Genomic DNA, 144,179 nt, shown 5'->3' on the forward strand with positions numbered 1-144,179 from the left:
ATATGACTGACCAGGTCTGGATTAATGTTTACTTTGTTTCGGCAATATCCAAAGGCAGACTGAGTCTTTTGTGTGCAGAATTGAAGAAATCGAGAGTGTAAATCTGATGCAGAATGGTCTGCAACATCGCAGTATGCCTGTGCACAGTGCTGGCCATGTATGCTTCTGGTAGTCAGAGCTTTCATAGAGTCATAGAGATGTACAGCATGGAAACAAACCAGATATCCCAACCCAATCTAGTTGCACTTGCCAGCACCCAGCCCATATCCCTCCAAACCCTTCCAATTCATATACCCATCCAAATGTCTCTTAAATGTGCAATTGTACCAGCCTCCACTACTTCCTCTGGCAGCTCATTCCATACACATACCACCCTCTGTGTGAAAAGATTGCCCCGTAGGTCTCTTTTATATCTCTCCTCTCTCACCCTAAACCTATACCCTCTAGTTTTGGACTCCCCAACCCCAGGGAAAAGACTTTGCCTATTTACCCTATCTATGCCCCTCACAATTTTGTAAACCTCTATAAGGTCACCCCTCAGCTTCCAACACCCAGGGAAAACAGCCCCAGCCTGTTCAGCCTCTCCCCAATAGCTCAAATCCTTCAACCCTGGCAACACCTTTGTAAATCTTTTCTGAACCCTTTCAAGTTTCACAGCATCTTTCCAATAGGAAGGAGCCAAGAATTGCACACAATATTCCAACGGTGGTCTAACCAATGCCCTGTACAGCTGCAGCACGACCTCCCAACTCCTGTACTCAATACTCTGACCAATAAATGAAAGCATACCAAACGCGTACTTCACTATCCTATCTACCTGCGACTCCACTTTCAAGAAGCTATGAACCTGCACTCCAAGGTCTTTCTGACACCAGAGAGCAGTTGATGGTTGATCTTTGATGAGGTGAACAACCACTCTCTTGTCCACTGTAAATACAATCAGAAGTCTTGCTTGACGTTGGTCCAGATTTTGAAGACATTTATTAACAACATCAGCTTGTCTGTGCCAACTCAACCTCCTAACTGGAGGAACGAATTTTTTTAACAACAAAGAACTCTATGAGTCAGCAAAATCCTTCATATACAGAGCGTTAGTTGTCACACATGTGAGAAACAAAAGCTCACTCACTTCAATAATTTCAGTCCGAGACCAAAAATCTGAAACAGTGTCGTTTATTTGTACACTTGCAAGTGGGTGCCATGTCTAATGCCAGGTAAGGCAATGACAAATGCACATCAAATCCAACAAACTCTTGAAATTTATACAGTTTGAATCCCCATTTTTTTTCTTATTCCATTGTTTGCCCCCATCCTCCGCTTACGTCATTCATTTCCTTAAGACTGATCCCACAACTTCTGTTTATCCGGCCTTGTCCATGACAAATACCTATCTCTGGCCCCCCCCCAATAAGGTTGTTTGACGTCATCCCATCCTTTGCTTTCCCTCCATCTGCGCTGCCCCTCACAGCATCTTATCACTAAGCCCTTTTAATTGGGGTTTGTTCCTGTGTCTCTGTACAAGTGGGAAACAGATGTTTATAAAGGCCTCTTTTCACAGCATTTTATCTAGTGCCTGTATTTCTACCATTGTTCTGTAATCACGTCTCATGCTGACATATCATTTTTAACGGATTATATACTTCCTCTATGTAGTTCCCATTCTTGTTAACTTAGCTCTTAGCTGAGAAACAATCACAGACTTCATTTACTCTGTATCAGAACTTATAATTTGCAGAAATAACATTAATTCATCTATATCCCACACACATCAGACAAGAGATCATTACAGAAATTCCAGCAGTCATGCCTGCACCACACCCTTTGGACTCCAGGAGCAAATGATTGAAAACTGCTCGTGTCCTTATCCAAGCTGGCTGCAGAGGCATTCAGGGAAAGCTCTTGCAAAATTAACCATGGTTGTACGGTGTCTGTGTTGCCTGGTCCTGCTTTCTCAACTCTCAAACAAATGACCAATGTTCTAGGCAAAGATCACGAAAATGTTTCAAAGACAACCTGAAGCTCTCCTTCCAGTGCAGAAACATTGATAGCAAAGACTCAGATCAATCAGATACCATCACATTTTTACTCTCACACTTTAAAGATGAGGCATAGGTCGTACACTGTGGCTGGTTAAAATGGTTCTGTAGATTCTCCCAGTGTTCAGGCATGGCAATAATTCATCATTGCAATGAAATCTAATTCACTAGGAATGGGCACTCTTCCCAGACAACAGTGAAACAGCTCAAGACTGTTTTAAAAATTAGAACCATTCTAACGTTGATTCATCACCAACATGTGAAATAAATACTTAAGATTGACATAAAATGATAGAAACAGTTTTAAATAATGTGACTAATGGGAATGGAAAAAAGCCTGGTTCCACTGGGGCTCGAACCCAGGACCTTCTGCGTGTAAAGCAGACGTGATAACCACTACACTATGGAACCAGAGACGATCAGTTACGATGTAGCGCGACTCATAGGCTTGACTGAGCATGCGCATGGTATGCCTTGATGTTATGCTGTTGCGGTTGATGATTCGCTGCGTGCAGCGCCCTCTGTACCACCCGCTGCTGGGGCTGGTCCTCCGAATGCAGCGTCCTCTGCAGCCTCGGTGGTAAACCGCGCAAGCTGCTGCAGCCGCGGGTCCGCCGAGCACACCGCCCTCTGCAGCACCGGTGGTAAAGTACAGCGGCCCCTGCAATGGCTGGTCCGCCGGGTACAGCGCCCTCTGCAACACCGGCGGTAAGCCACTGCGGGTGCTGCGCTGACAGGAGGTGGGGTTGGTGCAGTCATTTCGTTGACTGAAGTAAGTTGGGAAGGAGCAGAACTTTCTTTGGATGTACAAAGTTAAAAATCACACAACGCCAGGTTATAGTCCAATAGGTTTAATTCGAAGCATTAGCTTTCGCAGTGCTGCCTCTTCATTAGATGGTTGTGGAACATGACAATACGACACAGAATTTATAGCAAAAGGGTTACTGTGTCACGGAGTTGTAATGATATATTAGACAACTTTAATTATAAATCACACAACACCAAACAAATTTAGATTAAGTCTTTCATCCTTTAGAATGGGATATGGTGGTTTAGGTTCTTTAATGTGTAGTCCCAGAATTACAGTCTCAAGCTGGCATCAGTTTATCTCATAATAAGTGTAATCTCAGTTCAGATAATGCATTAAATGTGTGAAGGTAAAGTCTGTACCAATGTTGAGTCAATTGTATTCCTAAAGTTGGGCTTACAGAATTTTACATGGATTTATGCAGTTTTTGAGCAAAATAAAATGTAATTCTGTAAATACAAATTGACCCCGTAAACTTATATGAGCACGCATGTAGGAGAGATTGTGTGGGTGTGTGTGTGTGAATGTGTGCGTGTGGGTGTGAGTGTATGTGAGAGAGTGTGTATATGTGTGCATGTAAGCTAGGTCAATTATGTGTATGAGTGTGATGGGTTCATGCGTGGGGGTGAGTGCAGGGGGTGCATGTTTGTGCATATGAGAGGGTCTGTAGGAGTATGTAGGAGTGCGTGTTGTCCTTGTGTGCATGTGTGTGAGAGAGTGCATAGTGCAGTGAGGTCACCTGTAGTGTGACATGAACTCATGGTCCCAGTTGAGGCTATCCCCATTGGTACCGAACTTGGCTATCAGCCTCGGCATGACCACTTTGCGTTTTGCCTGACCTGAAGTCTGCCTTGGAGGACGGGGTCACCCAAAGGTCCGAGGCTGAATGTCCCGGACCACTGCAATGTTCTCCGACTGAAAGGAACACTCCTGTCTGGTGATTGTTGTGCGGTGTCCATTCATCTGTTGCTGTAGCCTCTGCTCAGTCTCGCCAATGTACCACGCCTCAGGGTGCAGCGTATGAGATAGACAACATTGGCGAGTCACATGAATACCTACCATGTACATGGTAGGAGGTGTCCCTACGTGTAATGGTGGTATCCGTGTCCACACTCTGACAAGTCTTGCAGTGGTTGCCATGACAGGGTTGTGTGGTGATGTGGTGAAGGGCTTTTGCCCGAAATATCGATTTTCCTGCTCCCCAGATGCTGCCTGACCTGCTTTTCCAGCACCACTCTAACCTTGACTCTGATCTCCAGCATCTGCAGTCCTCACTTTCACTAAGCATTGTACTACGTTCTTAAGAGGGGTCCCCTATCCTCGGCATAGAAGCCCTCGACATAGCCAGAGCAGTTCTCACACAGGGTCCCGTTGCCTGATGGGATGTCCTGGTGTGTTGGCTTTGTGTATCTTCAGAAGGCAGGAGAAGTCACCTATGCGAGAAGTACATGGGATGAGGGCATGTAGGGAACTCTGAAGGACTGGATCCAAACTCTTAATAATGTGTTTAGTTCACAGGAATGCTCTTTCTAGAAACGAGTAGAGTAGATTTTATTTGTCATATCTACCATATGCAACTGATATGTTAAAAAATGAGACAGCAGTCCTCCAGGACCAAGGTGCTACATGGACAGCACAAACTAGATGATCATACAAAGGGCAGCATAAAGTGCGTAAGAAAGGCAAAACACACAAAGTACAGTGTAATAAAAGAATGGTAATTAATAGACATTGTTCTAGCAGTAATTCGAAATCATGCAAAGAATTTCATGTGGAAAAGAGTCCGATCATACTGTGCTAGGGGGAGCTGATGGCTAGGGTGTCACGGCTGCACAATCTAGCCGTGAGAGACCAAATCTCCCCACACTTGCTCTGAGAGTTTTGAGGCCATTCACCATGCTACCGATCTTTGTTGTTCTCTCTCCCGCCTCCTGCAGTGGGTTCCATGTGACCCTTTCAGGTGAAATCAGATAGGGCCCCTCAAAGATCAGCAAGGCAGCTCTTGTGTGGAGCCACAGAAAATGGGGGAGATACTAAATGAATATTTTGCATCAGTATTTACTTGGAAAAGGATATGGAAGATATAGACTGTAGGGAAATAGATGGTGACATCTTGCAAAATGTCCAGATTACAGAGGAGAAAGTGCTGGATGTCTTGAAATGTTTAAAGGTGGATAAATCCCCAGGACCTGATCAGGTGTACCCGAGAACTCTGTGGGAAGCAAGAGAAGTGATTGCTGGGCCTCTTGCTGAGATATTTGTATCATCGATAGTCACAGGTGAGGTGCCGGAAGACTGGAGGTTAGCAAATGTGGTGCCACTGTTTAAGAAGGGCGGTAAAGACAAGCCAGGGAACAATAGACCGGTGAGCCTGACCTCAGTGTTGGGCAAGTTGTTGGAGGGAATCCTGAGGGACAGGATGTACATGGCTTTGTGTGTGGGAAATCATGTCTCACAAACTTGATTGAGTTTTTTGAAGAAGTAACAAAGAAGGTTGATGAGGGCAGATGTGATCTATATGGACTTCAGTAAGGCTTTTGACAAGGTTCCCCATGGGACACTGGTGAGCAAAGTTAGATCTCATGGAATAAAGGGAGAACTAGCCATTTGAATACAGAACTGGCTCAAAGGTAGAAGACAGAGAGGGTGGTGGTGGAGGGTTGTTTTTCAGACTGGAGGCCTGTGACCAGTGGAGTGCCACAAGGATCGGTGCTGGGCCCTCTACTTTTTGTCATTTACATAAATAATTTGGATGTGAGCATAAGAGTAAGTTTGCAGATAACACCAAAATTGGAGATGTAGTGGACAGCGAAGAAGGTTACCTCAGATTACAGCAGGATCTTGATCAGATGAGCCAATGGGCTGAGAAGTGGCAGATGGAGTTTAATTCAGATAAATGCGAGGTGCTGCATTTTGGGAAAGCAAGTCTTAGCAGGACTTAGACACTTAATGGTAAGGTCCGAGGGAGTGTTGCTGAACAAAGAGACCTTGGAGTGCAGGTTCATAGCTCCTTGAAAGTGGAGTCGCAGGTAGATAGGATAGTGAAGAAGGCGTTTGGTATGCTTTCCTCAATTGGTCAGAGTATTGAGTACAGGAGTTGGGAGGTCATGTTGTGGCTGTACAGGACATTGGTTAGGCCACTGTTGGAATATTGCATGCAATTCTGGTCTCCTGTTGTGAAACTTGAAAGGATTCAGACAAGATTTACAAGGATGTTGCCAGGGTTGGAGGATTTGAACTATAGACAGAGGCTGAACAGGCTGGGGCTGTTTTCCCTGGATTGTCGGAGGCTGAGGGGTGACCTTATAGAGGTTTACAAAATTATGAGGGGCATAGATAGGGTAAATAGGCAAAGTCTTTTCCCTGGGGTCAGGGAGTCCAGAACTAGAGGGTATAAGTTTAGGCTAAGAGGGGAAAGATATAAAAGAGACCTAAGGGGCAACCTTTTCACGCAGAGGGTGGTATGTATGGAATGAGCTGCCAGAGGATGTGGTGGAGGCTGGTACAATTGCAACATTTAAGAGGCATTTGGATGGGTATATGAATAGGAAGGGTTTGGAGGGATATGGGCCGGGTGCCGGCAGGTGGGACTAGATTGGGTTGGGATATCTGGTCAGCATGGACGGGTTGGGCCGAAGGGTCTGTTTCCATGCTGTACATCTCTGTGACTCTATGACTCTATGCCCCTTAGGTCTGTTTTATATCTTACCCATCTTACCCTAAACCTATGCCCTCTAGTTCTGGACTCCCCCACCCCAGGGAAAACATTTTATCTATTTATCCTATCCATGCCCCTCATGATTTTATATACTTCTATAAGGTCCCCTCAGCCTCCGACGCTCCAGGGAAAAAGGCCTAGCCTATTCAACCTGTCCCTATAGCTCAAATCCTTCAATCTTGGCAATATTCTTGTAAATCTTATTGAACCCTTTCAAGTTTCACAACATCTTTCTGATAGGAAGGAAACCAGAATTGCACACAATATTCCAAAAGTAGCCTAACCAGTGTCCTGTACAGCCGCAACATGACGTCCCAACTCCTGTACTCAATAGGAGAAAGTGAGGTCTGCAGATGCTGGAGATCAGAGCTGAAAATGTGTTGCTGGAAAAGCGCAGCAGGTCAGGCAGCATCCAGGGAACAGGAGAATCAACGTTTCTGGCATAAGCCCTTTGAAGAAGGGCTTATGCCCGAAACGTCGATTCTCCTGTTCCCTGGATGCTGCCTGACCTGCTGCGCTTTTCCAGCAACACATGATCTTTGAGGGGCCCTATTCTCTCCATATCCTCTCCCTATCCTCTCCTATTCTGTCCTTAATGTATTTGTAAAAACCCTTTGGATTCTCCTTCATTCTATTTGCCAAAGCTATCTCATGTTTTGCCCTCCTGATTTCCCTCTTAAGTATACTCCTACTGCCTTTATACTCTTTTAAGGATTCACTTGATCTATCCTGTCTATACCTTACATATGCTTCCTTCTTTTTCTTAACCAAACCCTGAATTTCTTTAGTCATCCAGCATTCCCTATACCTACCAGCCTTTCCTTTCACCCTAACAGGAATATACTTTCTCTGGATTCTCATTATCTCATTTCTGAAGGCTTCCCATTTTCCAGCCGTCCCTTTACCTGCGAGCACCTGCACCCAGTCAGCTTTCGAAAGTTCTTGCCTAAAACCGTCAAAATTGGCCTTTCTCCAATTTGCCATCACTATTTTAAAATTAACAGAATTATGGTTGCTGGCTCCAAAGTGCTCCCCCACTGACACCTCAGTCACCTGCCCTGACTTATTTCCCAAGAGTAGGTCAAGTTTTGCACCTTCTCTTCATCCACATACTGAATCAGAAATTTTCTTGTACACACTTAACAAATTCCTCTCCATTTAGTGAGGATTGAGGTAGTGCTAGTCAGGATTAAGGTAGTGCTAGTGAAGATTAAGGTAGTGCTAGTGAAGATTGAGGTAGCGCTAGTCAGGGTTGAGGCAGTGTTAGTAAGGGTTGAGGTATTGCTAGTGAGGATTAAGGTAGTGCTAGTCATGGTTGAGATAGTGCTAGTGAGGATTGAGGTAATGCTAGTCAGGATTGAGGTAGCGCTAGTCAGGGTTGAGGCAGTGCTAGTAAGGGTTGAGGTATTGCTAGTGAGGATTAAGGTAGTGCTAGTCATGGTTGAGGTAGTGCTAGTGAGGATTGAGATAATGCTAGTCAGGATTGAGGTAGTGCTAGTCAGGATTGAGGCAGTGGTAGTGAAGATTTAGGGCGTCATGGTGGCTCAGTGGTTAGCACTGCTGCCTCACCGCACGAGGGCCCCAGGTTCGAATCCAGCCTCAGGCGACTGTCTGTGTGGAGTTTGCACATTCTCCCCGTGTCCTCTGGGTGCTCTGGTTTCCTCCCACAGTCCAAAGATGTTCAGTTCAGGTGAATTGGCCATGTAAAGTTGCCCATAGTGCATTAGTCAGAGGGAAATGCGTCTGGGTGGGTTACTCTTCGGAGGGTCGGTGTAGGCTGGTTGGGCCGAAAGGCCTGTTTCCACACTGTAGGGAATCTAATCTAATCTAGAGCTAGTCAGGATTAAGGTAGTGCTAGTAAGGATTGAGGTAGTGCTAGTCAGGGTTGAGGTAGTGCAAGTGCTGGAGTAGTGGCACATGCAAAACTATGCTTTCTAACTTCCTCCCACCTCAATAAAAACACTGTATTTACTTTGTCTTGTTTGATTTACTTGATTTCCTGGTTTGAAGCAGTTTTGTTGCTTCGCTTATACGTTGGTGTAATTAAACACAGGCTTCTTCATATTCTGCTTGATGGTTTACCACATTTATTCATGAATTTGCTTTGTAACATTGGGCGCTGGGATACTTCAAAGTGCTTTGCTTCCAGCTGCATTCGCAAACTGTCAACAAACCTAGCTCCAACTGCCTTCCTATTGAAATGGTACGAGATCCGAATTGCTTTCAATAAAAGCCGGCTCGCATTTGATTTAAACTTGCATGCTGTTGCCATAGCAACCGGCTTGACGTCAGCCATGTTGAGTTGCATTCTCCATTGTAAGGGAACCAATTTTGTCTCTATCTCTTTATTAGCCTGCTTCCTGGAGATTTCTCCCATTTTAATTTTAATCATGTTGAAGGATCGGACCAAATTCCAAAAGGGATTTGATCATTTCCATTCCTCTGGCTGCTTTGACAACTCTAATCAAATGCCCATGAAACGTTGTTACATTGTGTGGAGCTTTCTCTTCTGTGGAAGCCTGTGTCAAAGTGAAAGAGATCTCTCCTCAGAGATGGGTCAGTTCATCCACGTTTATTTTGCTCAGCTCATGACATGATAATGGGTAAAGCGTCGATTTTTACAGGCAGTAAGTCGGCCCCCCCCCACCCCCCACTCTAGGACCTTCCAGGCTCCAATATTCTAAATGCACCCAGGAAATATTCACTCTCTGAAATCCCAGAGCACCATCTAACATCTGCTTATCACTCACCACCCACACCAAAGAGATGGTAAAGGCATGGCAAAGTAGCCCGTATTAGTGCCACCTCATCTAGAAGTCACTTGGGGTGGACAAAGTTAAAAATCACACAACACCGGGCTATAGTCCAACAGGTTTATTTGGAAACACTCTGAAAGCTAGTATTTCCAAATAAACCTGTTGGGCTATAACCTGGTGTTGTGCAATTTTTAACTTCATCCGAAAGATCGTCCAGGGGAGAAGGGAAGTTCTTTTCCCTGTAGATGGTAACAAGAGACCACTCCAACAAGTGAAGGCAGCTTGGACACAGAGGATTGTGAGATGACCAGCTCCTGTACCAGGCTGTACAGGACGTTGGTGAGTACTCACTTCTGGAGAACTGCGTCCAGCTCCTGTCACCCTATTGTTCAGCTGGAGAGGGTCCAGAAGAGATTTATCAGAATATCGCCAGGAATGGAGGGTTTGAGTTATACGGAGAGGCTGGGTTGGCTGGGACCTTTCTCAGTGGAGAGTAGGAGGTTAAGATGTGATCTTCTAGAGGTTTATAAAATCATGAGGGGTATAGATAAGGTGAATGGCAGGTGACTTTTTTTCTGGGGTGGGAGATTTCTAGACTTGGGGGAGATATATTTTTTCAGGTTAGAGGAGATAAAGATTTAAAAATAGACATGAGGGGCAACTTTTTTATGCGGTGTGTGTGGAATGAACTTCCAGAAAAGGTGAGGGATGCAGACACAGTTACAATGTTTAAAATGCATTTAGACAAGTGCATGAATGAAAAAAATCTTTGGAGTGACGTGGGCCAAGTGCAGTCATGTGGGATTAGTTTAGTTTGGGATTATGGTTGGTTGGGACTGGTTGAACAGAAGGGTCTGTTTCCATACTCTATGATTTGCAGTATTCCCACAGAGTATGGACCACTGCTTACTCCATGCCCCGGACAGTGTGACTTAGCATGGTACACCGCACACAGGAGATTGTGTGCCTGGAATCTCCATGACATGCTTCATGGGTAGCCAATGTCTGTCACTTGAGAACAGCTACAAATGTAGCACTGTCAGCATAGTGCTCCTAGCTCTCACACCCCCGCCATGGTCGGTACTTAAACATAAAAGGAAGTACAATACTCACCTCTGGGTGACCGACTCTTCATCACAACAAGGAATATCTGATAGTTTCTCACCAAAAACCAAAAACAAGGACAGACTGTAAAGAATGGTCTTTTGAGTTGAATCCACCTTACCCCTCCATGTGCCTCTCTAAGTCAGATTAGTCAATGTGATGCATCTCTTGGACTGGGGCGGTCTTTACCCTGAAACAGTGTACATACTGAACAACCACAAGCCAGACCGCGTATGACTGCAAGGAATCTCTTGAGCAGATTGACAAGGTGAGGCTTCACTGAAAGTGTTTGCACAAGGAATCAGCTTAGTTTATGAAGCAGCTAAGTCAGAGCGGAGGTTTGTGATCACTAGAGTTTTGAGGAAGGTAAGATGCCCGCACAGTCAGCCGAGTGAACACACTTCATTGCTGAATGGGATGGTGGCTGCTTGTAATTGCTGTGGATGTAATTGTTGTGGGCAGGGACTGTGTATAACACATAAACTCACCCAACAGCCTCCCGTCAGTGATGGGCAGGAGTTCTGACCCATCTGCAATGTTATGAGAATTATTAGCAACAGGTTACTCACCTTCGGGAAACTGACCCTTTGCCACTTGCCCTGTCTGATCTTCCATCAGCCCAGAAATCTCCACCAGGTCTGTTTCTCCCTTCACCGATGCTGCCTGACCTGCTGAGTTTTTCCAGCATTTTCAGTCTTTATTTCAGACTGGCAGCCTCCACTATATTTTTGCTTTGCAACGTCTCCTTACAGGCCTTGATGACACTGTCACGGACGACCAATGGCGAACAATGGTTGTAAATGGAGCCATGACCTGCTGTTGCTCCTATATTTCTATGTTTCTCTTACTCATGTCTCCTTCTCAAACTTCCCCCTTTCTTTTACTCCCCTTCTCCTTCTCTTCTTCCATCCACATCCGTTCTCTTCCTCCAGCTCTTCCTTCTGTTACTCTTCTTCCTCCTTGACTCACTCCCTCCCTCCTTCTCTTATCACCCCCTCACCCTTCTTTCTGTTACTCCCACTCTCCCTTTTCCTCTCACCCCAACCCCCTTCTCCTACTCATCGAGTCATAGAGCCGCACAGCACAGAAACAGATGTACCGGTCAAACTGGTCCATGCCGGCCAGATATCCTAAATTAAGCTTGTCTCATTTGACAGCACTTAACCCATATCCCTCTAAACCCTTCCTATTCATATACCCATCAGATGCTTTTTAAATTCTTGGAGGGAATCCTGAGGGACAGGATGTACAAGGACTGATTAGGGATAGTCAACATGGCTTTGTGCGTGGGAAATCCTGTCTCATAAACTTGATTGAGATTTTTGAAGTAGTAATGAAGAGGATTGATGAGGGCAGAGCAGTGGACGTGATCTTTATGGACTTCAGTAAGGCATTCGACAAGGTTCCCTGTGCTACACTAGTTAGCAAGGTTATATCACATGGAATACGGGGCAAACTATATTTGGATACAGAACTGGCTTGAAGGTAGAAGACAGAGGGTTATGGTGAGGGGTTGCTTTTCAGACTGGAAGCCTGTGACTAGTGAAGTGCCACAAGGATTGGTGCTGAGTCCACTACTTTTCATCATTTATATAAATGGCTTGGATGTGAGCATGAGAGGTATTGTTAGTAAGTTTGCAGATGACACCAAAATTGGAAGTGTTAGTGGACAGCGAAAAAGGTTATCTCAGAGTACAATAGGATATTGTGGGTTCAAATCCCACCTGGGGCTTGAGTTTGGTTTGCAGTGAGGGGAAAGCTGACATGCTTTCATGGCATGGTCGCTAGTGGTTAGCACTGCTGCCTCACAGCGCCAGGGAACCGGTTCGATTCCTACCTCAGGCGACTGTCTGTATGGAGTTTGCACATTCTCCCCATGTCTGCGTGGGTTTCCTCTGGATGCTCCAGTTTCCTCCCATAATCCAAAGATGTGCAGGTCAGGTGATTTGGCCGTACTAAATTGCCCGTAGTGTTCAGGGATGTGTAGGTTACGTGCATTAGTTAGGAGTAAATGTGGAGTAATGGAGATTGGGTGGGATATTCTGCTGAGGGTAAGTGTGAACTTGTTGGGTCAAAGGGCCTATTTTCACACTGTCGGGATTCTATTTCTGTAGAGATTCTAATTCTAATCTTGATCAGATGGGCCAATGGGCTGAGGAGTGGCAGATGGAGTTTAATTTAGATAAATGTGAGGTGCTGCATTTTGGAAAGGTAATTCAGAGCAGGACTTACATACCTAATGGTAAGGACCTAGGGAGTGTTGCTGAACAAAGAGATCTTGGAGCGCAGATTCATAGCTCCTTGAAAGTGGAGTCGCAGGTGGATAGGATTAGTGAAGAAGGCGTTTGGTATGCTTTCCTTTATTGGTCAGAGTATTGAGTACAGGAGTTAGGAGGTCATGTTGCAGCTGTAGAAGACATTGTTTAGGCCACTTTTGGAATATTGTGTGCAATTCTGGTCTCCTTCCTATCAGAAAGATGTTGTGAAACTTGAAAGAGTTCAGAAAAGATTTACAAGGATGTTGCCAGGGTTGGAGGATTTGAGCTATACGGAGAGGCTGTACAGGCTGGGGCTGTTTTCCCTGGAGCGTCGGAGGCTGAGGGGTGACATTATAGAGGCTTATAAAACCATGAGGGGCTTGGACAGGGTAAATAGACAAGGTATTTTCTCTGGGGTAGGGGAATCCAAACTAGAGGGCATAGGTTTAGGGTGAGAGGGGAAAGATATAAAAGGGGCAACTTTTTCATGCAGAGGGTGCTACGTGTATGGAATGAACTGCCAGAGGAAGTGGTGGAGACTGGTACAATTACAATATTTAAAAGGCCTCTGGATGGGTGTATGAATAGGAAGGGTTTGGAGGGATATGAGAATCGAGAGTGTGGTGCTGAAAAAGCACAGCAGGTCAGGCTGCATCTGAGGAGTAGGAGAATCAACGTTTCGGCACAAGCCCTTCATCAGGAATGAGGCTTGTAGGCCAAGGGGCTGAGAGATCACTTTCTCTTGTATGGGCCGGGTACTGGCAAATGGGACTAAATTAGGTTAGGATATCTCATTGGCATGGCTGAGTTGGACCAAAGTCTCTGCTTCCGTGCTGTACATCTCTAAATGCTGTCATTGTACCAGCCTCCACCACTTCCTCTGGCAGCTCATTCCATACACGCACCACCCTCCGCGAGAAAAAGTTTACACTCCTTGCACTGTGGTATGTTTAGCTGCGTACTTGGGCTTCTTTCAGACAGGTCTTAATCATTCAACCATACCAACATCACCGGAAAGCTGACTGCCCGCTCACCAACACGCTGGTGTATGTGGGATCTTACTGTGCACACATTGGAGCCTGACTAATTATCAGGCACAGTCGGAGCTGGTTCGCTGTCAAACCCTCCCCAATAAGATTTTATTTCAAAGTAACTCGCTTTCCCAGCGCAGCCTGCCTTGCTTGCTGCTGTTACCAGCTGCTTATGTAAGGTGCATGTGTAAAGCTGACTGATCAATTCAGCCTGCACACAGCACTGCTGAAAACAGAGTGGAGGATAGCAACTGGTGAACTGTCATACAGAGACCACCCTCACTGAAATTTGCTGCAGCTTGATGATGGCTTTGTTAGTTTTGGAGGGGTGAGCAGCTGTGGTTCTGGAGTGTCTGCAAACACCGAGGTTTTGAAGGTTGTCCAAGGTAGGAACAGACTCTTTTGCAACAGGCTCGATAAGATTCAGAGGCCCCCGATCAGGCTGTGTACACTGGCAGTCAGGTAATGAACAGCATGGGGTGTTCACAGGGGCTTAAGCTGAGCTGAGGAGGATATCGTTAAGCTGGAGAGGGATCAGAAGAGATTTAGTAGGATGCTGCCGGGTACGGAAGGTTTGAGTTGTGAGCAGGTTCTGGGTAGGCTGGAACTTTTTTCACTCGAGTATAGGTGTTGGAGAGTGAATGGTAGGTGTCTTTTCCCTAGGGTGGGAGATTTCGAGACGAAGGGGCACATAAGGTGAGAGGAGAGAAATTTTTAAAAAACACATGATGGCAAGTTGTTTACGGAGAGTGGTTTGCATGTGGAAGGAACTTCCTGAGGAAGTGGTGGATGCAGGCACAGTTACAACATTTAAAAGACACTTAGGTAAGTACATGGACAGGAAAGGTTTGGAGGGATATGGGCCAGGAGCAGGCAGGTGGGACTAGTTTAGTTTGGGATTATGTTCGGCATGGACTGGTTGGACTAATGGATCTGCTTCTGAGCTGTATGACCCATTCTCCAGCCCCCTGGATGTGTTTGCTCAGTTTTCTGTGATGTGTTGAGGTTCCAGTGTGTAATGAAACAGAATGGACAATTAATTTCACGTCCTGCCAAGTGGTGAGAATTGAGTTTTGAAAAAGTGATTTGTACTTTAATTTCATTTTTAATGTGTGCAGAGGAGATGAGGCAAATGGAGCAGCTCTTGCAAAGGGCCAGCCCAGGCTCAAAGGGGCTGAATGGTTCTGACTGCGCTGAATGGTTTAAAAACACAATAAACCTTCACCTGCTGTTGCAGCGGCTGAATAAGGAGGTGGCCAGATGAGAGGTTGAGGAGGTTTGTGAAGGTGTGTGGTGGGGTTAAGGATTTCAGGATGGCGTTACAGTGTTGAAGGCTGTAAGGCTGTCATTAAAAGTCTAGGCCAAACATCAGGAAGATCAGCCTGGAGGGCGCCACACTGACAGTGCAGCAAAACCCTAAATCAGGAACATTGTTTCTCGAGTTCATGGGGATTCAGCACCGGGAAAACGGGCAATTGAAAACTGTGGCACTGAGTACAGGTAACAGAGGGTGGCATGGATCTGAGCGACCATGGGATAGGGGAGGGGGTAAGAATGTCTCTGAAAAGATTAATGTTAAAGCACAGTGTGGAGAATCACACAGTCTAACATGGAGCCATACATGCCATCTCTGTCTTTGTAATTATGTCTATGTAACATGTACTTATTGCTATCATTGCAGTAAACCACCCACCTTGTTGTTAAGACAAGTGCCTCCTTTCTCCATGAGTCAATTGTCATTATTCTCTGCTATTGCTAATTCGATAGGCCCATACACTCAACATGGAAAGGAGGGCTGGTGCGACAGTGGTTATGTTACTGAACTAATAATCTGTAAAATAAAATAACACAGAAGGTTGGTCCCTGGACCCGAAACGTTGAGTCTGCTTTGTCCACAGATGCTGCCAGACCTACTGAGTTTAGACTCAGAGACTTGTACAGCAGGGTTAATTAGTATTGGTTACTTATCTATTATTCTGTTAATTTTTCCAAATGAGTTACAGCTAAGCCAATTCTTTTCTTTATTTTTACTTCAGTTGCATTTTAACTACAATGTATGAATAAAGTGTATTTTGCTTCAAATCCAGTCAAATTGCATCTGGAAAGCAACACCTGACTTACCTTTAAAATAAGAAAATGTAAGGGTCTAGACTATCTTCTTAATATATTTTGAGGGGGTCTGGTCTCTCCAGAACACTTTGCCCTCCTCCACATTCTTAACAGCATAAAACTTACCAAATTCCCACCTCTCCTCTCAGGTCTGAAGGAGAATCACGGTGGACTCAAAACATTAACTTTATTTCTATCTCTCCTTAGATGCTGTCAGACCTGCTGAATTTCTCCAGCATTCCTCTGTGTTTGTTTCAGACTCCAGTTCTTTGATTAGCCTACAGAGAGAGCCTTTGATATAGATGGTCACAGAGGATTACAAAAGCTTTTTTCTTTATCTCCTAATTCTATTTGTGCTATCTAAGCTTCATTATTTATTTAGTGCAGTGAATTGAGAATGACTGATTAATATGCATGAAACAGTGATCAGAATGTGTTTTATGTGTCAGCCTGTTTTTATGATCTGCATTAAAATGAATCACAGGCCAAGGTTAAAGTGATAACAAGTTGCCCTGTTTGATTAACTGTTTGGGTCAATTCTGACAGGGATATAGTGTGATGCTTGCTTTGTTGTCTGTGTGATGACAATTCTGATTTCTGAGGTTATATTACAGAATGAGGACTGATGCTAATGAATCATCTATAGCCCACAGGTTTACAATAAGGTCTCTACATTCATGTAGGGGGGAAGAGATGTAGTTCTTGTTGCCTCAGCTGTATTCTGCAAAGATACCTGATTTATAGAAAAAAAACAAGTCAACTTCTCTTGACACAGTTCACCTTTGGGGCCGGCATGGTGGTACAGTGGTTAGCACAGCTGCCTCACAGCACCAGAGACCCGGGTTCAATTCCCACCTCAGGCGACTGTCTGTGTGGAGTTTGCACATTCTCCCCGTGTCTGCGTGGGTTTCCTCCGGGTGCTCTGGTTTCCTCCCACAGTCCAAAGATGTGCAGGTCAGGTGAATTGGCCATGCTAAATTGCCCGTAGTGTTAGGTAAGGGGTAAATGTAGGGGTATGGGTGGGTTACGCTTCGGCGGGTCGGTGTGGACTTGTTGGGCTGAAGGGCCTGTTTCCACACTGTAATGTAATGTAATCTAATCTAATCTAAAAAACTTCAAGCCTCCACATTAGTGTGTTCCTTGAGGCAGATTTGGTTAAGTGCAACAGGTTAGAGTAGGTAGGGAGACAATATTTTGACTCTGAGAGGAGTTGGGAACCATGCAGGAGTGACCAAAAGTAGCCCACCTTAAAGACAGAACCTCCTTGTCATTTTTTAGATCTATTACCCCACCGCCAGTGAGATCAGTATTCTGAATGTTACCTCATTTAACCTGAATTCACATAAACAGAGCAATTGTGGCATTCAACTGATTACATAGAACGTAGAACTTAGAGCATCGAATAATACAGCGCAGAACAGGCCCTTTGGACTCAATGTTGCGTCGACCTGTGTACTAATCTAAGCCCATCCCCTTACACTATCTCATCATCATCCATGTGCTTATCCAAGGACTTTTAAATGTCCCTAATGTGGCTGAGTTAACTACTTTAGCAGGCAGGACATTCCACACCCTTGCCACTAACTGAGTAAAGAACCTGCCTCCGACATCTGTCTTAAATCTATCACCCCTCAACTTGCAGCCAAGCCCCCTCGTACAAGCAGATGTCATCATCTTAGGAAAAAGACTTTCACTGTCTACCCTGTCTAATCCTCTGATCATCTTGTATGTCTCTATCAAATCCCCTCTTAGCTGTCTTCTCTCCAATGAGAACAGACTCAAGTTCCTCAGCCTTTCTTCATAAGGCCTTCCCTCCAGACCAGGCAACATCCTGGTAAATCTCCTCTGCACCTTTTCCAATGCTTCCACATCCTTCCTGTAATGGAGCAGCCAGAACTGTACACAATATTCCAAGTGCGGCCGTACCAGCATTTTGTATGGTTGCAGCATGACATTACGGCTCCAGAACTCAATCCCTCTACCAATAAAACCTAACACCCGTATGCTTTCTTAACAACACTATCAACCTGGATGGCAACTTTTAGGGATCTATGTACATGGACACCAAGATCCCTCTGCACATCCACACCACCAAGAATCTTTCCATTGACCTAGTGTTCTGCCTTCCTGTTATTCTTCCCAAAGTGAATCACCTCACGTTTATCTGCATTAAACTCCATTTGCCACCTCTCAGCCCAATTCTGCAGTTTATTCAAGTGCCCCTGAAACCTGCAACATTCTACCACACTGTCCACCACTCCACCGACTTTAGTGTCATCTGCAAACTTACTGACCCATCCGCCTATTCCTGTGCCCAAGTCATTTATAAAAATGACAAACAACATTGGTCCCAAAACAAACCTTTGTGGCACATCAATAGTAACCAGACTCCAGGCTGGATATTTTCCATCAACCACCGCTCGTTGCCTTCTTACAGAAAGCCAGTTTCTAATCCAAACTGCTAAATCACCCTCAATCCCATCCCTCTGCATTTTCTCCAACAGCCTACCATGTGGAACCTTATCAAAGACTTTACTGAAGTCCATGTATACCACGTCAACTGCCCTACATGCTTGTTCACCTTCTCAAAAAACTCAATGAGGCTTGTGAGTCGCAACCTGCTCTTGACGAAACCATCTTGACTCTCTGAAACCAAATTGTTGCTTGCTGGATGATAATAAATCTTATCTCTTATAATCCTTTCCAAAACCTTTTCTACAACAGAAGTTGTAATTACCTGGGTCATCTCTGCTGCCCTTCTTGAACAAGGGCACAACATTTGAAATCCTCCAGTCCTCTGGTATGAAACCTGTAGACAATGATGATTCAAAGATCAAGGCCAAAGGCTCCACCATCCCCTCCCTAGCTTCCCAGAGAATTCTCAGAAAAATCCCATTTGGCCCAGGGGTTTTGTCTACTTTCACACCTTCTAGAATTGATAACACCTCCTCCTTATTAACCGCAATCCTTTCTAGTGTAATAGCCTGTATCTCAGTCTTCTCCTCTACAATATTCTCTTTTTCCTGAGTGAAAACAGATGAGAAATGGTCGTTTAGCATCTCTCCGATCTCCACAGGGTCCACACACAACTTCCCACTTCTGTCTTCCCACTTCTGCCCTATTCCTACCCTAGTCATCCTTTTATTCCTCACAAACCCAGAGAAAGCTTTAGGGTCTCCTTTATTCTACCTGCTAAAGACTACTCATGTCCTCTCCTTGCTCTTCTTAACTCTCTATTTACATCTTTCCTAGCTAATCTGTAACTCTCCATCGCCTCATCTGAACCATCTCGCCTCAACATCATATTGGCCTCCCTCTTCCACTTAACAAGAGATGCAATTTCTTTAGTAAACCACAGTTCCATGCCTGACAGGGTTGTACTTTCAAGGACTCGCAATATCTGTTCCTTAAACTAGCTCCACATTTCAATTGTCTCCATCCACTACATGTTGCTACCCCATTCTATGCATCCTAAGTCTTGCCTAAACGCATTATTATTCCTCTTCCCCCATCTATAACTATTGCCCTGTGGCATGTACCCATGCCTTTCCAGTGCTAAGCTAAACATAACCAAATTATGGTCACTCTCTCGAAAGTGCTCCCCAGTCACTAAATCATTAGCCTGATTCATTACTAAGCACCAGATTCAGTGTGGCCTTCCCTTTTATCGGCCCTTCGACACACTGTGTCAGGAAAGTCTCCTGCACATATTGGACAAAAACTGATCCATCCAACGTACTAGAGTTACAGCATTTCCAGTCAATGTTGGGGAAGTTAAAGTCCCCCAGAATGGCCACCGTGTTCCTTTCACTCCTATCCAGAACCATTTTACCGATCCTCTCCTCCACATCCCTGGAATTCTGCTGAAGCCTATAAAAAACTCCCAGCAGTATGACCTCTCCTTTCCTCTTTGTAACCTCAGCCCATACTTCAGCTGATGAGTCCTCATCAAAAGTTCCCCCAGCCACCGTTATACTGTCCTTGACTAACAAGGCCACACCTCCCCCTCTTTTACCGCCTTCCCTGATCTTAATGAAAGATCTAAACCCTGGAACCTGCAACATCCATTCCTGACCTTGCTCTATCCATGTCTCTGAAATGACCACAACATTGAAGTCCCAGGTAACCATCATGTGGCATGGGTAATAATCCAGAGATGACAACTCTGTTTGTTCTAGCTCTCAGCTTCCACTCTAGCTCCCTGAAATCCTGCCTTACATCCCTATCCCTCTTTCTGCCTATGTTGTTGGTACCTACATGGACCACGACTTGAGGCTGGTCACCCTCTCCCTTCAGGACCCCAAAGATACGATCCGAGACATCACGGACCCTGGCACTTGGGAGGCAACACACCAACCGTGAGTCTCATTCATTCCCTACAAACCTTCTATCTGAGCCTCTAACTATTGAGTCTCCAATGACTAACACTCTCCTCCTTTTCCCCACTTCCCTCCTGTGCAACAGGGACAGGCTCTGTGCCAGAGATCTGGGCCCCACTGCTTGCCCCTGGTAAGTCGTCTCCCTCAACAGTATCCAAAACGGTATACATGTTTTTCAGGGGAGCAACCACTGACTGTTTTTTGTCCCCCTTCTAACAGTCACCCAGTTTTCTTTGTGCCTAGGAGTAACTGCTTCCCTGTAACTCTTAACTACAACAGCACCTGCCTCCCGAATGATCCGAAGTCCATCCAGCTCCAGCTCCAGGTCCCTAACGTGGCCTTGGAGGAGGGACAGTTGGGTGCACTTCCTGCAGATGTACTTGGATGGGACACTAATAGCGTCCCTCACCTCAAACATCATGCAGGAGGAACATCCCTCTCCCTGCACTGCCATCCCCTGCTAGTCCACTAGTCACAAAGTAAAAAAGAAAAGAAGCTTACCTGATGTGTCCCTGGTGTCCAAGGTTAGAGGAGGTGGTTGGGTGGGAGGCCCTAGAAGGGTAGGGACTTGGGTTTAGAAAACACTCACTTATATAGCCAAAGGAAAAACAAGTCCCTCCTTTCCCAGAACCCTCTGCTCTCTGAGGTGCTGCTGCTGCTTAAAGTTTTAAATCAGTGACTCACCTTTCCCAACAGGCCCCTGGCCCACTCTTGCATTCTTCCTGCTGCTGAAAACAGAAATGGAGGGCTCCGATGCTCGAGGTAAGGCTTTGAAGATTTAAATCACCTTTCCCCACAGGCCCCTGGTCCAAGTTCCTGTTCTTCCTGCTGTTGAAAACAGAAAAAAAAGAACATTTTAATTAAGTTACCCCTGACTCTCCCAGGTAATGATGAGAGTTAATGCAGGAAATACTGTTGTGGATGTGTACACCGGGTTCCAGAAAGCATGTGAGACAATTTTGTGGATTTAATGAGGATTCAACTGACTACTGGTCATTGCTGTCATCCTGTAAAAGATTAGTTGATGTCAACTGGCCAAGGAGATAAAGGACCAAACACAGAGAACATTGGAGGAACCCTACAGGCCTGGCGATATTTTAGCCGAAGAGAAACAGAGTTAGTGTTTTGAGAATTGTGCTGAAGAGTCATACTGGACTTTAAAGATTAACTCTGTTTCTCTTTCCACAGATCATGCCAGACCTGCTGAGTTTCTCCAGTGCTCCCTGCATTTGTTTCAGATTTCCAGCATCTGCAGTGTTTTGCCCTTATTTGTGGATGAGTAAGAACTGCTCCTTGGAAGAACTTGCTAAGGCTTCAGTGGTAAGTTTTACATCTTGGGTGGCATGGCGGCTCAGTGGTGAGTGCTGCTACCTCAGAGCGCCTGGAAGTCAGGTTCGATTCCATCCTCGGGTGACTGTCTTTGTGGAGTTTGAATGCTCTCCCTGTGTCTGTGTGGGTCCCCTTGGGGTGCTCTGGCTTCCTTCCACAGTTCAAAGATGTGCATATTAGTTGGATTGGCCATGTTATATTGCCCTGTAGTATCCAGGGGTGTGCGGGCTAGGTGGATTATTCATGGGAAACATGGGGTATAGGGATTGTGTGGGATGCGCTTCAGAAGGTTGTCGTGGACATATTGGCTAAATGGCCTCTTTCAATAATGTGCACAGATATTCTCCAATTCGAGATGACATTATACATATCTAGAGCAAGTAGGACGTGAATCCAGACCTCTTGGCTCACAGGTAGGGACACTACTACTATCACTATCACAAGAGACCCCTAAAAGGCATATCATAACTTGCACGCAACCCATCTTAGGGATATCAGCTACTCCCCACCAAGGAATTGAACTCCCATCTTCCACACAACAGGCAAGATTCTACCCACAATATAAATGAGGAAATGCTTAGTGCAGTGATGCGTACACCAGCATGAGACCTCAATGTCATTCTGTCATGTTCCCATGTATCTGCTGCCTTTGTTTCCCTAGTTGGAATGGTCACAGGTTTGGAAAATGTGATTGAAGAAGCTATCTTGTAGATAGTACACACTGCTGCTGCTGAACCGCAGGAGATGGGGGAGATACTAAACGAGTATTTTAGATTAGATTACTTTACAGTGTGGAAACAGGTCCTTCGGCCCAACAAGTCCACACCGACCCGCCGAAGCGCAAACCACCCATACCCCTACATTTACCCCTTATCTAACACTACGGACAATTTAGCGTGGCCAATTCACCTGACCTGCACATCTTTGGACTGTGGGAGGAAACTGGAGCACCCGGAGGAAACCCACGCAGACACGAGGAGAATGTGCATTTTGCATCAGTGTTTACTGTGGAGAAGGACATGGAAGATATAGAATGTAGGGATATAGATGGTGACATCTTGAAAAATGCCCACTTTGCAGAGGAGGAGTTGCTGGATGTCTTAAAATGCATAAAGGTGGAGAAATCCCCAGGACCTGATCAGGTGAACCTTAGAACTCTGTGGGAAGCTAGCGAAGTGATTGCTGGGCCTCTTGCTGAGGTATTTGTATCATCGATAAGCACTGGTGAGGTGCCAGAAGACGTAGTGCCACTATTTAAGACACATGGTAAGAAAAAGCCAGGGAACTATAGACCGGTGAGCCTGACATTAGAAGTGGCCAGGTTGTTGGAGGGAATCCTGAGGGACAGGATATACTTGGAAAGGCAAAGGCTGATTAGGGATAGTCAACATGGCTTTGTGCATGGGAAACCATGTCTCACAAGCTTGATTGAGTTTTTTGAAGAAGTAACAAAGAGGACTGATGAGGGTAAAGTGGTGGACGTGATCTATATGGACTTCAGTAAGGCATTCGACAAGGTTCCTCATGGGAGACTGACTAGCAAGGTTAGATCTCATGGAATACAGGGAGAACTAGCCATTTTGATACAGAACTGACTCGAAGACAGGGTGGTGGTGGAGGGTTGTTTTTCAGACTGGAGGCCTGTGACCAGTGGTGTGCCACAAGGATTTGTTCTGGGTCCACTAATTTTTGTCATTTATATTAATGATCTGGATGTGAACATAGGAGGTATAGTTAGTAAGTTTGCAGATGACATCAAAATTGGAGATGTAGTGGACAGCGAAGTGGGTTACCTCAGTGTACAATGGGATTTTGGTCAGATGGGCCAATGGGCCAAGGAGTGATAGATTTAGTTTAACTTAGATAAATATGAGGTGATGTGTTTTAGAAAGGCAAATTAGAGCAGGACTTATACACATAAGGGTAAGATCCTGAGGAATGCTGCTGAACAAAGAGACATTGGAGTGCAGTGGTTTGTTACTCTTGAAAGTGGAGTTGCAGGTAGATAGGATAGTGAAGAAGGCATTTGGTATGCTTTCCTTTACTAGTCAGAGCATTCAGTATAGGAGTTGGGAGGTTATGTTGCAGATGTACAACTCATTGGTTAGGCCACATTTGGAGTATTGCATGTAATTCTGGTCTCCCTGCTATAGGAAGAATGTTGTGAAACTTGAAAGGGTTCAGAAAAGATTTACAAGGATGTCGCCAGAATTGGAGGGTTTGAGCTATAGGCTGGGACTGTTTTCCCTGGAGCATTGGAGACTGCAGGGTGACCTTACAGCGGTTTATAAAATCACGGGGGGCATGGATAAGGTAAAAATACTAGCTCTAAAGAAAACAACTGTGGCCTATCTAATCTCTCTTCATCGTTGAATCACTCCAGCCAAGGCAACATCCTGGTGAATCTCCTCTGCATCCCCTCCAGTGCAATCACATCCTTCCTAAGGTGAAAGTGACCAGAACTACACGGTGTACTCCAGCTGTTTCGATAGTTTACCACGGCTTTTGCCAAGGCCTCTTACCGGTACAAAATTCGGAATGACATGCCTTCTTCCCCCACCATGAAATCTCCGCTTGGTCGATTCCTACACACTGATAGGAGTTTTGCTGTTAAACGCCAAAAGAGAACCTTTTGTCACACTTGTCACACCTAATAACCCTTCAGTTATTAGGTATGACAAGTGGCTAAGATGTGTGACAGCAATATGAAACCACCAGCACTCCATGTGTAATAATTAATTTGGTTGGAAGTCCTAGATCAGGTTTCAGGTTCTGTGACTCCCTCAGCAGTCTGATCGCTAGCCTTGCAGAATTGTTTCGTTCCTTGACATCACCTTTTCTCCCCGTCTTTTCTTCTAGAATGCTGCTTCATTTGGTGATTTACTCCTGATAGTCCCAGGATTGGAAGGAATGCCACAGAGAGGAAGCTTCCAAGGGAAGGGGTATTGGTGCCTGTGATACTGAGTTCAATTTCCGAGGCAATAGAGATGGGATGTAGCTCATCAGCTGTCATGGAAAACCAGTCAAGAAGATCCGACAGAGGTACGTACAGACAGAAGCACGCTGCAGTTTTGAAAACCTCCTACATCACTAGCCTCCTCATTAATAAGCAACAGGTTAGCCTGTGGGCCAAGCACAATTGTCAGAATCTAAATAGGTGCAACCATGGCTTTTGTTCAGTCAGCTTAGAATATTTCAATTCTCAATCACCAGTTGTGCAAGGTTATGTTAGAAACTTTGCAGCTTTTCAAAACATAGTTTTATAATTCACAGAGAAATTCAATCAAACTCGTAACTGATTTTGATAGAATAACTATAAAAGGCATCTGGTTGGCTTAGAGGGGTATGGGCCAAATGCTGGCCAAAGGGACTAGATTAATTTAAGATGTCTGGTTGGCATGGACAAGTTGGACCACAGGGTCAGTTTCTGTGCTGTATATCTCTATGACTCTATACTGTTCATAGATTGGAGTGATACCTGGCACACAGGAAGATGGCTGTGGCTGCAGAGTCGGCATCCTTGCAAGAGGATTCGCAGTCGGGTTAAAATCAACTCGGTAAAAACAATGACTGCAGACGCTGGAAACCAGATTCTGGATTAGTGGTGCTGGAAGAGCACAGCAGTTCAGGCAGCATCCGAGGAGCTTCGAAATCGACGTTTCCCTACTGCGAATCCTCTTGCAAGGATGCCGGCCTTGAAGAAGTTTTCCTCCTCTCTCTACAAGAATCTCAGGGAGTCCCTCTCCCACTGCAACTCCCAGGTCATTTCCTCTGCAGCACTGTCCCCATGACTTAGGTAAAAACAATGACTGCAGATGCTGGAAACCAGATTCTGGATCAGTGGTGCTGGAAGAGCTCAGCAATTCAGGCAGCATCGAGGACAGGCAAAATCGACGTTTCGGGCAAAAGCCCTTCATCAGGAATCATGACTTGTCTGGACATGTCCTACCTGCCTATCTCCTTTTCCACCTATCCACTCCACCCTCTCCTCCCTGACCTATCACCTTCATCCCCTCCCCCACTCACCCATTGTACTCTATGTTACTTTCTCCCCACCCCCAACCCCTCTAGTTTATCTCTCCACGCTTCAGGCTCACTGCCTTTATTCCTGATGAAGGGCTTTTGCCCGAAATGTCGATTTCGAAGCTCCTTGGATGCTGCCTGAACTGCTGTGCTTTTCCAGCACCACTAATCCAGAATCTGGTTTCCAGCATCTGCAGTCATTGTTTTTACTTCTGTGGTTGCAGAGGGTCAGTCATCTCAGTTCCAGGACATCTCTGCAGGAGTCCCTCAGGGTAGTATCCTAGGCCCAACATATTCAACTGCTTCATCAATGACCTTCCCTCCAACATTATGTTAAAAGTGGGATGTTCACCAATGTTTGCACAATGTTCAGTGCTATTCATGACTCCTCAGGCACTGAAGCAGTCCATGTTCAAGACCTGGACAATATCCAGGTGTGCGCTGGTGTCCAGCAAATAACGTTTGCATCACACAAACGACAGGAAATGGCTGTCTCCAACAAGAGAGAACCTAACCATCACTCTTTGAAATTTATTGCCAAGACCATCAATGATTCTCCTGCTATCAGCATCCTGGGGGTTACCATTGAGCATAAGCTGAATGGAACACACCTTATAATTGCAAGAGCAGGTTGAAGGCTTGGAATCCTGCAATAAGTTACTCACTTCTGATTCCCCATTGCCTGTCCATCATCTACAAGGCACAAGTCAGGAATGTGATGGACTACTCCCCACTTGGATGGATAGGTGCAGCTCCAGCAACACTCAAGAAGCTTGACACCATCCAGGATAAGCCGTCGACTTGAGTGGCACCACTTGACTTGGTGGTTAGCCCTGCTGCCTCACAGCACCTGGGTCCCAGGTTCGATTCCCACCTCAGGCAACTGTGTGGTGTTTGCACATTCTCCCTGTGTCTGCATGTGTTTCCTCTGGTGCTCCGACAGTTCAAAGGTGTGTAAGTTACATAGATTAGCCATGCTATAGTGTCCAGTGATGTATAGGCTGGGTGGATTAGCTATGGGAAATACAGGGTTAGAGGGATGGGATGGGTTGGGATGGGATGCTCAGTCAGTGTGGACACGATGGGCCAGATGGCCTGCTTCCACAGACATCTACTCCCTCCACCACCAATGCTCAGTCGCAGCAATGTGTACCATTTACAAGATGAATTGCAGAAATTCACCAACAATCCTTACATTCCTAACCCATGACCACTTCCACCTAGAAGATCAAGGGCAGCAAATACATGGGGGCACCATCAACTGCAACTGCCCCTCCAAGCCACTCACCATGCTGACTTAGAAATACATCACCGTTCTTTCAGTGTCGCTGGGTCAAAATCCTGGATTCCCTTCCCGTAGGGCATGATGGATCAACCCACAGCAGATGAACAGCATTGATTAGATTAGATTAGGTTACTTAGATTACATTACAGTGTGGAAACAGGCCCTTCGGCCCAACCAGTCCACACCGACCCGCCGAAGCGCAACCCACCCATACCCCTACATTTACCCCTTTACCTAACACTACGGGCAATTTAGCATGGCCAATTCACCTGACCTGCACATCTTTGGACTGTGGGAGGAATCCAGAGCACCCGGAGGAAACCCACGCAGACACAGGGAGAACGTGCAAACTCCACACAGTCAGTCGCCTGAGGTGGGAACTGAACCCGGGTCTCTGGTGCTGTGAGGCAGCAGTGCTAACCACTGAGCCACCGTGCCGCCCATTGGTTCAAGGAGGCGGCTCATTACCAGCTTCTCAAGGGCAGCTAGGGACGGGCAGTAAATGCTGGCCCAGCCAGTGATGCCCACTCCCTATGAATTGTTTTTTGGAGATTATGAGAAACTCATGGCTGGAGGTTAATAACCAGAAGAAATAGGTAATTGGTCAAAATTCCAAGGGAGATTCAAGAAAAGACGTCTGAAATGCACTGACTTGTTAAGATTTGGAATTATCTGGATGAATGTGAAAAGGAACAAGTTCCAGAATAAGTAGAATGGAGGTGAATTATTTGGAGGACAGTGAGATTAGAATATTACTAATTTTAGAGTTCCTTTGTTGATCAGAAGGCCTCCTTAAGTGATTCCATGTTCCGAAGTAACATGTGTTTTATTGACCTGAATGACACTCAGCCTATTCATCATTGTGATAGCTCAGACCAGCCACTGCCTTACATGTTCCAGTCTGTTTGTAGAATCATACAGTACACAAGAGGTCGTGTGGGGCATCAACTCTGCTATATAAAAATATATTACTATCTGCACTAGTCGCACTTTCCTGCACTACACCCTGAGATTTCCCACTTCAACAACTCTCCCAAGTAGTGCATTCCAGACCCCACCACCCGCAAAAGTCCTCTCCTTCCTTCCACTTGAAAATGTTGTGGTGCACAAGGCAGTCAGAGCACATGCTCATGTCTGTTTCCATAGTCCAGTTCTGCCTGGAATAGCTCACCATAAGCTGCCACCTCTGGTGAAGTATAGTGGGCCAGGAATTTCTGTGGCTCTTACTGCCTGCTATTGGTGCGTTGGAAGCATTTACAGTTGGATACCCAACCTATTTGTCCATGTAATGAACACACCTTCTTCAGTCATCAAGTCCTGGGTTCCAACCCAGGGATTCAAGCTCAAACATAAGGATGCTGCAAATGGACACAGTATATGAATACACAAACCTCAAACAATCAGAAATCATTCCACGTGGTAGCACTGAAAAAGAACCGAAGGTTTGTTGTCGGTGAAATATTCTATAAAGACACTCCAACAGGTTTATTGCTCATAAAATGCGTTTATACAGGTGCTCTTACTGTTTGAGACAAACAATGGACTGCAGTTTAAACTTAATTTTATTAAAACACTCGCAGGTTAAAGAAACAATCTTTACACAACAAATTCAGTTAGCTTTACTGCAAAGCAGACTGACTGCCTGAAAAACACATTCACTACCCGAGCTGGTGAATTTGATTGAACTGTTTGATTCAATTCACTGAGCTCTCTTGACAGAGCACTTGAGATTTTCTTAGTACAAAGGTGGTCTCACTTGGAGTCTTCGCCGGCCAAACCTTCAGTGAGAGAATGACTGCTAGGTGTCCTTCTATTCCCCTGTTTCTCTGCCCTTCTGAATGTTCTCTCACTTCAGCCCCAGTGCAGGAGCCACAGTACCCAATGAGGTTAGATGAGATCTTATAGGTGTACCCATCCCTTTCGAAGATATGATTACTTCATGGTACAAAGGGGTTTGGCTGAAACTGTGAAAATATACAATCTCCCTGTTGTTCTGGCTGAGCACCTCTTAATGGAATTTTGGTCATAATGAGTCTCCCATTGTTCTATATGCAATCTGACTTTTGACCTGTGGAGATGTTGAATTCCATCAGGCCTCGTTGGCAGAAACTGTCTAGCTGCTGAAAAGGAAGCTGTGTTGTCACAGTCACTTGGCCTGATTGTTTCGTTTGATAATATCAATAGGATAGCGATGGCTCCAAGGATTGAACACCTCTTTCTCCCTCTGCTATACCACGGCATGGTGGCTCAGTGGTTAGCACTGCTGCCTCACAGCAGCAGGGTCCCAGGTTCAATTCCAGCCTCAGGTGACTGTGTGGAGTTTGCACATTCTCCCTGTGTCTGTGTGGGTTTCCTCCGGGTGCTCCGGTTTCCCCCCACAGTCCAAAGATGTGCAGGTTAGGTGAATTGGACATGCTAAATTGCCCATAGTGTTAGGTGCATTAGTTAGAGGGAAATGGGTCTGGGTGGGTTACTCTTCGGCGGGTCGGTGTGGATTGGTTGGGCTGAAGGGCCTGTTTCCACACTGTAGGGAATCTAATCTAATCATATGCACCATTGTGTTGGAAATGGGTCTTATGTAAATGAGTAACTGTCAATTGTTCTAAACTGTAGCTGCTTGGCCTTAACTTGCAGCTTTTCGCATTCTTACAGCCAAAGTAGGAGCAGTAAGTAACAGCATAGTAAAGGTTACGTATTAAACGGTGTGTCCAGTTGGTGACTGTTCACTGGGGCAGATTCATTTGTGGTGCTATGAATGGGAGCAGACTGAGACTCTGTTGAGTTTGGAGCTGTGTGCTGGATCCTGAGAGTCTATAAATAGAGAAAGACTAGACTCCAGTTTGACTCTTCACCACCCAGCTATCTTAAGTGTCAGAGAAAGCATTGGCTCATCTTTCTCTGAGGAACTCCTAGTGCAACTGAATAGCTAATTAAATGTGCCTGTCCCTCAGCAAATTGGCATCTTCAGTAATACTAAAACCAAATTAGACTACAGCCACACTTTGCTATCCCCAATCTGAACACAGTGATAAGTATGGCTCAGTTTCCATTCATCATATTCTCTTGGAAAACAAAGGGAAATTCAAAGGGTCCAGAGAAATAACAGAATACAACAACTATATTAGAAAATGTTAGGTGTGAGCTGTAAAACGCCAAAAGGGTCAGAAAGTTTCAGCAGGTCAGACACAATATCTGAGGGGCGAGGATAGCAGATTGCTTTAACCTTTTGTCAGAATGGGGAAGGTTTTGAGGTGGAATAGGTTCTTGAAGGTCAAGGAGGCAGGGATGGGGGAGGGGAGGAAAGGCTAAAAAGGGAAAACCAAAATATCACCAACAAAATGGGCAAACCTAAAAATCACACAACACCAGGTTATGGTCGAACAGGTTTATTTGGAAAGACAAGCTTTCGAAGCGCTGCTCCTGTGTCAGGTAGCTACTGGGGCAGGAGGCACAGGTTATTTTCTGAAGTTGTTGAACTTGCTGAATCTCACTGCAAGGAGATTCATGTTGCTGAGGCATTTTATTTTGTACTCACCAGGATACAGACAAGAATGCCAAGTTTAAACCAATCACAACAAGGTGCTGACGACTGGTTGGCAAGGCGAATGGGATTGGTTGATGTATGAAAAATTCTGACCTGAAACGTCGACTCCCCTTCTCCTCTGATGCTGCTTGATCTGCAGTGCTTTCTCTAGCTCCTCGCTTTATCCACATTGGTTGAGGAAACGATGGGGAACAGTTGGCTGTCCATGCTCTTGGGTAATTCCACGGGGCAGCAGGCTTTACCACTGTGGTCAAATTTAAAGAGTTTCAATATAGTTCACTCAAAGGGCAGCTGCTATCCACATGGAAAGGTGCCCTGGAAAGAGGGAGCTGGACGTCATGATGATTGAGGAGTGCCATGGAAAAAACACTTTCTCCCCATGCTGACTGTTTCCTCCCACAGTCCAAAGATGTGTCAGTTAGGTGAATTGGCCATGCTAAATTACCCACACCCTCTGGATGAGTGGTGCTGGAAGAGCACAGCAATTCAGGCAGCATCCACAGTGCCCAGGGATGTGTAGGCTGGATGGGTTGGCAATGGGAAATGCAAAGGGTATAAGGATAGGGTGGATGGGCTTGGGTGGGATGTTCTCTGGAGCGTTAGTATGGACTCGATGGGCTGAATGGCCTGTTTCCACTCTGTAGGGATTCTTTATGTTTGTTGGTGGCATCATGCTGAAGATGGTAGGGGATGATCTGCCGAATATAAATGCTTGGGGTTAGAGGACATGGGGGACTCAGTAACTGTATAGAATCTGTCAGACAGAATAATATTTCCATATTGTCACCTTCTGTGGAATTCTGTATACAATTTCCTCTTTTAACCTTATTTCTGCTCTTTTCTCCTTAGTACAGTGCAGTTTGTTACTGAGTAAGCTAATTTCCTCCTCTCTGTTTACTGGGATCTGATTGTGTAAAACTTACAGATTCTTTTGTTCAGTTACCTCCCAGGCAGATGAGTTGGCAAGAACTCCACCTCCTTTTGCAGGTAAGTGTTTGATTCTGTCCAATGTGTCATGTTATGAAACCTATCATTATCCATATTTTAACCAGCAAGATTTTACCTTTTATCTACATCCACTGGCTGCACTCCACATTGCAACTTCCTCATGGGAAGAACAGCAGAAACTTGGAGTGTCTTGAAGCCAGAAAGGGAGAGAGATACAGAATGAAAGACTGACTTAAGGAGGGAGTCCCAGACTCCAGGGTTAAGAAAACTGAAGGCACGCCAACCTATTGTGGAGCAAATAAAATTGGTGACACTCATGTGACCAGAATTAGATATGCATTTTGGTAAAACATACAAGGGCAGGATTTATACAATTAAAACTAGGGCCTTGTAGTGCTGTAGAACACAGAGACCTAGGGCTTCAGAAACATGCAGGTCGTTCTGCTATAACGTGTGTTTCATTGATGCGAAATCGCTGTAACACAATTGACAAATTGGAGACACCGTTCCTAAAGTGCAAACTTTTAAACATTAACGCAATTACATCGCCAACACTTTAAGCGCTTTTTCTAAAGCACAATTTTTCTAGAATGCAGGGTTTCACAAGAATGCAACCTACCTGTAGTTCTTTGAAAACTGCATTACGAAAAGACATAGTTAAACATAGACCACAGAACAGTACAGGCCCTTTGGCCCTCGATATTGTGCTGCCCTTTTGACTTATTCTAAGATCAAACTAACCTGCATACCCTTCATTTTACAATCATCCATGTGCGTATCCAAGAGTTGCTTAAATATCCCTAATGTATCTGACTCTACTACCACCGCTGGCAGTGCATTCCAGGCACCCACTACTCTCTGTGTAAAGAACCGACCTCTGACATCTCCCCCAAACCTTCCCCCAGTCATCGTAAATTATGCCCCCTCATGATAGCCATTTCCGCCCTGGGAAAACATCTCTGGCTTTCCACTCTGTCTATGTCTCTCATCATCTTCTACATCTCTATCAGGTCACATCTCATCCTTCTTCACTCCAATGAGAAAAGCCCTAGTTCCCTCAACCTTTCTTTATAAGCCATGCCCTCCAGTCCAGGCAGCATCCTGGTAAATCTCCTCTACACCCTCTCTAAAGCTTCCACTTCCTTCCTATAATGAAGTGACCAGAACTGAACGCAATATTCCAAGTGTGGACTAAATAGGGCTCTACAGAGCTGCAGCATAACCTTGTGGCTCAAACTCAATCCCCCTGCTACTGAAAGCCACCGTACACCTTCTTAACAACCCTATCAACTTGGGTGGCAATTTTGAGGGATCTATGGACATGGATCCCAAGATCCCTCTATTCCTCCGCACTTCCAAGAATCCTGCCTTTAACTCTGCACTCTGCATTCAAATTCAACCTTCCAGATTGCACTTTTCCAGGTTGAACTCCATCTGCCACTTATCAGCCCAGTTCTGCATCTTGGCAATGTCTTGTTGAAACCTACAGCAGCCCTCCACACTATCCACCACTTCACCAACCTTTGTGTCATTGACAAACTTACTAACCCACCCTTCCACTTCCTCATCCAAGTCATTTATAAAAATCACAAAGAGCAGAGGTCCAAGAACAGATCCCTGAGGAACACCACTGGTCACCAAGCTCCAGACTGAATACTTTCCAACTACCACCACCCTCTATCTTCTATGGGCCAGCTAATTCTATATCCAGAAAGCCAGATTTTCCAGTATCCCATGCCTCCTTACTTTCTGAATGAGCCTAACATGGGGAACCTTATCAAAAGCCTTGCTAAAATCCATGTACGAGGAGAAAGTGAGGTCTGCAGATGCTGGAGATCAAAGTTGAAACTTTATTGCTGGGACAGCACAGCAGGTCAGGCAGCATCCAGGGAACAGGAGATTCGACGTTTCGGGCACAGGCCGAAGAAGGGCCTGTGCCCGAAACGTCGAATCTCCTGTTCCCTGGATGCTGCCTGACCTGCTGTGCTGTTCCAGCAATAAAGTTTCAACCCTCTCACTCATGAATACTGAAGCAAAGTATTCATTAAGGACCTCCTCAAGTTCCTCCAATTCCAGGCACAAGTTCCCTCCAGTATCCCTGATTGGCGCTACCCTCACTCAGGCCATCCTCTTGCTCCTCTCACGTAAGTGCAGAACACCTTGGGGTTTTAGATTAGATTCCCTATAGTGTGGAAACAGGCCCTTCGGCCCAACTAGTTCACATCGATCCTCTGAAGAGTAACCCACCCAGACCCATTCCCCTATTTAACCCTGACTAATGTATGGGCAGTTTAGCATGGCCAATTCACCTAACCTGCACATCTTTGAACTGTGGGAGAAAACCGGAGCAGACAGAGGAAACTTACGTAGACATGGGGAGAATGTGCAAACTCCACACAGACAGTCGCTCAAGGCTGGAATAGAACCCGGGTCCCTGGTGCTGTGAGGCAGCAGTGCTATTCCTTAATCCTACTGCCAAGGCTTTTTCATGCCCCCTTCCAGTTCTCCCAAGTCCATTCTTTGGTTCCTTCCTGGCTATCTTGTTAGCCTCTAGAACACATTTAGCACACTTGCCTTCATTGCTCAGACCTTTGAGTATAACAGTTGGTATGTCATGTTGAGTTTGTTCAGGACATTGGTGAGGCCTCTTCTGGAGTACCATGTCCAGTTCTGGTCACCCTGTTAAAGGAAGGATATTATTGAGCTATAGAGGGTTCAGATGAGATTTACCGGAATGTTGCTGGAAATGGAGGGTTTGAGTTAGAAGGAGAGGCTAGATAGGCTGGATGTCTTTCATTGGAGCTAAGGAGGTTTATAAACCTTATAGAGAACAGCCTCTTCCATATTAATTTATCTCTTCCTTATCGGGCAGTAAGATGGAGCTACAGAGCTGGCCTGATGATGACCATGTAATCATTTTCAAATTGTGTCTGATTCAATTTTGCGGGGGGACATCTTCTGTTTTTACCTGGTCTGGCTGACATGTGACTCCAGACCACAAGAATGTGATTGGCACTTAACTACCCTCTGTGCAATTAGGGATGGGCAATAAATGCTGACTGAGCTACTGATGCCTACATCCCGGGAGTGGGTAAAAGGAAAGATGCTCATTAAGTATTCTAACCTCGTCCTCGCTCTCTCAGCAGATACGGCCCTCTTTGTCCCTAATAGCCCCCACTTCTGACTATTCACTTACTATTTTGCTTTTTTGAATTCCCTTTGGTGTTAACTGACATTCTATTCCCATGCCTTCCCTTTGTCAGTCTTAATTTTCTTTTCGCATCTTCTCTGAAGCTATTGCATTCGATTTGGTTTGCAATAAAGAATGCAACAGCTGTTCATCATGCATCCAAATTCTTTTGTTTCATCATATTCTCGATGTCCAAGCTCATCCAAGATGCCCTGTTGTTTGTTCCCCGACCTTTCACTCTTGTGATCTCATTGATTATGTCCTGCATTGGCTCTCAGAAGAGTGTCTCACCCAGACGCACCTCGCACCCCCCAACCCTGCATTTCCCATTGCTGATCCACCTTCTTTGGACTGTGGGAGGAAACCCACGCAGACACGGGGAGAATGTGCAAATGCCAGTCAGACAGCCACCCAAGAGTGGAATCGATCCCAGGTCCCTGGTGCTGTGAAGCAGCAGTGCTAACCACTGAGCCACTGTGCTGTATGATGAAATAATAATTACTGTTCTAGTCTGTCATGAAGACAATAGGTTCTATAGCACAGTGGTTAGCACTGCTGCCTCACAGTGCCAGGGACCCAGGTTCAATTCCAGCCTTGGGCGACTGACTGTGTAAAGTTTGCACATTCTCCCTGTGTCTATGTGGGTTTCCTCCCACAATCCAAGATTAGGTGAATTGGCCATGTTAAATTCCCTATAGTGTTCAGGGATGTGTCAGCTAGGTGCATTAGTCAGGAGTAAAAAATAGGATAATAATAATCTAATCTAATAAAGTAGGGGAATGGGTCTCGGTGGGTCATTCTTCAGAGGGTCAGAGTGGGCCTGTTGGGCCGAAGGGCCTGTTTCCACACTGTAGGGATTCTAATCTATGCTTCCCGATTTCTGTGCTTGGCTCAGAGGGCTGGCATAGACAGATACCCTCTCCCCCACCCCAAAGCCAGAAAATCATGAGATTCAAGTACCTCTCCAGGATTTAAACACAAGTATCAAAGCTGTACTGAAGAAGTGCAGCTCTATTGGATGAGATATAAAGGTCCAAGCTTGGGAGGATGCAATAGCTTCCATTGCGCAAGAACCAGAAGCAGGAGTAAGCAGCTCAATGTTTGAGTCAGCTTTGCTATTTTACTTTTTGAAGAAGGGCATCACAAACTATCCCTGCTCTCCTTGCCAATATTTATCCCACTGTCAATGAAACAGATTATCTGATGTCATCATGTTGCTGTGTGTGAGAGATTGCTTTGCATATTTTAGCTGCCACGTTTTCTAACGTTAACACTCTTTCAAAGCACCCTATTGGCTGTAAAGCAGTTTGAGACTTTGGGTGATTGTGACAGGGGCTATATAAATACAAGGATTTCTTTTTATTGTTCTATGTCCGACTCAACTCTAATTTATTTGCATCCCAATTATTTCCAGACCTTGTTCTTGGACTAAGTCGGCTAAAATAAAGTTACTGTGCAGAAAACTGAGGACAGAATGTAATTGTTTAAAACCAAGATTCCATTATATCTGCACATTTGATGAGGAGGAAGATCCATGCTTGGTCTTGACCTGTGTAACATCTTGGTATGGTATATCAAAATACCCAGTAATCATCACAGATTTATGAATCAGCAGTGAACAGGTACAGAGGCAAAAGATTTTCAGTTTAGAAAGTCAACACATCTTTGTGCATGGGAAATTGTGTCTCACTAACTTGATTGAGTTTTTTGAAGAAGTGACAAAGAAGATTGATGAAGACAGAGCAATGGATTCTGTCTATATGGACTTCAGCAAGGTGTTTGACAAGATTCTGCATGGTAGATTGGTTAACAAGGTTAAATTACATGGAATACAGGGACAACTGGCCATTCGGATACAAAATTGGCTTGAAAATAGGAGATAGAAGTGGGGTAGTGCAGGGTTGCTTTTCAAACTGTGCCAAATGCTGGCAAATGGGTCGAGATCAGTTTATGATTTCTGCATGGTGTGGATGAGTTGGACCGAACAATCTGTGTCCGTGTTGTATAACTCTGTGACTATGTGTTGGCACAGGCTTGGTGGGCTGAAGGGCCTGTGTCTGTGCTGTACTGTTATTTGTGAATATTTATATTATATTTGAATCTGTGCAAGGTCCAGTGAGTTGTCTGAAAAGGATGACATCTCCAATATTGTCAGTTATTCAGCAGTTTACATAAATATCTGAGGCAGGCATCATGTGTTAAATATTGCCACCCACCTCTACTTTACTGCGTGCAGAGTATTATTCCTGCCCACATTTTTTCTTCCTGTATCAGACTGCACCATGGGAAATAGGACTGGCCATTCACTTGTACTGTTTCAAACCTTTTCTACTTGTGAGTACATTTCAACTTCTCGTCTTATAATGTTTGTCCAATAAATTATGTAGTAGAAATCATGTTTGATGGACATGAAGTTTTTTTAAAGCTGTTACTCAGAAAATTGATAAAGGAGAGCCAATGGATATTTAATTTTCCAGAAGGCTTTTGGTAAAGTCCCCACAGGATGCTGGTTAGAACAGTTAAACCACATGTGGTAGGAGGTAATGTACTAGCATGGGTCAATGATCGTCTAACAGACAGAAAACAGAGTAGGAATAAATGAGTTATTCTAGCATGTGTGGAGTATTGCACAGATCAGTTATTGGGGTCCCAGCTGTTCGCAATATATATCAATGATTTGGACCAAATTCGGTATTTCCAAATTTGTAGATGGTACAAAGCTAAATGGGAGTGTGTTGTGAGGAAGATGTAAAACAGTTTCAGATTTCAACAGGCTTAGTAAACAGACAAGAATATGGCAGATGAATACAACATTGAAAAATGTGAAGTTATACAATTTAGTCAGAGAAACAGAAGTATGAGTGGTAAGAGGTTGGAAAGTGTCAATGTACAAAAGAGTCTGGGTATCCTTGCTGATACATCAGTGAAGGCTAACATACAGGTGCAACAAGCTTTTAGGAAGCCGAATGGAATATTTGTTGCAAGAGGGTGGGAGTACATAGTGGCCACGGGCAGCACGGTGGCTCAGTGGTTAGCATTGCTGCCTCACAGTACCAGGGACTTGGGTTCGATTCCCACCTTGGGCAATTGTCTGTGTGGAGTTTGTACATTCTCCCTGTGTCTGTGTGGGTTTCCTCCCACAGTCTAAAGATGTGCAGGTCAGTGGATTGGCCATGCCAAATTGCCCATATTGTTAGGCACATCAGTCAGGGGTATATATATAGAGTAGAGAAATGGGTCTGGGTAGGTTACTCTTCGGAGGGTTGGTGTGGACTTAGAACATAGAACAAAACAGCGCAGAACAGGCCCCTTCAGCCCTTGATGTTGCGCCAACTGTGATCTATTCTCAGCTCGTCCCCCTACACTATCCCAAAATCATCCATGTGCTTATCTAAGGAATGTTTAAATCTCCCTAATGTGACTGACTTGTTGGGCCGAAGGGCCTGTTTCCATACTGTAGGGAATCTAATCACCTAATCTAATCTGGTCTGGATAGAGTATATATGGAGAAGCTGTTCCCACTTGGAAATGCAAAAAAACAATGAGAGGACATAGATGTAAAGTGATATACAAGTGAAGCTAGGGTGAAACGAGTCTGGAGATGTTGGGGTTGTCCTTCTCAGAATGGAGAAAGCTATGTGGAAATTTGAGAAGGGTGGCACAGTGGCTCAGTGGTTAGCACTGCTGCCTCACAGCACCAGGGTCCCAGGTTCAATTCCAGCCTCGGGCGACTGTCTGTGTGGAGTTTGCCCATTCTCCCCGTGTCTGCGTGGGTTTCCTCCGGGTGCTCCAATTTCCTCCCACAATCCAAAGATGTGCAGGTCAGGTGAATTGGCCATGCTAAATTGCCCAAAGGTTAGGTATGTTAGTCAAAGGGAAATGGGTCTGGGTGGGTTACTCTTCGGATGGTCGGTGTGGACTTGTTGGTCCGAAGGGCCTGTTTCCACACTGTAGGTAATCTAATTGTGGATGGTTTTGATTGTGTAAGTGGGAAGAGTCTATTTTTGGTGGGAAAAGAATGGAAGATAATTGCAGATTGAAAGTGTAAAGAGTAGTTTTCACCAGCAGGTCACTGTGATGTGGGAAGTGTTGCCTGGAAGACTAGTGCAAACAGGCTCAGTAATAAACTTCATAAGGCAATTGGATAAATAGTTGAATTGGAGAAGGGAAAAGAGCAGAGTGAGAGATAATCAGCAACACTATCCATCAGCCAGCACAGGATCATTGTGCCAAAGGGCTCCTTACATATGCTGCCTGCCCCTATGAAACATTATAGAAGAGTAGGCCATGTCTGATCATCAAACTCAGTCCCTTGTTTGCACATCCTCCCCAAACACTTCGATTCCTTTATCCCTAAGAGCTATATCTTCTTGAAAACATTCAATGTTTACCCTCATCAGATTTCTGTTTAGAGAATTCCACTCTCTGGGTGAAGAGATTCCTCCTCATCTCAGTCCAAAATGGCCCTTGCGTCTGGACTCCCCTGCCATCAGGAACATCCTTCCTGCATTTTGCCTGTCTAATCCAGTTTCTGTCAGCTCTCCCTCTCATTATTCTGAACTCCGTTCAATGTAGACCTAACCGATCCAGTCTCTCTTCATACATCAGTCCTGCCATCCCAGGAATCAGTGTGGTCAACTTTTGTTGCACTCCCTCTCCAGCCAATACTCCAGGTATTAAAGGAAGGGTGGGGATTGTTTAATTCTCCTTCCAGAAGCAGTGTGTGCTGGTTGAAGGTGTCAGTGATCTTAAGGTGCTCACCTAATGGTGAATTGTGATTTTGAGAATTTGCAAATGTGTCCTTGACCTGCTGCTACGACACTGCTGACAGTGGGTGAGACTATCCCTGCTTTGACAATAAATCTGGAGATATACTCAATTCAAATCTACTGTGCATGTTATGTCACTGCTTAAGTAGCAGAGGGTGGTAGAGAACCAAAGAAAGGAGGATATCATGTTGCCAGGAGTCAGGAAGAGTTCTGACAGTGGCATGATACTGAGCATGTGCAAATGACATCATCTTTACCTGCAGGTCATTGGCTATTAAGCAAATCTGATTGAGATTTTCAGAAAAGTGAAATTGGTATAAATTAATATCATATTATAATAATAATAATATTATAATAAATTGGTCCTTACAAACCTACATGATGTTCAGAATTCTGTCTTAAAGGAAGACACAGTGAGAATCAAGTGCTTCCCGTGAACAGAATGAAAGATCTTATGCTTTACATCATCCTCCTGTTTTCTGAAATCTTATCCCTACTGGCTATAGTTTCAAGATAATTTTTCCCTCAGCCAATCTCATTCAGGGGATCAATTCGATTTGCTCCAGCATTTCCAGTTGAAAATGATATAATAATTTGATCCTGAGCAAAACGCTGGATACTCGCTGAGGGACAGGTCACATTTAACATTGTCGTTACACAATACACATTGCTGCCTATGAATGATTCCTACAATTCACAAATAACAAACGGAGAAAAATATAGGCTTGATGGTGTCGGTGGAAGTGTATGCTATTTGAGAGTCAGTGTCTGGGAGACTCCAACCTGTTTAAGATTCAGTGTAAATGGGACTGTACCTGTTTGAGAGTCAGTGCCGGTGGGACTGTAACCTGTCTAAGAGTCAGTGCCGGTTGAGTCAGTATCTGTGGGACTCGAACTGTTTGTGAATCAGAATCTGTGAGATTGTAACCTTTTGGAGAGGCAGTATCTATCGGACTGTAACCTGTTTGAGAGCCAGTGTCTTGCAGGACGGTATCTGTTCGTGAATCAGTGTCTGTGGGAGTGTAACCTGTTTGAGAATCAGTATCAGCGACACTGTAACCTGTCTGTGAGTCAGTGTCAGTTGGACTGTAACCTGTTTGAGAGTCAGTGCCCATGTGACTCTAACCTGTTTGAGAGTCAGTGTAAATGGGACTGTAATCTGCTTGAGAGTTAGTGTCTGTGAGATGTACCTGTTTGAGAATGCCTGTGGATTGTAACCTGTGTGAGAGTCAGTGTCAGTGGGACTGTACCTGTGCGAGAGTCAGTGTCAGTGGGACTCTACCTGTGTGAGACAGTGTCTATGGGATTGTAACCAATCTGAGAGTCAGTGTCAATGGGACTGTACTGTGTGAGAGTCAGCTTCTGTGAGTCTGTAACCTATTTAAGAATCAATGTCTGTGGGACTGTAACTTATTTGTGAATCAGTGTCTATGGGATTGTAACCTGTTTGAGAGTGGTGTCAATGGGACTGTAACCTGTGTGAGAGTCAAAAGTGTAGTGCTGGAAAAACATAGCTAGTCAGGCAGCATCCGAGAAGCAGGAGGGTCGACGTTTCGAGCGTAAGCTCTTCATCAGGAATGTGACCACATTCCTGATGAAGAGCTTATGCCTGAAGCATCAACTATTCTGCTCCTCGGGTGCTGCCTGACTGGCTGTGCTTTTCTAGTGCCACACTTTTTGACTCTGATCTCCAGCATCTGCAGTCCTCACTTTCTCCCTGTAGCTGTATGAGCGTCAAGTGTCTGTGATATTTACCTTTGTGAGAGTCAAGTGTCTTTGGGACTGTAATATGTTTGAGAGTCAGTGCCCGTGGGACTGTACCTGTTTGAGAGAGTGTCTGTGGGACTGTAACCTGTTTGAGAGAGAGCGTCTGTGGGACTATAATCTGGTCTCTGTAGAGCAGTATCCCAGAAAATGTCACAGTTTGTGGTACTGTATCCCAGTGACTGTGTGTGTGGGACTGTATCCCAGTGACAGTCAGTGTGTATGGGTCTGTATTCCAGTGACAGTCAGTGTGTGTGTGGGACTGTATCCCAGTGACAGTCAGTGTGTATGGGACTGTATTCCAGTGACAGTCAGTGTGTGTGTGGGACTGTATCCTAGTGACAGTCAGCATGTGTGTGGGACTGTATTCCAGTGACAGTCAGTGTGTGGGGGACTATATTCTAGTGACAGTCAGCATGTGTGTGGGACTGTATCCCAGTGACAGTCAGCATGTGTGTGGAACTGGTATCCTAGTGACAGTCAGTGTGTGTGTGTGGGACGGTATCCCAGTGACAGTCAGTGTGTGTGTGGGACTGTATCCCAGTGACAGTCAGTGTGTGTGGGGGACTGTATCCCAGTGACAGTCAGTGTGTATGGGTCTGTATCCCAGTGACAGTCAGTGTGTGTGGCACTGTATCCTAGTGACAGTCAGTGTGTGTGGGATTGTCCCCCAATGACAGTCAGTGTGTGTAGGGTTGTATCCCAGTTTGAGTCAGTGCGTGTGATCGTTCCCCTCCTGACTGAATATAAATTTTTCTGAACTGTTTCTGACATTGTTTTTTCCCTCTCATTATGCAGCCATTAAAGCAGCCATCCTGATTCAGGGCTGGTATCGTCGCTATGTGGCACGAATGGAGATGAGGCGTCGCTACACATGGAGCATTTTTCAATCTATCGAGTATTCAGGAGAGCAAGACCAGTTACAGGTGAACAGCATTCTCACTGAATAATCCTCATCATCGTTGTATGATCGCCTAGCAACCTGTACTCAAACGAACAAGATCCTGGGACCAAATGAGATGCATCTCAGGTCATTGATGGATACAAGAGAGAAAATTGTGGAGATACAAGTCCTGATTTTCCCATCTTCCTTTGACTCAGGGCATTGCCAGAGTACTGGAGATTCATGCGAAGATCACCCCTGGTTAAAAACGGGAATAAGGAAATGGCCAGCAACTACAGTTTGTCCTCAGTAGTGAGAACATTCTCTAAAGTGATAAGTTATGACAAAATTGCAAGTCAGCATTTTGGGAAAGCAAATCTTAGCAGGACTAGTACACTTAATGGTAAGGTCCTCAGGAGTGTTGCTGAACAGAGACCTTGGAGTGCAGGTTCATATCTCCTTGAAAGTAGGTAGATAGGATAATGAAGAAGGCGTTTGGTATGCTTTCCTTTATTGGTCATAGTATTGAGTACAGGAGTTGGGAGGTCATGTTGCAGCTGTACAGGACATTGGTTAGGCCACTATTGGAATACTGTGTGCAATTCTGGTCTCCTTCCTACCGGAAAGATGTTGTGAAACTTGAAAGGGTTCAGAAAAGATTTACAAGGATGTTGCCTGGGTTGGAGGATTTGAGCTATAGGGAGAGGCTGAACAGGCTGGGGCTGTTTTCCCTGGAGCGTCAGAGGCTGAGGGGTGACCTTATGAAGGTTTACAAAATTATGAGGGGCATGGATAGGATAAATAGACAAAGTCTTTTCCCTGGAGTTGGGGAGTCCAGAACTAGAGGGCATAAGTTTAGGGTGAGAGGGAAAAGATATAAAAGAGACCTAAGGGGCAACTGTTTCACGCAGAGGGTGGTACGTGTATGGAATGAGCTGCCAGAGGAAGTGGTGGTACAATTGTAACATTTAAGAGGCATTTGGATGGGTATATGAATAGGAGAAAGTAAGGTCTGCAGATGCTGGAGATCAAAGTTGAAACTTTATTGCTGGAACAGCACAGCAGGTCAGGCAGCATCCAGGGAACAGGAGATTCGACGTTTCGGGCACAGGCCCTTCTTCAGGAATTCCTCAATAGACTTATGAAAAAGGTCATTGCTCCTGGTAAATAAAGGGACAGTGATAATGTGGATATCAAACTGGCTGAGTGATGGGAACAGACAGATGGTCAATGAATTTTTTGGGGGCTGGAAGAAAGTTTGTCGTGAGTTCCTCAGAGGTTGGTCTTAAGCCCCACCTTTTTTTGCATGTACTAATGATCTTTTCAGCTCTGATCTACAGCATCTGCAGTCCTCACTTTCTCCTAATGATCTTGAGCTTGGTGTACAGGGAATAATCTCAAAAGTTCATGGATGACATGAAACCTGAAAGCATTGTGAACTGCGAGGAAGATAATGTAGACAAGGATTGACATAGAAAAGGATATTTTCTTCACTCAGCGAGTCGTTAGTTCATGGAATGCCCTGCCAGTAACAGTGGTGGACTCTCCCTCTTTATGGGCATTTAAGAGGGCATTGGATAGGTATATGGAGGATAGTGGGTTAGTGTAGTTTAGGTGGGCTTGGATCGGCGCAACATCGAGGGCCCAAGGGCCTGTACTGCGCTGTATTCTTCTATGTTCTATGTTCTATGTTCTATTTCCACATATGAGACAATCTAGAACAAGAGGTCATCGTTTTAGGATGAAGGTAGCAGTTTAGAACAGGGTTGAGGAGGAATTACTCCTCTTAAAGGGTCGAGATGATGTGGAGTTCATGACCCCAGAGTGTGGTGAATGCTGGGACATTGAGTAAATTTAAGGAGGAGATAGAATTTTAATTGGTAACAGATTGAAGAGTGATGGAGAGCAGGAAACAATATGGAATCAAGGCCATGATTGTATTGAATGTTTGAACAGTCTTGAGGCTCTGAATGACCTATTCCTGCTATATTCTTATGTTCAAACGTTCTTACATTCTAATGGTTGGTGGATGAGTAACACAAATGGCAGATGACGTTCAACACATAATAGTGAAGCGATCCATTTTGTAGGAGAAACATGGAGAGATGGTAGAAAATATCTCCAAAGCGGTGCAGTCACAGAGGATCTGGATGTCTATATGTACAAGTCCCCAAGGGTGACGGGACTTGTTGACAGTACAGTGAAGCATACTGTATCCTTGGCTTTATCCACTGGACCGAAGACATAGAGCATCAGGCGACATCACTGGATTCATAATCCACAGGCTGAGGATAATTCTGTGGTGGCATGGATTCAGTTGCCACTGGAGAAATTAAAATTCCACTCATAACTCATAAATCTGAAATTATAGACTATTTTCGATAAAAATCCATCCGCTTCACTAATGTCCTTTAAAGAAGGGAATCTACCATCCTTTCCCAGTCTGGCCTAAACATGACTCCCCACCCATAGCAATGTGTTTAACTACTTTCTGAAATGGACCTTGTGACACAGTCAGTTCAGTAGTTTGCCACTGCCTTCATGACTTACTGGAGACACTCTTACTACTATCTGAGATATTAGAAGGATATAAAGGCTGATAATCAACCTCCATGGCCAACAAATCCTGGTGTGGCCCTCCAATCTGCAGCTCCTGGCCCAGAGGCAGGAGCACTGCCACAAAACCTCCCATTTTGGTATTTTTCTTAAGTTATGTTTTGCACGTTGATCAGAGAATCTGCATGTCCTTTCAGTAATATGAAGAACTGTACACAGTGCTCCAAGTGCAGTCTTAACATGGTTTTATGCAGGGTTAACTGGACTGCTCTCACCAACTATAAAGGGATGTCTACTTAGGTAAGTACAGCATATACAATTGTAAATCATATTATTAATTATGGCATTGGCGCGAAGTTGTCACGAAAGGACAAGGCTGAGTCTAACTTTGTACTCGAGAGTAATTATTCAACAATCATCCTATTTTGTAACTGCACTAAGGACAGTCTTTTGAACTCTGTGCAGTCTTTAATTTAAATTCCAGTGTTGGTTTTGTGAATGATGTTGGGTTGCGAGCCCAGTTGCGCGCCGTGATGCAGAAGTTCTTGCAGATGCTGGGTGACGTAGGCTGTCTTTGATAACCTGAGCTGTGTCCTTCATTTCCAGCTGTCCCACTTCTTTACGTTTCTAATGAACCACTACATGCAGCCTGGTGAGACAGGCAGTGGTGAGTAACAAACATCTCCTGGCAATTTTCTTCATGTTTGAAAGCATCAAAGGGATATTGTTTAAAACAAAACTAAGGCATTCCAGATGGATGTGCGTTTTTCAACTGTTTTGAAGTGTATTCCTTTATATTCTGCTATAAATATTTTGAGAGCGAATGACTTAACAACTACCTGAGATGTGATTTCCTAAAGTAATTTTTTTACATTTATGGATCACTGCTTTGCTGAGTGTTTTAGACACTGGACAAATTCTTACCTTAATTATATTATGGAAAGAAATGATTGAAAGTTAGCTGAAATGGTTTAAACAGCAGAGTGAATATTTTAACCATATTGGCTTTGCAGCATAATAGCAAGGTACTTCAATTCATGCCGATAATGGGAAGCTCTGGCACATAGATGGCAAGGAAGAGTGAGTACATACACACGGACAAACACATGAATTAGGAGCAGGAGGAAACTATTCAGTTCCTCAAACCTGCTCCACCGTAGAGTAAGATCTGATATTAACCTCAACTCTATATTCCTGCATGTTCTCAGTGACCTTTCACCTCTTTGTCTATCAAGAATCTATCTACTACAGCCTTAAAAATATTTAAGGACTCGGCCTCCACTGGCTTTTGAGGCAAAGTGTTCCAGACACTTCTAGAGAGGAAATTATTTATCCTCGTCTCAGGTTTAAATGGGCAAGCCCAGATTTTTAAACAGTGACCCCCTTGATTCTAGATTCTGCCACAGGAGGAGACCGTCCTCTCCACATCCGCCTGGTCAAGAATCCCTCAGGAACTTATAGACCCATTAGTCTGACCTCAGTGGTGGGAAAAATGCTGGAGTCAATTATAAAGGACGAAATTACAACACATCTGGATAGCAGTAACAGGGTAGGTCAGAGCTTTATGAAGGGGAAATCATGCTTGACTAATCTTCTGGAATGTTTTGAGGATATAACTATGAAGATGGAGATCCAGTGGATGTAGTATACCTGGACTTTTAGAAAGCCTTTGATAAAGTCCCACATAGCAAAATTAGGGCACATGGTATTGGGGGCAAAGTACTGACTTGGATTGAAAATTGGTTGGTTGACAGGAAGGAGAAAGTGAGGACTGCAGATGCTGGAGATCAGAGCTAAAAATGTGTTGCTGGAAAAGCGCAGCAGGTCAGGCAGCAACCAAGGAACACGAGAATCGACGTTTCGGGCATGAGCCCTTCTTCAGGAGTGGTAGGCGGTGACCAGTGGTGTGCTGCAGGGATCAGTGCTGGGACCGCAGCTTTTTACAATGTACATTAATGATATAGATGAAGGTATTAAAAGAAATATTAACAAATTTGCTGATGACACAAAGTTGGGTGGCAGGGTGAAATGTGAGGAGGATGTTAGGAGAATACTGGGTGACCTGGACAGGCTAGGTGAGTGGACGGATGCATGGCAGATGCAGTTTAATGTGGATAAATGTATGGTTATCCACTTTGGTAGCAAGAACAGGAAGGCAGATTACTACCTAAATGGAGTCAAGTTAGGTAAAGGGGCAGTACAACGAGATCTAGGTGTTCTTGTACATCAGTCAATGAAAGCAAACACGCAGGTACAGCAGGTAGTGAAGAAGGCTAATTGCATGCTGGTCTTCATAACAAGAGGGATTGAGTATAGAAGCAAAGAGGTTCTTCTGCAGCTGTACAGGACCCAGGTGAGACCGCACCTGGAATATTGTGCGCAGTTTTGGTCTCCAAATTTGAGGAAAGACATTCTGCCTATTGTGGGAGTGCAGTGTAGGTTCACAAGGTCAATTCCTGGAATGGCAGAACTATCTTATGCTGAAAGATTGGAGCAGCTGGGCTTGTATATACTTGAGTTTAGAAGACTGAGAGGGGATCTGATTGAGATTATTAAAGGATTGGACACTCTGGAGGCAGAAAGCATGTCTCCGCTGATGGGTGAGTCCCAAACCAGAGGACACAGTTTAAAAATAAGGGGTAGGCCACTTAGAACAGAGTTGAGGAGAAACTTCTTCACCCAGAGAGTGGTGAGTGTATGGAATGCTCTGCCCCAGAAGGCTGTGGAGGCCAAGTCTATGGATACTTTCAAGAAAGAGTTGGATAGAGCTCTTAAGGATAGTGGAATTGAGGGTTATGGGGATAAGGCAGGAACAGGATACTGATTGTGGATGATCAACCATGATCATAATGCATGGTGGTGCTGACTCGAAAGGCAGAATGGCCTAATCCTGCACCTATTGTCTATTAAGTTTTTCAATCAGATTGCCTCTTGGTGCTAACCTCCAGTGGATATAAGCCTGGCCTGTCCAGCCATTCCACATCAGACAGGTCCCCGACCCTGCTCGTACCCCCATGTGAAGGGAAAGGTAGAAGGATTATTCCCATGAGCAACCAACCAAAGAGGGATCATGTCAGGGATCTTTATTTTTTTTAATTTATAGAGTCATACAGCACGGAAACAAATCCTTCAGTCCAACCAGTCCATAACAACCATAGTCCCAAATTAAACTAGTCCCACCTGCCTGAGCTTGGCCCAGATCTGTCCAAATTGTCTTATTCATGTACTTATCTAAACGTCACTTAAATGTTGTAACTGTCCATGCATCTTCTGGAAAGTCCTCTGTGTAAAAGAGTTGCTCCTTGTGTTTTTTTAAAAATCTTTCTCCTTTTGCCTTAAAAATATGTTCCCTGGCCTTAAAAACCTCACCCTCGGGTAAAGGTGCCAGCTATTCACCTTATCTATGCCCTTGATGATTTTATAAACCTCTAAAAAGTCACCCCTCAATCTCTTATGCTCCAGTGAAAAACCTCCCAACCTATCCAACCTCAACTTATAACTCAAATCCTCCATTCCTGGCAAAGTCTTGGCAAATGTTTCCTGAGCCCTCTCCAGCTTAATAATATCCTTCCTGTAGCAGGGCAACTAGAACTGGACACGGTACTCCAGAAGAGATCTCACCAACATCCTACACAACCACAACGTTACATCCCAACTCCTATACTCAAAGATCTGAGCAATGAAGGCAAGCTTGTGGATACATGTGACGCAAATTTCAAAGAATTATGAATCTGAACCTTCAGGTCTCTCTGTTCCATAACACTACCTTCTTTTGTGGGATATAAGTGTGCCTAGCAAGGGCAGTATTTGTTTCCCATCCCTAACTGCCCTTGAACTGACTGGCTTGCCACTTCAAAAGACAAGACCTGTTTTGTAAGGTAGGAATGCTTCTGAGAGGGTTAACGTTAGAAACTGTTTTAAACTCTGCCCAATCTTATGATGTGGGAGAATGCAGAACTGGCGGTTATATTTTACGAAAAGAAAGGGGATGCTCATTTAAGACAGAGAATATTGCCTTTGGTCAGAGAGGGTTGTGAGTCTTTGGAAGTCTGTTCACATTCTACTGCTTCCGTCCCACACTCTTGCACATTATTTTCACCCCAAAAATGGTAGCACAGTGGTTAGCACTGCTGCCTCACAGCACCAGGGATCCAGGTTCGATTCCAGCCTCGGGTGACTGTCTGTGTGGAGTTTGTACATTCTCCCCATGTCTGCTTGGGTTTCCTTGGGTACTCCAGTTTCTTCCCACAATCCAAAGATGTGAAGGTCAGGTGAATTGGCCATGGCAAATTGCCCATAGTGTTAGGTGCATTAGTCAGAAGGAAATGGGTCTGGGTGGGTTATTCTTTGAAGGGTCAGTTTGGACTTGTTGGGCTGAAGGGCCTGTTTCTACACTGTATCTAATCTAAAAAAAACACACCCAATGCCTCAATTGAACTGCCTCCACCACATTTCCAGGCAGTGTGTTCCATTGCCCTCTTCCCCAAATGGAATACCTTTGGGGCAGAGAGGGGTAGGTTTGTGAGTAATGGGAGGGGGTGTGAAGGGATGTTGAAAGGTTACTGAGCTAGGTGAGAATGTGGATTTGAGGCTCAGCCATGATCTTACTAAATGGGTGAGCAGGCCTGAGGGACCTCCACCAGCTCTTAATTTGTATCATTGTATGTTATCAAGGTTTGAGTGGGAATGAGGGGAACACTGGGGGACCTCATTGAGTGAAGGTCTATTTCCACCAGTCTCCTCAAAGCTAGATCCACTGTCATTGCTTAGACTACTGTGATGTAAGCCCATGGTTCGGAAGAGGAATGGCTGTGCTACTCCTCCAGTTTGCAGCACCCAATCCTGTGAATCCTCCCCCCAACCCCAATTGTACATGTTATTCCACTCCCTTTCACAATCCTGTTTAATAGCAGCTGTTCACAATCATACGTTGTCATTGGAATCAAATGTTCCCAATGTGTCTCCACATTGTACTCACATGTCTCAGGTTTTACAACAAGGGTAAATGTGCTGCAAGCATCATTTTAACAAGAAACCGATGAGACTGAAAACTCACAGGAGATAAAGACAATTTTGGAAAAACTTAAATGTGTCTTTGAGCATTTTTGAGAATAATAGTGACACCTGGATAAACATTACATTGTGAAATCGACAGAAGAAAATGGCATTCCGGTCATCATGTCAGCAAATGAATCAATAACATCATCAGAATTGATATTTCTTGCCATCTCACTTGCAATATTTAAAATTGCGAAATCATTCTCAGTTTATAATCCCTCTCAGATGATTCTTACAAAGTCCTTTTGCAATCGGATGCTGATCATGAATCATCTGAGAGGGACTGGGAGCAAGGAAAGATCAGTTGGTTTAGCAAAGTTCTGCTTAAATTAGATTCCCTACAGAGCGGAAACAGGCCCTTCAGCCCAACAATCCCACACCGACCCTCCGGAGAGTAACCCACCCAGTCCCATTTCCTTCTGACTAATACACCTAATACTATGGGCAATTTAGCATGGCCAATTCACCTGACCTGCACATCTTTGGACTGTAGGAGGAAACCGGAGCATCCGGAGGAAACTCACGCAGACACGGGGAGAATGTACAAACTCCACACAGACAGTCACCCAAGGCTGGAATCAAACCTGGGTCCCTGGTGCTGTGAGTCAGCAGTGCTAACCACTGAGCCACCATGCCGCCCCTATCTCACTCTCCCCCAACCCTAGATCCCCCTCCAAGGTGCTGCTCTTTATTGGACCTACCTTGCCCTTTTCTCTTGGAGGGGACAAATAGCTTTGTTCATTGCCCTTCCATGATCTCCAGCCTCCTGCCTCAAAGCCTGACAGGTTTGAGCTTGTGTGAATCACAGGACTTCTCATGTCTATAATAAGACGCTCACCATAATTTGAGAAGTGTCAATGACTACAAATCACAGTAATTGTGGCTTATACGCACTTGAATCTCTCAGCAAACTCCAAACAGCTGTATTCTCGTGAACATGACCCAGTGTCTTTAACCCCTTCATGGACCTACCTTTGCTGATCTGTGGTGAACCACTGAGTTAAATTTCAACAAACATACAATTATTTGACACAATCGGTTGATGTGCAAATTGATGTTATGAGATTCTCATGTTGTTTTGCAATTCTGTTGTGTTTCTGCATAAATGGACAGTGTAAGAGTTGATAAACTGTGCTGATGGGCTGCCATTCTGGTATATGGATGCAGTGTTCAGAGGGGAGCTATTGGGTTCTAATACGTTTCGGTTAAGCACTGACCCCCATCTTTCCTAGTGGCTGGTGGGATGAATGTGACTGTGCCACTGTGTAGTTCTACCAATGTTCCTGAGTTACCCAGGATTGCTCCTGGCTCTGTGTACTGACCAGGTAGAAAGAAAAGGGAACCCATGATGGGAGTGTTCCAAGTATTGGCAGAATATTACGGAGCTCTCGCCTATGGGTTTGTTGGAAGGTTTTGGAGGGGGGAGAGTCACAGAGGGGAGAGGCCTGTCTGATACCCCTGACAGTCTTCAAACTGCCTTCTCTCCCACCAGTCCTGATGCGGTTTTCCAGGGCTGGGGCAAGGATGGGAGTGTCGAGTCGAGACTGGCCTGCCCATCCCCCCCTCAGCGCAGGCTCTTCACTGAGTGATCATTGGCCAGTCAAGCACTAATTTCTGCCAGGCTTACATTGTGAGGCTGGAGCTCAAGGGGATTGGGAATGGGGGTGTGAGATCAAGTGGTAATTACCCGTCCAGACTGTCCAACCAAACCTGTCTCCAATCCTCACTTCCCCACTCCACTCTGTGAGGTGATGGCCTAGACGATGACCCCAGAATCCTGGTCATGTCCTGGGGATCTAGGTTCAAATCCTACCATGGCAGAAAGTTGGATTTGCATTCAGTTCAACTATGAATCTAATGATGACCATGAAACCATTGCCAGTTGTTGGAGAAACTCATCTGGTTCACTACTGTCCTTCAGGGAAGGAAGCCACCATATGTACCTGGTCTGGCCTGCATGTGAGTCCAGACCCACAGCAATGGGCAATTAGGAATGGATAGTAAATGGCCTGTGACACTCACATCTCATGAATGAACAAAAAGAACTCTCACCCCACCAATGCCTTGGACTGGCAGCTCTCAAACACAGGACATCCTCTGGTGGGAAGGGTGGCATCTCAACTCCAACCAATGAATGCTCCTTCGGATATCACATGTCTGCGGATATGATGGATGATGGGGGACCCTGCTGTCCAAATAAGACCCTGCCCCTCATTGTGTTTGAAACCTGTTTTTTTAACTAGTTATATAAATATCAGAGATTGTTGCTGGAGAGCATTATTGAACTAGACTATGTGAGTAGTGGAGTAGTGCTAATGTTACTGGGTTTATAATCCAGACCATGGGTTCAAATCCTGCCATAGGACCTGGTGGAATTTAAATTCGTTAAATTGATCTTGAGTTTAAAACTATGAAGCTCATTAATTGCTGTTGGAAAGACCCATCTGTCCATGAATGCCCACGGGAGAAGGAAATTTGCCATCCTTACTCAGACTGACCTACATGTGACTCCTTACCCCACAGCAATGTGATTGGCTCCTAGCTGTCCTCTGGGATGGCTTTGAGAGCCAATTGTTTCAAGAGCAATTAGGGAGGGGCAACAAATTCTGGTATAGTTCTGATTGGTTGGGGAAGAGTGGTGTGATGGTTGGATGACCAATTGGCAGCAGAGGGGGCAGGAGTGAAGGGTTGTGGTGGTTGTGGGGAAACCTCCAGATGTGGCAACACAGGTAGTGAAGGATGCTGATCAGCAAGATCCCAATCTTTGTGTCAGGGCTTAGCTCTCAACAGCCCTATGGGGAGCAATGAGCTATGAGGTGATTTGTCAGATAAGGTGGGGTCTGCAGGTACTGGAGAGATGTGATGAGGGGCATATTTTCAGGATGATAATCTGTACCTAGTGGAGTGCCCCCAGCGATGCGTGCTGGAGCCACAATTACTGACAATAGATATCAGTTACTTGGATGAGGAATGTGAACCTGCCAAGTTTGCAGGAGACCCAGGAATAGATGGGAAGGCAAGTGGGTGAGGGTAGACACAGAGAGTCTGCAGAGGGATGTAGGCGAGGGGGGAAAATACCTGGCAGATGGAACATCATGTATGGAAATGTGAGGTTATGCACTTTGGCAGGAAGAATAAAGGAGCTGAATATTATTATTTAAATTGAGGAAGACTGAGGAGAGCTAAGGAACAGAGGAGTTTGGGAGTACATCACACAGAAAACGAGCATCCAAATCCTCTCATTCTTCTACAGGCCCAACCTACTCAACTTCTGCTCATAAGGCAGTCCCTCCATACCTGGGATTGGTCCAATGAATCTTTTCCAGACTGCTTCCAAAGCCAGCATATCTTTCCTTAGATAATAGGATCAAGACTGGTTCAGCATTCAACTGTGGTCTAACTAGTGCCTTATATAATGTTTTAAAACCTCACTACTTTTAATTCTGCATTCCCTTTGAAATATAGGCCAATGTTTCATTCACTATTAAAAATAGTGAGGTTTTAATACATAACATAAGGCACTAGTTAGACCACATCAGAATGCTGAACCAGTCTTGATCCTATTATCTAAGGAAAGATATGCTGGCTTTGGAAGCAGTCTGGAAAAGGTTCATTGGACCAATCCCAGGTATGGAGGGACTGCCTTATGAGCAGAAGTTGAGTAGGTTGGGCCTGTAGAAGAATGAGAGGTGACATTATTGAAACATACAAGATTCTTAGGAGATTAAAAACAAAAAGAACCGTGGATGCTTAAAATCAGAAACAAAAACAAACTGCTGAAAAATCTCAGCAGGTCTGGCAGCATCTGTGCAGACAAATCACAATTAACATTTCAGGTCCAGAAGGGTCACTGGACTGGAAATGTTAACTCTGATTTCTCTCCACCCGCTGCCAGATCCGCTGAGCTTTTCCAGCAGTTTCTATTTTTGTTTCTGATGTAAGGAATTTCAGGGAACTTGACAGGGTCGATGTGGAGAGATCGATTATCCTTGTGGGAGAGTCTAGGACCAGGGGAGACAATGTCAGAGCCAGGGAGTGTCACCCATTTAAGGCAGAGATGAGGAGGAATTTCATCTCTCAGAGGTTAGTGAATCTGTGGAATTCTTGACCGCAGAGGGCTGTCAAGGTTGGGTCATTAAGTATATTTAGCGGTGACATAGACAGATTTTAAATCAGTAAAGAAATCAAGTGTTGGAGGAAAAAGGCTGAAAACTGGAATTGAGGATTATCAGATCAACCATGATCTCATTGAATGGTGGTGCAGAATCGATGGGCTGAATGACCTTCTTCTGTTCCTACACCTTCCTGAAGGGACTGGGGACTGATGGCTGTGACATATATCAGTTATGGAGGGCTCTGCAACCACGGTCCCACAATAAAAACCAAGCCATGTCAGGTTCCGAGGAGCAACCTCTTCACTCTGACATGGATAAAGCTTTAGAACTCCCCTACTCCAGAGGCTCAGTCATTGAGCACATTCAAAATAGAGATCAAAGGATGTCCATATATTAAAGGCATCAATGGATATGAGGATTGTGTTGGAAAATAGGGTTGGGCGAAGTGACCAACCATGATCTAACTAGAGGGGCTGAAAGACCCATTTCCTATGTTCCTACGCTGACTTATAGAGTCATACAGTCATAGAGTAATAGAGATGTACAGCATGGAAACAGACCCTTCAGTGCAACTCATCCATGCCGACCAGATTCCCAACCCAAACTAGTCCCACCTGCCAGCACCCAGCCCATATCCCTCCAAAACCTTCCTATTCATATACCCAATCAAATGTCTTTTAAATGTTATAATTGTACTAGCCTCCACCACTTCCTCTAGTAGCTCATTCCATACATGTAAAACATCCACTTATCTGTTTCTGTGCTGTGACCTCTCCGAAGCAGGTTCCTCCAAGATTACTTATGAATTTCACTGTTTGTTCATTTTCCCAGATGCACTCCAATGTCCAGCAATACATGAATTCAAACAGCAAAGGCAGTAACTGCACAGATTCACTGCTGTGTCAGTTAGCAATGTGGGTTTCTTTCTCTCTCTCTCTCCTGCTCTGACCTCACTATGTGCTTCCTTTGTCTGTTCCTCTCCCTTTTACAACTGTTGTTGTTTTTACTTTTTTTCCTCCAAAGTTCCAAAACAAAGCAAATAAAACAATAATTGCTGCTCCTGGAATTCGAGGGAATCACCTCCAACACCTAAAATACCTCAAAAAAGGAACAGTTGTTACAGCCAGAAAGTTTTCCCTTTCTCCATCTTGGATTACCCAGAATCCTCGCTTAGCATTTTTTTTCATTTATACATTCATGGGATGAGGCCATCTCTGGCTAAGCCAGCACTTATTGCCCATCAGGTATTTAAGAGTCAACCATGTTGTTGTGGGTCTGGAGACACATGTAGGCCGGACTTGGTAAGGATGGCAGTTTCCTTCCTAAAAGGACACTAGCCAGGTGGGTTTTTTTTTTGACAATTGGTAATGGATTCATTGCCAATAATTTCAGATGTTTGTTGAATTTAAATTACACCATCTGTCATGATGGGATTTGAACTCCAGTCCCCAGAACATTCGCTGGGTTAACAGTCCCACGATATAGCCCTAGACCATCACCTCCCCTCTGTACTTTGGTATTTAGACTAAGTGACAATCATTAAGCAGACAGTCTTAGTGAGGAGTAGCTCCTGTAGTTAGTGTACAGTGCAGGCTAGGCTGTGATAGAGGGTGGCATCTTCTGTCCACTGGCAGAAGTGGGAATTGAGAATGTTTTCCATGTCTGAATGTTGCCCTCATGGCTACGGCTCCCCCTGCCTGAAAGATTGCCCTGGAGCTGGTCAGGGTTTCCATCAGGCTCTGGGCCCAAAGAAAGTGGGTCTGGTGCAGGACGGTGTCTCTGTTGGAAGGTGGGGAGGGGAGAAGAAGGGGGTTGGTAGGGAGAGGGCTGATCAGTCTTGCTGGCATCGGAGCCTCTGCCCATGTTGGTGATGCATGTTGGGGAAGGTTGGTCAGAAGCAGAGGTGCCTGGCCTCAATAACCCAATACAGATGTATCTGAGATGCCATTCGGCCCCATCTTGGATAGGCTGGGGCTATTTTCCCTGGAGCATCAGAGGCTGAGGGGTGTCTTTAATGGAAATTTATAAAATCATGAGGGACACGGTTAGGGTGAACAGCAAAAGTCTGTTCTCCAGGGGAGGAGAGTCCAAAACTGGAGGGCATAGCCTTAAGGTGAGAGGGGAAAGATCTAAAAGCGGCTTAATTGGCAACCTTTTCACACAGAGTGTACATGGAACAAGTTGCCAGAGGAAATGGTGGAGGCGGGTACAATGACAACATTTAAAAGACATTTGGACAGGTGCGTGGATTGGAAGGGTTTGGAGAGATATTGGCCAAATGCAGACAAATGTGACCAGTTCAGTCGAGAAAAACTGGTCAGCATGGATGATTTGGGCCAAAGGATCTGTTTCAATGCTATATAACTCTGTGACTCCATTTCACTGAGAGACTGCCATACCCCCCCGTGCAAAGTGCAACCATTGCTGAACAATCCTGCTCCCAAGTGTGTGTCCAATTCAGAAACTTGCTCGATACACGGTGCAAATCCTCATGTCTAAAAGAGCCCTTACCTATCGGCTTCTTCACTGCTAACTCATCTCTTGTTAACCAATCCCATCAGATTGTTTTTCTTCTGCAGACTGGCTTTCCCATCTGTTGACCTCTTCAGGACACACAGGCGACAATCCAGACACTGAGCAGGAGCTGGGTTATGAAAGCATCAATGTTCCTGATTCTTACACAGGCCCTCGACTCTCCTTCCCTCTGACAGCTGCAGATGCCAACGCATTGCTCAAAGCATTCAAGCAACAGCAAGTGAGTCGCGGTGTATCTTTACCCGGATAGAGAGTAAGAACCCCCAAGTCCCTTGACACTGTCACCATGGCACACATGTGGGGCCTATCAGGACATAGTCGATATCAGACTGGACGTCAGCCCCTCCAGCACCAGGGGGAGGTGCTAGTGACCCAGAGTTCCAGGCTAATTCTTTGCAGGACCTGACTTCAAATCTCACCACAGTAATGACTTCATTCACTGAATAACTGGAAATAAAATCTAATGGCCACCATGAAGTGATCACGGTGGCTCAGTGATCAGCACTGCTGCCTCACAGCGCCAGGGACCCAGATTCAATCCCAGCCTTGGGCGACAGTCTATGTGGAGTTAGCAGATTCCCTCTGTGTCTGCGTGGGTTTTCTTCCGTGTTCACAAAGATGTGCAGGTTAGGTGGATTGGCCATGGTAAATGGTGGACATAGTGTCCAGGAATGCGCAGGCTAGGTGGCTTGGCTGTGGGACACGCACAGGGATGGTTGGGTTTGGGTGGGAAACTCTTTGGAGAGTCAGGGTGGCCTATTTCCATGCTGTGGGGATTCAAAAAAATCCCACTTGGTTTCAATCCTCTTTAGGGAAGAAAAATCTGCTGGCGGATCCTTATATGGCCTGGGAACTCAGACTCACAGCAGTGATTCTGAACTACCCTCTGGAAGCGAATACTAAGCCATTCAGCTGCATCCAGCCATAATGGAGCCTCATTAAGGGTGTCCCTACATCACATTGCCACCATCTTCCCAAGGGCATTGAGGGTTGGGCAATAAATACTGGTCAAGGTAGAGACATGAATGACTAAGCAAGCACGTAACCTAAATGGGGAAAGCATGCTCATCTCCAAGGGAGGTCATCACTCTGTAAAGGCCAGGCTCCAGGCTCTGTCTGTCAATCATTGAACAAACTATCGATGACCCGCTTCCATAGCTTTGCTGATGTTCATGCCTAGACTGACAAGATGGCACCTCCTTCAGTGAGTTGTTTAATTTCCCCCACCCTCCCATCCACCATTGACAACTGGCTGTGTCAAGACTACAGATCTTAGATCTGATGCATTGGTTGTGGGATCACTTACCACTTGCTGTTTATGCCATTTGGCATGCAAGTAATCCTGTTTGGTAGCTTCACCAGGTTGGCACCTCATTGTTAGGTATGGCTGATGCTGCTCCTGGCGTGCCCTCCTGCCCTCTCCATTGAACCAGGGTTGATCCCCTGGCTTGATGGTAATGATTGAGTGGGGGATGTGCCAGGCCATGGGATTGTAGATTTCACTGGAGTACAGTGATGGCCCACAGCACCTCATGGATGCCCAGTCTTGAGCTGCTAGATCGGTTCGAAGTCTGTCCCATTCAGCATGGTGACAATGCCACATAACAGGTTATTCTCTTAGATTAGATTAGATTCCCTACAGTATGGAAACAGGCCCTTCAGCCCAACAAGTTCACACCAACCCTCTGAAGAGTAACCCACCCAGACCCATTCCCCTACCCTATATTTACCCCTGAGTAATGCAACTAACACTACGGGCAATTTAGCATGATCAATTCACCTGAGCTGCACAACTTTGGACTGTGGGAGGAAACCGGAGCACCCGGAGGAAACTCATGCAGAAATGAGGAGAATGTGCAAACTCCACACAGTCAGTCACCCGAGGCTGGAATCGAACCCGAGTCCCTGGTGCTGTGAGGCAGCAGTGCTAACCACCACCACCACCCCACCTCCTCCCCCACCACCACCCCACCTCCTCCCCCACCACCACCACCACCACCCCACCTCCTCCCCCACCTCCACCTCCCTGTCTACACAAGGACTGTGCAGTGGCCACTCCTTCCGGTACTGTCCTGGACAGATGCATCCGTAAGGATGCAGTCAAGTCATTTTCTGCATATCTTGTAGTCGGGGTCAGCATTCTAAACTCTTGCATATTGATAAACGGGTACGCAGGGTGCCATCCCACCGATTTAGGAATGTCACCATGGAAAATACAAATGCACAACCAGGAGCAGAAATAGACCATTCAGTCCCTCGATCCTGCTCACTGTTCAATAAGATCATGGCTAACACCTTTGTGTTTTATTCCACATCTCTCCTGAATACCCTTGATTCCCCTCCAAACAGGAATCTCTCCATCTCTGTCTTACATACAGTAAGACAGTCTTCACTATCGCCTGAGGTGAAGAGGGTTTAATGCGTATTTCCAGAGAGAGAGAGAGAGCTGCACCGTAATAAATCTTTACAGAATTGTTCTAAAGTTTAATAAGGTCCACTTCCTGAAAAATGCCTTTGATGTTTTAGCAACTTCACGGCCGCTACGTGCTCCAGCTCCTGCATGAAACCAGAAAGAGCCTGAAACAGAGGCCCAACATCACCCATATTTCCACGTGTTACTCCAAGGAGATAACCGTCTGCGGTAAGAGATTCCCACTGTTACATAGTGGTTCCCTCAACGTGCCAGCGTAATGATAATTCAATTATTTTTATTGTCAAGTTTGTCGCTTGATGCAGGGTTTTTTTGTGTGAGAGTGATATTACATCTATTGCGGACTTTCAAATTATCCCTCATTTTCAACAGCATCAAACGCAAAGAAATAAGGTTCGTGACCACTTGGTCCCATTGACAGCAGAAGTGGTTTGTTCAGGTATTTGAAATGATGTAGAGGTGCCGGTGTTGGACTGGGGTTGGACAAAGTCAGAAGTCACACAACACCGCATTATAGTCCCATAGGTTTATTTGAAATCACAAGCTTTCAGAGCACTGCTTCTTCCTCAGCTGAAGCAGTACTTGAAAAGGAGACAGTTTGCTAGCACCACGCTGTTAGAAGAACCATCTCGAGAGGGTTGAGTTCAAACAATTAAATGTGAAGCTGAAGAGCATTGTGCACAAGGATCGGAAAAACAGGTGAGTAATCCATTCTGTTTTGTACAAATCAGCAGCAGCAGCAGACACAAAACTTGGAAGCATTGTAAGGTGTGAGGAGGATAGTGTGGAACTCCCTAAGGTCATTGACAAATTGGTGGAATGGACGGATAAGTGGCAGATGATGCTCAATACAGTAAAGTGTGATGTGATGCACTTTATTCAGAAGAACACTGGAAGACAATATAACATAGGGGATGCAATTCTAATGGGGGCATAGGAGCAGAGAGAGTTAGGTGTACAGAGGAACCTCAATTACCTGAAGTACACGGGCGGGGAGTATTTAGTTCGGTTAATTGAATTCTGGATAATGGAATGCCGGATAACAGAGATTAGCCAACCTTGCGATCTTGCCGGATAATCTGAAATTTGGATAATCAAATGCGTGATAATAATCGAGGTTCCTCTGTATATGTGCTCAGATCACTGAAGGTGCCAGGACAGGTGGAGAGAGCAGTGAATAAAGCTTACAGTGTCCTTGGTTGTAACAAAACAAACTAGAGGAAACCTTCAAGATCATCAATAATACTGTCACTGGCATCAAATTCACTAAAGAGGGGGAAAACAACAACAAACTGCCATTTCTAGATGTCACAGTAGAGCGAACAGCAAATGGGGAACCTCAAACCAGTGACTACAGGAAAACAACACAAACAGACCAAATATTGAACTACAGAAGCAATCATCCCAACACCCACAAACGAAGCTGCGTTAGAACATTGTTTCAATGAGCCACTATGCCCTGCAGCACAGAGAAACTACGAAGAGCAGAGGAAAATCACCTGCACGGTGTATTCAAAAAGAACGAGTACCCAATGAACACAGTCCATCTATTTCAAAGCAACAAACCCAACCAAGCAGACAAAGCGTGTCCAGAAACCCTAGCCACTCTCCCCTACATCAAAGACATCTCAGAAATGACTGCCAGACTACTCAGACCTCTTGGCATCATGGTAGTCCACAAACTCACCAACACACTAAAACAGCAGCTAATGAACTTGAAAGCCCCTAATCAGACAACAAGCAAAACTAATGTTATTTACAAAATACCGTGCAAAAACTGTAACAAACACTACATTGGACAAACAGGCAGAAAACTAGCCACCCGGATACATGAACACCAACTAACCACAAAACGGCATGACCCTCTCTCACTAGTATCCTTACATACAGATGAGGAAAGACATCACTTCAACTGGGACAACACATCCATCCTAGGACAAGCCAAACAGAGACATGCACGAGAATTCCTAGAAGCATGGTATTCCAACCGGAATTCTATTGACAAACACATTGTCTTGGATCCCATTTACCACCCCCTGAGAAAAAGAACAGGAAATGACTTAACCGCAGGAAATGAAATCACCATAGGAATGGCATCACCAACCCAAGGAATCCTAAACACATAAATAAAAAGTGGACAATACCATCAGTGCTTAATCCGGAGGCTCACTGATGATGTTACCTAGTAGGGTGACGGAACGTGTGAAGACAAACCTTCTAGCTCAGCGAGGAAACCTACATCCAGAGCCTCAATCTGGGCTACTAATCTTCTCAAAACTTGGCTTTATTAATAGGAGAATAGAGGGACAAGAGCAGGCAGGTTAGGTTGAACTTGTATAAGCCACTTGTTAGACCTCAGCTGGAGTATTCTGTACAGTTCTGGGGTCCATTAAATGAAAGTTGTGAATACATTGGAGAGCGAATGCAGAAGTGATTTGCAAGAATGATTCCAGGATGAGAAATGTCAGTGATGAGGATAGACTGAAGAGGTTGGGGCTGTTCTCCATGGAGAGAAGAAAGCCGAGAGGAGAGTTGATAGAGGTTTGCAAAATCTTGAGCAGGGTAGGTCAGGGGAAACTGATCCCCTTGTATTGGAAAAAAGAACAAGAGGGTATAGATTTAAAGTGATGTACAAATAAAACAAAGGTAATGTCTAATGGGGAGTGAATGAGTAGACTGACATGAAGACGTTGCAATATAGAAGAATGAGAGGCAATCTTGGACCTGACAGAGTAGATTTACAATGTTGTTTCGGGCCTTGGACCAGAGGGCATCACCTCAGAATAAGCAGTCGCACAGAGATGAGGGAAGAATTTCTGCCCTTAGGGGAGTGTGAATTTGTGGAATACTTTACCGCAGGTGGCTGTCGAGGCTGACTCTTTGAAAGTATTCAGGGCTGAGATAGAGAGATTTTTTAATCAGTAAGGAAGTCAAGGATGAAGGGGAAAAGGCAGGGAAGTGAAGTTGAGGATGATCAGATTAGCCATGACTTCATTGAAGGTGGAGACAGTGAGGTCCGCAGATGCTGGAGATCAGAGTTGAGAGTGTGTTGCTGGAAAAGCACAGCAGGTCAGGCAGTATCCGAGAAGAAGGAGAATCGACGTTTTGGGCCGGAGCCCTTCATCATTGAAAGTGGAGCAGACTTGATGGGCTGAATGGCCTACTTCTGCACCTATGAGTCATGGTCATGTGTGAGAAAAATCTTTTTCACACAATGATTATTTAGGGTATCGTACACACTACCTGGAAATGTGGTGGTGGGTGGGTTCGATTGAGGCTTTCAAGAGGGCATTGGATAGATATATGGATACAAATGGCATGCAGAGCTCTGTGGAAAAGGCAGGAGAGAGGCACCAGCTAATAGAACTGGTTCAGTAATGATGGGCTGAATGGCCCTGCTGCACTGTAATGATTCTGTGATTCTATCTTTGGCTATGTCAGGAGCTGTACACTGTGATGGCTGTGTGGTGGCTGGTACCCTGCCAGCTGTGGTGGCTGTGTGCTTGCTCAGACACTCTCTGTAGGAGTACAGCAATGCAGTAGTCAGGGTACAAGCCCATCCTCCTCATTGACAATTCAGCAGGTGCTCAAAAGGAGAACGAGGGGGCAAGAAAAGTGTTTTCTGAAAACAGAAGAACTCTTCATCACAATGGAGCTTAAGACATGAAAAAATCTGAATGTTGTAATTATTTGGAGACACTGGGAAAGGACGCCTAGCTATGTCCCTTCTGATTAAAACCCATTGATCTGCAATGTTAACTTTTATTTTTCTCTCTCTCTCTGCACAGGCTGCTGAGGAATTCTCGTACATTCCTGTTTTTATTTCAGTCTTCGGTCTGTATCATTAGTTGATCAATGTTTTGACTGCACTTGCAGAGAAAATGATGCTTTCCAGCTGGCATCAAAACTGGACCTGACGTATTCTCTTTCTCTTTAATTGTACCTTTTCATCGTGTCTTTCAGGAGATTTACATGGAAAACTCGATGACCTGATGCTAATATTCTACAAGGTATGTTCACTCTTGAGTGACATCATTTGTCACTCTTTTAAAATGGGTCATAGAGTCATCCACCAGTCCATGCTGACTCATAATCCCAAACTAAACTAGTCCCACACGCCTCCTCCTAGCCCATATCCCTCCAAACCTTTCCTAGTCATGTACTCATCCAAATGTCTTTTAAACGTTGTAACTGTACTGGCATCCATCACAGTGGTGGGCAAGTTGTTGGAGAGAATCCTGAGGGACAGGATTTACATGTATTTGGAAAGGCAAGATTGATTAGGGATAGTCAACATGGCTTTGTGCATGAGAAATCATGTCTCACAAACTGAATTGAGTTTTTTGAAGAAGTAATGAAGAGGAGTGGTGAATGTGATCTATATGGACTTCAGTAAGGCGTTTGACAAGGTTCCTCTTGGTAGACTGGTTTGCACGGTTATAACAGGGAAAACTCACCATTTGGATACAGAACGGGCTTGAATGTAGAAGACAGAGGTTGGTGGTGGAGGGTTGTTTTTCAGTCTGGAGACCTATGACCAGTAGAGTGCCACAAGAATCGGTGCTGGGTCCACTGCTTTTCATCATTTATATAAGTGACTTCAATGTGAGCATAGGAAGTATAGTTAGTAAGTTTGAAGATGACACCAAAATTGGAGGTGTCGTGGACAGCAACGAAGGTTACCTCAGAGTATGACAGGATTTTGATCAGATGGGCCAATGGGCCGAGGAGCGGCAGATGGAGTTTAATTTAGATAAATGTGTAGTGCTGAATTTTGGAATAGCAAATTTTGGGGCAGCATGGCGGCTCAGTGGTTAGCATTGCTACCTTATAGCACCAGGGACCCAGGTTCGAATCCTGCCTCGGGCGACTGTCTGAGTGGAGTTTGGACATTTTCCCTGTGTCTGCATGGGTTTCTTCTGGGTGCTCTGGTTTCCTCCCACAGTCGAAAGATGTGCAGGTCAGATGAACTGATCACGCTAAATTGCCCATAGTGTTAAGTGCATTAGTCAGGGGTAAACATAGGGTAGAGGAATGGGTCTGACCCTCTTTGGAGGGTCGGTGTGGATTTGAGCTGAAGGGCCTGTTTCCATACTGTAGAAAATCTAATCAAATCAGGACAGGACCTATACACTTAATGGTAAGGTCCTGGAGAGTGTTGCTGAACAAAGAGACCTTGGAGTGCAGGTTCATAGTTCTTTGAAAGTGGAGTCGCTGGTAGATAGGTTAATGAAGAAGGCGTTTGGTATGCTTTCCTTTATTCGTCAGAGCATTGAGTGTAGGTGTCATGTGGGAGTGTGGGAGGTCATGTGGTGGCTGTACAGGACTTTAGTTAGGCCGCTGTTAGAATATTGCATGCAGTTCTGGGCTCCTTCCTATTGGACAGACATTATGAAACTTGAAAGGGTTCAGAAAAGATTTATAAGGATGTTGCCAGGGTTGGAGGGTTTGAGCTATAGGGAGAGGCTAAAAAGGCTGGGGCTGTTTTCCCTGGAGCGTCGGAGGCTGAGAGGTAACCTTGTAAACTCATGAGGGGCATGGATAGGATAAACAGACAAGGTATTTTCCCTGGGGTGGGGAACTCCAGAACTAGAGGGCATAGGTTTAGGGTGAGAGGGGAAAGATATAAAAGGGACCTAAGGGGCAACTTTTTCACACAGAGGGTGGTACGTGTATGGAATGAGCTGCCAGAGGAAGCAATGGAGGCTGGTACAATTATAGCATTTAAAAGGCATTTGGATGGTACATGAATAGGAAAGGTTCAGCAGGATATGAGTCAAATGCTGGCAAATGGAACTACGTCAAATTGGAATACCAGGTTGGCACAGACAAGTTGGACTGAAGAATCTGTTTCCATGCTGTACATCTCTCTGACTCCATGTGCTGCCTGTGTTCTGCCAGTTTCAGTCAAAAGGTACCATGGGCCTTGACTATGAAGAAAGCAACTAGTTCCTTCCTGGGTCTTGTCACAGATTTCTGCAGACTCCCGTCATGCCCTGCTGAAAGACATCATTGACCAATGCTGTCTTTATTTAGGTTGGGGAACACTGTCACTTTCTAACTGAGGTGGAGTCATAACTGGAGGTGACAGAATGATAATTTAACTGACATCGATCATTGTGTGTATCTTGTCACCCATTAATGTAAAAATTAGCTGAGGAAAGTCTGGCCTACACAACACCGTGGAAGGATTGAAGCCTGCACTTCTCCTCAGATCTATAGGGCAGGGCTACGTTAGGGATGCCATATTCAGAGGAGGCGATGAACTAAGGTAGATGTAGCAAAGCCCACAGCATCGTCTGAGGATGATCGGAGGACCGGCCTATGCTCTAACCAACATGTATCCCTCAGCCCATCAAACTGAAATTGCTCAGGTCAATCGTTTGTCCCATTGTGGGATCTTGCTGTGCACAATGTGGCTGCTTTGTTTAGTTTACACTGCAGCATGACTGGATCAATTCTGACCATGTTGGGAGGAAGGCACAAATGAGGCCCCTTGTCCCCTTGTGCCTTGCCCAACATTCCAAGTGGGGGACCTGACCCATTTAACCCATCTCTCTCTTTGTCCCACAGAATGGTCTCCCCTCCCCAGAGAAACCGTACGTGTTTAATGGGGACTTTGTGGACAGGGGGAAGAATTCCCTGGAGGTGATCATGATCCTGTTTGCATTCCTCTTGGTGTACCCAAACGACATGCACTTAAACCGAGGGAATCATGAGGACCACATTGTGAACCTGAGGTGAACCTCTCTGTCTTTGAGACTTTGACCATGATGTTATGGCTCTATGCTTAGAGTTTAACAGCCTATCGATGAGGATCACTTTGGGTGAATTGATTCCAGGAGAGGACTCTATTCATTCTGATTGAACGAATAAGAAACAGAATCACACTTTGGGCTGATTTTTAACTCTGCCCAACCATGATGGGAGCCAGGAACTGAGGCTCCTGACTGACCGATCAACTGACTGTCCGACTGACTGACCGATCAACTGACTGACTGACTGATCGACTGACCAACCAATCAACTGACTGACCGACTGACTGACCGACCAATCAACTGACTGATTGACCAACCGACTGACCGACTGACTGACTGTGGCGACTTGGGTGTAACTTGCTGTCTGTTGTTAAAGAGACCACAAAGAAAACGGTGACAGCAAACACTGTGCGACACTGTCCTGATTCATCCCAGTCTGCCTCTTCCTGCTTTCTTCCCCGAAATACATGTCCCAATTTCCCCCCGCCTTTCGCCTTCCTTCCCTTCCCTCCCGCCCTCTCCCCTCCCATTGATTGCCACCTTGCCCACCTCCTGTCCACTTCCCACTTCTCCTTCAGATTCCCACCCTCTCCTTTGCCTCTTACCCCATTCTCTCCCCTACACCTCTGCCCCCAAGCCTTCATCCCTCCCGAGTTTCTCCCCGCTTCACTGCCCTCTCCCAATTCCCTCCACCATTCCTGCCCCACATCCCCACTACAGACTCTGATGTGCTCCTCCTACAACCCCTGATCCCACTCCCCACAACACTTCCATGCTCAGGATTTGGGACACACACAGAATTATAGAATCCCTGCAGTGTGGAAGCAGGCCATTTGGTGGAGGCGGGGCAGGGTGGTGAAGTGGGGATAGATGAAGAGGGTACGGCCTGATTTATCAATGGGACGAATGAATCTGGTAGGTGGCAGGGAGCAGTGGAAGGGAGGGGGAAGGGCTGGGAAGACAGTTGGGAGATAGGAATGGAGGTTGTTTGAAATTGGAGAACTCAACATTGAATCCTCCAGGCTGTAGGTTGCCCAGATGGAAGGTGAGGTGTTGTTCCTCCAGTTTATGGTGTGGCTCGTTGTGGCAATGGAGATGGTCATATCGGAAGAGGGGAATTGAAATGGGCAGTGACTGGGAGGTCCAGTCAGCCCCTGCAGGCCCAGCTGCGATGGTCGGTGAACCGTCCCTAAATTTACATTCGGTCCCCCCGATGTAAAGGCTACACTGGGAACACCTCATGCAGTAACCTAGGTTGAAAGAGAGAAAGGTGAACCTCTGTCTCACCTGGAGGGATTGTTCGGGTCCTTGGATGGAGGTGAGGGGGGTGGTATCCTGACAAGTTTTGCATCTTTTCTGGTTGCAGGGGAAGATACCTGGGGGTTTCGGGGAGGGGGCTAGAGTGGCTCAAACTAAGGACTGTCAAAGGGAACGGTCCTTGCGGAAGGCAGAGAGGGGTAGGGAGGGGGAAATGTCCTTGATGGTGGGATCTATTTGGAGTTGGCGGAAGTGTTTAAGGATGATGCATTGGATGTGGATACTGGTGGGTGGTAGGTAAGGACAAAGGGGACTTTGTCTTTATTGCGTTTGCCGGTGGGGGGCTAGTTTAGAGTAGTGGAATAGGGAATGGAGGTGGTGCAGCGGAGTGCTGTCTGGATGACAGAGGGAGGAAGAGCACATTGTTTGAAATAGGTGGATGCTCACAAGTGGAATGTCTCCTCAACCAAGCAGATTGTGAGCATTCGTGCAGAGATCCATCATGGGTGTTCAACTGGTAAACAAGGAAGATCAGCTTCCTGTGACTCATGAGGAGTGATCAGGGCTAATGAATACTTGGTGAAGGAAGACGTGAGAGGTGGGAGTTTATGATATGGAGGACACTGTTACCATCTGGACAGCACTGCCTGAAGATTCAGTGAAAGTAGCACCCAGTAGCAACTTAATGAAGCCAATTGGATAATACGAGAATGGGAATATTTAATGGACAATGTGAAAGGCAGCCTCTAGAGAGGGCAAGTGCAGTTGCAATGGGCCAAATGGCCTCCTTATGTGCTGGAAATGCCTACAGTGCTCAACATTAACTGACCTAGCAGCTCTGCATAAGGTAAAGCCAAACATAGTCTCCTTTCACCCACCATTCAAAACAGCGTACTTCCACTTACTCATTGAGATATTCAGATGTTTTAAAATTAACTCCAAGTTTGATAAATGATATGAAGGTGAAGCATGGTACATTTGTTGGTGGGATATGTTGCAACATTTTTGTAAAAGAGACTTCTGAATTACTGTGTATTTGTGCAGCGAAACCATTTGTTATTCAATGTGTTTGAGTGAGAACAGATTGTCTATGTTGGTATCAACTTTTGCTGTCTCACACGCAGAGATTATTGCCTTCCTGACTACCTGGTACAAATTACCTGTTTATTTTAAACCATTCCAGATACGGTTTTACAAAGGAAGTTATGCAAAAGTACAAGGTAAGGAGTTTTCATTTTTATTTGAATTCAAAACTCCCTCCACTGCCTATGCTCAGTACCATCTACACGGCACATTGCAGAAACTCATCAAAGATCCTCAGACAGCACCTTCCAAACCCACAACCACTTCCATCTAGAATGGCAGCAGAGAAACATAGGGGCACCACTGCCTGCAAGTTCCCCTCCAAGCCACTCACCATCCTGATTTGGAAATATATTGCTATGACTTCACTGTCGCTAGGTCAAAATCCTGGAACTTGCTGCCTAACAGAATTGTGGGTGTCCCTATAACCACAAAGACTTCAGCAGTTCAGGAAGGCAGCTCAGCACCTCTCAAGAGCAATTCAGAATGCTGGCTTCGACAATGATGTCAACTTCCTCAAATTTGTGCTCTTTCACTCTTGACCTTTCACAACTGGGACCAGTTTCTCCCTCCCTTGCATATCAGCCCTGAGCAATACTGCATTGGCTCTGAATTTTAGATAAGACATTAAAACAAGGCACCTCCTGACCTCTAAAAGTGAACTCACTATAGCCCTGCTCTCCCATTAGAGAGAGAGACAAAGAGAAAGAGAAAGAGAGAGAGAGAGAGAGAGAGGGAGTGAGTGACAACTGGTGGTGGTTTAATCTAACAGTCACCATGCCTCAGGTAAGGGAAAAGGGTAGAAGGAGAAGGAGAGTCACAGAGTCATACAGAATAGAAAGAGTCCAACTTATCCCTGCTGTCCAGATATCCGAAATTAATTGAGTCCCATTTGCCTGCATTTGGCTCATATCCTTCCAAACCCTTCCTATTCATATACCCATCCCGATGCCTTTAAAATATTGCAATTGTACGACCTCCACCACTTCCTCTGGCAGCTCATTCCTTCCACGTACCACCCTCTGCGTGAAAAAGTTGCCCCTTAGGTCTCTTTTATATCTTTCCCCTCTCACCCTAAACCCTCTAGTTTTGGACTCCTTGATAATATTTACCCGATCCATGTCTCTCATGATTTTATAAACCTCTATGAGGTCACCCCTCAGCACCCGAGACTCCAGAGAAAATAGCCCCAGCCTATTCAGTCTTTCCCTGTAGCTCAAAACCCTCCAGTCCCGGCAACATCTTTGTAAATCTTTTCTGCACACTCTGAAGTCTCACAACATCCTTCCTGGGAGACCAGAATTGTACGCAGTATTCTAAAGGTGGCCTCACCAATTTCCTACAGCTGCAGCATGACCTCCTAACTCCTAAACTCAACCTACTGCCCAATATGAGCAAGTAGGAATTGACATCACATTGTTCGTCACACTCTCTATTGCAATTCAGCCATCCAGCCAACTGAGCTAACTGAGATGCATGATTCAAGTGAAAGCTGCTTCTTGTTCTGTGCCCAAAACCAGCACATGTCCTGAAGCAGTGAGTTTGCACGGAGGTTCGTGGTCTGAAAGTTAGACAAGAACGTTGCAAAATCATTCATGAATCCAGTAAGCTGTTACAACACTGTCACATCTGTTAGTCACTGCATCTGCTGCAGACCTCTCCTTATCAGAATCTGGATACCTTTCAGTTCTGTGAAAATATCTTCATTTCCAAGGTGAGATGATATGCAACAGTGATTGAACACGTAGATTCTAACCAAGTGTCTGACTTCGATGAAGTGACAGACTGCATGCTTGTGGTTAATTAATAAAATGTTTTTTTTATTGCGGAGTTTACCACAGACAATGGGGAAGTCAAGGAGAGAGGCACTATTTTAGTTTTGATCTCAGAGCAGAAGGTTCAATGTTCCAGTTCAGGAGAATCAAACAGTCTAGCAGAAATGATTTAAGCCTGTGACATATTCAATATCTCAGAGATCTGAACTGAAAGTGGTTTAGACCATGGAATACAACACACTGCCTGGAAATGTGGTGCAGGCACGTTCTATTGAGGCATTCAAGAGAGGCATTGAATGGCTGTTTAGATAGAAATGGTATGCAGGGCTACAGGAAAAAGACACAAAATTGGAACTGCTGTGACTGAGGGGACTTTGTCTCTGAATGTTGTCCCTGGCCATGCTCTATCCACTACTGATACCCTCTGCCTAACTTTTATCTGTGGTTGCATTTTTTCAAAATTCATTCACAGGATGAGGGCATCACTGAATGCCCATCCCAGAGGGTGGTTAAGAGTCACCACATTGCTGTGGGTCTGGAGTCACATGTGGGCCAGAACAGGTGAGGATGGTAGTTTCATTCTCGAAATATCATCTGTGAACTAGTTGGGCTTTTCCGCAGCAATCAACTATGGATTCGTGGTCATCATTAGATTCTTAACCAGAGATTTTTATTAAATGCCTGAGGATTTGAACACAGGTCCCCAGAACATTATCTGGGTCTCTGGATTAATACCACAAGACCATCCCCTCCCCAGTATCTGAGAGAGATCTCAGCTTCAGGCCATGGGGTAATTGCTGTTTTATAGGAATAAAATTGAACATATTTCAGCGTATTGATCAAAGCTTGTGTTGTTTCTATTTGCAGATGTATGGGAAAAAAATTCTCCACCTTGTGCAAGATGTGTTCAGTTGGTTGCCGTTGGCAACAATAATTGACTCGAAGGTGCTGGTCGTCCATGGAGGCATCTCAGACACAACTGACCTGGATTTACTGGGGTCAATAGACAGACACAGGGTAAGGCCCATGTCCCAACAAGACTGTGTGTGTCACAGACAGTGCAATGTCGTAACAAGTGTGTAACTTGCTTCAGAATATTCACCAACTATATCTAACTCATTCTTAAAAGCATTCAATGGTTCAGCCTCGACAGCTTTCTGTGGCAGAGAATTCCACAGGCTCACCACTCTCTGGGTGAAGACATTTCTCCTCATCTCAGTTTGAAATGGCCAATCCCACATCCTGAGCCTGTGACCTTTGTTGCTTGGCTCCCCATTCATTGAGTCATAGAATCAACAGCACAGAACAAGGCCATTTAGACCAACATGTCTGTGCCATTCAGAAACAACCAAACTATCCTAATCCCATTTTCCTGCACTTGGCCCAGAGCCTACCTCCCCACCCCTTTCCGCCTTCCGCAAAGACCGTTCCCTCCGTGACTACCTGATCAGGTCCACGCCCCCTTACGACCCACCCTCCCATCCTGGCACTTGCCCCTTCCACCGCAGGAACTGTAAAACCTGTGCCCACACCTCCTCCCTCACCTCTATCCAAGGCTCTAAAGGAGCCTTCCATATCCATCAAAATGTTACCTGCACATCCACTAATATCATTTATTGTATCTGTTGCTCCCGATGCGGTCTCCTCTACATTGGGGAGACTGGGCGCCTCCTAGCAGAGCGCTTTAGGGAACATCTCCGAGACACCCGCACCAATCAACCAAACCGCCCCGTGGCCCAACATTTCAACTCCCCCTCCCACTCTGCCGAGGATATGGAGGTGCTGGGCCTCCTTCACCGCCGCTCCCTCACTGCCAGACGCCTGGAGGAAGAACGCCTCATCTTCCGCCTCGGAACACTTCAACCCCAGGGCATCAATGTGGACTTCAACAGCTTCCTCATTTCCCCTTCCCTCACCTCATCCTAGTTTCAAACTTCCAGTCCCCTTGACTTATCCGGACTTGTCTGACCTGCCTAGCTCCTTTTCCACCTATCCACTCCACCCTCTCCTCCCTGACCTATCACCTTTATCTCCTCCCCCACTCACCCATTGTACTCTATGCTACTTTCTCCCCACCCCCACCCTCCTCTAGCTTATCTCTCCGCGCTTCAAGCTCTCTGCCTTTATTCCTGATGAAGGGCTTTTGCCCGAAACGTCGATTTCAAAGCTCCTCGGATGCTGCATGAACTGCTGTGCTCTTCCAGCACCTCTAATCCAGAACCAGAGCCTTGTATGCCTTGGCATCACAAGTACACATTTACATATTTCTTCAATGTTGTAAAGCTTTCTGCCTTTACCAGGCTTATGGGCAGTGAGTTCCAGATTCCCACCATCCTCTGGGTGAAAAAGATTTTTCTCACGTTGTCTCTAAACCTCCTGCCTTACCTCTGTCCATCATCCTTTTACATATCTCAATCACTTCTCTTCTCAGTCTCCTCTGCTTTAAGGAGAATGACCCCAGTCTGTCCAATCTCTCTTCGTAACTGAAATTCTCCAGCCCAGGCAACATCCTGGTCAATCTCGTCTGCACTCTCTCCATTGCTATTGCATCCCTCCTATAATGTGGATTCCAGAGCTGAACATAATACTCTAACTGTGGCCTAACCAGCATTTTATATAATTTAAGCATAACCTCCCAGCTCTGAAGCTCTATGCCTCATGTAAGAAAGGCAAGTATGCCATATACCTTCTCAACCACTCTATCCATTTCTCCTGATACCTTAAGGGACTGGGTATTTGCACATCAAGGTCTCCCTAATTCTCCGTGCCGCTGAGGGTCCTACTGTTCATCATGTATTCCCTCGCCTTGTCCTGCCCAAATGCATCACCTCACATTTATCCAGATTGAATTCCATTTGACACTGTTTAGCCCATCTGACCAACCCATCTATATCCTCCTGTAATCGAAGACTATCCTCCTCACCATTTACCACCCCACCATTTTTTGTATCATCAGCAAACTTACTGATCAACCCTCCTATACTCGTCTAAATAATTTATATTGACCACAACAGCAAGGACCCCAGCAATGATTCCTGCAGAACTCCACAGGACATAGTCACAAAAACATCCCTTAACAGTTACCTTCTGCCTCCCACCACTCAGTCAATTGTGGATCCAACTCGCCACATTTCCTTGCATCCCATGAGCTCTTCAGATATGACCTCACTTTAACAAAACCATACTGACTGTTCTAGATTAATCACTGCATTCTTCAAATGCAGATTAATTCTTCAAATGTAGACAAATTGCTTCCAATAGTTTCTCCATCACATTAAGAACATTCTTCCAGCATTTGTCCTGTCTAGTCCCATTAGATTTTTATAGGTTTCTAAGAGATGCCTCTCATTCTTCTAAACTCCTAACGAATCCAGTCTCTTTTCAAACATTGGTCTTGCCATTCCAGGAATAGGATGGTACTCCAGCATATGGGCGCGTACTTAAAATGCCAGGGATGTGGACCACGTGCAGGGAAATGGGATTAAGTGTAGCTTGGTGTTTGTTGGTCAGTATAAATATGGTGGGTCAAAAGGCCTGTTTCTATGTTGTATGACTCTGTGAATCAGTCTGGTAAACCTTTGTTGCACTATTTCCATTAGCAGAAGATCCTTCCTCAGGTGAGGAGACCAAAACTGCAAACAATACTCCAGGTGTGGTCTTATCGAGGTCCTGTACAGTTGCAGCAAGATATCCATGCTACTGGACTTGAAATCTCTCCCTATGAAGGCCAACATACCACTTACCTTCTTCACTGCCTACATGCTTACTGTCCTGGTGCACACGGACACCCAGATCACTTTGCTCCTTTCCTTTTCCCAAGCTATCTTCTTTCAGGAAATTATCCAACTTCCTGTTCCTGTTACTAAGTGGGTAACCTCACATTTGTCCACATTATCTACTAGGCGTTTCCTCCTCACTCAGTTGTCCAACTAGTTAACAGCTTTCTCTACCTATCCTCCCATGTTCAAAGACTGTGTCTATACCCTCCCATCTGATCCTACAGTCTAAAAGTTCTGTTTTAACTTATTTTTCAAATCAACCTGTTTGGAGATGTTATCACACACCTCTGGAAGAGGTGTGACTTGAACCCAGACTGCCAAAGGTATGGCAAGGTGGCTCAGTGGTTAGCACTGCTGCCATCAGTGTCAAGGACCTGGGTTCAATTCCAGCCTCGAGTGACAGTCTGTGTGGAGTTTGCACATTCTCCCTGTGTCTGCGTGGGTTTCCTCTGGGTGCTCCAGTTTTCTTCCACAGTCCAAAGACGTGCAGGTTAGGTGAATTGGCCATGCTAAATTGTCCATTGTGTTCATGGAAACAGACCCTTCGGTCCAACCCGTCCATGCCAACCAGATATCCCAATCCAATCTAGTCCCACCTGCCAGCACCCGGCCCATATCCCTCCAAACCCTTCCTATTCATATACCCATCCAAATGCTTCTTAAATGTTGTAATTGTACCAGCCTCCACCACATCCTTTGGCAGCTCAGTCCATACACGTACCACCTTCTATGTGAAAAAATTGCCCCTTAGGTCTCTTATCTTTCCTCTCTCACCCTAAACCTATACCCTCTAATTTTGGATTCCCTGACCCCAGGGAAAAGACTTTGCCTCTTTACCCTATCCATACCCCTCATAATTTTGTAAACCTCCATAAGGTCACCCCTCAACCTCCGAAGCTCCAGGGAAAACAGCTCCAGCCTGTTCAGCCTCTCCCCATAGCTCAAATCCTCCAACCCTGGCAACATCCTTGTAAATCTTTTCTGAACCCTTTCAAGTTTCACAACATCTTTCTGATAGGAAGGAGACCAGAATTGCATGTAATATTCCAACATGTACAGCCGCAACATGACCTCCCAACTCCTGTAACTCAATACTCTGACCAGTAAAGGAAAGCATACCAAACGCCTTCTTCACTATCCTATCTACCTGCGACTCCACTTTCAAGGAGCTATGAACCTGCACTCCAACGTCTCTCTGTTCAGCAACACTCCCTAGGACCTTACCATTAAGTTTTAAGTCCTGCTAAGATTTACTTTCCCAAAATGCAGATTTTGAAAACTTTAACCCGAATCTCCTCTCAGTCTTCTTCACTCCAAGGAGCACATGCCCATTTCTTCAATCTATTCTTACATTCTGGGAACCACTATATGATTGTAGAATCTTACAGAAGAGGCCCTTCAGCCCATCAAGTTTTTCTGAGACTGAGATGAGGAGGAATTTCTTCGCTCAGGGGGTTGAGTGTCTTTGGAACTCTTTGCCACAGAGAGCTGTGGGGGCAGAGACATAGAGTATATTTAAGGCTGGGATAGATTTTTGATCAGTAGGGGTATCGAGGGTTATGGGGAAAGGGCAGTCAAGTGATGTGACCAATGTTGGATCAGCATGTTTCTAAAGGATGGCAGAGCAGGCTTGAGGGGCCGAATGGCCTGCTCCTGTTCCTATTCGTCAAGGTCTTACAGCCTAATGGTGTCACATTTCAACGAGATCATGTCAGGTCTGATAATATGCTGCTTTTTCTACTCATCTTGCTGAACTGGACCAATTCACATTTTTCACATTGTAATTCATCTGCCAATCTTTGCGATTGTTCATCCTATTTGAGACCTTTGCAGACTCTTTGTGTCAAAGAATAAAGAACCTTCCAGCACAGGAACAGGCCCTTCGGCCCTCCAAGCCTGCACCAATCCAGATCCTGTATCTAAACCTGCTGCCTATTTTCTAAGGATCTGTATCCCTCTGCTCCCTGCCCATTCATGTATCTGTCTAGATACATCTTAAATGATGCTATTGTTCCCGCCCCTACCATCTCCGCTGGGAACACATTCCAGGCACCCGCCACCCTCTGCGTAAAGAACTTTCTATATGTATCTCCCTTAAACTTTTCCCCTTTCATCTTGAACTCGTGACCCCTAGTAATTGAGTCCCCCACTCTGCGAAAAAAGCTTCTTGCTATCCACCCTGTCTACACCTCTCATGATTTTGTAGACCTCAATCAGGTCCCCCCTCAACCTTCGTCTTTCTAATGAAAATAATCCTAATCTATTCAACCTCCATTCATAGCTAGTGCCTTCCATACCAGGGAACATCCTGGTGAACCTCCTCTGCACCCTCTCCAAAGCATCCACATCCTTTTGGTAATGTGATGACCAGAATTGTATGCAGTATTCTAAGAGTCTGGTTCCGTGCTGTACATCTCTCTGACTCTCTGACGAGCCTCCAGTCACGCAAACAGCTTTCTACTACTGCCCTCCATCTACTGTCACTTAGCCAGGTTTGGACCCAACTCGCCAAGTTCTATTGGATCCTATGAGATTCTGAGTGGATAAATAGTGGAGCTGGCAAAAGACCTGATGAAAGGTTCCAACCTGAAATGTGGACTCCCTTTCTCCTCTTGAATCTGCTTGACCTGCTGTGCTTTTTCCAACTTCACTCTTTATCCACTCTGTCTGTCCAGCATGCGCAGTCCTCACTATCTCCTATGAGATTCTACCTTCTTTACCAGTTGTCCATGTTGGATCTTGTCAAAGGCTTTGTCAAAATCCATATAAACATCATCAACTGCCCTACCTGTATCTAAACACTTGGTCACTCCTAGAAAAATTCTTGTGAGTCGCTTATGCACTTTCTCCAATGCATTTCCCACAATGAGGGCATTCAGAACGATACTCAATACTGAGGTCTAACAAATTCCTGTCCCTCTAGAATCACTGAATCCCTGCAGTGTGAAAGCAGACCATTCAGCCACATTGACCCTTCAAAGAGTATCCCACCCTCCTCCCTATAACCATGAATTTTCCATGGCTAATCCACCTAGACTGCAGATGCCTGGGCACGATGGGCAACTTACCATGGCCAATTCACCTAACCTGCATATCTTTAGACTGTGAGAGGAAACTGGAGCACCCAGTGGAAACTCACACAGACACGGGGTGATTGTGAAAACTCCACACAGACAACCGCCCAAAGGTAGAATCGAACCCAGGTCCTAGTGCTGTGAGGCAGCAGTGCTAACCACTGAGCCACCACACTACTCTTCTTGGCTCTTGTTAATAAAGTGGAGGAGACTGTATGCTCTATTAACTCCTCTCCCCAGCTGTCCCACTACTTTCAGTGATCTGTACACATCTACACCCGCTGCTCCTGTACCCTGTTTAGAATCGTATCTCTATTACATAGTGTCATTCAGTGTTCTTTTGAACAAAGCGCATCACCTCACACTTCACTGCACTGAACCTTCTGAAAGTCTATGTGCACCACATCAACAGCGTTCCCCTCATGGAGTCTTTCCATTACCTCCTTAAAAAACTCCAGTAAGGTAGTCAGACACCGTTTCCTGTTCAGAAATCTGCTGACCATCCCAATCAACTCACCTTTCTCCATGCAATGACTCAATCTATCTCAAGCAATTGTTTCTGAAAGGTTCCTTACCACTGAAGTTAAACTGATGGGTCTGTAACATTGGGATTATCCTCACAACCCCTTCTTGAAAAAAGCTGTAATGTTTGCAATTTTCCAAACTCTCTCTTGAGTCTAGAAGAAGTTTGTGGCCAGTGTTCCTGCAATTCCCACTTGGACTTCTTTCAAAATCCTTGGATGCATCTAATCCGACCCCAGGGCCTTGTTAATGTTAAGGGCAAGCAGCCTATTTTCTTTATCAATTTGAACCCTTCTGTCACCATGGCCTGACCAGATAAATAGTGGAGCTGGAAAAAGTCCTGATGAAAGGTTTTGACCTGAAACGTCGACTCCTCTTCTCCTCTGATGCTGCTTGACCTGCTGTGCTATTTCCAGCTTCACTCTTTGTCCACTCTGTCTCCCCAGCATGCGCAGTCCTCACTATCTCCCTCTTTGGTAAAGATAAATTTAACATACTCATTTAACACCTCAATCATGCCCATGACTCCATGTGTAATACCCCCTCTTTGGTCTCTCACCAAGCTTACTTCTCCTTTACTACTTATATATCCACATACGACTTTAGGATTCCCCTCTAAATTGGCTGCCAATCTTTTCTTGTAATTTTTCTTTGCATCACTTACTTGCTTTTTCACCATCTTTCTAAACCTTCTGTGTTCTCAGTTATAGTACCTGTATGACACAGTTCTTTCTTTTTTTCTTAATTGCTAGCTCATTTGCCATCCTGGAAATTCAGGATTTGTTAGTCCTTCATTTCCCATTTGCGGGATTATATCACGACTGGATTCCATACCCTCTTTGATTGTTCACTGACCGCTTTTCCAGTAAATCCTATCCAGCTCTGTTCTTGCCATATTGAATTCCGCTTTCTGCCAAGTTGATTTTTCTCATTCTGCACTGTAACGTGTGGTTTTCCACCATCATCCTGAACCATTTGATACAATGATCACTGTCTCCAAATGCTCCCCAACTGACAACTCGTTCATTTGGGCCTCCTTATCTCCAATAACTAGGTACAATCATCCTTTGAATATCTGAAGGAAATTTGTACCAGATTCGAAAAGTTAACTCTGCTTTTCCTACTTCACGGATGCGGCCAGACCTGCTCAGCTTCCCCAGCATTCTCCGTATTTGTTTCAGGATTTTGCCTGTATCGTGAATGACGAATTTCTCATTCCTTCGCAGTTTAAATCTGCACTCAGGCCTCAGGCCAAAGCCTCTGAAAACCCGAATGAGAAAAGTGTGGGGGACCTCTACCTCAAGGCACAAGCTCCGAAGAGGCTGGACAAGAACGGGAATGTTGGAGGGAAGCCACCAGAAACTTCCAGCAATTCCATTATTGACCATTCCTCCTTTCGAAAGCAGAGGCCTGTGACATCATCGGCTTCCTCAGTGTACAGCCTCAGCAGATTGGATAGTGACCAGGATGGAGGGAGGGAGGATGATGTGCTCCAAAGAGATTCCAACCAGGAGAGGATGTTGGATGGCAGCCGCATAGAGGGGCACAACTCCACTCCAATCCTCGAAGTGTCCTGCTTAGACTGCGAAGTGTCCTTCACCAATGACATATCAAGAGAGGAGATGGAATGGAAACAGGTATACTGAATGCAATTTCAAATTTGTAAAGAGATTGGAGGATTTGGAACGAGTGTGGGAAAATGGTGTTGAGGTACAAGATCAGCCATGATCTGCATGATGGGGAGAACAGGCTTGACTTGAGAGGACAAATGTCAGCTTCTCCCATTGAAGTTGCAGAGCTGTACAGCATACAGTATTCCCGAGGAGAATACTAAAATACAGGCTCCTAGACTAGATGGGATTGAGGTTCACAAGGAGGAGGTGTTAGCAGTTCTGGAAAGAATGAAAATAGATAGGACCCCGGGCTGGATGGGATTTATCCTAGGATTCTCTGGGAAGCCAGGGAGGAGATTGCAGAGCCTTCAGCTTTGATCTTTATGTCATCGCTGTCTACAGGAATAGTGCCAGAAGACTGGAGGATAGCAAATGTTGTCCCCTTGTTCAAGAAAGGGAGTAGAGACAACCCTGGTAATTATAGACCAGTGAGCCTTACTTCGATTGTGGGTAAAGTGTTGAAAAAGGTTATAAGAGATAGGATTTATAATCATCTGGAAAGGAATAATTTGATGAGGGATAGTCAACACGGTTTTGTGAAGGGTAAGTTGTGCCTCACAAACTTTATTGAGTTCTTTGAGAAGGTGACCAAACTGGTGAATGAGGCTAAATTGGTTGTTGTGGTGTATAAGGATTTCAGTAAAGCGTTTGATAAGGTTCCCCATTGTAGGCTATTGCACAAAGTGCTGAGTCATAGGATTGAGGGTGATTTAGTCATTTGGATCAGAAATTGACTAGCTGAAAGAAGACAGAGGGTGGTGGTTGGTGGGAAATGTTCATCCTGGAGTTCAGTAACTAGTGGTGTACCACTAGTTTTGGGGCCATTGCTGTTTGTCATTTTTATAAATGACCTGGAAGAGGGTGTAAAAGGATGGTTTAGTAAATTTGCAGATGACACTAAGGTCGTTAGAGTTGTGGATAGTGCTGAAGAATATTGCAGATCATAGAGGGATATAGATAAGGTGCAGAGCTGGGCTGAGAGGTGGCAAATGGAGTTTAATGTGGAAAACTGTGAGGTGATACACTTTGGAAGGAGTAATAGGAATGCAGACTACTGGGCTAATGATAAGATTCTTGGTAGTGTAGATGAGCAGAGGGATCTCGGTGTCCTTGTGCATAGATCTCTTAAGGTTGCCACCCAGGTTGGGAGGGTTGTTAAGAAGGGAGAAAGTGAGGACTGCAGACGCTGGAGATTAGAGTCGAGAGTGTGGTACTGGAAAAACACAGCAGGTCAGGCAGCACCCGAGGAACAGGAGAATCGACATTTGAGGCAAAAGCCCTTCATCAGGAATAAGGCTGTTAAGAAGGTGTACAGTGTGTTAGCTTTTATTGGGAGAGGGATTGAGTTTCGGAGCCATGAGGTCATGCTGCAGCTGTACAAAACTCTGGTGCGGCTGCATTTGGAGCATTGTGTACAGTTCTGGTCACTGCATTATAGGAAGGATGTGGAAGCTTTGGAATGGGTTCAGAGGCAATTTACTAGGATGTTGTCTGGTATGGAGGGAAGGTTTTTTTTGAGGAAAAGCTGAGGGACGTGAGGCTATTTTTATTAGAGGGAAGAAGGTTAAGAGGTTGCTTAATTGAGACATATAAGATAATCAGAGAGTTATATAGGTTGGACAGTGAGAGCCTTTTTCCTTGGATGGCGATGGCTAGCATGAGGGGACACAGCTTTAAATTGAGGGGTGATAGGACAGATGTCAGAGGTAGTTTCTTTACTCAGAGTAGTAGGGGTGTGGAACACACTGCCTACAACAGTAGTAGACTCACCAAATTTAAGGGTATTTAAATGGTCATTGGATAAACATACGGATGAAAATGGAATAGTGTAGGTTAGATGGGCTTCAGATTGGTTTCACAGGTCGGCACAACATCGAGGGCTGCGATGTAATGTTCTATGCAATGCATTGACCAAACAAGTCAAGCATGTCAAATACCTTCTTCACTACCCTGTCTACCTGTGACTCCACTTGCAATGAACTATGAACCTGCATTTCAAAGTTTATTTGTTCCGCAACACTTTCCAGGACCTTGCCACTGATTGTACAAGTCCTGCCCTGATTTGCCTTGCGAGGTATCCTGCTGTGGCATTGCATTCACTAAAAAAAAGTATCTTTGTCCCCGGCTCTTGTTGTGCGATCATACTGAGACTGGAGAAAGAAGTGAGTTTTCCCTCATCAGCAACAACATCAGAAATCCGTGGAGTGAAAACAGAGTTAACGTTTCAGGTCCAGTGACCCTTTTTCAGAACAGGGTTCTGTTAAAGAGTCGCCAGACTCAAAACGTTAACTCTGCTTTCTCTCCAGTGACACTGAGTTTCTCTAACAATTTCTGATTTTGTTTCTGATTTCCAGCATTCGCAGTTCTTCAGTTTTGATTTTGTTTTGAGTCTTTCCTCATGTTCGTGAGCAAGAATGCTCATGAATGATTTACGCCACAACCTAAGTAGATCGGAAAAGCAAGTCTCAGAACCATGCTGGCTCAGACCCGGTTCCAAGTGTACCCCAACACTAGTAACATTACTGAAGACTGACACCGATCCCTAGCATTAAACCATTCCCCTTCACCTCTCCCCAAGGAATGCTGAATACGTTCTGTATATACTTTATAATTCTTTTGGAGAATTAGTGACACAGTGAGCTAATAAAGCTTGAGCCCACATCATATCGCTGTCTGTAATCGATTCGCACCCCTTGTAGTTATTTCAGAATGAAGTTCTGCTGCTTGTTTTTATTAAATACCTAGTTTCGATTAGAAAAGATAACAGCAGATACAACTGTATAAAATAACTTCAGCTCTCCTGGTTGTAGGCTTGACGGTTGTTTGATTAAGGTTCTGTTAACCTTCGAGATCGCAGGATTCTGGCCATGAATGTTTATCCTGAGAGCTGTCTTTCTGTAGATTATAGACGTACTGTGGAGTGACCCAAGGAACCTCACTGGCTGCATCCCAAACAGCTTCCGAGGAGGGGGCTGTTACTTTGGTCACGATGTGACACAATGCATGCTGAAACGGTACGACTTGGAGCTGCTGATCCGGTCACACGAGTGCAAACAGGAAGGATATGAACTCTGCCACGACGGAAAGGTAACACGTTGGCCCGAACTCCTCTCGCGTGAGCTTGCACGTCAGTCTTACAAAAAACATTGTCGCTGATTTGCAGGTTGAAGGTCAATCGCAGGGAGCTGAATGATCCATTTCTCACACAGGTCATCACTATTTTCTCTGCTTCGAATTACTATGAAGAGGGCAGTAACCGAGGGGCTTATGTCAAACTTGGTCCCGATCTGGTGCCCCGCTTTGTCCAGTATCGAGTTAGTAAATGTACAAGGAAACTGACTCTTCAGGAGAGGTGAGTGTAGCACAGAGGTAGACAGGTATCAATTCCTGGAAGGGCTCAGCACATCAGGCAAACATCTGTGCAGACAGGAACAAGGTAACATTTCCTCGCCTTTCAGACCTCTTTAATCTGATGTGTAAGGGGTTAATTTAGGATGTGCACTTGGTAGGAGTGACCATCTTTGAACGCGCTCACCAGGACAGCTTGTGTTCAGTCGGTCATCTTTTTTTTTGATGAAGTAACAGAGAGAGCAGAAGAGGTTAATGCAGTTGACGTAATATACTCAGTCACAGAGATGTGCAGCAAGGAAACCAACCAGATTTCCTAATCTAATCCAGTCCCATTTGCCAGCACTTGGCCCATATCCTTCTAAACCCTTCCCATTCATATACCCATCCAGATGCCTTTTAAATGCTGTAATTGTACTAGCCTCTGCCACTTCCTCTGGCAGCCGATTCCATACACACACCACCCTCTGTCTGAAAAACTTGCCCATTAGATCCCTTTTATATCTTTCCCCTCTCACCCAAAACCTATGCCCTCTAGTTCTGGACTCCCCCACCCTGGGAAAATACCTTGTCTATTTACCCTATCCATGACCCTCATGATTTTATAAACCTCTATAAGGTCACCCCTCAGCCTCCGACGCTCCAGGGAAAACAGCCCCAGCCTGTTCAGCCTCTCCATATAGCTCAAACCCTCCAACCCTGACAACATCCTTGTAATTCTTTTCAGAACGCTTTCAGGTTTCGTAGCATTTTTCCAATAGAAGGGAGAAAGATATCTCATAAAGTACCCCATAACAGGTTTGTCAGCAATATTGATATCTACAGAGTAAACGAGTCAGTAGCAACAGGAACAAAAATTAGGCTGACCGATGGACAGCAAGGAATGATGGTGAATTGGTTATTTGTCAAACAGGAGATTCATCATGGAGATCCCAAGGGATTGGTTTAGTAATCCATTATTTTCTTCATACATGCAGTATTCATGATTTAAAGTTGAGTTTATAGGGTGCAATTTCCACTTTGTGGATGGCATGAAACTTGGCAGGATTCTGGGTTGTAAGGATAGGTCTACATTACATCAGAGAGACACAGAGAGATCAGTGAAGTGGGCAGACTAGTAACAAATGGATCTTATTGCAGGGTTGAGGTGACATTTTAGTGCGAAGAAGGTGCAGAAACAACAGAAAATAAAGGTAACAATTCCCAAAAGGGAGTAGGAGAAGATGAGCCTGGATGTATATTCATATAAACCATTTAACATTGCAGGATGGGTTGAGGGGGGTGTTAATAATAAATAAATTATCCTGCGATACATTAATGAGAGAGTGGGGGTAGACAAACAATGAAATTATGGTAAACCCAAATGTAAAGCTGGTTTGACCATAACTGGAGCAAAGGGCCCAATTCTGGGCAGCACACTACAAGAAAGATGAAGGGAAACCTAATCATACAGTGAGTGGTTAGGGTCTGGGATGTACTGTCTGTGAGTGTGGGAGGGAGGCAGGTTCTCTCAAGGGGTTAGGGTCTGGGATGTACTGTCTGTGAGTGTGGGAGGGAGGCAGGTTCACTCAAGGGGTTAGGGCCTGGGATGTACTGTCTGTGAGTGTGGGAGGGAGGCAGGTTCACTCAAGGGGTTAGGGCCTGGGATGTACTGTCTGTGAGTGTGGGAGGGAGGCAGGTTCACTCAAGGGGTTAGGGTCTGGGATGTACTGTCTGTGAGTGTGGGAGGGAGGCAGGTTCACTCAAGGGGTTAGGGCCTGGGATGTACTGTCTGTGAGTGTGGGAGGGAGGCAGGTTCACTCAAGGGGTTAGGGTCTGGGATGTACTGTCTGTAAGTGTGGGAGGGAGGCAGGTTCTCTCAAGGGGTTAGGGTCTGGGATGTACTGTCTGTAAGTGTGAGAGGGAGGCAGGTTCACTCAAGGGGTTAGGGTCTGGGATGTACTGTCTGTGAGTGTGGGGGGAGGCAGGTTCACTCAAGGGGTTAGGGTCTGGGATGTACTGTCTGAGAGTGTGGGGGGAGGCTGGTTCACTCGAGGGGTTAGGGCCTGGGATGTACTGTCTGAGAGTGTGGGGGGGAGGCAGGTTCACTCGAGGGGTTAGGGCCTGGGATGTACTGTCTGAGAGTGTGGGGGGGAGGCAGGTTCACTCAAGGGGTTAGGGTCTGGGATGTACTGTCTGAGAGTGTGGGGGGGAGGCAGGTTCACTCGAGGGGTTAGGGTCTGGGATGTACTGTCTGAGAGTGTAGGGGAGGGAGGTTCACTCGAGGTTGAAACTTTATTGCTGGAACAGCACAGCAGGTCAGGCAGCATCCAGGGAACAGGAGATTCGACGTTTCGGGCACAGGCCCTTCTTCAGGAATGAGCAGAGAGTGTTCAGCAGGAGAAGATAAAAGGTAGGGAGGAGGGACTTGGAGGAGGGGCGTTGGAAATGTGATAGGTGGAAAGAGGTCAAGGTGAGGGTGATAGGTCGGAGTAGGATGGAGGCGGAGAGGTCAAGAAGAAGACTGCAGGTCAGGAAGGCGGTGCCGGGCTGGAGGGATTCGGCTGAGACAAGGTGGGGGGAGGGGGGATGAAGAAACTGGTGAAGTCCAAGTTCATCCCCTGCGGTTGGAGGGTTCCCAGTCGGAAGATAAGACACTCCTCCTCCGACCGTCGCGTTGTTGTGGTTTGGCGGTGGATGAGTCCAATGACCTGCATATCCTCGGTGGAGTGGGAGGGGGAGTTGAAATGCTGTGCTACAGGGTGGTTGGGTTGGTTCGTCCGGGTGGCCCAGAGGTGCTCTCTGAATCGCTCCGCAAGTAGGCGGCCTGTCTCCCCAATATAGAGGAGGCCACACCGGCTGCAGCGGATGCAGTAGATGATGTGGGTGGAGGTGCAGGTGAATCTGTGGCGGATATGGAAGTTTCCTTTGGGGCCTTGGAGAGAAGTGAGGGGGGAGGTGTGGGCGCAAGTGTTGCACCTCCTGCGGTTGCAAGGGAAGGTGCCGGGAGTGGAGGTTGGGTCGGTGGGGGGTGTGGATCTGACAAGGGAGTCGCGGAGGGAGTGGTCTCTACGGAAAGCTGATAGGGGAGGGGAGGGAAATATATCCTTGGTGCTGGGGTCTGTTTGGAGGTGGCGGAAGTGACGGCGGATGATGCGCTGTACATGGAGATTGGTGGGGTGGTAGGTGAGGACCAGTGGGGTTCTGTCCTGGTGGCGGTTGGAGGGGCGGGGCTCAAGGGCGGAGGAGCGGGAAGTGGAGGAGATGCGGTGGAGGGCACCGTCGACCACGTCGGGGGGGAAATTGCGGTCCTTGAAGAAGGAGGCCATCTGTGTTGTATGTATTTTGAACTGGTCCTCCTGGGAGCAGATGCGGCGGAGACGAAGGAATTGGGAGAATGGGATGGCGTTTTTACAGGGGGCAGGATGGGAGGAGGTGTTAGGGTCTGTGATGTACTGTCTGAGAGTGTGGGGGAGGGAGGTTCACTCGAGGGGTTAGGGTCTGGGGTGTACTGTCTGAGAGTGTGGGGGAGGGAGGTTCACTCGAGGGGTTAGGGTCTGGGATGTACTGTCTGAGAGTGTAGGGGAGGGAGGTTCACTCGAGGGGTTAGGGCCTGGGATGTACTGTCTGAGAGTGTGGGGGGGAGGCAGGTTCACTCGAGGGGTTAGGGCCTGGGATGTACTGTCTGAGAGTGTAGGGGAGGGAGGTTCACTCGAGGGGTTGGGGTCTGTGATGTACTGTCTGAGAGTGTAGGGGAGGGAGGTTCACTCGAGGGGTTAGGGTCTGGGGTGTAAGTGTGGGGGAGGCAGGTTCACTTGAGGGGTTAGGGTCTGGGATGTAGTGTCAGTGAGTGTGGGGGAGGGAGGTTCACTCGAGGGGTTAGCGTCTGGGGTGTACTGTCAGTGACTGTGAGGGAGGCAGGTTCACACATCAACCTGCTCCCTTTGCATGTCCCCACTTCCTGTTTTCACCTCTTGCACCAAGTCCTCTAGTTTTGGAAACCCCTCCGTGCTCACTCCCTCATGCACAATCCTCTGCCAAATGGGCATTATGGTGGTGTAGTGGTGATGTCCCTAGAGTAGTGACACTGCTGCTATGGAGGGCCTATTTCCAATCTCACCATGGCAGCTGGTACAATTTAGATTTGATCAGTTGATCAGTGGTAGTGACTTGGAAAAACTATTGTCTGGTTTATTAATGTTCTTTACAGAAGGAAACTGCTGTTGTTATGTGGTTTGTCCTACACATGACTCCGGACCCACAGCAATGTGACTGATTCTGAACTGACCTTTGAAGTGACCTGGAGGAATGAGTAACAATTGCTGGCCTCACCAGTGGTGTCCACTTGTTTGTGAGAGAATAATGAAATTGCTCTGAATATCAGAACGCATTTGAAGTGATTCCATCATTTCCCGCAGCACAATGTCGGTCCCTTGAAGATTAGCAGGTTTCCTTGACGTAGTGTGAGTCCTGGGTGGTCGAACTGCTCAGTGCAGCGGACATGGGATGTACCCAGCAATGGGCAGGGATTCCGATTTTTGGACTGTTGGGATCTCTTCTGGGGCAGAAGTGACCTATAACAGGAGAGGCACGTTGTACCTCAACTGGAGGGGGGCTAATATCCTGGCAGGGAAATTTCCTGGAGTTATTGGGGAGGGGTTAAACCAGTCCGGCAGGGTGGAATCCTAAATGGTAGTGAGTCAAGAAAAAAAGTTGAGGCTGGTCCAGAAACTAAAGAGAGTAGGACATACATGAGCATGGGGAAGACTGATGAATTAAATTGTATTAATTTCAATGTAAGAGGTCTTACAGGTAAGGCTGATGAACTCAGGGCATGGATGGGTACATGGGACTGGGAAATCATAGTTATTACAGAAACATGGCTGGGGAGGGAATGGACTGGCAACTCAATGTTCTGAGGTATTGATGCCATAGGAAGGATAGAAGGGGAGGCAAGGGAGGAGGTGGACTGGTATTTTTGATTAAGGAAAATGGCTTAAGGGACCTGAGGGGCAACCTTTTCACACAGAGGGTAGTGCGTGTATGGAGCAAGCTGCCAGAGGAAGTGGTATAAGTGAATACAGTTACAGCATTTAAAAGACATTTGGACAGGTACATGAAACGGAAACATTTCCAGAGATATGAGCCAAAAACAGGAAAATGGGACTAGTTTAGTTTGGGAAATCTGATTGGTATGGACAAGTTGGACTAAGGGGTCTGTTTCCGTACTGTATGACTGTGTAACACCCACTTCCTGTGATGTCTGCAACACAATAGATAGGCATGGAAAGCGATCACCGGATTTGTCAATGAACTCCTGCAATTCAGCCTTTTAGATGGGGTATTGAATCCTGAGCTCACTCTCTTAGCTTTTCCTGTGTTGTATGACATTGATTAGATTAGATTACTTACAGTGTGGAAACAGGCCCTTCGGCCCAACAAGTCCACACCGACCCGCCGAAGCGCAATCCACCCAGACCCATTCCCCTACATTTATCCCTTCACCTAACACTACGGGCAATTTAGCATGGCCAATTCACCTAACCTGCACATTTTTGGTCTGTGGGAGGAAACCGGAGCACCCGGAGGAAACCCACGCAGACTCCACACAGTCAGTTGCCTGAGGCGGGAATTGAACCCGGGTCTCTGGTGCTGTGAGGCAGCAGTGCTAACAACTGTGCCACCTTTGCAAGGCTCGAAATGGCATGTTGTTCCCAGCTCTGTTCTTTGAATATATTCAGAAAAGCTCTTGCTCTGATTGGTTTTTACCCATCACCAAATCACCATGGCTTTTAAAAAAAATTCTATCTATTAACCATCACCAGTAAGTCAAGCCAATCAGATATCTACAGGCAAAGCTCATTACAGACAATGCAAACCATCAAAAGTGCGGGAGAGGTAGGAAGAATGGGAAGGGGCTCCCAAATCTGGTATCATTCATATTATCAACTATTCTCAAATGTATGCTTGTGATTTTATACTCTATTGCTCCATTTTATTTCATGGTTCCAGCATTCACAGTAGTTTGTATTTAGTTGTGGAATGTTTTTGATTTGCAGTGTAAACTTGATGTTCCCATTGTTTAACTTTAAGAAATCCTACACATTAATTCTGTTCATTCTTTTCCCCCACACGAAGGGTAAGTGTAGTTGAAGCATCAGCCCTGAAGTCCTTGCGTGAGAAGTTTTATGCACACAAATCCGAAGTTATCGATGCCTTCAAACAATACGATAAAGATCAGACAGGTAATGAGCTGAGAAAAAAAAAGGGCTTGCTTCTGATTGTTAAACTTTGCTGCATTAAAGTTGATTTGTGTTGATTCTGAGATTAGATTAAATTCCTTACACAATGGAAACAGGCCCTTCAGCCCAACAAGTTCACACCAACCCTCCCAAGAGTAACCCACCTAGATCTCTGCACTATATTTTCCCCTGATTAATGCACCTAACACTATGAGCACCCGGAGGAAACCCACGCAGACACGGGGAGAATGTGCAACCTCCACACAGACAATCACCCAAGGCAGGAATCAAACCCCGGTCCCTGAGGCAGCAGTGCTAACCACTGAGCCACCGTGTCATCCCCAGATTCTTGGGTAGTGTTGTCAAAAAGAGGGACCATGGGGTTCAGGTACATAATTCTTTGAAGTTTGTATCACATATATACAGGGTGGTGAAAAAGACATTTACCATGCTTGCCTTCATTGCTCAGACCTTTGAGTATAGGAGATGGGACTTCATGTTGAAATTGTACAGGATATTAGTGAGGCCTCTTCTGGAGTACTGTGTCCATTCTGGCCTCCCTGTTATAGAAAAGCTGGAGAGGGTTCAGAAGAGATTTACCAGGATGTTGCTGGGAATGGAGGGTTTGAGTTATAAAGAAAGACTGGATAGGCTGAGACTTTCTGTAGGAGGTTGAGATGTGACCTTATAGAAGTTTATAAAATCATGAGGGGCATGGATGGGGGAAATGGTAGGTGTCTTTTCCCGAGGACAGGGGGATTTCAAAACTGAGGGGTGTATTTTTAAGGTGAGGGGAGAGAGATTTAAAAATATATGAGGGCAAATTGTTTACACAGAGGAAGTAGTGGGTGCAGGTAGAGTTCCAACATTTAAAAGGCATTTGGATAAGTAAATGAATAGGAAAGGTTTGGAGGGATATGATTCTGGATTAGTGGTGCTGGAAGAGCACAGCAGTTCAGGCAGCATCCAAGGAGCTTTGAAATCGACGTTTCGGGCAAAAGCCCTTCATCAGGAATAAAGGCAGTGAGCCTGGAGTGTGGAGAGATAAGCTAGAGGAGGGTGGGGGTGGGGAGAGAGTAGCATCTTCCGCCTCAGAACACTTCAACCCCAGGGCATCAATGTGGACCTCATTTCCTCATTTCCCCTTCCCCCACCTCACCCTAGTTCTAAACTTGCAGCTCAGCACTTTCCCCATGACTTGTCCGGATTTTTCCTACCTGCCTATCTCCTTTTCCACCTATCCACTTCACTCTCTCTTCCCTGACCTATCACCTTCATCCCCTCCCCCACTCACCCATTGTACTCTATGCTACTTTCTCCCCACCCCCACCCTCCTCTAGCTTATCTCTCCACGCTCCAGGCTCACTGCCTTTATTCCTGATGATGGGCTTTTGCCCAAAATGTCGATTTCAAAGCTTCTTGGATGCTGCCTGAACTGCTGTGCTCTTCCAGCACCACTAATCCAGAATCTGGTTTCCAGAATCTGCAGTCATTGTTTTTACCTTGGAGGGATATGAACCAAGTGCCAGCAAGTGGGACTAGGTTAGATTGGGATTATGTTCAACATGGACTGGTTGGACCGAAGGGTATATTTCCATGCTGTATGACTCTATAAGTGGACACATATATATATTTTGTTGAAGTCAACCTTCCTTGTCTAGCTGGCACAGTTGGTGAAGCCTGGGAGATAAAATAGGGAGATGTCAAGACTGAATGAGAAGGCAGCACATTTGGCAGCAAGGGTAGGGTTTGGGGGTTGAGGTGGGCACCAGTGAGTGACTGACGATATTGTAGTTGATAGTGAGAGAGCTTTGGTAGGAGGTGGGTGCAGTTGCAGAGAGAGACAGTGGGAATGAGCGTGAGGTAGCAGAGAGAAGAATCTGGCACTTACCCTGATGTAGCCAAGGAGGTCATTGATCTTCTTATGACACTGCTGGCTGTTCGTCTGGACTATGAAGGTGATACTGACCCAGGCAGTGACCTCTGAGTGAGCTGCCAGGATCTGATGACATGGCCTCTTGTGCCAACACTGCAACAAGAGGTTGACTCTCCTCTGGGAATCCCCAAACCCTCTCCCCCCCACCTCACCACTGCCCCAACATTAGGACCTCCAGGTCCTATTGATACCACCTTCCCCTTATCTGACGTCTTCAGAAAGGTGAACCTTTGATGTGCAGGGCAGCTTTGCGATGCCAGTGTTCACCTGTGTGCAGAGCGGTCTTTTTAAAATGGCACAGGTGCCAGGGATGTTGGTCTCTTGGCATTTATCTGCGGGGGGGTGGGGGGGGGAGGGAGGTGAGTTAAGGCCATCAGAAATAGGAATAGGAGCAAGCCATTCGGCCCCTTGAGCCTGCTGTGATATGATATTCCTCACATCCACTTTCCTGCCCTTTCCCGTAATCCTTGTATCCCCGGTTGGTCAAGAATCTATCTGTTTCCCCCTCCAAGTATGCACAAGTTAGATTTAGATTTTATTTAGGTTAAGTCAGCGAACTGTGAGTGGGAGAGTGGGGCTAGAATCAGGCAAGGGGGCACCTTAAGGATGGGGTAGTTAATGAGACAAAGTCAGTGAGATACCTAAGAGATCTTTGGGTCTTGCAGTGAGAAACATTCAGCGTAGCTGCCTGTGACTGACACATAGCCGAGAAAAGATTCAGGCCCGGAATGGGTCAGAGGCAAAACCCAGGAAGAAAGAGAAAATGAAAAAAAAAACTTGAATTATGTTTCCAAAAGGCAGGATAGACCTTGAGATTCAAAGGTAGAGAGTGAAAAGAGAAGCTAGAACAATGCAGGAGGAGCAATCTGATGTCAGATTTGGATTATGGGGCAAAGTGATAGCATGTCCTTGAATATAAGGTAAAACCTCTGAATGGTAGAATCAAAATCCATCCAGCTCATTCTGAGCACAAAGACCAAAATCAGAAAGCCCTTGAAAGAGTATGGGAACTGACTAAAAAGGGGTATGCAGGCTTTTTTTTTTGGATGATTACTGACATAACTGTAATAAAGGTCTCAAAGCAGCTGGATATGAAATTACTGAACCCAGAAATGAAATGGTTGCAGTAAAGGATGTAACGTTTAAACCCTGGCCTCCTGGAAAGAACCTTAAAAATTAGAGAGATCTGATCCTGAACTTAAACAGGATGATGACAATTCAGATGGCTGTCAAGTAGAAAGTTAAAAATCACACAACACCAGGTTTAATTGGTGTGCTTCCAAATAAACCTGTTGGACTATAACCTGGTGTTGTGTGATTTTTAACTTTGTACACCCCAGTCCTACACCGGCATCTCCAAATCCTGTCAAGTAGAGACTTTGTTCCCCGGCTGGGAGAGGATTTAGGAATCAGAAGTTAAAGCCTGAACAGGGCGTTTCTTAGAATCCCTACAGTGTCAAAGCAGGCTCATACTGACCCTCCAAAGAGCATCCCACCCAGACTCATCTCCTGCCACTGCATTTCCCATGGTTAATCCACCTAACCTGCACATCACTGAATTATGAGAAGAAACTGGAGCTGCCTGCAGAACCGACACAGACACAGGGCGAACATACAAATTCCACATGTCCAAGGGTGGAATTGAACCTGGGTCACACGCACTTGAGGCAGGAGTGCTAACTGCTGAGTCACCTTGCTATCCAAATGATCACAGCAGGATTGGAACCTGCAATCTTCTGCTAGCACCCCAGTTAATACCCCTACTGGTAGGCCCTGTGACCAGTTGACCAGTTTCAAAGATTGAGTTCAAAGATCAAGAGAGTGATGACAATTTTGCATGCGTTCAGCCTTAAGGAAGCTTCAAGGACAATGGAATAGTCAAGGCTGAGTTTAGGAGAGACCTGGTCAAAGCAAATAGGCTGAGACAGGGGAAGAGGCATGTACTAAACTGCAGCTCAAAGTAGGCAGTGTTGGTGAAGATAAGAGAGTGTGGTTGGAAGCTCAGCTTAGGATGCACTGGGACGCTGAGATTGCAAACAGATTCAGATTCAAACAAATTCCCGGGGAGAGGAATTGGGTTGGCAGCAAAGGAACACAACAAACTTAGAGCTTCCCCCAGTATTTGGCTTGAGGACATTTCTGGGTGAACAGTTCTGGGTGTCAGCAAAGCAACATGATAAATCAGAGATAGAGTCATAGAGTCATGGAGATGTACAGCATGGAAACAGACCCTTCTGTACAACCCATCCATGCCGACCAGATATCCCAACCCAATCTAGTCCCATCTGCCAGCACCCGGCCCATATCCCTCCAAACCCTTCCTACTCATATACCCATCCAAATGCCTCTTAAATGTTGCAATTGTACCAGCCTCCACCACATCCTCTGGCAGCTCATTCCATGCACGAATCACCCTCTGTGTGAAAACGTTGCCCCGTAGGTCTCTTTTATATCTTTCCCCTCTCCCCCTAAACCTGTGCCCTCTAGTTCTGAACTCCCCAACCTCAGGGAAAAGACTTTGTCTATTTATCCTATCCATGCCCATAATAATTTTGTAAACCTCTATTGGGTCTTCCCTCAGCCTCCGATGCTCTCCCTGTAGCTCAAATCCTCCAACCCTGGCAACATCCTTGTAAATCTTTTCTGAACCCTTTCAAGTTTCACAACATCTTTCCGATAGGAAGGAGACCAGAACTACACGCAATATTCCAACAGTGGCCTAACCAATGTCCTGTACAGCCGCAACATGACCTCCCAACTCCTGTACTCAATACTCTGACCAATAAAGGAAAGCATACCAAATGCCTTCTTCACTATCCTATCTACCTGCGACTCCAATGGAGAGAGAGAGAGAGAGAGAAGTGCTGGTGACATGTTGTTAGGAAACAATTGAAGACTGCCATTAGGTTTTCAGTGATGCTGAGGATGGATGGCATTTTAGATGAAGAATAACAGGAGCCAAGGATAGATATTTGAGGAGCACCTGAACTAGTGCTGCAAGAGTGAGAGGAGGTGCCAGTGATGGTGATTGTCTTGCTACACTTCGAGGGAAGGGGATGAAAGCAGGAAGTGAACCACCCAGCTGGGCAATGGGGAGGAGCTGGTGCAGGAGGGTGTTATGGTGAAATGTGCCAAAGGCAGGTTAACAAAGCTTGCTGTCTACTCTTGGATGTAGGAGGTTCACTTACAGATGGCACAGAAACCTGTGGTAAATAGCAAGGCGGAAAGCCTGAATACAGGAGATGCCAGGACAATATTGACTGGCTGGTCGGATGGGCAGAACAGTGGCAAATGGAATTCAATCCTGAAGGGTGTGAGGTCACTTTAGGAAGACTAACAAGGCAAGGGAGTATATATGACATGGTAGGACCATAGGCAGGACAAAGGATTGGTGTGCATGTCCTTATATTCTTGAAAACAGCAGGACAGATAGATAAGGTGATAAAGGATGTATATAGGAATCCTGGAATTCCCTTTGTCAATCAAAACATTGAATACAAGAGCAAGGAGGTTGTAATTGAATCTGAATCTGGGCTGTTTGCAACCTCAGCGTCCCAGTGCACTCTGAGCTGAGCTTCCAACCACATTCTCTTACCATCACTGAATCCCCCTGCGGTTACTATTGACCAGAAAGCTAACTGGACTTGCCACATATACAGTGGCTGCAAAAGCAAGTCAGAAACTAGGGATACTGCAGCGAGTAACTCACCTCCTGACACCCAAAGCCTGTCCACAATCTACAAACCACAAGTCAGGAGTGTAATGGAATACATTCCACTTGCCTGGATGGGTGCAGCTCCAACAACAGTCAAGTAGTTTGACACCATTCAGGGCAAAGCAGCCCACTTGATTCATTTACATCCACAAGCATCCACTCCCTCCATCACCAGTGCTCAGTAGCAGCAGTGTGTACTATCTACAATATGCACTGCAGAAGTTTACCAAAGACTCTTAAGCAGCATCTTCCAAACCCATGGCCACTTCTGTCTAGAAGGACAAGGCAGCAGACTCATGGGAACACCACCAGCTTTAGGTTCCCTTCCAAGCAATGCAGAACCCTGACTTGGAAATATATCGCCATTCCTTCACAGTGACAGGGTTAGAATCCTGGAATTCCCTCGCTGAGGCCATTGTGGACCAACCCACAGCTGGCGTACTGCAGTGAATTCAAGAAGGCAGCTCACCACCACCTTCTCAAGAGCAATTAGGAATGGGCTATCAATGCTGATCCAGCCAGTGATGCCCACGGCCTGGGCGTGAATAAAAAAAGATTACAAAGTGCCAGGTCAATTACTGGACACTGGGATTAGTATGGACAGAGTTTTAATGATAGATAGCCGGTGTGGGCACAATGGGCCAAAGATAACTCTATATAACAGAAATGAATTACTTTAAAGACAACCAGCATTTACTTTCTCCGTCATATTCAAGTATAAGCAATTTGTTATGGGTCGGGGTGGTGGTGGGGGAGAAGCTGGAGGATGGCCCTAAATGAGATGCCCATTTAAACAGCTAGTACACACACAATGGGTAAACTGGCCTCCCTCTGTGCCCTAACGCTCCTGTCGCTCTGCAATTTTGCTTGCAGGGAGGATTTCTACGAGTCAGTGGGCGTTGGCGGTGGAATCGGTGCTCCATTTACACTTGCCCTGGCGAACTCTGCGCTCCAGGCTGGTGCGGGTCAATACTGAGGGCAGTGTGGATTATCTCTCCAGCTTTGAAGATCTCCAGATTGAACAGCCCATGAAAGAGGTGAAACCAAAGTAATTGCCCCCTCGCCTTTGAGAAGCCTGACCACAATAATAGAACAAAGTTTGAATCCTGTTGGAGGAAAGCATGGCATCATCATTTATTTTACCTTTTGGAGGACACTGGGGAGTTACCACAAATTGTCAGAAACTCTTTCCAGCCGATATTGCCTGTGCCTGCCTCTGTGGAAAAGCTTTTCAATTTGTCTCAGTCTCTCACTCTTTTTCCAAATCTGCCATCAAGATCAGAATCCTTATTTCTGAAGATTCGAATTGCGGTCAAGATCTTCATTTCTGTCCCAATTCAGTCACAATGTCACCTTCTCATCATCTTATGATGCAGAGTGGTTTATTGGCAGTGCAATGGAACAGCTCTTTCCGGGCAGCACGGGCTGCTTTCTACACTGGTAGCTGTAGTATTCCAGTCAGGAAACACAGATTCCATGTCACAGAGCCCCCTTGTGAAGGTGGGCAGAGAAAAGGGAAGTGTGGAAGGTATGTCAGTGAGGGGGCAGGATGGCAGATAGATAACGTGTAGGCAAAGGGCTGTGCGTGTGTGGGTGAGAGGGGATGCGAGACTAGGTATGTGAGGAGGGGTGACGGGAGAGTAAGTTGTGTGGGGGAGGCAGTGTGGGAGATGGGTGAGGGGCTGTTGGAGGTAGGTGTGAGAGTTGGGGGAATGAGAGTAGGTATGTGGTGGAGGGCAATGTGGTAGGTGTGTGGGGGAAGGTGAAGGCATGTGGGGGAGGGGTAGGTGTGTAGGGTGGGGATGGGAGGTATGCATGTGGGGGGGAGGGGTGATGGGGAGGGAGGAATGGGGGGCTAGGTTCGAGGCTGGGTGAGTTCATGAGGGTGTGGTTTCAAGGATGAAGGGAGGTTTGAGGAGATTATGGGGTGGTAGTGCGAGGGTGAGGTAGCTGGAGTCCGAGATGTGTTGGATCAGAGTACAGTCTAACATTCCGTGGCTCAGTGTTGAGGTAAGTACATCAGGACTGTTTGAGAACACTGACTCTTCACCATAGACACTTGCCACTCTGATGTTTACACTTCCCAGCCAATTCCTGCGTATGAAGTGTGTTATGATTTCAGTGATATCTCAACATGTATCTTGCAAGGTACTTTCAGTGTCCTACCCTGTGGAAACTGCATGATGTGTGGTTTTGATGTTCTGAGTGATTGAAATGGCGATTGCCTCAGCCAGAGGGTGGCAAAGCTGCCTCACAGCGCCAGGAGCCTGGGTTCAATTCCAGCTTCTGGCGACTGTCTGTGTGGAGTTTGCACATTCTCCCCGTGTCTGCATGGGTTTACCCCCCCAATCCTAAGATGTATAGGTTAGGTGAGTTGGCCACGCTAAATTGCCCACAGTGTTCAGGGATGTGTAGATTAGGTGCATAAGTCAGGGGTAAATGGGGAGTAATAGGGTAAGGGAATGGGCCTGAGTGGGTTATTCTTCAGAGGGTAAGTGTGGACTTGTTGGGCTGAAGGGCCTGTTTCCACACTGTAGGGATTCCATTCTAGATGGTGTTGGGAGTTTTCACTTCCAAATATGTCCCTAAGCCCCTCAGCCGACAGAGACACTGGTCGAAATCCCATTTCAAAGCAGTCGAGGAGATATAACCTCCATAGGACAGCAGTGACAATTTGAAACTTTTATACAAATGTTTTGGGAATTTAATAAAAGGAATCCCACCAACAGTTTTGTGCTAAACAGTAAAGATTTATATTTACATACTGCATCATTCGCCACCAAAGTGGACTGCAGCCGGTGTCGTGTATGTTTACCATGTTATTTACTGGTGTAACATTGGAAATGGATCTACCCACTGATGCTTAGCAAGATCGCACAAGCAACAGCTTGACAATGGCCAGATAATGTTTGTGTGATGTTGTTTGAGTGATAAATGTTGATGCACTGATAATGATTTACATTGAGTAACAGTGGCTTGAAGCACAAAAAGAGTTCAACAAGAGACATTAAATTGTGTTGACTGTCTGACTTTAACATGCAGGTTCAACCAAACCTGATTGAAACTATGTACAGGCATCGGGCAGATCTGGAAATAATCTTTGGAATGATTGATAAAGATCACTCAGGTAAATCAAAATATCTGTTCAACTTTTATATCAATTTTGTTAATGATTCCAGAGAGAGCTGGAAGGATGACGTAAAGTTTTGTAAGACTTTTACTGTAACAAACGGAACATGAGCAACATGGACTAAACAATATTTATGTCAGGAATTTAGCCTTTAAACTAACAGAAATGAAATTTCCTCTTAAACTTTAAATATGATAGAAATTCCATTTCACAATTACATGACACACAGTTCCTTACGTAGACATTAAATGCTTCCCATTCCAGTCCAATGTGATTCATAAGGAAGTGTTTACATCTCTTCATTTCCACTCCCAGCCTGGTAGTATGTAATTCCAGAGTTGTCTCTCATGTTGAGGGTTTTCTTGAAAACCCATCCTCTCAGCCTCATTTGACATCCACAGGGAATGTGATCTTTTCAAACTAAGCATTGACTGTCAAGATCCAGCTGGTCACTCTCTTTCTCTCTCTGTCTCTGTCTCTCTCTGTCCCCCCCTGCCCCCCACCACCATATCCTGGCTGATTGTCCAGAGATATTTCCAAATCTGTGATTTTCCAGAGGTATTTCTAAAGGTATCTTTGTGGCAATGTGAATCACATGGGTCTTGTATCCAGGCAGAAGTGCTGATTATCTATCCTTGAGACCCTGAATCTCTTTTATTTTTGAAGGCAATGGACAGTTTAATCTAAACTCCTGTTTAGATTAGATTAGATCCCCTACAGTAGGGAAGCAGGCCATTTGGCCCAACAAGTCCACACCGACCCACCCAGACCCACTCCCCCACCCCTAATGCACCTAACCCTATGGACAATTTAGCGTGGCCAATTCACCTGACCTGCTCATCTTTTTTTTGGATCGGCTGATTTTACATCCTGATGATCGGAAAACATTTTTAGGATTTTGGAGATTTTCCAACCACTGGAAACACAGATGTTGCTGCCACCGTTTCCAGCTGTGAACACCTTATACACTCTTTCTAGCAAAACATCCTCTAAATCGTTAATCATCCTTCATTTTACCTTAAACCAGAGACACACTGCCATATTTGTTAGAATTATATGACGAAATAGCATTTAAGATTGGTATCCCTAATGAGGAAATGATGGCAATATATAAGATCCCTCGGTTCCAATAAAGCCCATGTTTACCAGTTACCAGCCAATGCCAGCAGATGTATTGGCACTGGTAAAGTGTAAAACAGAGTTGACAACTCCCAGAATGTCCTGGAGAGTGTCCCTGACAATGAAGATAGAGAGATTGGAAATGAAGGGAGAGAGATTAGGAAGTGAAGGGAGAGAGAGACGGGTGTGAAGATAGAGAGGCAGTGAAGGTAAAGAGAAAGGGCAATGAAAGTAGAGAGAGAGAATGAAGGCAGAGAGCGAAAGAATGAAAATAGAGAGATGGAAGTGAAAGTAGAAAGAGGGAGTAAAAGTAGAGAGAAAGAGAATGAAGGTAGAGAATGAAGGTAGAGAGAGGGGAGTGAAGGAAGAGAGAAAAAGAATGAAGGTAGAGAGAGGGGGAAGTGAAGATAAAGAGAGAATGAAGGTTGAGAGAGAGAGGGAAGGTAAAGAGAGAGAGAGAATGACGGTCGAGAGAGGGGAGTGAAGGTAGAGGGAATGAAGATAGAGAGAATGAAGATAGAGAGAGGGGAGTGAAGGTAGAGAAAGAAGGTAGAGAAAGAGAGGGAAGTAAAAGTAGAGGGAAGGGAGTGAACGTAAAGGGAGTAAAGATAGAACGAAGATAGAGAGAGGGGAGAGTGAAGGTAGAGGGGAGTGAAGATAGAGAGAATGAAGGTAAAGGGAGAGGAGTAAAGGTAGAAAGAAAGGAAGTGAAGGTAGAGGGAGACAGAGCATGGGGTGGTTGATGGTAGCTTGTTGAGTTTGTGAGACCCTTGTTGAAACCTCCATGACTGGGATGTTCAAGCTGCAGTGTGATATGCGGTGGACCAGATTCCCCTTCATAACCAGGCAGAGTGCTTTACTGTCCAGTTGGGGGAGTGCCCTCAAAGCGATATGGCAGAGGAACAAAGTCACCTTGCCCAGTAATCAGCACCAAACTTTTCCCACTAGGAATGATATCCATTGAGGAATTTCGCCAGACCTGGAGATTGTTCAGTTCCCATCTGCACATTGACATGAACGATGAGTGTATCGATGATCTGGCTCGGAGTATTGACTTCAACAAGGATGGCAGCATAGATTTCAATGAGTTTCTCGAGGCTTTCCGATTGGTGCAGAAGGATAATCAATAACATTGTGAAAGAGAATGTCAGGATAATGTAAATATTCATCAAGTGGTACTTGCCTGTGTCCAGTTTCATCTCAACATTCATGTGTATGACATCTGCATGTTAATATACAGGAAATGTAAATATTTTTCTTGTAATAAATTTTATTCCTAAACTTGTTTCATTTCTGTTTTGCTATATCTGATCAATGGCATCACGCAATTACTTATTTATAATCTGACTACTGCTGGGAAACATATATACTTTATCAAAGATTTCAGGACCATTCACAAGAATACCAATATGCAAGAAAGCCAGTATTTATGCTACACGAAAGGAGAATGCCAATTGGTTGGCAAGTGGACTGAGCTCTGAATAGAGTTTGTAATGGAGAATGTGCCAATCAGTGATGATTGACAGTCAACTGTCAGACTGTTTGAATTTGAAACAAAGCATTTGAAACCATTCCTATTGGTCAGGACATTGTGCTGAGGATTGAGCCAGCAACTGACTGAGTCGAAACAGACAATGTGAGCATAAATTTTATTTCAGTCTGGAAAGACTGGTCAGCATGCTTCCCTTCATGCAGCAGGAATGTTAGTTCCCTCTGTATTCTTGCTCATTGTTCTGGTGAATGTAAAATGAAAAGCTTCCATAGAATGTGCGTTTTACTCAGCTGGTCACAAGTTCTGTACAACCAAAAAGTGAATGCAAGTCTTCAGGGTCTCCTCAGTTGCTGCATTGAAGATGATTTGTCCCCCCAGCCCTCTATGGAAGGGTCACCCCTCTGGAATGTGCATCATTGTTTGTGTCACTCCACAAGTTTGTACTGGGTCCCTGGTGGAGGTTGGCTGCACGGGATCCCTGGCTGGGCCTGAACCTGTTTAACAAGGACCACCATTACTCTAGGAGCTCAAAACCTACCAATCAACAGATGGGATCTGTCATAGAGTCATGAAGCCATGGAGCCCCACAGTATGGAGACAGTCGCTTTGGCCAAAACTGGTTCATGCCAGTCAAAATGTTGGTCCATGCTAACCCCATTTCCCTGCACTTGGCCCATATCCTCCTAAAACCTTCCTATCCATGTGTTTGTCCAACTGCCTTTTAAATGTTGTTCATGTACCTGAGTCAACCACTTCCGCTGGCAGCTTATTCCATCTGTGTACCACCCTCTGTGTAAAAAGGTTATCCCTCCGGTTCCCTTTTATTCTTTCCCCTCTAACCTTAAACTGATGCCCTCTCGTTCTCGATTCCCCAACCCTGGCAAAACGACTGAGTGCATTTATCTTATCCATGCCTCTCATGACCTTATACACTTCTATAAGATTGCCCCTCAGACTCCTATGCTCTAAAGAAAAAAGCCCTCGCTTGTCCAACCTCTCCCAAAACTCATAATTGTTGAGTCCTAGCAACATCCTTGTAAATTTCTTGTGTACTCATAGAACAGAGAACATAGAATGTTACAGCGCAATACAGGCTCTTGGGCTGTTGATGTTCTGCCGACCTGTGAAAACAATCTAACGTATACCTTTCCATTATTATCCATATGTATGTCCAATGCCCATTTAAATGCCTTTAACATCAGCGAGTGTACTACTGTTGCACAGCCCATTTCATGCCCCTACTACTCTTTGAGTAAAGAAACTACCCCTAATATCTGTCCTAAATCTATCACCCCTCAATTTAAAGCTATGTTCCCTCATGTTAGCCTTCACTATCTGAGGAAAAAGGCTCTCACTGTGCACCTTATCTAACCCTCTGATTATCTTATACGTCTCAATTAAGTCACCTCTCAACTTTCTTCTCTCCAAAAAATATAGCCTCAGTTCCCTCAAACTTTCCTCATTAGACCTTCCTTCCATACCAAGCAACATCCTAGTAAATCTCCTCTGAACCCTTTCCAAAGCTTCCGCATCCTTCCTATAATGCAGTGACCAGAACTGCACGCAATACACCAGGTGCAGCTTTACCAGTGTCTAGTACAGCTGAAACATGACCTTGTGGCTCCAAACCTCAATCCCCCTACCGATAAACACCAACACACCATGTGCATTCTTAACAACCCTATCAACCTGGATGGCAACCTTCAGAGATTTATGCACCTGGATACCGAGATCTCTCTGTTCATTGACACTGCCAAGAAGGTTACCATTAGCCCAGTACTCTGCACTCCTGTTACTTCTTCCAAAGTGAACTACCTCACACTTTTCCGCATTAAACTCCATTCGCCACTTCTCAGACCAGCTCTGCATCTATCTATATCCCTCAGAAACCCACAACATTCTTCGGCACTATCCATAACTCTGTATACCTTAGTGTCATCCGCAAATTTACTAACCCAACTTTTAAACCCAGATCATTTATAAAAACGACAAACAGCAGTGGCCCCAAAACAGACCCTCGCAGCACACCACTGGTAACTGAACATCAGGATGAACATTTCCCATCAACCACCACCATCTGTCTTCTTTCAGCTAGCCAATTTCTGATCCAAACTGCTAAATCACCTTCAATCCCAAAAGTCTGTATTTTGTGCAATAGCTTACCATGTAGAACCTTATCAAATGCCTTCCTGAAGTCCATATACACCAGATTGACTGCTTTACCTTCATCCATGTGGTTTGTCACCTTCTTGAAGAACTCAATAAGGTTTATGAGGCATGACCTATCCTTCATACAATCGTGTTAATCAAATGATTCCTTTCCAGATGATTAAAAATCCTATACCTTATGGCCTTTTCCAACACCTTACCCACAACCGAAGTAAGGCTCACTGGCCTTACTTATAGAATTACCAGGATTGTCCCGACTCCCCTTCTTAAATAAAGTAACAGCATTTGCTATCCTCCAGTCTTCTGGCACTACTCCTGTCAACAATGATGACATAAAGATTGAAGCCAAAGGCTCGGCAATCTCCTCCTTAGTTTCCCAGAGAATCTGAGGATAAATCCCATCTAGCCCAGGGGGCTTATCTATTTTAAAATCTTCCAAAATTGCTAAAACTACCTCTTTGTTAGCCTCAATCCCATCTAATCCTGTAGCCTATATCTCCATATTCTCATTAACATTGCCCTTTTCCAATGTGAATCCTGACAAAAAGTATTAATTAAGCACTTCCCCTATGTCCTCAGATTCCACACACAACTTTCCACTGCTATCTTTGAATGGCCCTAATCTTACTCTAATCATTCTTTTATTCCTGATATACCTACAGAAGGCCTATCCACCAATAACTTCTCATGTCCCCTCCTGGTTCTTCTTAGCCCTCTCTTCAGATCTTTTCTGGCTAACTTATAACTCTCAAGCCCCCTATCTGAGCCTTCATGCCTCATCCTCACATAAGCCTTCTTCTTCCTCTTGACAAGAGCTTCAGCTTCTTTACTAAACCAAGTCCCTCTCTCGACAACTACCTCCCTGCCTGATCGGTATATACATATCAAGGACCCACAGTAGCTGTTCCTTGAATAAGCTCCACATTTCAAGTGTGTCCATCCCCTGCAGTTTCCTTCCCCATCTCATGCATCCTAAATCTTGCCTAATTGCATCATAATTACCTTTCCCCCAGTTATACCTCTTTCCCTGTGGTATATACCTATCCCTGCCCATTGCTATTGTGAACATAATTATGGTCACTATTGCCAAAGTGCTCACCTACCTCCAACTCTAAAACCTGGCCAGGTTCATTCCCCAGTACCATATGGCCTCGTCCTTTGTTGGCCTGAATACGTACTGTGTCAGAAAACCCTCCTGCCCACATTGAACAAAAACTGACCCATCGAAACTACTATAACTATGGTATACCCAGTCAAAATTGGGAAAGTTAAAATCCCCCATAACAACTACCCTGTTAGTCTTGCTCCAATCGAGAATCATCTTTGCTATCCTTTCCCCTACATCTCTGGAACTATTCAGAGGCCTATAGAGAACTCCCAACAGGGTGACCTCTCCTTTCCTGTTTCTAACCTCAGCCCAAACTACCTCAGTGGATGAGTCCTCAAACGTTCTCTCAGCTGCTGTAATACTACCCTTGATTTACAATGCCACAGCACCCTCACCTCTTTTACCATCTTCTCTGATCTTGCTGAAACATCCAGAATCTGCAACAGCCATTCCTGTCCTCCTCTAGCTGTGTCTCTGAAATGCCCTCCAATCCCTCTGCTCCAATCCCAACCTCACCATTAAGTCAGCGGATAAAGGGGGCGCAGTGGTAGTCTGGCACACTGACCTCTACACCGCTGAAGCCAAATGCCAACTCGAGGACACCTCTTCCTACTGCCCCCTCGACCATGACCCCACCCCCCATCACCAAACCATCATCTCCCAGACCATACAGAACCTCATCACCTCAGGAGATCTCCCACCCACAGCTTCCAACCTCATAGTCCGGGAACCCCGCACTGCCCGGTTCTACCTCCTTCCCAAGATCCACAAGTCTGACCACCCTGGCCGACCCATTGTCTCAGCATGCTCCTGCCCCACTGAACTCATCTCTACCTACCTCGACACTGTCCTATCCCCCCTAGTCCAGGAACTCCCCACATACGTTCGAGACACCACCCACGCCCTTCACCTCCTCCAAGACTTCCGTTTCCCCCGCCCCCAACGCCTCATCTTCACCATGGATATCCAATCCCTCTACACCTCCATCCGCCATGACCAGGGCCTCCAAGCCCTCCGCTTTTTCCTCTCCAGATGTCCCCAACAGTACCCTTCCACCGACACTCTCATTTGTTTGGCCGAACTGGTCCTCACCCTTAACAATTTCTCCTTCGAATCCTCCCACTTCCTCCAGACCAAAGGGGTAGCCATGGGCACACGTATGGGCCCCAGCTATGCCTGTCTCTTTGTTGGCTACGTAGAGCAGTTGATCTTCCGTAATTACACCGGCACCACTCCCCACCTCTTCCTCCGCTACATTGATGACTGCATTGGTGCCACCTCGAGCTCCCGCGAGGAGGTTGAGCAATTCATCAACTTCACCAACGCATTCCACCCTGACCTTAAATTTACCTGGACCAGCTCTGACACCTCCCTCCCCTTCCTGGACCTCTCCATCTCCATTAGTGACGACCAACTTGACACTGACATTTTTTACAAACCCACCGACTCCCACAGCTACCTGGATTACACCTCTTCCCACCCTATCTCTTGCAAAAATGCCATCCTGTATTCCCAATTCCTCCGCCTCCGCCGTATCTGCTCCCAGGAGGACCAGTTCCACCATAGAACACACCAGATGGCCTCCTTCTTTAGAGACCGGAATTTCCCTTCCCACGTGGTTAAAGATGCCCTCCAACGCATCTCGTCCACATCCCGAACCTCCGCCCTCAGACCCCAACCCTCCAACCGTAACAAGGACAGAACGCCACTGGTGCTCACCTTTCACCCTACAAACCTTCGCATAAACCAAATCATCCGCCAACATTTCCGCCACCTCCAAAAAGACCCCACCACCAGGGATATATTTCCCTCCCCACCCCCCTACGACCCACCCTCCCATCCTGGCACATTCCCCTGCCACCGCAGGAACTGTAAAACTTGTGCCCACACCTCCTCCCTCACCTCTATCCAAGGCCCTAAAGGAGCCTTCCACATCCATCAAAGTTTTACCTGCACATCCACTAATATCATTTATTGTATCCATTGCTCCCGATGTGGTCTCCTCTACATTGGGGAGACTGGACGCCTCCTAGCAGAGTGCTTTAGGGAACATCTCCGGGATACCCACACCAATCAACCACACCGCCCCGTGGCCCAACATTTCAACTCCCCCTCCCACTCTGCCGAGGACATGGAGGTCCTGGGCCTCCTTCACCGCCGCTCCCTCACCACCTGGAGGAAGAATGCCTCATCTTCTGCCTCGGAACACTTCAACCCCAGGGCATCAATGTGGACTTCAACAGTTTCCTCATTTCCCCTTCCCCCACCTCATCCTAGTTCAAACTTCCAGCTCAACACTGTCCCCATGACTTGTCCGGACTTGTCCTACCTGCCTAGCTCCTTTTCCACCTATCCACTCCACCCTCTCCTCCCTGACCTATCACCTTCATCCCCTCCTCTACTCACCTATTGTACTCTATGCTCCTCTCTCCCCACCCCCACCCTCCTCTAGCTTATCTCTCCACGCTTCAGGCTCACTGCCTTTATTCCTGATGAAGGGCTTTTGCCCGAAACGTCGATTTCGCTGCTCGTTGGATGCTGCCTGAACTGCTGTGCTCTTCCAGCACCAACCCATGCTGTAAGTTCATCCACCTTATTCCGGATGCTCCTGGCATTGAAGTATACACATCTCAAACCAACATCCTGATTGCTGGTGCCCTCTCGCAACCTTGTAAACCAATCCCTGACCTCAACCACCTGTACACTGGAGCTACAATTCAGGTTCCCATTCCCCTGCTGCATTAGTTTAACCCCTTCCCCCCCACCAGAAGAGCATTAGCAAATTTCCCCCCTAGGATACTGGTACTCCTCTGCTTCAGATCAAGACCATCCTGTTTGTAGAGGTCCCACCTGCCCCAGAAAGAACCCCAATTATCCAAGAACTCAAAACCCTCCCTCTGCACCATTCCTGCAGCCTTGTGTTCAGCTCCACTCTCTCCCTGTCCCTCGCCTCACTAGCACATGGCACGGGCAAGAAACCAGAAACAACTCTGTTTGTTCTAGCTCTAAGCTTCCACCCTAGCTCCCTGAATCCCCATCTCTCTTCCTCCTTTGTCGTTGGTGCCTCTGTGGACCACAACCTGGAGCTCCTCCCCTTCCCCCTCAAGGATCCTGAAAACATGATCCGAGACATCATGAACCCTGGCACCTGGGAGGCAACACACCAACCGTGAGTCTCTCTTATTCCCACAGCACCTTCTGTCTGTCCCCCTAACTATGGAGACCCCAGTGACTACTGCTCTGCTTCTGTTCCACCTTCCCTTCTAAGCAACAGAGACAGACTCTGCACCAGAGACCTATGCCCCAATGCTTACTCCTGGTAAGTCGCTTCTCCCCAACAGTATCCAAAATGGTATACTTGTTTTGAGGGGAGCCACCACAGGAGATCCCTGCACAGCCTGCCAGTTCCCTTTCCGTCCCCTGATGGTATTCCATCCACCTTTTTCACATGGTTGTGGAGTAGCTACCTCCCTGTAACCCCTCTCGATAACTCCTTCTGCCTCCCGAACGATCGGAAGTTTATCCTGCTCCAGCTTCAGTTCCCTAACACAGTTCTCAAGGAGCTGGAGTTGGGTGCACTTCTCACAAATGAAGTCAGCAGGGACACTAGAGGTGACCCTCACCTCTCACATACTGCAGGAGGAACATTCAACTGCTCTGACCTCCATTCTCACTGTTCTAAATTCACAAACAGAGCATTGAAAAAATGAAACACAAAAGAAAACACTTACCAACTGATGCACAGAACTTATTTTTTGGTTAGAGAAGGAGGATGGACGGATGGAAGTAGTGTTTCGGGTAAAGCTACCACCCAAATCTGTAACTCTGCGACCTCTATGACAGCCTCCTGCTCAACATTCCCACACTTCCTCTTTCCAGTTTAATAACATCCTTCCTATAGCAAGGACCAAAACTGAACGCAATACTCCAAATGTGGCCTCACTAACATCCTGTAAAACTGCAACATAACTTCCCAACTCCTATCCTCAGTGCCCTGACTGATGAAGGCCAGTGTACCAAAAGCCTTCTTCCCTGCCCTGTTTACCTGTGACTCCACTTTCAGAGAACCGTGCACCTCAACTCTGTCTTGGACCTCAACTTTGTCCACAGGAATAGTACCAGATGACTGGAGGATAGCAGATGTTGTTCCTGTGTTCAAGAAGGGGAGTAGAGATAACCCTGGTAATTATAGACCAATGAGCATTACTTCAGTTGTGGGTAAAGTGTTGCAAAAGGTTATAAGAGATAGGATTTATAATCATCTAGAGAGGAATAAGTTGATTAAGGACAATCAACATGGCTTTGTGAAGGGTAGTTCATGCCTCAAAAACTTTATTGAGTTCTTTGAGAAGGTGACCAAACAGTGGATGAGGAGAAAGTGGTTGATGTGGTGTATATGGATTTCAGTGAGGCTTTTGATAAGGTTACCCACGGTAGGCTATTGCACAAAATACGGAGGCATGGGATTGAGGGAGATTTAGCAGTTTGGATCAGAAATTGACTGTGAAATGTTCATCCTGGAGCTCAGTTACTAGTGGTGTACCACAAGGATCTGTTTTGGGTCCACTGTTGTTTGTCATTTTTATAAATGACCTGGATGAGGGCGTAGAAGGATGGGTTAGTAAATTTGGGGATGACACTAAGGTCAGTGGAGTTGTGGATAGTGCGGAAGGACGATGTAGGTTACAAAGGGACATAGATAAGCTGCAGAGCTGAGCAGAGAGATGGCAAATGGAGTTTAATGCAGAAAGGTGTGAGGTGATTCACTTTGGAAGGAGCGACAGGGCTAATGGCAAGATTCTTGGTAGAGTATATAAGCAGAGATTTCAGTGTCCATGTACATAGATCCCTGAAAGGTGCCTGAAAGGTTGATAGGTTTGTTAAGAAGGCACATGGTGTGTTAGCTTTTATTGGGAGAGGGATTGAGTTTCGGAGATGTACATGCTGCAGCTGTGCAAAACTCTGGTGCAGCCACACTTGGAGTATTGCATACAGTTCTGGTCACCGCATTATAGGAAGGATGTGGAAGCTTTGGAAAAGGTTTAGAGGAGATTTACTAGCATGTTGCCTGGTACGGAGGGAAGGTCTGAAGAAGAGATGCTGAGGGACTTGAGGCTGATTTCGTTAGAGAGAAGGTTGAGAGGTGACTTAATTGAGACATATAAGATAGTCAGCAGGTTAGATAAGATGGACAGTGAGAGCCTTTTTCCTCATATGGTGTTGGCTAGCATGAGGGGACATAGCTTTAAATTGAGGTGTAATAGATATCCCCTTTAGAGAGTAATAGGAGCGTGGAATGCACTGCCTGTAACAGTAGTAGACTTCCCAACTTTAAGGGCATTTAAATGGTCATTAGATAAACATATAGATGATAATGGAATAGTGTACGTTAGGTGGGCTTCAGATTGGTTCCGCAGGGCAATGGAACATCAAGGGCCGAAGGGCCAGTACTGCGCTGTCATGTTCTATGTTCTATGTTCAACTCCAAAGTCCCTCAGTTCCACTCCATTCCTTGAGGCCCTACCATTCACTATGAAACTCCTACCTTGATTTGACTTTCCAAAATGCAAGACCTCACACTTGTCTATATTAAACTCCATTTGCCATTTCTCAGCCCACTTCCCCAGCTGATCAAGGTATTGTTGCAATTTCTGATAACCTCCCTCACTGTCCACATTACCGCCTATTTTAATGTCAACTGTAAACTTACTAATCATGGCTTGCACATTCTCATCCAAATCATTGATATCGATAACAAACAGTAATGGGCCCAGCACCGACCCCTGAGGCACTCCACTACTCCCAGGCCTCCAGTCCGATAAGCATCCTTCCACTATTACCCTCTGCTTCCTACCATCAAACCGATTGTGTATCCAATTTGCCAGCTCCCCCTGGATTCCATGCAATCTAACCTTCCAGAGCATCCTACCATGTGGAACCTTATCAAAGGCCTTACTGAAATCCATACAGATTACGTCTACCGTCCTGTCCTTGTCAACCTTCCTGGTCGCTTCATTAAAGAACTCTAACAAATTTGTGAGGCACGATCTCCCATGCACAAAGCCTTGCTGACTACACCTAATCAAACCTTGTCTTTCCAAATGCATATCTTATCTCAGAATCTTCTCAAGTAACTTACCTACCACAGATGTTAGGCTTACTGGTCTATAGTTCCCAGGCTTTTCTTTTCAACCCTTCTTGAATAATGGCACAGCATTTGCAGCCCTCCATTTTTTCGGGCCCTCACCCGTGGTTAACGATGATGCAAAAATATCAGCCAGGACCCCTGCAATTTCTTCTCTAGCCTGTTGCAGTGTTCTTGGATGTATTTGGTCAGGACCAGGAGATGTATCCACCTTCATACATTCTAATATATCCAACACCTCCTCTACTGTGATATGGACTGTTCCCAAGATATGATCACTAACGACCCCAAGTTCCCAAGTCTTCATGCTTTTCTCGACAGTAAACACAGAGGAGAAATATTCATTGAGGACCCTGCCCATCTCCTGCGGTTCTATTACATAAACGCCTACTTTGGTCCTTGGGGGTTCCTATTCTCTCTCTGCGTTTTGAATTCTTTTTTCCTTTAATGTACTTCAAGAACCTTTTTGGATTCACCCTAATCTTCTTAGCCTGCCTTGTGCCCCCTTTTTGCCCTCCTGATTTCCTTCTTCAATAAACTCCTGTGTTCCCTGCATACATCCAGGGATTCCCTTGATCCCAGCAGTCTGTACCTGAGCCATACCTCCTCCTTCTTTATGCTCAAAACCTCAATATCTCTTGTCTTCCGGGGCTCCCTATTCCTGTCAACTTTGCCTTTCACCCTCTCAGGAACATATAAACCTTGAACTCTCGCTATCTCACTTTTAAATGCCTCCCACTTGATGGAGGTTCCTCTTCCTGCAAACAAACTAATCCAATCAACTCCTGCAAGCTCCTGTCTCATACCATTAAAATCCGCCCTGCACCAATTTAGAAATTAAATCTGTGGATCAGTTTTGTCCTTCTCCATTGCTCCACACAGGGAACTTGTGTGAGACTTGCTTTGATTCCAAGCCTTAGCCCACATGATGTCACGTGTGGATCTTGTTCAGTTCCTTATGGAGCATGGAGGCGGTAGGTAAGCATTAGATGTGTTGAACTGGTTAGTGTGGAGTGGGGAAGTGAGATGCAGTATGGACTATTTCAGCCATATTTCCTCTTTATTCTTTCGTGGAATTTGGGCATTGTTGATAAGGCCAACCTTCATTGGTCATCCCTTATTTACCCTTGAAAAGAAATAACTTGCTCGGCCATTTCCAACCACACTGCTTGTGGGTCTGGAGTCACGTGTAGATTAGATTCTGTACAGTATGAAATCAGTCCTTTCAGCCCAACAAGTCCACATCAACCGTCCGAAGAGTAACCCACTCCCCTGCCTGATATTTACCCCTGACTAATGCAACTAACACTATTGGCAATTTAGCATGGCCAATTCATTTCAACCTACACATTTTTGGACTGTGGGAGGAAACCGGAGCACCCGGAGGAAACCCATGCAGACACGGGGAGAATGTGCAAACTCCACACGGTCGCCTGAGGCTAGAATCGAACCCGGGTCCCTAGCACTGTCAGGTAGCAGTGCTAACCACTCAGCCACCATGCTGCCAGACTAGGTAAAAGGACGTGAGTGAACCAGGTGGGCTTTTTAACAACAATTACTGATAGTTGTGTTGAGCACCAGTGCTATTGAATATTTGATAGGTGGAGCAACTGGACATGTTCTCCTGAGAGTACAGCAGATGAAAGAGAAATGTGAGGTGGTTGTTTAAAATCAGAAAGGGCTTTAACAGAAGCCATAGGGTCAGAAGGTTGGGTTGTAGAGCACAAATGATTAGTAAATGACCAGACCCAACAGGAGGGCTGGGATAATGATTTTGAGTTCCCTTTTCAGTCAATTGAAAACCTTTCAATTGCGCTTCAGCTCCATGCCCCTAATCTTTGGGCACCTGGCGCAGAGCTGTGTGGGGCTGCTCCGAAAATCTCTGGATCTGCTCCCGGTCCTGGCCAGTTTGGATATAAACAGGTCCAGGCAGTGGGTCCTGGACAGGGGCATCTCTGACAACTGCCTGCCCCTCTACTGTGGTTGCATTTGAGCTCAGGCATCCTTCAATGTTCTCGATGTCTTTAGAGAGAGGTGTGCACCATGGGGGATTCAGTAGTTTATATCCCTGTCTAACTCCATTCTGATTTAGCCCCTTCCTACTCTTCCTATCTCTCCCTCACCTTTGATAGTTTGCATTACCTTTAACTGGCTTTCCATGTAAATTACTCAGTTGGAAAAAGTGGGTGATTCACTGGTTTTTATTTTTGATTTATTACGTGTACTGAGGTTCTGTGAAAAGTGCTGTCTTATGTGCTCTACAGGCAGATCATTCCATCCAAGTACATCAGGGTAATAGAACAGATTGCAGGATACAATGTTACAGCTGCTGAGAAGGTGTAGAGAGAGACAGTGGGTTATTTTTGGATGTAGGTTTGCTCACTGAGCTAGAAGGTTCATTTTCAGATGTTTCATCACCAAATTAGGTAACATCATCAGAGAGCCTCTGGTGAAGCACTGGTGGTGTGGCACACTTTTTATTTATGTATTTAGGTTTCCTTGGGTTGGTGATGTCATTTCCTGTGGTGATGTCATCTCCTATTCTTTTTCTCAGGGGGTGGTAAATGGGATCCAAGTCAATGTGTTTGTTGATAGAGATCCGGTTGGAGTGCCATACTTCTAGGAATTCTCATGCATGTCTCTGTTTGGCTGGTCCTGGGATGGATGTGTTGTCCCAGCCGAAATGGTGTCCTTCCTCATCCTTTTGTAAGGATACTAGTGAGATTGGGTCATGTCTTTGTCAAGTCAAAAAAGACATACCTAATATGGTGACGTAACATCTGAAAATGAACCTTCCAGCTCAGCGAGCAAACCTACATACAGAACTTCAAACTGAGCTACAAATCTTCTCAAATCTTCTCACTCGTAGGTAATTTTGATTTGAAAGTTCAGGTTTTATTTTACTGTTACAATATTAATTACTACCCAGCATGTAGAGCCTGAGACATCATTGCAGATGAGAAATACCATTTGATAGAGTGGTGGGGGATAAAACAGTAGTTGTATATCTCAAAGCTTTGAATATGGAAAACAAAAATCAAAAGAAAATGAATGGAGAGACTGTGTCTGGTTATGGTTTGAAATGCAGTGTCTAGGGTGTGGGAGCTACAGAATATTGCAGACCAATTCCTAGGGATGATGTTGGTTTCTAAGTGTAATCAATTGGTTCATTGATGTTTGAAATGCCGAAATATCATTAAAATGGTAACATATCTATCCTGAGACTGGACAGCTCAGTCTTCTTGCAGTTTACATGCTGCCTTGTTTATTTAGCAGGAACCCATTGGCAGTAAATAGAACCTCACACCTTCAACAACCAAGCTTAAAAGCGATATTGTGGTGTCCAGTACCTTGCATTTCTGAAATTGTGCATCTTGTAGCTAGTGAGTCTGAGCTTGTGAAGGCTGAAGGAGACCTGATCGAAGTTTGTAAAATTATGAGAGGCATGGATAATATTGATGGTCACCTTTTTCCCAGGGTTGAAATGTCTAAAACTAGGGGGCATGCACTTAAGGTGAGGCGGGGAGGGGGGAGTTCAAATACGATGTGAGGGGCAAGTTTTTTACACAGACAGTGGTAGGAATCTGGAATGCATTGCCAAGGGTAATGGTGGAAGCGGATATGATTGGGGTGTTTAAGAGGCTTTTAGATAAGCACATAAATAAGCAATGAATGGAGGGGTACGGACCAAGGGCAGGCAAAAGGGATTAGTTTAATTTGGCGTCATGTTTGGCACAACATTGTGGGCCGAAGGGCCCGTTCCTGTGCTGTACTGTTCTGTGTTCTATGTAAATAAATAGATTGGATTGTCCCCTCGGTTTGAGAATGATTTCAGAATGAAGACTGTTGTAGGATTCTGTGTTAAAACAGGAAGTGCTGTTAAAAATGGTCCTGCATCATCCCCACTCCCCCCCCCCCCGCCCCCCCCCCCCCCCCTTCCACGTTACAGACAAACTCAGGTTTAAGTAGCAGCTCAGGCCTGTGAATTGGGGAAACAGTGAATGGTCATTGTGTTTGAGGCTGTGTTTCAGCTGCGGGCAAATTCCAGGACAAGGTGAAAATACTGTTGGAGCGGAAAGGCGTGGAGCAGAATGGGAGGGAACAGGAGTTTCAGGAGTTTTCAGTGTCAGAGTTCCAGTCACCCTGCCAGGCCAGCTGGAGGTTGCAGTGGGCTCCGGTGTGCTCTGTGATCTCACGCAGTACCTTGCTGCAGAGTTAGAGTTCACACCTCGCGCCTCAGTTAAATAGAAACCTCACCTCACCCCAAGAGGTGACTTTAATCTTGATCTGTGTTTCCCGTCTTTCCGATGGGGTGCTTGCGATTGTTTTTCTTTGGGATCTTGCCTCTCCTGGACAGTGGTGAGTGAGTTTTTGTCTGCACTTTGTAAGGTGGCTGAAAACATAAATTCTCTATGCCCTGCAATGTAATTTCGCATCGCTGTTTAATGCATATTCAATGGAAAGTTTCATGCTGAATTTACCGTGATCTGACCAGCCCAAGGATTGATAATAAATCCATAAGAAATAGGAACAGGAGAAGGCCACTCAGCCCCTTGAACCCACTCTGCCATCCAACCGTTTTGACATTCTTCAAGTCCACTGTCCTGCCCTTTCCCCGTAACTCTCGATTCCTTACCAATCAAAAATCTACCTCAACCTTAAATATACACAAGGAGTCTGTCCCACGGCTCTCTGTGGCAAGGAATTCTAAAGACTCTCAATCCCCAGAGCAAAGAAATTCCTCCTCATCTCAGTCTTAAATTGGTGCCCTTTTCTTCTGAGACTATGCCCTCTCATCTGAGACTCTTACAAGGGGAAAAGAGCTCTCAGCATTTATCCTGTCAAATCCCTTGAAATCTTATTTATTTCAATGAGATCACCTCTCATTCGTCTAAACTCAAGTGAGTACAGTCCCAGCCTGTTTAACCTTTGCTCACAAGACAGTCCCTCCATACCAGGGATCATCCTAGTCAACCCTCTCTGATCTGCCACCAATGAAATGATGTCCTTATTTAAAAAGGAGGAGCAAACTGCTCATGGCACTGCGGATGAGCGAGATATTGAGGGACGTGATGCTGGAACTGTATGGAATCACTGGTTAGGCTACAGCTAGAGTTGTATAGACCATTCTGGTCACAGCGCATTACAGGAAGAATGTAGTTGCTCCAAAGACAGCACAGAGGGGAGTTACAGGAATGTTTTCAAGGCTTGAAAATTGCAGCCATGAGGAAAGGCTGGCTGGGCAAGGATTGCTTTGGAGAAGCTATAGGGTGATTAAATTGAGATGTACAAAATAATAAAAGAGAAAGTGAGGACTGCATGAGAACCTTTTTCCACGTATGGAGTCAGCTATTACGATGGGGCATAGCTTTAAATTAAGGGGGGGTAGGTATAGGACAGATGTTAGGGGTGAGTTCATGGAATGCCCTGCCAGTAGCAGTGGTGGACTCTCCCTCTTTATGGGCATTTAAATGGGCATTGGATAGGCATAAGGAGGATAGTGTAGGTTAGGTGGGCTTGGATCGGTGCAACATCGAGGGCCAAAGGGCCTGTACTGCGCTGTATTTTTCAATGTTCTATGTTCTATGCAGTTGCTGGAGATCAGAGTCGAAAAGTGTGGTGCTGGAAAAGCACAGCCGGTGATGCAGCATCCGAAGAGCAGGAGAATTGACGTTTCGGGCATGTACGCTTCATCATTCAGGACTTATGCCCGATACAGCTTTTCCAGCACCACACTTTTTGAAAATAATGAGGAGCTTGGATAGAGTGGACAGGTCAATTAGCAGGGCGCACAGATTTAAGGCAATCGGGACACAGTTTAGACAGAACATTAATGGAAAATTCACTTTCAACCAGAGGCTGTTGGGAGTCTGGAATTTGCAGTCCAAATTGGTGGATGAGGCCGAAACCGTCAACTCATTGAAAAAGAGCCTGGATCTAGCCTATTGGCTTAATGAGCTTATTGGGCTAGCACTGATATGATGGGCTGAATGGTGACGGTAAGAAAGTGTGGCCTGCAGGTGCTGGAGATCAGAGTCGAGAGTGTAGTGCTGGAAAAGCACAGCAGGTCAGGCAGCATCCGAAGAGCAGGAGAATCGACATTTCAGGCGAAAGCCCTGCTGCTGTAGCTTTTCTCTGGCTGAATGGCTGAGAGGGCAAATGAAGCCTTAGTTCAACACCGGCAACCCCCCAAGTGGCCGCCAACCCCTCAGAACTGGCACAGAATGAGGCCAAATAAAAAGGATTAAGAGGCTAACCATTTGTTATTAACATTGGTTGTTCATCCAGAAACCCAAGTAATATTCTGGGGGCCTGGGTTTGAATCCTGGCATGGCAGATGTTGGAATTTGAATTCAATTTTTTAAAAAAATCTAGAATTATGAATCTAATGATGAACATGAGGCCTTTGTTGATTGTTGGAAAAACCCATCTGGTTCACTAATCCCTCCATGTGACTCCAGACCCACAGCAATGTTGTTGACTCTCAACTGCCCTCTGGGCATTTAGAGAAGGGCAATAAATTCCAGGCTAGCCAGCAACGTCCTCAACAATGAATAATAAAAAAAGTTGAGCCAACAATTCTAAAAATAAATTCCTTCCCAACTCATCAATCCCCACTAGAAGAAAATACTAATTAATTATAATTTCAAGCAATTCTTTCAACAACCAGAAAAGGCCACATAACCATATTCAAACCCTTGGAAGAAGTGTTTGGCTTGTCAACTCTCCCCTGGGACATGGATAGTTGCCCAGGTACACATTGTTCTTTCTGCTTGGTCGGCAGTTGCTAGAAACGCTAATGTCCTGTGTTATTCAGCCTCCTGCAATACAACCACTGCTTTTCGTCATCTATAAAAATGATTTGGATGTGAACACAGGAGGTATGGTTAGTAAGTTTGCAGATGCCACCAAAATTGGACAGCGAAGAAGGTTACCTCAGAGTACAACAGGATCTTGATCAGATGGGCCAATGGGGCAAGGAGTGACAGGTGGAGTTTAATTTAGATAAATGTGAGGTGCTGCATTTTGGAAAGGCAAATCAGAGCAGGATTTATACACTTAATGGTAAGGTCCTGGGGAATGTTGCAGAACAAAGAGATTTCAAGTACAGGTTCATAGTTCCCTGAAAGTAGAGTTGCAGGTGGAGACAGGCTGATGAATTGGTATGTTTGGTATGCTTTCCTTGTCCCATGACATGGTATTCTGACTGGTGTAAAGTTTCATGCTCTCTGTCACTGTTCTTTCTTCAGTCAGATATTACATTTGCAGTTTTCTAATCTGCTTTCAGAATCAAAGGAACTTTGGAAGATTACAATCAAATACATTCACTATCTCTGCAGGAACTTTTAATAGCTGAGGAAACAGGCCATCAGGTCTGGAGAACTTGGCAACTTTTAAATGTATTGGTTTCAATGTGCTTTCTCTCAGGTGTTCAAGGTTCCAACATGCGTTCAGATAAAGAGCCATAGGTTCTGTCTTTTTAGCATTCTTGCTGATAACAGTTCCTTATTGAAGAGGGGGAAATTCACTTGAGTGAGTAGGGAGTCTGTTGTTGAACCAACCATTCTTCTAGACAATGCTGACACACAGATGTGCTGCAGACACATAGGATATAATGCAAGGCTGTCAGTGTGTCCAAAGAGTTAAAAATGAGGAAATCATTGAATTGAATTGAATTTATTGTCACGTGTACCAAGGCACAGTGAAAAGCTTTGTCTTGCAATCAATACAGACAGATCACAGAGTTAAACAGCACAGATAAGTAAATAATAGGTAAACAGCGGCAAAAACAAAAACACAGGTACAGGTGAACGTTCAGAGTCTGTGAGTTCATTCAGTATTCTAACAACAGTAGGGTAGAAACCGTTACGAAATGGCTGGTATGTGTGTTCAGCCTTCTGTACCTTCTCCCCGATGGTAGAGGTTGTAGAAAAACATTGCCAGGGTGGGATGGATCTTTGAGAATGCTGGCGGCCTTTCGTTGACAGTGGGCCTGGTAGATGGATTCTATAGATGGGAGGTTGGCCTTTGTGATTGTCCGGGCCGAGTTCACCACTCTCTGTAACCGTCTCCAATCTTGAATGGTACGGTTGTCATACCAGGTAGTGATACATCCAGACAGAATGCTCTCAATGGTGCACCTATAAAAGTTGGCGAGGGTATTCACCATCATGCCAAATTTCTTCAGATGCCTGAGGAAGAAGTCATTGTTGGGTGTTTGTAACCAGTGTGTCCACATGAAGAGTCCAAGAAAGTTTGTTGTGGATGACCACTCTCCACTCGTTTCACCTCTGTGCTGTTAATGTGTAGAGGGGTATGAGTAACATCCTGCTGAAAGTCAATAATGAGTTCCTTGGTTTTGCCGGCATTAAGAGCTAAGTTGTTCTCGGTGTACCATCATCAGGCAAGAGGACAGAAAGAACAAGGTTAAATTTCTGAAAGTTACATGGACCCAATGTGAAAACAATGCTGACATAACTTACATTCCCCATCCCTCCCAAAGAGGAGATCTCCCTGTGAAGTAAAGTCGGTCAGTCATGTAACTGTTATCATGACATGAGCAGAACACTCTGCACTGGCTATAGTATTGGCTGTTGTGAAAATAGAGTTGGAATGACTAATACTGATTAGTGCTACTGTAGAACCAGAGTATGAGGACAAACTGAGTTTTAGAGCAAGGACAGGTCAAACTATGGTATAGTTGCTCAATCTCTTCCCCCAAGACTGCACTTCACCACATAGGAGACAGTGAGCACTGCATTTGCTGGCGAAGTCAGAATCAATAAATGTCTGGTGCTGGAAAAATTACAGCAGGTCAGGCAGCATCTGAGGAACAGGAGAGTCGATGTTTCAGGCATAATCCTTCATCGGGGCTCCATCATCCTGATGAAGAATTATGCCCAAAATGTCAACTCTCTTGCTCCTCAGATGCTGCCTGACCTGCTGTGCTTTTTTCCAGTGCCAGACTTTTATCGACTCTGCACTCCAGTCTATGATCACCAACACAAATCCAGTTTCTGGACAACTTCTTTTCACGATTTAGATGAGATCACTGAGACAATGTTACTATTTTGATAATGTTATTGAAAGCGTGTTACTATTTTGATAGTGTGGTTGCTCAACCTCTTCCCCTAAGACTGCAAGGCAGCACTCCAGTATCTAATCATCAACCCAATGCCAGCTCCCTGGACAATGTCTTTCTTTCAATCCACTGAGGTGATAGGTCCCCCACGCCTTCCCCAAATCCCAACTGTGCAGCAACATCGAACTGCTAGCTGGCTCCTGAGGCTTCTCTGAACCGTGAGGGAGGGAGACAGCTAGGAACAACACCTTGATAATGTGGAGTCTCTCCCACTGCTGCCGAGTAACTCTATTAAAAACCATTCATTAGCCCTTGAGCTGGATTGATTGACCTATTAAAATATCCCAACAGGATCCTGCTGCTGTTCACCTGGCAATATCAATTGGTCCTTCAAATGTTACAGCCTCCAACAGGGGCTAGCTTTTAGTACACAGAGACCAGAATAAATAAATGAATATTGTTATAGTTAACTGGTGTTGATGTTCAGCTTTGCCGTCGTGTGAATGAGAAATTATCTGATTTTCTCCCTAGGGTGGGCCCTAAGCCGTTGTCCCGGATTGCACAAGCTGTCAAACGGCCGTCAGTTTTTCCGCTACGGTGGGATTTACGTGATATTCTTTTGCAATCCCGGGTTTAAACGTCACGGATTTCCTACCACTAGCTGTGTGTCCAGTCGGTGGACCAGGGCCCCTCCTGTTTGTGTTGGTAAGTGAATATTGTTCCCCCACTCAAATGCTGCCCTCTCCCAGCCACAAGAAAAGACATTGTGAAAGTTGCCAACAGTGCCAAAGCAGACCATCCAGAGTCTGTAATCATCAGTGGGTTTGCTTACACAGTCAGTCAGAATATATTTCAATGTCACTCTTATATTATTGCAGCCATCAGTTTGTCAAACTTTTCATACAGTGATGGGCTGCATTTTATTAAAATATAAACTGTAATATTGTGGAATCCACTTTTTTGAAGTCTGACTTCAGGAGGGTTTTGCTGTGAAGTACTTCAGTGCAGGCTTCAAATTGAACAAGGAATAAGTGGGAAGCACAACACACTCACAACACCACAATTATTTCCAAACCACATTAGGACAAATTTCACAATACAAATCAGAACATTCTCCTGGGCTGACTCGTCCAGCAACATCACCTCTATGCTATTGCCTCACAATTTTTCCTCACGTCTTTCACCTTCGCAATTGGTCTCATACAACAGGACAGATCTAAGACCTGTTCCTCAATCTGACCCATGGCTGTATTGATCAGCATCTCCTTGTGTGGCTTGTTACAGCTTCTGGATGTCCGGATATCGGCAGTATCCTCCATGGAAGCCGCACTGTGTATGAAGGCAGCACAATTGTCCGGTTTGGCTGCGACTCCGGGTTCACGCTATTGGGATCAGAGACGCTTTATTGTGATGGCAGTAACTGGAATGGAACCAAACCGATTTGCAAAGGTGGGCTGTAAATGTGTCATGTGGCACTTGCACATTTATTACAATCTTCGAAGTAATTAACTTATTAACTGGAAACCTAGCCAAGGATTCTGAAAACAACCACTTGTCAGAAATTGTATTGTCTGTCACTGATGTCGTGGTAATATCATTTACCTAGTAACCCAAAGGTTAACATTGTGGGGGGTGATGGTACAAAATTCAGCTAACAACTTGAAGTATAATGCTCTATATCTGTGACTCTGATAGGAAGCTCACTCGTCCTTTTAAGGGAAGGAAATCTACCTGGTCTGACCGAGTTGTGACTCTAGACTCTCTTAACTACCCTCTGGGCAATTAGGGATGGGCAATAAACACTGGTCTAGCCAGCAATGCCTGCATCGCATGAGTGAATAAAAAATATCTCATATAAGAATAAACAGAAACAATCAGCACCTTCCAGAGAAAGGAGCAATTTATATGGATAATCTCTACTCAGATATAAAACCAAGTTGGGGTAACTCAGGTTGTTTTAGTATGAATTAGTAGTTCTAAATTTAGAGTCCTTTAGTACGTGCGAGTAATCTTCTTTTGGGACTAGAGACTAATCATTGCTATTCAGTGATGAGTGTCACTCTTCAATTATGTTGGATATAGAATGTTATCTTTAACCTGATGTGGGTCTGGGGACAATCCCTTAACAAAAGAAAGCTTCAACATCACTGAAGACGAGAAACTTGCATTTCACCATTTAACACCACGGCCTTCCTGTCAAAGCACAGATTTACACAAGTTTCCTTCCCATGGTGCGGCTCCTGTCCTCTCTATCGGGTATATTTTGTGATCTGGACGACAAGCTCCATATTCCACCTCTCTCAGAGTCCATTGTAGCTGTCAAACAACAGCAAACTTTGCCCTTGAGCTCTTTCTATTGAAATGCCAAATGCCAAGCTCTGATTCAGCAATCCATCCTTTTGTTTCAGAGTCAGGTATGATGAGGTTTAGATTGGGGAACTAGCTGGGGTCAGACAGGATGCCAAACCATCATCCGTCAAAAGGTTAGAGGGGTCAACCCTGTGTAAATTCAACAGGATCACAGAGGAAATGGAGCCAAAATGATTCAATGTTAAATCCTTTTGCCTGGCTGTGTTGCTATTACAAAAGTGGTGACAAATGTGCAAAATTGAAGAATATGAGAAATTGAAGTAGGAGTAGGCCATTCAGCCCCTCAAAAACCTGCTCTGCTTTCTAAATCATGGCTGATCCTCATACATTATTCCCATATCTCATGAAGACTTTAACATAGGCAAAGTCTTTTCCCTGGGGTCAGGGAGTCCAGAACTAGAGGGCATAGGTTTAGGGTAAGAGGGGAAAGATATAAAAGAGACCTACGGGGCAACTTTTTCACGCAGAGGGTGGTACGTGTATGGAATGAGTTGCAGAGGTAGTGGTGGAGGCTGGTAAAATTGCAACATTTAAGAGGCATTTGGATGGGTATATGAATAGGAAGGGTTTGGAGGGATACGGGCTAGGTGCTGGCAGGTGGACTAGATTGGGTTGGGATATCTGGTCGGCATGGATTGGTTGGACCGAAGGATCTGTTTCCATGCTGTACATCTCTATGACTCTATGATTCTATGTAGAAATCTAATGATCTCTGCCTTGAATATTCACAATGAACAGAGCTTCCATAGCCCTCTGCTGTAGAAAATTCCAAAGGTTCACCACCCCCTGAGTGAAGATGTTCCTCCTCGCCTCAGTCTGAATTGTCCTATTCCTTATTCTGAGACTGCATGCCCAAAACAGTCTTACTATGGCAGAAAACCATTCCAACACCTTCCCAATCAACCATCAATGGTAGGCAACCACTCCAAGCTCTCGCCCTCACAACGCGCAGCCCTCCACTCCCTCTGCTCCAACCCCAACCTCATCTGCAGACAGGGAGGGGGTCGCAGGGATGGCACAGTAGTAGTTTGCCGCACCGACCTCTACACCACTGAAGCCAGGCGCCCGACTTGCAGACACCTCCTCCTACTGCTCCCTTGATCACGATCTCACATCCCCTCACCAAGCCATCATTTCCCAAACCATCCACAACCTCATCACCTCTGGGGATCTGCCATCCACAGCTTCCAACCTCATTGTCCATGAACCCCGCACGGCCCAGTTCTACCTCCTTCCTAAGATTCACAAACCGGACTGCCCCGGTCGATCCATTGTCTCAGCCTGCGCCTATCCCACTGAACTCATCTCTTCCTACCTCGACACCATCCTGTCACCCTTAGTCCAAGAACACCCCACCTACAATCGTGACATCACCTACACCCTTCACCTCCTCCAAGATTTTTGTTTCCCCAGTCCCCAGTGCTTGATCTTCACTATGGACGTCCAGTTCCTGTACACATTGATCATGATGACAAAGGCCTCCAAACCCTCCATTTCATCCTCTCACACCATCCCAACCAGTATCTTTCCCCAGACACACTCATCCACCTGTCGGAACAGGTCCTCACCCTCAACAACTTCTCCTTCCAATCCTCCCACTTCCTCCAAACCATGCACCCGCATGGAACCCAGCTATGCCTGCCTCTTCATTGGGTACATGGAACAGTCTATCTTCTGCAGTTATACTCGCACCACTACCCCCCCAACCTGTTCCTCCGCTACATCGATGACTGTATCGGCGCAACCTCATGCTCCCATGAGGAGGTTAAACAGTTCTTCAACTTCACCAACGTCTTCCACCCCAACCTCAAATTCACCTGGACCATCTCGGAATCTCCCTCCCCTTCCTGGACCTCTCCATCACCGTCTCTGTTGACCAACTAACTACAGGCATCTACTACAAGCCTAACGACTCCCACAACTACCTAGACGACATCTCCTCCCACCCTACCTCCTGTAAAAACGCCATCCCTTATCCCAATTCCTACGCCTCCACCTCATCTGCTCCCAGATGACCAATTCCACCTCAGAAAGTCCCAGATGGCCTCCTTCCTCCACAATAGCAACTTCCCTTCCCACGTGCTTGACAATGCCCTCCAGCGCAACTCCTCCACATCATGCACCATTGCCCTTGAACCCCATCCATCCCAACACAACAAGGACAGAACCCCCCTGGTCCTCACCTTCCACCCCACCAACCTCCACATACATCGCATCATCCTCGGCCACTTCTGCCACCTCCAAATGACCCCACCACCAAAGATATATGTCCCTCCCCACCTTTATCAGCATTCTAGAAAGAACATTCCCTCTGTGACTCCCTTGTCAGGTTCACACCCCCTACCAACCCAGATCCCACTCCTGGCACCTTCCCCTGCTACCGCAGGAAGTGCAAAACCTGCGCCCTCACTATTGCCCTCATTTCCCTCCAAGGCCCCAAGAGATCCTTCCACATCCATCAGAAATTTACCTATACCTCTACCAATGTCATCTACTGCATGCGTTGCACCCAGTCTGATCTCCTCTACATCGGGGAGAACAGGATGCCTTATTGCGGATTGTTTCAGAGAACATCTGTGGGAAACCCACCAACCCCACTGCCCCGTGGCTGAACACTTCAACTCCCCCTCCCACTCCATCAAGGACATGCAGGTCCTGGGCCTCCTCCCTCGCAAAATCGTTATCACCCGACGCCTGGAGGCGGAACACCTCATATTCTGCCTTGGGACCCTGCAACCACATGGAATAAATGTGGGTTTCAACAGTTTCCTCATTTCCCCTTCCCCCCCCACGTTATCCCAGTCCCAAGCCTCCAACTCAGCACCGCCCTCCAGACGTATCCATCACTCCCCCCTTTGACCATCATCCACCTATCACATTCTCAGCTACTTCCACCTCCCCCCCAACCTCACCCCCCTCCCATTTATCTGTCAGCCCCGACCCACAAGCCTCATTCCTGATAAAGGGTTTATGCCAGAATCATTGGCTCTCCTGCACCTCGGATGCTGCCTGACCTGCTGTGCTTTTCCAGCACCACATTCTCGACGACAATCAACCATCACCTCTAGTCCAGATTTAGTTTGAATATTTCCATCACAGGTCAGTAAATTATCACTTTTTCACCTGTTTCTAATACCAGATCTCATCTTTCCATAGTGGCTCAGAGCGCTCCTCATTCAATTCCAATTACACTCAAATCTAATGGATGGTTAAGAAGACTAGAGAGTCATAATGTTGAAGAAGACAGCACCACGACTGAAGAAGAAGACACCAAAGGAACGAGATGGCAACCTGGGAAGAATTGGATATCTCTCAATTCTGATTTGAAACAACATCGATCATTTGACGGGATGGCTGAAAGGGCTATGACATTAGCTGTGAGTTCAAAGCCTGCACTGTCATTGGATGATGAGGAAATGGGCTCACTCTCACTTAAATTTGCCCAACACGGCACAAGTGAATATACCTCCACTACAGTAAATGTAGCCCCTTCTCCTGTTAATTCCATCACCCTACAATATAAAAAGGAGTCTGCAAATGTCATTTCAGATGTACTGCCATCCAGTGACTCCATCCCTGATTGGTCAATTAGTGGCACTGCATTGCCCACAACAGGACAACATCATGGAATCCTAACTGTGCCAAGTCCAAGCCCTTGGTACAAGTCTATGAGTGTACCAACTGTGGCAATGCCTCCAGGATTGGAATCTCTGCACTCTCCAACAAGTACACCTGTCAATTCATACACAACCAAAGGCATCCCCAAAACAACAATCCCCTTTGGTCCAGAGATGGAAATGACCAGCCACAGTCAGATGGGCATTCAGATAAAGAAAGAGCTAATGTTTACTGATCAAACATTGCCAGAACTGAGCACATTCAACTTGCAAGGGAACTTTAATAATTCGAATCATATTGAATTTACAAACCCTTTGAGAGTAAACCTAGTGGATTTAGATCAAGCAAAGGGAAGGTCCATTTTGAGAGACAGCCAATCAGGTTCAACTAACAGGAAGATTGCCAGAACATGGGCCAATCACGTCATGCAGAGTGAAAGCTGGTTAACCAGTACAGTCACTGGTACTCCATCAGAGTGGAGTGCTCCAAAACTCTCTGAGCCTGAACTACAGAATGAACTGGTGGAAATGAGCGTGGTGGATCAGACTAAACCAGCACACCTTAATCTACAAAGACCCATTACATGCCCCTCACCACCTCTACCAGACCATGGCATAATCTACTTCCACAATTTGGCCAGAGCATCATCGTGGCAGTACAAATACTACATACAGTACGCCTGTATTCCAGGTTATAGGCTGGTGCATGGAGACCAGCTGAGCTTCTGTCAACACAATGGCACTTGGAGTGGAGAGACACCAGTCTGTGTAGGTTAGTGCACCAGGTCATACTCAAAGCTTACCACTTGACAAATTATCTCTTGATTTCTTGGGAACACTATTTAGCTGCTTCAGTGTTGGACCCAAAACTGGATCAAATTGTTCATTAAAGAAATGAATAAAAATACATTAGAGGGGAAGTTAGGGAGTTTCCAGTTGTGGGAGAATTTGACCAAAATTGACACAAAACTGTGTGGAAGCCTCATCTCCAACATCTGCAGACATCACTGTCCCCTACCTGACTATGGAGGGGTTGACAGTCTTTACTTTGCAAACGAGCCAGAGATCTTGAAAATAAATGACGTGCACTTTAAACACTTCCACCTTTCAAAATACTTGGGGGAGGGGGGGTGAAAACAGCAAAATAAATTCATATTGGTTTAACCAAACAGGTATCAATGAATAACCCCCACCCCATTCCCATTGGCAGGGAAGGACAGTGCTCCTTGAGATGAAACCTCCAGGAATACACCCAGTTAGAGTTGGCAACACCATTGAGGTGATCCAAGAGGGCAACCTTTGCCCAGTAAGCTGCCAGTATCATTTTCTTGGCAACAGAGCCACAGGCCACCCCTGTGTAAACCTGAACCAATCATCAGTAGGAAGCAGCAGGTGCTGATTAGTTAGACTTGACGGTCAGACGGTTTGATCCATCGGAGTTAGGGTTAAATGCATCAAATAATAATCAGTGCTTCCAAAGGCAACTCAGCTCTGTTGCTGAACAATAAAGGGTCTACCTGACGGTCAGCGTGTACAGTTAGAGGTTGTTACTAGTTACAGACCACAGGTCAGAAATTCCGCTCTGTACCTTCGATGGGCCAGGGCTATGAGAAGGCAGGAGCCCCCACAGATGGGAAACCAGCTCTGCCAGCCTCTCCCTGGTGTGATATCCTCCACTGGGAATGATATGTTGCACGTGCATGTTCTCGAAGCTTCCCAACGGGCCAGACAGCAACAGACGCCAGGAAAGAGCCAGTGGTAGATCCTTTGCTCCCTCTACCCCACTCTGACACTCAACCAAATGATGGCTGATCTCAGTGTGACCTTAATTCCACTCTACTGACGGTTCTCTGTTCAGTCAGAAATCTGTCTAATGTGACTGTAATTGTGAATACATTCAATGACAGACTTTCCACTGCTGTCAGAGAGAATTGCAATCATCATCACTGTCTCAAATTAAATTTCTCCTCCCCTCCACCTTAAAAATGAAGATCCCTTGAAACTCTACCCCTGTCATTCTAACTCCTCTCAGCAATCACCCTGTCAAGCCACTAAGCATCTTGTAAAGTCCTAGAATTCTTTGTGCACAGAGGCCCTTCAGCCCATCACATCTGTACCTGTCATCAAACATCCATCTATTCTAACCTTAGTTCCAGCACATACCCTTATATACTATCATGGTTCAAGTATGTTTTAATGTCTTGAGGGTTCCTGCTTCCACCACCCTTTCAGGCAATGGGTTCCAGATACCCATCACTCTCTGGGTGATGAAAATAATTTCCTCAAATCCTGCAGGACACCTCCTGCTCCTTACTTTAAACCTGTACCCCTGGTTATTGATTCCTCTACTAAGGGGAAAGCTTTCTCCCTACCTAGTCTGACTATGCAACTTGAAACTTTGCACATCTCAGTCAGAACCCTCTCAGCTTGCTCTGCTCTAAGGTAAACAATCCCAGTCTATCTAACCTCATCTTCATCGCTGAATCACTCTGTTCCAGGGAACCTCCTGGTGAATCTCCTCTGCACCCTCTTCAATGCAATCACATCTTCCTATAGTGCAGTGACCAGAACTACACACAGTGCTCCATCCGATGTTATATACTTAAACGATGTTATATACAGCTCCATCACTACCTCCTTGCTCTTATATTCAATGCCTTGCCTGATGAAAGCAAGTATCCCACATGCCTCTCGAACCACATCATCTCTGGCACAACCTCGCAGCGCCAGAGACCCGGGTTCAATTCCCGCCTCAGGCGACTGACTGTGTGGAGTTTGCACGTTCTCCCCGTGTCTGCGTGGGTTTCCTCCGGGTGCTCCGGTTTCCTCCCACAGTCCAAAGATGTGCAGGTCAGGTGAATTGGCCATGCTAAATTGCCCGTAGTGTTAGGTAAGGGGTGAATGTAGGGGTATGGGTGGGTTGCGCTTCGGCGGGGCGGTGTGGACTTGTTGGGCTGAAGGGCCTGTTTCCACATTGTAAGTAATCTACCTGTCCTGCTGCATTCAAGGGTTTATGGATCTGCACACTCTGGACCCTCTGATGCTCTATCTTTCATATTGTCCTACCATTTGATACATATTCCCTTGTGTTGTTAGTTTTACTAAAATGATGTCACACTTTTCAGCATTAAATTCCATTGTCCCGCTGTTCAGCCCATTTATATCAACCTGTAGTCTCAGGCTCTCCTCCTTTCTATTTACCATAACACCAGTTTGTGTGTCATCTGTGAACTGACTAATCATATCTGAGGCCTGATATCCGCAGACTGTAACTGGAACATGAGCAGGTTCCCTGTGACTGGGACCAGGCATGCTACCACAGGCTGAGGATCAGTATGGGCCTGGTCTCGATATATCATAGAATCCCTACTGTGTGGAAACAGGCCATTAGGCCCAATAAGTCCATACCAAACCTCCAAAGAGTAGCCCACCCAGACCCGGTCCCCTACCCTATTACTCTACATTTATCCCCGACTAATGCATCTAACCTACACATCCCTGAACACTGTGGGCAATTTAGCATGGCCAATTCACCCATTCTGCACATCTTTGGAGTGTGGGAGGAAACCGGAGCACCCAAAGGAAACCCACGCAGACACAGGGAGAAAGTACAAACTCCACACAGACAGTCACCCGAGGCTGGAATCAAACCCAGGTCCCTGGCACTGTGAGGCGGCAGTGCAAACCACTGAGCCACCATGCCACCTCAGTAAAGTCCTCTCTCTTTCAGCTGTTAACCAGCTTGGAACTCAATCCAGCCCTTACCTGGTCTGGCCTTAACGTGACTCCAGACCCACAGCTTGACTCTGAACCACCCTCTCAAACGGCTGCAAGGCTCAATCCATGGAGGGCAACTCAGGATGGGCAACAAATTTTGGCCTCCCGCCGGTGATTCAAAGTTGACGTTCCAAACCAGCAGGATGGGAGGAATTAGAACTTGCTCTGACACAATTTCACATTGAGATGTTGGTGGTGAGAGCAGACCTCTCAGGGAACTGGGGCCATGTACTCAATGAGCTTCAGCTGAACCTATCTGTTTCAACAAGTTTGAAAGGTGAGGCGTGATGGTTCAATTGTTTCTACTTGTTGTTGCAAATGTGAATGAGCTGGTTAAACGAAAACTTTCTACATCTCAAGTAGATGCTCCCATGCATTGTATTCATGATTCTGATCCTACAGATATCAACGAGTGCTGGGAGATACCCAACAGCCAGCAGACGTGTGAATGGCACTGTTTCAATGTCCCTGGCTCTTTCCGTTGTATTTGTCCCCGCGGCTACGTATTGAACGCTGACATGTATCACTGTGAAGGTGAGCATTTCCCTTCCCATCTGTCTCATTTGCTGGCGGTTTGTGACACACACCTGAGTGGGACAGGCTCAGTTCACAGGCTCCATTTTATCCAGTGACCAACCATTCATGGGGCAACAATGTCGACCATAGTGCCTCCCCTCCAAACCCCCAGCCCAGTGATGGGGAGCATGGAAATGGGAAGAATACTGTGGTTTCATCCCCAAATTCTGTCATCTCCACTGGGAGTAATGTCGGAGCGGGACAGCCTATGGGTGACTTTCCAACCTTGTGGTCGAGTTGAGGCTCTTCAATGGACAGCTCGGAACATTTTATTGGCCTTAGCTCCTAGCCTCAACTGGGATTAAGCCAGTCAAATCTGACTGATCACCCTGTGCTGGGAGATTGCCACCTCAGAAGCTCCCTCACTCTGTGCCTGATCGACAGGGTTGCACACTGGATGGAGCGGTTTGCTGGCTGGGAAGCCATTCTCCTGCCCCCACCCCCTCTCCCCACCACTGATCCCTCTGTTTAGTTGGACCCTGATGCTTGGCCTCTCCCCCTCCCCTAATCCTCCTCAGATGGTACCTCTATGGCCTCTGGTTGGCCAACAGCTCCCACTGAGTGGGACTCCACCCTCAGGGTCTTGGACTCAAGAGGGGGAGGGTGGCCTTGCCACTGCCCACTTGGTGTGTGAGCCTGGGAGAGGCAACAAAGGGTCCTCTCATTAGCTGCCCACCTGATGCCTCAATGAGGTTTTGCTCTTGGTACATCACCACGTGATTTTTGGCTCCACAGCCCTTCACTGAAGACAATTGCACTCCTCGATCCTCCACTAAAGATCCGTCCCGCTTTCACTGCCTCAAATCCGGGTTCTATTGACATGATTACCATGGCCACAAAATGTAACTTCTGAAAATCCACTTTCTGTTTGTGGGCTGGGGGTGGGAGATAGGAGTGACTACAAATGTCTTTTATGGATTAACATGACATCTGCATCTTGTGTGCACACACCTAATGCTAACTGTCCTGGGCATTATTTTGGTGACTCAGATTAGAAATGAGTTTGTTGATCACAATTTGGCTTCATAACTGGTGTTCTGTAACAGGATTGACTTACCCACAAGCTTGTATTCAAGGGGACCTAAATCCATAGTGTAGGGTTCAATTGTTCAGTGTATGATGACATAATTTTCTTTACAAATAATGCTCACTGTGCTTGATTAGTTAAGTCTGGATATGTATTTAGAGACAGCTCAACAAAGCTGTACGTGGAGCTGAAGTCAGAACTGAAGCAATGCAATGTACAACACATTGGAGAGGGTTGGGAGCTGGACCATATACGTGATAAAAAGTGTCAAATGTTTTCCAGGATAAATAATTTTTACTAGCATTGGGAAAATACCAGTTGAAGTGGAAAATCAAACTGACTACAGAAGTCTGTTCATGGACAGCAATGGGGTTGTACAATTGCCTTTGCATTTCCTTTCCATGGACTAAATAAGGAGTCAGCTCTCTGTGTGCTTTCAAAACTACCAAAACTCAATGGGCAGTATTGACAACCTTGATAAAGTGTAGCACTGGAGAAAGCACAGCATGTCAGGCAGCACCCAAGGAACGAGAGAGTTGATATTTCTTCTTCAGAGTAAGAGTCCTGCCCGAATTCTCAACTCTCTCGCTCCTCGGATGCTGCCGGACCTGCAACGCTTTTACCAGTGCTACGCTTTGTGAACTCTGACTGTCCAACATCTGCTCACTTTCTCCTAGCAGTGACAACCTTAAAATGTTGAAGACCCTTTTGAACGTCTTGCACTGCGTAGTATTGTAGGGAACATTTAACATTGCGCGATGGGGAAAATATTGGTATCCAACTTTCAAATTATAGATCAGCAAGTTAAACAGGACTGTGGCAAAAAGGTCAGAAACAGCTTTCAGGACCAGGCTGAATGTAAACAAACTTACAAGCTTGATGAAACCTCAGTAAGCTTCTTAACAGCTTTTGGTTATTTTGAACTGCAGGTTTTAGTCTAAACAAAATGTCCAACACAGAAATAAAGGTTTGGAATGACACAAATGATTAATGCTTTGGAAAACCAATAAGGTAAAGGTTCAGTGCTACAGATGACGTACATTTCATGATAATCTCTCATTTCTCAGCATATTTTAAAGTATATAATGTTACTCTTTTCTTTGTAAAGGCACGAGAAACATGGAGGGTGCTGGGATTCTTTGGTTTCTTCCCCCTCTTATATTTTTTTTTAGCCAGATAAACTGCATGCGGTATTTCATTTAATAAAGACTGAACGTTTTTCAGTTCAAGGTTATTTTTTAATCTTTCTCTAAGTATTGAGTTTGCGCTCACAGATCCATGCTAATTAAAATCTGATTTGACATTGGTATCCAACCAGAATGAAGGACTCCAGAAAATGAGGAAAACCACTTAAGAAATCTGATCTGTGGCCTAACTCCATACAACTGCTTTGGGCTCATATCCCTTGCTTTAATAAAAATCTGCCTCTCAGATTTAAATTGAATAGTTGAATTAACATCAACCGCCATTTGAGGAAAAGAGTTCCAAATCGTTACTACTCTTTGCATATAGAAATGTTTTCTAACATCTCTTCTGAATGGCCTGGCCTTAATTCTTAGACTATGCCCCAGGTTCTAGAGTCTTGCACCTGTGGAAGTAGTTTATCTACCCTATCCTTCCCTAAAATCTTGATTAGTTCACCCTTAGCCTCATAAATTCTAGAGTATAAAGGCTTTATTTGTCTTCTCTCTCCTCATAACCACCGAACAGTCAGACATGTTCCAAACCAACTTGTAGTTTTTCAGTGGTTATGTTACTGGACTAGTAATCCAGAGACATGGGTTAAAATTCCACTATCACTGCTGTGGAGAAATTAAATTTTACCCATTAATAAACGCAGAATGAAAAGTCAGTCTCAGTTACTACAAAATGACCAGATTGTCACAAAACCCACTGATGTCCTATAGGGAAGGGAATCATCCGTCCTTACCTGGTCTGTGACTCCAGACCCACAGCAAAGCACAATGTCCCTGAAGTGAGCCAGATGGCTTTTTTATGAGAATTGACAGTCACCAAGAGGCCAAACTTTTATTGAATTCGAATCTTACCATCTGCCATGGTGAGATTCAAAATCCTGTCCCTGGAACATTAACTTTGGTTTTGGATTACGAGTCCAGTGACATTACCGAGACAATTCAGCCTCCACTTCCTGTAAATGAATTTTAAAAATGGATTTGCAAGCATAACTAAATAATTTCCATTATTTAATTATGGACCCTTCCCAAAAGTGGTTCAGACACTTGGAGAAATGCTGTACTGATTGAAGGTGAATTCTGTTGTAAGGTCAGCATGTTGTTTTTGTGTTGACAGACATTAATGAATGCTCCTTTAACAATGGTGGCTGCTCTCACCTCTGCATCAACACTAACAGCAGATACCGATGCGAATGTCCAGAAGGATACACTGTCAGTCCGTATGACAAGAAGAACTGTCAAATGGTGAGGGTTTAGAAGGTGAAAGGTAGCCATTTGTACACTGATTACTTCAAACTTAAATGCTACAATATTCTCCATTGCTCATTGATGTCTCTCATCGTGCATATTGTTCATTCTTTATAATATACTGTTTCAACACCTTTGTTCACTGTCCCCCACAGTAAAGAGGCCATTGACATCCTTCAGCTTCTTCGCTGGCTTTCTTCAAGCTTCCCTCAATGCTACTAATTCGATGTTTAAAAATTCATTTTTTTCAAGTGGGCCAGCATTTATTGTCTGTCCCTGGTTACCCTCAAGGGGGCAGCAGTGAGGTGCCTTCTCAAACCAATGCAGCTCACTTGCTGGAGGAGGGAATTTGGGAGGGAATTCCAGGGATTTTGACCAGCGACACCAAAGGAACGGTGGGCCGCTTGTAAGAGTCAAGTTTCAAACAACCACAACAACGTGCAGTCCATTAAAAAGCACAGTTTTCAATGAGTCCTCAAGCTGAGGACTGTGGGTATGCCTGAGATTGGGATGATAGGAGGGAGGCTGAGATTAGGGCAGTTTGGCTCTGGTGGGGAGGGTTTCTGCTCTTCGTTCCTGTTTGTAGCTCAGCTGTTTGAGTTCAACTTCGCCAACATTCTAAACATGAGCATACACTGAACAAATTCTCGGGTGTACGTTCCTCAGCTTTATTCACATGCGTAAATGCAGCTTCACCATTCATTATTTGCAAGTTAAACTACAGCCGTGTGATTTCAGAATACTGGTGTATTGGCGAATGTCTCAGCTACAAGTTAATTTTGAACACACTTTAATGAAAAGCAAAATAGGGTGGATGCTTGGAAGTTTGAAATAAAGTGCTCCAGAATCTCAACTGATCTGACAGCATCTGTGGAGAGAAAAGCAGAGTTAATGTTTCGAGTCTAGTGACCCTTGTTCAGAATCTGGAAAAGGAAGACCTTAATATTGTTCATAAAGGGACAACAGCATGAGAGCATGTCAATAACAGAGACTGGATGACCGCTTTACAGAACGTCTCCATGGTCTGTGGGAAAGCTTGCCATTACTATGACTGTGCTCCCATGCCAACAATTCCACTCTGGGCCTAGTTCTAGCGAAGCCCAACACAATTTAAAGGAACAGCTATCTCACCTCGCGTATTACAGCCTTCAGCACTCAACACTGAGTTCAACAAACTTCGGAGTCTGAACACTGTCCTCCCCATCGTGTTTACTTCACATGGGTTTCCCTCAGCGGAACTAACCTATTTCTGGCTGTTAACACCAACCGCTAACACCTATTCTGGAGTACTGTACATAGTTCTGTTATAGGAAGGATATTATTAAGCTGGAAAGGGTTCAGAAGAGATTTACCAGGATGTTGCTAGGAATGGAGGTTTTGAGTTATAAGGAAAGGTTTAGATTTTTTTTACTGGAGTATAGGAGTTTGAGGGGTGACCTTATATAATTCATGAGGAGTACAGAGAAAGTGAGGACTGCAGAGTTGAAAAATGTGGTGCTGGAAAAACACAGCAGGCCAGGCAGCATCCGAGGAGCAGGAGAATCGACGTTTCGGGCATAAGCCCTTCTTCAGGAATGAGGAGTATAGACAAAGGTGAATGGCAAAAGTGAGGAGTGCAGATGCTGGAAACCATAGTCTAGATTAGAGTGGTGCTGGAAAAGCACAGCAGGTCAGTCAGCATCCGAGGAGCAGGAAAATCGACATTTCGGAGAAAAGCCTGATGAAGGATTTTTGCCCGAAACGTCAATTTTCCTGCTCCTCGGATGCTGCCTGACCTGCTGTGCTTTTCCAGCACCACTCTGATCTAAACAAAGGTAAATGGCAGGTGTCTTTTCCCTCAGGTGGGTGATTTTAAGATTATTTTTAAGGTGAGAGGAGAAAGACATGAGGGGCAACTTTTTTTTGTTAACACAGACTCTGGTTCATGTGCGGAATAAACCTCCAGAGGAAGTGGTGGATGCAGGTCCAGTTACAATCTTTAAAAGACATTTAGGTAAGTGCATGAAAAAGAAATGTTTGGAGAGATATGGGCCAAATTCAAGCAGATGGGATTAGTATGGTTTGGGATTATGGTCAACATGGACTGGTTGGTCTGTTCCTATTGGAGAGAAGAAGACTAAGAGGAGATTTGATAGAGACATACGAAATGATCAGAGGATTAGATAGGGTAGACAGTGAAAGTCTCTTTCCTAGAATGATGACATCAGTTAGTACAGGGGGGCATACCTACAAATTGAGGGGTAATAGATTTAAGAAAGATGTCAGGTTCTTTACACAGAGAATGGTAAGGGTGTGGAATGCCCTACCTGCCAATGTAGTTAACTCAGCCACATTAGAGAGATTTAAACAATCCTTGAATAAGGACATGGATGATGATGGGATAGTGTAGGGGGAACGAGCTGAGAATAGTTCACATGTCGGTGCAACATTGAGGGCTGAAGGGCCTGTTCTGCGCTGTATTGTTCTAAGTGTCAGTGCTATATGACCCTGTAATACCTATTCTACATCTATATCTCACTTCTACCATTAGTGTTTACTCAGGACACCCTCACCCCTCATTCCTCTCCCCCACTTTGTTAACAGCATAACTATCATTTTACAGGCCCCCTCCCACCCCTTAGATTCAAAGAAGCATCACATTGGATTCAAAACATTGACTCAGTTTCTCTCTTCATGGACGCTGCCCAACCTGTTGAGTTTCTCCAGCACTGTGTGTTTGTTTCAGATCTCTAAGACCGGTGGGGCAAATTACATAACCGCAGAATGGACAAGTTTGAAATCCTTCTCGGAAAAGCTTCAGACAAAGAGACGCAAAACCACCTTCATACATGTTAGCTTTGTCCTTAAGTTATTTCCAGGCATTTTCTCAGGAACAGTCTCTTACACATTCTTGACAAAGCTGTTTGTTGTGTAATATCCGTTGCTGAAAAAGACCATGGTTTTCTTCAAAATGTTAAAGATGCCGGTCGGAACCCAGCTATCTTGCTCGTGTGCTTAAAACAAATCACTATCCGGATATCTCGGATAGTCTAGTTTAAAATGCATCATTCTCATACAGAGCATATTCCATTTTTAATACCAAGCAATAAATGTCCCTGGTGTGCTTTAGATTGAAGCCTTGTAATCAAAGTAACTACTAAATCAAAACGCCACCAACATCTTCAATCAAATAAAGGAAACTTTGAGACTTCAGTAATATGATGTGAGATTTCCTTGTGTGCTGGGTGACTTGTCTATTATTTGAGTTTTGTACAACTGTGTTTGTTAATCAACTCAATTATACTGAAAATCACAACTACAGAAGACAAATCTAGCATCCTGCTGGAAATTAAACCAGACAGGCTCTCTACACTGTCTCTCTCTCTTTTAGCACCAGTCTCTGAGTACTTACAGTACTTTCTATTCAGGTAATTCACCTTCTGCATCTTGGCATTTCTCTCAAAGGAACATGGAGATAACATGCCCATTGATGGGGCAGGGTTAATAATCACTCTGTTATTTATATATCGGAAACCAGGGAGATCAAGAACCAGCAATACTGTCAAGTCTCCTCAATAGTTCACATAGGGAACAACAAAGAAGCAATATCAAGGAAACACTCAGAGCAAGCACTTGGCACAAATGTCGGCAAATCTCAGGTTCTCTGCAGTCACAATAAACGGTAACAAACACTATACAGAAAGGAACCTGAACCCTCAGCCTCTGAATACATTTTACCAGAAACAAAGTATATTCCATGACTTTTACCAGGACAGAATATCACAGTAATTTTGTGAGCAAGCACACGTCTTGAGAAACTCTGCCCCCTGCAGTACAAAAGGAACAATGAACGCCAGCACACAATGTGATCATAGAGATAATATTTTATTGCACTGCGTGCTGCTCCCTGTTGTAGAAAGCAATACATTGAGAAAAGTATTAACTACTACAATGTTGTTGATCTGCTGGTGCCTAAAGCACATTCGGAACAAGTATTAAAACTGTGGAAATAAATATTCGGCAAAACCTTAAGTTGCATCAAGTTATCGTTCACTTGGAAGTCCAGTATGCACTGACCTACGCTAGCTCAGAGTTACCAATACATAGCCGCACATCTCCCCTAGTCTCCTCTAGCTTCATAGCCCCTCTGAGACTTCCCCTCCCCTACCTTGCCAGTCCCTTCATGTGTATGGGGCTGAAGTTCTGGAGTTTTCACCTTCAAGCCCCCTAACCCTTTCCCCCTCTTTTCAGATGCTCCTTTGTTTGTCCCAATCTCTTTCCTTCTCATTTGTTTAGTTGTGGGCTGAAGGGCCTGTTTCTATAACTAAGCATGGGCCTAGGGTGTGGCTTGAATTCGAACTGGGCCTGAATGTAAGGTTTTCTACTGGGTCAGGTTGTTAAGCTAAGTTATGTATCCAAGCAGAGACTACACTCCACAAAACCAGTGCAGGAGGCATGATGGGCCAAATGGCCATAACACCTCTGTTATCCTCTGAACTCTAAGTTCTCAATAAATGCATCCAGCTCTGCTTAAGACTGACTAGCATCAAAATCATTTACTTTATTGGTTAATGGGAAGTGGGCATCACTGGTAAGCCCAGCATTTTTCACCATCTCTAATTGCCCTTGAACTGAGAGGCTTGCTGGGCCATTTCAGAGAGTAATCAATAGTCAACCGCTGTGGGTCTGGAGTCACATGTAGACCAGACCAGACTAGGTAGAACAGCAGATTTCTTTCCCTAAAATACATTGGTAAACCAGGTGGATTTTTTCAACAATCAATGATTAGCTTTCAATTCTAGAATTTTATTCATTGAATTTAAATTTCACCAGTTGTCAGGGTGTGATCTGAATCAGTATCCCCAACCATTAGATGGGTCGTCTGGATTACTATGCCAGTGACATTACCACCACGCCACATCTCCTCACTCCTTAGTGCTATTGATTTGCATTATTGAAAATACCCTTCAGTCCAACTCGTCCATGCTAACCAGGTATCCCAAACTGAACTAGACCGCATTTGCCCACATTTCACCCATATCCCCCTAAACCCTTCCTATGCATGTACCTAACCAAATGTCTGTCTTACAAGACCTAAGAACATCAGACAATTGAAAGTAGTTGTTGAGTGAAGGCCAATTCAACAACTGACAACCTAGATTCTAAGTCTAGATCAGAGTGGTGCTGGAAAAGCACAACAGGCTCAGGCAGCATCCGAGGAGCAGGAAAATCGACGTTTCGGGCAAAAGCCCTTCATCAGGAATAGAACCTGCTCCTCGGATGCTGCCTGACCTGCTGTGCTTTTCCAGCACGACTCTAATCTAGACTCTGGTTTCCAGCACCTGCAGTCCTTGTTTTAACCTAGATTAGAATCCCACTCAGTAACTTGACAAATCCACCTGATGTTTCTTTAAAGCTATTAATATTTCTACTCATCTTTAACTTTGCCATCCAGTATCTATTAATGTAGGTGGCATGGTGTCTCTATGGTGAGCTGGCCAATTACACCCTGAGCAAGTCTCTCAATAAGGAGGAACTAAGAAATTATTCAACACCATGGTAACCACACAGATATGACATGTCCGTGTATAACTGGGGCTCTGAGTCAGCTGCTTCATGCACTCTTTTCAGACTTTCCCTGCTCCAACACATCTGACCTTTCAGAGAGAGGTTAGTTTATCAAAGTTATTGATAAATCATACATTTGCCAAAAGGGAGATGTCTCAAAACTCCCCAGCACCTCCTATCATCTGTCTTTCTATAACCTACTGACTCCGTCTGGGATCACTGGTCAACTAGATAGGAGGTTTATCCATTAACATTATCCGATTTACTAAACACCAGTGAAATCCTATGGCTAGTCAACTGGAAGTAACTTATTGATTCCACAGCCCGCTGTTCAGGGACTCTGTGAATATAAACATTAAACATGCACATTTTTCATTCAAGAAAAAACATTCTTCAAACAAGGTGCAAGATATACTACAGGCAATACTGCTACAGACATGTCTTAACTATTGCTATAGAACTATTTACAACCTTTCATTACTGTAAGAAGGTATATCAGACATGGTTATTATGTATTGAAACACCTTCAGCTTACAACTAATTAGTGCGCATTTTTAAAAGTAACTGTTTAATCTATTTTTATCCTTCTTGTATGTCCTTAGAGGAGATATATTGTGCAATATCAGTACTATACAATGATACGTTAACACCTACTTAGTTGTCCTAAGTGAAACGTTGACAGTCCAGACACAAATTGTTTTTTATTCATTCACAGGGCATAGGTGTCACTAGCTAAGCCAGCACTCAGTACCTATCTCCCACTGCCCTGGGAAAAAAAGCCTTCTTGAATCACTGCAATCCTCGGGGAGTTTACATACAATGCACAATGGGGCAGCACAGTGGTTAAAGCTGCTGTCTCACATGCCAGGGACCCTCAGGTGACTGTCTGTGTGGAGTTTGCAGATTCTTCCAGTCTCTGGGTTTCTTCCGGGTGCTCCGGTTTCCTCCCTCAGTCCAAAAATGTGCAGATTAAGTGAATTGGCCAGGGGAAATGCTGGGTTACAGGGATAGGTTGGGCGGGGACAGGTCTAGGTGGGAACGGCTTGCATCCACATTGTAGGGATTCTATGAATAAAATTGCGCAAGCTGGAAATTCAAAATAATAATTCAATTTTATTCAAGTAATAAGCCTTAGCTAAATGAACTCAATTTTTTTTAAAATCCCAACACCAACGCACCATAGGACTTCATTTCAATCCATCCAAAAAAATTCCAAATGCCAAAATTCATCCACACTTCCATCATGATAATCTCAAAAAGAATAGATACATGGCAGTACCAGCCCCTGCTAGTTCCCCTCTGAGCCACTCACCACCCTGGCTTGGAAATATATCGCTGTTCCTTCACTGTCGCTGGGTCAAATTCCTGGAATCCCCTGCCTACCGGCATTGTGGGTCAATCCTGAGCAGGTGGACTGCGGTGATTCAAGAAGGCAACTCACCCCTACCTTCTCAAGGACAAATTGAGATGGGCTATCAATACTGGCCAGCCAGCAACTCCCACATCCCGGGAACAAACAAAGCATTTTTTTGGTTTTCTCCTTGATCTCTTTGTTCAATATGACTTTATGAAATACAAACAAACTCTGCCTTGTCTCTCACATGCATAATATATTCGCCAGTGAAATAGACTGTGAATCACATCACAATTATTACAATCTAAAGTGATTGAATCCAACACTTGTGTTCCTCTGAGTATTAAAACATGCCTTATCATGCTTTTGTAAATTGAGACAATTGGTGATCTAGTGAGTAAATTGAGCATAGGAAAGTTGTGACATTGGATTAACATTTTTCAAACTACAGAATTTAGCCGATTTTAAGACAGTTCAATGTGTTAGCTTTCACCCTAAGAGGGTGGCCCTGTTCTAATGGTTACAATGTGCCAGATGAATGAGAGCTACACACAGGATGAGCCTGAGACACAGTTCATACTATCCAGTGTTCTAATGCAATCCAGACGTCGGAGTTTTATTGGAAATCTGTTCACTTCAAGCTTGTAGTTATCAAAATGACACGGGAAGGTAACTCCTTCATTCCATGAGGTTTGTTTTAACATGCTCGGTTTCTATTGCATGAAGCAGCCAGCACTAGGCAGGAAGTCCTGTACATAGGTAGCAACAGCCTTCGTCAAATAAGTCATGGTGCCATAGCTCCCACTTGGAGCACTGTCGTAGAACATGTTGCAGACTCTTGTGGCCCCGTCAATCTCTAACCAGGATTCATTTGCACCAAGGGATTTCTAGGAGAGACACAAAGCAGGACATTCATCTACAGACTATCACTTTGACACAGTATTAAATGCTGCGTACAGATATTGCTCACCAACTTCAAACTTCCCACTACTCCAATGCAACAAACACCCTTGTTTATCCATCCCATCATTCCCCGTTCACAGAAACATTTCAACAATTTCCTTCTTAATGCCTTTTGTCCCAGCCCAAATTGAGCTTTAGAATTTAGAATTATAGCATCATAGGATCCCCACAGTGTGGAAACAGGCCCTTCAGCCCAACTTATCCACACCGACCCTCCAAAGAGTAACCCACCCAGATACACTACCCTACCCTATTATCCTATATTTATCCTGACTAATGCACCCAACCTGCAAAGCCCTGGATGTTATGGGCCAAGTCAACTAAGCCACACTGCTGCCTCACAACCCCAAGGACCCGGGTTTGATACCAACCTCGGTGGGTGGAGTTTGCAAGTTCTCCCTGTGTCTGCGTGGGTTTCCTGCGGATGCTCCGGTTTCCTCCCACAATCCAAAAAGATGTGCAGGTTAGGTGGATTGGCCATGGGAAATTGTGCATAGTACCTAGGGATTAGTTGGGTTAGCCATGGGAAACGCAGGGTTACAGGGATAGTGTAGGCTCTTCAGAGGGTCAGTGTGGACTTGATGGGCAGAATAGTCTGCTTCCACACTGTAGGGATTGTAAATTAATATCATTTGGTCCACATTAATTTCGATAGTCTGGAAAGCTTGGGACCAAGACATTTCTGGATTCTGGACTATAAAATGCTATCAGACATTAACCACAACAGTATCAATTGGAAAGCACCCTCCATCTGAACGTTTACCAGGAGCAGTGATTAAACTTTGATAAGGCAGAAATAAAAATGGCTTGGCTTATCCACAAACTGTCCACCTTTCTGCTCCCAACAAGCTGCACACAAATGATCCGAAATTAGATTAGATTACTTACAGTGTGGAAACAGGCCCTTCGGCCCAACAAGTCCACACCGACCCTCCAAACAGCAACCCACCCAGACCCATTGCCCTACATTTACCCCTGTCCCTAACACTGCGGGCAATTTAGTATGGCCAATTCACCTAACCTGCACATTTTTGGACTGTGGGAGGAAACCGGAGCACCCGGAGGAAACCCATGCAGACACGGGGAGAATGTGCAAACTCCACACAGACAGTTGCTTGAGGCGGGAATTGAACCCGGGTCCCTGGCACAGTGAGGCAGCAGTGCTAACCACTGTGCCACCATGCCGTGACTCTGGTTCTGCTCAAACAACATTTGCTGCTCCCAAACGAGAGATTTCTGGGCAGTGTTTGTTTCAAACAGCACAGTCCCTGAACAATTTACCTGATCCTGCAGGAAGTAATCATTGGCCAAGTGCACAATGTGATCCACATAGATGATCCCCCCAATACTGTGGACGTCCAGATCTGCCAGGACTGTGAGAACCAGGATTGCTTCCACCAGAAGCTGTCTGTACTCGGGCTGAGGGACGTGGTTCAAAACAGACTCCACGTGAACGGCAAACTTGATCTCTTGGGCCGTCATCTGGAAGTGAACAATAAAAATGTGACTGGAACATGAATCACCCAAGGTTAAAGTGGTGAGCACACTCAAATAGCTAATGGATACATGGCAGCTGCGTCACCAAGGCCAGGCCACTGTGAGCTAATTCCTCCCCTAGGTGAAAGTGAGGACTGCAGATGCTGGAGATCAGAGTCGAGAGTGTGGTGCTGGAAAAGCACGGCAGGTCAGGCAGCATCCGAGGAGCAGGAGAACTCATTCCTGATGAAGATTCTTGCCTGAAACGTCGAATCTCCTGTTCCTCGGATGCTGCCTGACCGGATGTGCTTTTCCAGCACCACACTCTCGACTAATTCCTCCCCGAGCAAGGTATGGAGAAGGGACTGCATTTCAAGTTGATAAGGCTGCAGTGCAGCATTGTGAGGGAAGGAAGAGTGGAGACTGTGTGAACATGTGTTTTCCCTTCTTCCTGAGAGGCCAGGAGAGGCGGCACGGTGGCACAGTGGTTAGCACTGCTGCCTCACAGCACCCGAGACCCGGGTTCAATTCCCGCCTCAGGCAACTGTCTGTGTGGAGTTTGCACATTCTCCCCGTGTCTGCATGGGTTTCCTCCGGGTGCTCCGGTTTCCTCCCACAGTCCAAAAATGTGCAGATTAGGTGAATTGGCCATGCTAATTTGCCGTAGTGTTAGGGGCAGGGGTAAATGTAGGGGAATTGGTCTGGGTGGGTTGCGCTTTGGCGGGTCGGTGTGGACTTGTTGGGCCGAAGGGCCTGTTTCCACACTGTAAGTAACCTAATCTAAGGACAGGAGAATTAGAAAGGATGTTACAGTAGACCGAAAGGATTGCAAAGCTCAACTACAGTCTGATTAACTGCAGCAGGAGACAGGGGAATGAGGATTTGAGGAAAAGTGAAAATTCACATAGACTACCCCAGGTTGATTAAAAAGAGGGAATGTACCATCGAAAATATAGTGGGACATCCCATTGAACCGGAGGGTTCTTAAGCAGCAAGACTATAGAATGGGAAAGGCAGTTCATAACAGATTATTGATTTGCCACTGACAAAGTGGTTGGGTGGAGGAGGTGTGTGTATGTGTGAAAGTTTGAGTGTGTGTGGTGTTTCGGTGTTTGTGTCTGTCTGTGTGTGTTTATTTTTGAGAGTGTCCACATGTTTGTGTATGTGTGAGAATGTGTGTGTGGGTGTCTGTGTGAGAGTTTGCATGTGTGAGGGACTGTGTCAGAGTGTGTGGGAGCATGAATGTGTGAGCATGCGTGTGAGTTTGTGTGTGTGTATATATATGTGTGTGTGTGTGTATATATGTGTGCGTGTATATGTGTGTGTGTGTGTGTGTGTGTGTGTATGAGAGAGTTTGTGTGACAATACTATGACCTTAAAAGGTGTAATTTGTCCTGTACTTGAAGCGAGGTTTTAAGGCAGAGATGTGTATTGAAAACCTGTAAAGAAAACAGTTTGTGAGGCCTTAGAGTTTTTAAAAGTTGGAACAATAGAAGCAACCAAAATGGGTGGGGTCAAGTTCCCGCAGAATCAGGATTTTTAGTTTTAGCTTTCAGCAGTTGTTGTCGGTGTCTCAGCAGGGTTTAAAAGCTGCAGTTGATCTTTCCCTTCGACACTCTCTGCCTCAGAATCTTCATGATGTTTTTGTTTCCCTCCTGCTGCTAAAATTACATGTGAGACAAGCTATTTTTCTGAATTTGCTATTGCAAAGGGTGTGTTTATGGGATGATACTATATTTAACTACTAAACAGTAACTGTCCCTATAATCTATTATTTTGTTAAGTTTTCCAATAGAATTAAGTTATTCCAATTTCTTCTTTTCTTTGCATTTTAACTAGAGTATACGAATATCTTTTGCTTCAAATCTGACAGTTTGACCAATCGAATTGTATCTGGAATACAACACCTTACAATTACCTTTAAAATAAGACAAAGTTAGAGGCTAGACTATTTTCTTAATACATTTTGAGGGAGTTTAGTGTAGTCTGTAACAGTCTGTGTGGGTGTATGTGTATCCAAGTCTGTGAGTCTGTGTGTGTTTGTGTGATTCTGGATCAGTGGTGCTGGAAGAGCACAGCAATTCAGGCAGCATCCGAGGACAGGCAAAATCAACGTTTCGGGCAAAAGCCCTTCATCAGGAATAAAGGCAGAGAGCCTGAAGCGTGGAGAGATAAGTGAGAGGAGGGTGGGGGTGGGGAGAGAGTAGCATAGAGTACAATAGGTCAGTGGGGAAGGAGATGAAGGTGATAGGTCAGGGAGGAGAGGGTGGAGTGGATAGGTGGAAAAGGAGCTGGGCAGGTCGGACAAGTCCGGACAAGTCAGGGGATCGAGTTGCTGGAGGTTAGAAACTAGGATGAGGTGGGGGAAGGGGAAATGAGGAAACTGTTGAAATCCACATTGATGCCCTGGGGTTGAAGTGTTCCGAGGCGGAAGATGAGGCGTTCTTCCTCCAGGCGTCTGGTGGTGAGGGAGCGGCGGTGGAGGAGGCCCAGCACCTCCATATCCTCGGCAGAGTGGGAGGGGGAGTTGAAATGTTGGGCCACGGGGCGGTGTGGTTGATTGGTGCGGGTGTCCCGGAGATGTTCCCTAAAGCGCTCTGCTAGGAGGCGCCCAGTCTCCCCAATGTAGAGGAGACCACATCGGGAGCAACGGATACAATAAATGATATTAGTGGATGTGCAGGTAAAACTTTGATGGATGTGGAAGGCTCCTTTAGGGCCTTGGATGGAGGTGAGGGAGGAGGTGTGGGCACAGGTTTTACAGTTCCTGCGGTGGCAGGGGAAAGTGCCAGGATGGGAGGGTGGGTCGTAGGGGGGCGTGGACCTGACCAGGTAGTCACGGAGGGAACGGTCTTTGCGGAAGGCGGAGAGGGGTGGGGAGGGAAATATATCCCTGGTGGTGGGGTCTGTTTGGAGGTGGCGGAAATGTCGGCGGATGATTTGGTTTATGCGAAGGTTTGTAGGATGGAAGGTGAGCACCAGGGGCGTTCTGTCCTTGTTGCGGTTGGAGGGGTTG

General features: G+C 45.4%; 2 protein-coding genes and 1 non-coding gene across 25 annotated transcripts in view; 1 reads left to right on the plus strand and 2 right to left on the minus strand.

The window, feature by feature from the left end:
• Positions 1–2,374: 2,374 nt before the first annotated feature.
• Positions 2,375–2,447, minus strand: trnav-uac (transfer RNA valine (anticodon UAC)). The gene has a single exon. It is a non-coding gene; the product is annotated as a tRNA-Val (tRNA).
• Positions 2,448–13,978: 11,531 nt separating this feature from the next.
• ppef1 (protein phosphatase, EF-hand calcium binding domain 1) lies at positions 13,979–99,294 on the plus strand. Of its 11 annotated transcripts, none has more exons than XM_043700225.2 (19): positions 13,979–14,097; positions 20,896–20,961; positions 24,388–24,570; positions 31,306–31,367; positions 41,850–41,977; positions 45,097–45,157; positions 56,243–56,418; positions 58,725–58,839; positions 62,593–62,639; positions 65,203–65,369; positions 67,828–67,864; positions 70,370–70,519; positions 78,104–78,514; positions 81,452–81,637; positions 81,760–81,902; positions 88,016–88,122; positions 94,644–94,807; positions 96,813–96,897; positions 98,968–99,294. In XM_043700225.2, exons 5-19 carry the CDS (start codon positions 41,903–41,905, stop codon positions 99,147–99,149), a joined length of 2,106 nt encoding a protein of 701 aa, XP_043556160.2. In that variant the 5' UTR covers positions 13,979–14,097; positions 20,896–20,961; positions 24,388–24,570; positions 31,306–31,367; positions 41,850–41,902; the 3' UTR covers positions 99,150–99,294. The 11 variants fall into 11 exon arrangements, 10 of the variants coding, with proteins under 10 accessions (XP_043556160.2, XP_043556157.2, XP_087849271.1 ...); XM_043700222.2 differs by having other exon boundaries at positions 31,320–31,367; XR_006313108.2 differs by lacking the exon at positions 94,644–94,807 and having other exon boundaries at positions 31,320–31,367; positions 98,968–99,104.
• Positions 99,295–135,671: 36,377 nt separating this feature from the next.
• Positions 135,672–144,179, minus strand: part of LOC122555467 (phosphorylase b kinase regulatory subunit alpha, liver isoform-like) — a 143,471-nt gene continuing 134,963 nt past the window's right edge. For all 13 annotated transcript variants that reach the window (XM_087993152.1, XM_087993149.1, XM_087993151.1 and 10 more), the window contains 2 exons: positions 140,969–141,169; positions 135,672–139,611 (listed from right to left, as the gene is read on the minus strand). In XM_087993152.1, coding sequence (XP_087849278.1) covers positions 139,438–139,611; positions 140,969–141,169 — 375 coding nt within the window. In that variant the 3' untranslated portion in view covers positions 135,672–139,437. The remainder of the gene's footprint in view (positions 139,612–140,968; positions 141,170–144,179) is intronic.

Source organism: Chiloscyllium plagiosum, unplaced genomic scaffold (assembly GCF_037043375.1).
Source record: "Chiloscyllium plagiosum isolate Xiang-an unplaced genomic scaffold, Cpla_swu_hap1 HiC_scaffold_12, whole genome shotgun sequence".
Classification (NCBI taxonomy): domain Eukaryota; kingdom Metazoa; phylum Chordata; class Chondrichthyes; order Orectolobiformes; family Hemiscylliidae; genus Chiloscyllium; species Chiloscyllium plagiosum.

Coding starts and splice junctions, on each gene's coding strand:
- ppef1 (XM_043700222.2), top strand. CDS start 24,516: ATGGGATGTAGCTCATCAGCTGTCATGGAAAACCAGTCAAGAAGATCC. Junction 41,978..45,096: donor GAGAGCAAGACCAGTTACAG/GTGAACAGCATT, acceptor CTTCATTTCCAG/CTGTCCCACTTCTTTACGTT. Junction 62,640..65,202: donor TGATGCTAATATTCTACAAG/GTATGTTCACTC, acceptor TTTGTCCCACAG/AATGGTCTCCCCTCCCCAGA.